Raw genomic sequence first — 124033 nt, forward strand, 5'->3', positions numbered from 1 at the left:
AAGATAAAGCACAACATGATACTGATTCCCACAGAAACAATGGTCACTGCACCAGTGGCTAACCATGTGCATTGTCCCTTTAAGAGCAACAGTGTGTGACAAGCTGACGTGCTGCAACATGCTTGTGTTGTGTCATCTGCACTGAATGTTGCTTTTTAACCGCTGTGACTATCAATCCACTGGTAAAACACTGGTTTGATTCATCACGGCCTTCACCATATTTTAGTGACACTCTCATTTAAACACTGTGTCACACGTACAGTATATTTACATACAGTCCTTATCTTAGATTAGGTTTTGTTTGGATACAGTCAAAAATGAAAAATGGTGGACTTTTGTGTTTTTGTCCAAAAGTGGGTGAGGTCAGTTTATTTTACACACCATGGAGAAACTGGATGGTTCTCCTCTTACTCAGAGAGTCGCAGTTCAAATTAAGTCACTGTGTGCCAGTAGTTTATGCATGTATATGTATATGTACACTACCGTTCAAAGGTTTGGGGTCACTTTTTTCAATGAATATAACATTAAATTCAGATACACTCTATACATTGTCAATGTGGTAAACGATTATTCTCGCTGCAAACGTCTGGTTTTTAACTGAATATGTATATAGGTAGTGTATATATGTATAGATATACATATATATAAACTGAATTATTGTGAGACATGATGTAAGTTACAGAGAAAACACAGGTTTTGCCTTCCCTTCAGATTTGTCTAGTAAAACCTGAGTGCCTCAGCTCTCATGCAAACACAAATACAAATGGAGCAAAAAAGAAACAAACTGAGATTTGAATGTTTTTACCTTGCAGAGAGGGTTTACAGTTCACAAACTGAGGGCGGTTTATCACCGAGTGTTGTTGACGACAGCTCCCAAAACCAAGCAAATGAGTTACAGCAGCATTTGAACAAGTGTCACAATGGGACTCGAGATTCAGCGTGTGCTACATTTGTACACTGGAAGCAGTTTATCACAAGCTGCACTGTTACAATTAAGCATAAAAATAGACTAATGGCAGTAATCGTGACTGTTTTGTTGTATCCAACTACACAAAATCAACACTACTTATTTGAGCACATTAGCACGACTCATCTGACTTTCAGTGTGAAAATGGCCAGCGGCTACAACCATAAGACAAAGACGATTTCTTTGTTCAAACACACATCAACAAAACATAGATACAGTTATCGTTGTTTCTTTTCTTTACAGCCTCGTTCTTAAGTCCAGATTATTTATTCAGAGCATGCATCCATCATTAATTCATCCGTAATCTTGGTCTTTGGTTGATCGCCATCACGGTCAGTGTTTGATATCCTAGTTTTTGTATTGGAAAGTCCTAAAGGCCATAACATTACATGAAAATAAAGTCTCTAGATATAATGAAAAACGACTGCAATAACAGTTATCATAGGTTTTACGTGACATTTTCACACATATTCGGACATAATGGGATGGAAGAAGAGGTTTGCATTCCTCTTTGTCTTGGAGACACAAGCTTTATTCCATCACCATTCATTTGTCTAGTCGTCAGCCTTGTCCATGTCCTCAGAGATCGACGGAACATCTTTCTGTGGAAATACAGAAATGTTTTTTTATGCCACGTCATATTTGAACTTTCTATGTAACTCACATGTTACGTGTAATTAACATCTATGTAATTCACATTTGCAGGAACTCCATAATATAATATAATATATAATATCATTGCTGATTCCTTATTAAAACTTACCACAGATCCTCCTTCTGGTCTAGGCTTATTAAAGGAACATGTCAGCAATTTGATGTATTCCTCTCTAACCTATAGAAAAATACAATGAAATACAAAAAAGAATTAAATGACTGTAACTGTCAGCAGTAGTTGGCTACGACTTGAAAGACAGCAGACTGAACTAAACAAACAAACAGTGAGTGATGGTCAGAATGAATCTACCTCCTTATTGAGCACACAGTGAACAATGAAGAGGAAGGTGCCTTGCTGGGAGTTCAGCAGTATGAAAAGGACCTGAAAGAAAAGATTACTCTGGTACAGGCCCAGAATCCAGGTACAGCCCAAAATGACAAACTGGGCCAAGATCTTGAACACAATCAACCTGCAAACAAAACAAATACAAAATTGGTTTGGGGGGTTTTGTCCTTTCTTAATGGGAAGTAATAAAAAAAAACTGTATATGCACAGTCCAAAAACATGCAGATTTGGGGCTTAGGTTAATTGGACACGCTAAATTAACCATAGGTGTGAGTGAGAGTGAATGGTTGTTTTCTGGGATGTACGCTGCCTTTCGCCCCTGTGTTGGCAGGCATTGGCTCCAGTGACCCACAAACCCTCATGTAGAGGATGAAGCGGTAAAAGATGGATGAATGTATTTGTGATATAATACATTTTTATAAATCTCTTTTACTCAATTCTCTACTCTCGCTCACTGTCCACAGTTTATTTAAGCATCTATTCCAGTCATGGCACTTCAAAATAACTCGCCAACGGAGATTTAAACTCATACTCACCTTGTGTCTTTGGACTGAGACACATCACTCTTCATGTTGGCCAAAGTGGGTCTCAGACTCCATAAAGTAGCAAAGAACAAGATGCAGTTAAGCTAATGGAGGACACACATTGAGAATGAGTTTGGATGTGACCCAATAACCCTGCATGCAGCAGCTTATATTATACATTGATAGACTCACTCCAAGGACGGCAATCACTGGTCCTGTTAAAGCCCAATTAAAGTTGCGTGTGTGTGACAGCCAGCACCTGTAATTTAGACATAACACACCTTTATACAGCCTTGCGCAGCTGACAATCTGTTATGAAACATAATAACAGCCACACAATAAATCCATTTGTGTATCACTCACACATCTGCTGCAGTGGCACCATATCCATCCGAATACACCAGCGCAGAAACACCCACGATCACAAATGGCACACCATAGCCAATCAGGTAGAGGAGCGGTTTGGGGAGGCCATCTCTCTGGATCACCTGCACCTTGGAGAGTCGTCGAACCAGCAGGTAGAGCTGGAACGCTTCCAGAAGCATCCACACAAAACTTGCGACGACTAAAAAGTGAAGAAGCCCAGCCATAACAATGCAGGCCAGCTGTGGAAACAAGTGAGAGGAATCCGGGAACTTCAGCTTCAGCAGAGACATTTCACGTTTTCATGAAGAAAATGTGTATCTACATCTGCTGCTATGGGAGAATGAAAAATATTGTGTTAATTTCACTACAGAAGAGACTAAATGACATCTGAAGTTGGGCGGTCAGTTGGCCCAAATCGGCCAAACTATTCCAATTATGGCGGCAAAAAGTCCAATATTGTGAATCTCCTGGCTATTCGTCACTGATTGGACAGAATATAAATGTAAAAGCACTGTTATTTGACACCATTTTGGCCGCAGGTTGAATACATACTGTGTACAAACACAGAGTTGGTTTAGCTACAGCTACAATAGAACTAGAATTACAATGAGTACGTTAATTTTACTTACAAATCGTGAAGATGTACACTGAAGTCAAAATGGCTGACTACCTATTTAGTCGAGGTCATTGTCTCAATGGAATTTTTCGTTCGTCTTGGGCCGAGCCACGTTCCCACCAAGTTTTGTGAAATTTAGCGAAACTAAATTTTGGCCTTCTCCATCCCCGTTTCAGCCAGTTTTAAGTATTTCATAATTTTCATAAACGTTTAAGGGTTCAAACATGGAAAATAATCATTCTTACAAGAAAAACAGGTCCCCGCACCACAGTGTGAGTGGTTTGGCCCTAATTAGTTGTTTTGCAATTACGTTTAACTCTGTGTCCATATGACAAACCAGTAGTGAACACACAGAAGCCGAGCCCAATTGAAGACTTTTTTTTAACTTGAAATATTATTCCTACATATTTTACTGATGTCTATTATATGGGATGTTTGGATTTTGTTTGGGAGAATAGGTTTGGGGACTGCCTCTTTGATGGATTCACACTAAAATTGAAAGATGCTCTTAAGTTCAAGCCCCAATCCCGTGTCTGCTGATCATAAAACAAACAAAACCACAAGTACAGTCATCAGTTTCTTGCCAGGAAAGCAATGTGCGCCTACTGTACCTGCTGATCAACATATCTGTCATTCCATAGCAGCAGTAGATGACTCAAGGCGAGGTTGATACAGAGGTGGAGACGGGCTGTGTTGTTGATCTTGGGGTTCCAGCTACACAACAGGAACGTGAGGATGGCCAGTCCAAAGAAAAACAGTCCAATAATAACACAAACGCGGCCCAGCCAGTCTAAGAAAGGGTCACTTGGTGGAGGCTGAAAAGACACAATGTGTACGCGTCATCATATTTTATCCACCTGACGCCGGGTGTGGATGGCAAAACACCATCTGCAATACTGTACCTCCCCAATCTGCAGGATGAGGGCAAATGTGGAAAGATGGGAGCAGCTGCACACTGTGTAGTTTTCGTTAGTAAATGCAACTGAACAGCCATCGACTGACCAGCGCAGTGTGTTTTCCTCGTCCGAACTTCCCTCCCAGTAAACACAGGTCACCAAACCAGGTTCACTTATTGCTCGCTGAATGAACCCAGAGAAAGAGACATTTTTATTTGAGATGATGTTTTTAAAAAAAAATCACAGCCATGTCTCACCTTCAAAAGTGTTTATCTCAAAGTGTAGTGATGGACACGTTGCGTAGTACCTTCTTGTGATGGATGGTGAAATTGACCAGCCGCGTGAGGTTGGTGTGGTTCGACAAGGGCAAAAAAGCATTGATGACATCTGAGTACATCTCTGTCCTGTTTTCTGTGGTGAAGTATTGATGACTGAGCAGACTCTCCATCCCGTTTAATGTAAAGAAGGCAGCGGAGGCAGAATCTGTGAAATGCACACACTGAGGCGTTTATCAACCCCTCGAAAATGCCACGTTATTTATGAAGGTTCTTCATTTTTGCTTTTCTCACTATTGTTGTCATTGGCGAGACTTTCCAGGTCGATCTGCATGGTGTTCCCATTTGCTGAGAGGAGGGAGCTGTCTTGATTGCTGTCTCCAGGTCCAAGAGTCTGCAGCATTAAATCTAACGCACAATCGTCGTGTTATTGTAACAGCTCGATATGACATTCAACAAGTATGCATGCAATCGAGTAAGACAAATGAATCGTACCCACTGTCGGACTCCTCACGAGCGTCTCGTTTGATTTCTGTCCCGGTACCACCATCGCTGTCACTAAGCGAGCCGAGAGGTCCAGAATCAAACTGCCGATCTTAGCGTTACCTGCACTACTCACTGTTTTAGACTTGGCACGTGGTCCGACACCTGACACTTCCTTTAACAGACAAAATGTTTGTGATAAATAGCTAAGCTGGACGTTGATGATGAAGAAGAGGATGATGCATAGAATATGAGGTAAATATTAGGGGCTTTAATATAGGCAAGATTAACACGATAAATCATTTAACGCAGTTTTTAGCGCAAGTTTGTTCACAAAGCCAGAAATGATCCACGCGAGAGAGCTGAGTGATTGTTGGGCGGAAGTTTTCATTTTAACAAGCTGAGTCAACGGAACCATCAATAAACTCCCAACCCAACTACCTGGGTGTCATGGCACAATTCATTGACAATGACTGGAAATTGTTGTTGACCTGGGAAGAGGAATTCCTCAACATCGCCAACGAGTGGAAAGTAAGTGGCAAAACGAACCGCTCTAGGCACCGATAGTGCCCGTAATATGCTGGCAGCTGCCCAGGGACTTCTGTTTGGACACCTACCCTACGTGGCTGACTATGCTCTCACTCTCTCGCTCTCGGGAACTTGGGAATGCTGCCTACAAGACTAAGGACTCTGAAACGGCGCTGGAACACTATGAGGCATTCAATATATTATAATACACAGCTTCCAAAGGCTGCACAAATACAGTGATGCACAATAGATACCATCGATGCTGAGAAGCCGTTGGCCACAGTCTGCAGAGAAAGAGAGACATGAATGTGAAAAACAACTAGTTCTATACACTTGCTTCACAAGTCAAGCCATGTCACTAATAACAGCACTGCTCACTGCTCGTTGCTCGTCACTTACTGCTGGTGGTAACATTATGTCTTTATTCTCTGTCAGTTCGTCCCCCATTTTGTCAAGGAATTTTTTCTCTTTTGTCTGTCCCTGCAGCGAACACAACACACACATACACAGGCTGTACCAAACATGATAAGCAGGTGTAGAGTTTGTGTGCAGTATTGACATGATACGAACATGATCTGTGAAACATCTTTTTCGGACATTATGATGTCCATATGGTCAGTTATATTTACCTCTGTGATGTTCATTTCATCTAGAACTAACTGTAAATCTGACGAGTCAACGGGGAAGAAAAATAAAACAGTGAGCACGACCACGGCATCATGAGATCGTCCATATGTCGTTTTCATGCTGCGACAAAATGCGACCAAAGCTTACTTTTACAATATGAAACATTCATTTGCCACAGAATTCCTGTTGATGGGTAGTATCCATCTGAACAAGAACAAAAGAATGACCCTGGTGAATTAGTACACACTGTTTGGTCACCACATATGTCTGGTGTCTCACTGCACTCATCTATATCTGTGGAGAAAAGAAAATGTGTAAACATGAAAACAAATAGGATAATAATCATATTAATAATAGTCGTAATAAATCACATGTCACAATAGTCTATAGGGAAAACTCACGCACCTATGCACGGGTTTGTTACGCTGGCTATTTCTTCTGCGCTGGTCAGTCGATAACCAGAGTGGCAGGTACAGAAATAAGATCCAATTGTGTTTGAGCAGTTGGCATTCGGACCACAGATCCCAGCCTGTTCTAAACACTCATCAACATCTGTCACAAAGGAAACAATAAAACAGACCGTGTTATGATCAAGGTGATGTTGGCTGTGTTACTTTGCTGTGATAAAAAATCTTTTATCCGGAAACCATTTTGTGCAAATACCAATGCAGATGTTGGACTTGCTGGGCTCCTCTTGTCGTATTGTTGATGCATAACCCGATTCACAGGAGCAGCTATAAACGCCAGGTTTGTTCGCGCAAATGGATTTGGGGCCACAGATTTTGCGGTCGAGACATTCGTCAATATCTGAGGGAGGAGTTTGACAAAAATGACATGAATTAAATAACAACTGGTTCAACATTAACTCAGTCGGAACCTCCACTTTGCATTGGATTATCATTGTAAAATGACTCATTAATCCATGTAGAGCTGACAAAACAAAATCAGCCTGAAATGAATCATTTTTGAAAGAATCTGAACGGGATACTTGCGTTCCTGCATTCCGAACAACTTACAAACACAATTCATTAGTTAATATCATCTTAAATAAAACAATTCCCAAATGAATGTGCTTTATAATATGATCATCTTCAACACCACAGACCTTGGCAAATAGGCGTTGCATTAGCGACAACTTGGTAGCCAGAATTGCATGTGCAGTAAAAGCTTCCTAGGTTGTTGGTACACTCCCCATCATTTCCACAGATATTTGTAAGACATTCGTCAGTATCTGTGAAGAAAAAAAATCAGCCACCATATACCAAGAGGAGAATACACTGATTTAACAGTGACAGTGTGGAAAAAAAAGTGTACCTATGCATGGGTTGGTGCTTCCAGGTGATAATTCCAGATCTGTAGCTTGGTATCCATTCACACAGGAACAGCTGAATGTTCCAACTTCGTTGGTACAAGTGGAGGATGGACCACAAATGTCTGCAGTCAGACATTCATCAATGTCTGCCAACACATGGGAGTTTAGGATTCAATTCAGTTCAATTTTATTTGTACATCGCTCGATCACAACATACATTATCTCATGGCACTGGACATAGGCAGCATTATAGAGAGCAGAGAAAGAACTATACTGATATCAACTTTAACTACAGCATAATAAGAGTCATGGTGATGATATGATATGAATGATAATAATAATAGCCTTGAAACAGGATCTGGATCCTGCAACCTGCAAGATGAGGATGCGCAGTACACGTTTAGACAAGAAAATGGTCTAATGGGTTAATGGGTTTAACGGTTTCAATCAAAAGCACTTACCAACACAGCCATACGACTCTGCGGTGGGTTTGTGGTCCGAAGGGATTTCATAACCAGATACACAACGACAGCCCCCATCAGAACAGTTACCAAGTGGGCCACAGGAGTCTGCGGTACACTGAGAATGATCTAAAACAAGGTAACACAAGCATATCCACATCATGTTTGAAGAAGTTCTCACTGCAGCGGTGTATATAAAGCAAACGATGCCAATGAGTAATCATTTCTTACAGGTTACAAAAGCCATACTGCCCAGTGCGTGATAGTCCAGTTTGTATATGTAGAATCCTCCAGGACAGAGGATCACACTTATTCCAATAGTGCTAATGCAGCTTAAGCCATAACTCGATACAGTCCCAGTTGTTGTTACATTTATTGTTGTTGGATATGCGCTGGAAAGATAAATTGGGTATACGGTGCCACCCATAGGGCCAGAAGAGCAGGATGTAATGACTTTGTCTCCACCAAACCCAGTGAAGCGAGTCCAACTCCCAATAAGAGGCGAATCCTCGTTTGGGTAACCAGAGATGGAGGATGACGTGAAATATTTGTTGCGCCATGTGTCAGTCACGTTATTATACGTGTCACAAGAACCTACAGGAAACAGCATAACCTGAATGAGTGCTTCATAATGACAAAATGAATGTTATTTCAGCAAACTTGTGTCACGATTACAATAATTCATACCACGAGCAAAACCACAATGAGTGAGGATGAGGAGGGAACCTGTGAAGAAGAAAGACAAAGAAGAGCCAGTGTTAGTACAAACTGGTGTCATTTGTTCCAGAAAGTATGTCAACACACTGATGCTTTGGTGATTTTGTTTGTCTTAATTACTTCGGTGTATGCCTGTCTGTCTTTTGCCACTGAGGAAATTTAGTTTGATGTGGGCATTTCACTAATCGTTTAAAAAAGACAGGTTTAAGGATTATTGCACATATTACTTAAAGATGATGAATAATAAGAACGAAGAAAGTAAATAAAAAAAAAAAAATACTGCGCTTCAAAGTAAAGTAGATTGGTTTGGTTGAAATAAAATGCATCCATTATTTTTCCACATGATACAATATTAATTTATATCTGGTAGAAGCATCAGTGTGTTTATCCCAGTCTGTGTCAGGATCATTTTAAATTATCCTTTTGGAATTACAAGCATTTTGGAAGTAATCTACTGCACATTAGTCTAATAATTACGGTCAGGTGGTCTTTATCTTTAATGCCAACCAATACATTTTCAACAAACACAATTCGTATTGTTCTTGTCCATGATCAATGCTGCGTTCAAAACATCAAGAGTCAAAACGTGTGACTTAAATAAATGCCAGATAAAATTTAATGACGTTACTTTACTTTATCCTGCTACTTGATAGCTTGTGAATGAACTTACCCCAGATAAGTGTGAAGACACAGGAGTTCATCGTGACAAGTCCCTCTCTGCCAAGCATCAATGAGCCACTGTGGAAGCTCCCTGTATGTAGATTTTAAAAATTTGCACCACAGCCAAAAGATGTTTTGACAATGTTTGGTACCAATGCAAAAAAGAAATGCAAATTCACACATTGTCAAGACGTGGAGGAAAGGGGAGGGGGGGGTTGGGGTGCTGTGAGAGGCACAGAATATACAGTATTTGAGTGGCTCCGGTAAGAGCAATGAGTAGCAAAAAAAGGTTTAAAAACTGAAAACATGATCTTCTTGTACAAAGACAGGCTGGTGAAGCAACACCCCAGATTATGAATGATTTACACAACTTTGAATCAGGAGTTTGAGTCACTTGATGCCATTTTAAGAAACTCCAGACACAAAGTCACAACCAGTGACCAACATGTGCATTTTCTTTCTCAACGATATACAATATCTCACATAACCAGGCTCCTCATCCCATGTGCAATATACTGTTATTTTACACAAGTGCAATATAAACGTATAATATCCCGTGCTCAATCTCTGTCTATAATGTAAATAGCTAGTCCATACTGTATATATTCTCTAAATTGTCTATTATGTACACACATACATTCTTTTCTATTTAACTCTATTTAACTTTTATATACATATAGTCTCAGTGTTAATATATTTTTATAGTGTACTTTTCTTGTTAATGCATATTTATTATTTATGATCCTTATCTTTACTGTCTTGCTGCTGTAAGGCTGTAAATTTCCCCACTGTGGGACGAATAAAGGACTCTCTTATCTTGTCTTATCTTATCTTACAAAATCACTTTTTGTCCAGTTGCTTGAATATCATACACACAAACAAACAATCGTTTGTTCACTGAACTGAAATTAAATTAACATTTTTAAAAGCAGTTCAATTATATAAATTGCTATAAGATATTGTCAAAGCACGTTTAATGAACTTCAGTAATCAAATGCAACACTCATCTCTCCCTGTGTGTGTAGGGTTTTCTCCGGCTTCTCCGGTTTCCTCCCACAGTAATGAGCTGGCAAACGCCGCCTTTCGCGCTATGTCAGCTGACCTTTGCGACCCTCATGTGGAGGATAAAGCGGGAGAAGTTGGATGGAAGGAAGTCTACCATACTACAATACCCAATACCTGTCAGTGGACAGAACATGCACCATGGGTATATTCTGCCTTCCAATGGTCAAAGGAAGGAACTGCAAATCTGCGATGAATTGCCAGATGAGCTCTTTGCAGACCAAACGTGCGCAAATACGTCACTCAATAACTGAGAGAAGTGAGTGACGACATGACTGAGGTGCAGGAAATTAAAAGAACAAGTTGTGAGGTCGAATGGAGTCAAAGAAGTCAATCTCCTTGAGTTTGTAACAAAATATAAATTATACTTGAACTTCAGTGGCCGACACAGTAAGGTCTATTGCATCATTATATATTCACTGTGTCAAAATCATATCAGACAATCAGTGGGGTTTTTTCTAGACATGGGAATTGGATATCGGACAGATAAAAATGTAAAATCCGATATAATCCATCCTTCCTTCCATCAGTCCTCTACAGCTTTATCCTCCACATTAGGGTTGTGGGGGGCGCTGGTGTCAATCCCAGCCGCCATAGAGTGAAAGGTGGGGTGCACCCTAGACACGATTTAAATTGCATGCTCTAAAAACATAAATAAAGATCAGTAAAAGCATTTTAGCTGAGTTATGTTTAGACTGTTTATTACTTCCTTTTTGGGAGAACAATATTTGTCACACAGTTGGAGAATTAGTCTTTGTCATGACTCAGCACAAATGTGATAACAGCTTCATAGTAAATGGTCTAAAATGACTGTATCGGCCTTAGACTGAATCTGTGTTTTACTTCTTTCATTCATGTACAACCATTCGAAGTTTTGAGAAGTAATACAACCTCCTCCTTATCAGACCCTTTCCTTGACTGCTATTATATTAATTTTATGCCAATAAGATGCCCCAAAAGTTACACACATGGGGCTTTAATCATTTTTATTCTACAATTTTAAGATGTTAATATGATTCCTGGAATAAAATTAGAATAAAAGTGAAAAGAATCAAATACCAGAAGATGTGGTGGTTAACCCTAAGAACACACTGCTTTTTTCCATTACTAAACGTGCAGTATATACAGAGGCTATAAGATTGTGCAATATAGAGTGTCTTATATCTATTTCTTCAGCACCACCTAGGCAATCTGATGGGGGTAATCACCAACTATACAAACACATCTGAGCAAAAAGTACTAAAAATGTTTAAAATTTGATTAAATTTGTGAAATTTGGGTATACGTTATAATAAGTTCACAAAACAGTCTATTTCGTGACTCCTGCACAATTATTGCTTTATATCACTAGTGAAAATATGATGTAAAACGCCCCACAACTTTGACTCAACAACACATAAGACAAAAACATTTGCATTTTCAAAAACCTGAATGTGAGACCTATAAACACACAGACCCGCAGGACGTCCATATAAAGGGTTCATTTTCAACTCAGACACATGCAAATAGTCATTCAAATATCTCATTTGTGTTTTTGTCACGGATGAAGCACAGGCAACAAGGCTTTATGTTGTTATTTACTGTATCCGGACAAATTACACAGAATATGCTATAAATAGTCTTAAAGAGAAGACGATGTGACATACAGTACAAAAAAAAGATAGATATAATGGATAAGAATTGTAAAAGTAATTTATAAAAGAAATTTGCATTTCCATTTCCATCTACAACACTATGAACTCTGACCTACATTAACAGGTGTGACAGTGAAGTCAGGAAGGTATAGTGTCGATGGTGGGTGGCTGTCTTTTAACCCACAGCCTATACACATCCCCAACTACACTCAACAAAAACATAAACGCACGAAGAAAAACTTGTAGTTATTACGGGACAAAACAGAGTAGCTATCCAAAAATAACAGTACAACTTTATCAATAAAGTGGCTTTAATTTGCGAGCATTAGGATCAATTTCAAAACAAAAGTCCTGGAGTAATGGCAGGAAGAACACAATGGGAAACAACACAACTGGAACCCGCTGGCGGACACGCTTATCCAGAGCATCCCAAAGGTGCTCGATAGGTGACATGTCTGGTGAACGCGGCGTCATTCAGTCGTGTTGCCACAGCTGTAACGCTCGACCCAACACTCAAGAGTCTATTTTTATGATATTTTATATATAGCAATATATTTTTACTGCCTTTTGCACTACTGAAGAACGCACTCAATTTCATTGTACATGTTGCGATGACAGATACTCTATTGTATTCTATTCTTAAAGCATTAACCCTTTAAATGCTTCAAAATGTCCGTCTGCATTTTTCATTTTGCTTACTTTAACCATAAAAGGGCCAGAGAATTCTTTTTTTTACAGAATAACCTTCAATATCTTACTGTATGTTAAAATTGTAAATTAACAATTTAAAATGAAAAAAAAAATAGCACTGTAGTTGTACATGAACACCAGATGTTGCGTTCAATTTGTCCGCTCTTTGTAGCCAGTTCAGACATTCCTTGATCTGCCTGGTATACGTTTTATTTTATTTTATTTAAATGTAAAAGTCCCTTCATGTTATCTGTAAATAGGTTGTTTAAAAATAAAATAAAAACTCTTCCAAGGGTGTATTTAGTCTCTAAAGAGAATATCAGTAAACCCCTCTGTTTAAAGAAACTTTCCAATCATGTAAAAGTCAAACGCTGTTTATCTGAAACATTTGAATGTGAATTCGCAAGAGGCTTGTGTTTGCCTGTTGTAAAACAAATACTTTATTCACCAAAAAAACCTTCCTTTCTCACCATTTAAATAGTTTGACTTGTGTTTCAAAAGGCCTCCTCTTACTCATTCACATATACGTGGGTGCTCCTTACTCTCAATAAAAATTAAGAGAAGATTAACATTTTAGCCAGACAGATTACATTCAAGCATTTTAGCTTATATTTTTATCCAAAGCTATGAATAGGATACATAGAAGTGGTCTCCACAAGAATTCCCCTGTGTCGTAAAAAACCTGGACCCCTAATAGAGGGCCCCTATATAAAGATTGCTCATCGTATAACACACACGCACATCCCACACACACACCTCAGTCATAAATCTTTTTTGATGCATAATTAATTAGGTATATATTAATTAGATATGTTTGCCCCTAGTGGCAGGTATGGGAATGTACTGGTACATCCTATATACCACTATTGTGATTTAAAAAGGTCATATTGCTCCTCCTTGCACCACAAAACCAAAAATATAGAGAAAGAAATATAGAGAATTTTTAAGATGTCAATCAGCAAATAGGAAGAATACATGTGCATCAACAGCGCTTATTGGCCCTCGTATGTTGGCTCGTATTGCAGATATTAACTCCAAAACACATAGGAAGAAAAACAACAACAACACCAGCAAGAACATGCAGTGTTTTCAGCTCAGTGCTTCGTCACATCATTTTCTGGCAATGTCGTAATTGGCCACAAACCAGTCACAGGTCAACTTGACGGCTGGAAGGACAGATAACATAAAAGGAAGCCGTTACGATAAAAACGGAGGCAATTATTCATGGAAATTCATTCACCTGTACTATGAACTCTGACCTTCCTCGAGCGGTGTGAAGGTGAAGTCAGGCAGGTAGCGTCTTAGCTTGTCATTGCTCGCCGTCTTCCTCATCTGACCATCGGACATAGTGGTGTCATACTAGTGTGAAGTGTCAAGGGTAAACCGCATTATAATTCTGAGCTTTTTTTCACTTAATGGGTTCATAAACATGGTTTTGAAGAGTTCATGCATTATCAAAGAATCCTGAAACCAGCCTGTGGGAGCAGGTGTTGGTGTCTGGATTACTGTGACATGTTTGAAGGATACGACTATTTCACCCTTGAAGTCCAAAGCCTTTGTGATCATTCCCACTGCTTCTTTGAGGGACACTTCGTTCTCCGGCCCAACTGGAAAATAAATAAAAAATGAAATTAGAAATTAGAAATTATAAAAATCAACTAAATGGAGCATCTTAATGTTTTAAAGCTATACACTACCGTTCAAAAGTCTGGGCTCACTTAGAAATGTCCTTATTTTTGAAGGAAAAGCACTTTTTTTAATAACATTACAGAAATACACTCAATTGTTAAGAGTCATTGCTTCATATATATATATATATATATATATATATAACTTCAACGCTTCCTCTTCAACTTTTGGTCTGTAAAACAATGAAACCTATGCTATGTGGAAATATAAAACTTATATCCATATCTTTATCAGAATTCTAACGGTAGCCATCAAAACTTCAGTATTTTTCAGCCGTAAATAACCTGATTTCGGAGGGTCTCGGAGGGGGGTCCCAGATCTCCATAACGAAGAATAGCTGGAGGGTTTTAATTATATGGCTGTTCACAGTTCCACATACCTATCTCACATACAAAGTATGGGCCGATTTGGCTGACCCCCATCTTCCCACCTCTGCCTGGTTTTGCCTGGTTTTCTCGTGCAATGACTCTTAATGTGGTTAACGACTATTCTAGCTGCAAACGTCTGGTTCTTAATGGAATATGTACCTAGGTGTATAGAGGCCCATTTCCAGCAACCATCTCTCCAGTGTTCTAATGGTACATTGTGTTTGCTAATCGAGAGTCGACCTTGGGGAGGACTGCGTAGTTGTGTTATCGGTCCTTTGGCCTAGTTAGGTTAGGTTCAACAAAGATATAATGAGGAACACTCTGTAGACAAATTATGGGGTGCCAGGGTTACACAGAGGCCTTTGTGATTTGCCAGTTTCAGCTGGTCAATACTGAGTTGTTAGGTTTGTGCTGAGGAATGTATTTTGCTGATTTAAACAAGGCCAAATTGTAGGTGTCTCTCTTACAGTGAGGAGCAGTATCTTATAACTGATGCGATGTGGAGCTGCTGTAGGACGGGTGTGATGTTGCTGGATGGAGGGGGGTTTGTGAGATGATACGAACGGCAGAGTTCTGAACCAGTGGTGAGTTTATAAAGGGGTTTTTGAGGGAGACCAGACAGAAGTGAGTCACAATAATCCAAACGAGAAGTGACAAGGCTTTGGACCAGGATGGCAGCGGTGTGAGGAGTGAGAGAGATCTTACAAAAGATGACTATAATGTGTACGTAATGCACATTAAAGGTGCCATATGTAAGAATGTGGCCAAAAATGGTTACTACATTCAAATTAAAAATACAGAGGTCTTTTAGGTTTCGTTTTCTGACGTAACTGGCAACCCGTGGTTGCTCGGCAGCTGAGACTCTACTGACTGCAATGATTGGTAGACGGCGGTAGGTGGCGCCACATGCCAAAACGTGATTTCAAAACATAAACATGATTTGCAGTCTGCAAAAAAATATGTTTTAATGCAAATATTTTGGCAGTTCTGTTCTTGTTGGTGAGTTCAGTTTGTTATATGAACATTATTCCTGAGTCTCTGCGACATATTAGGAGGATTTTATGGCCAGATGCTTTAGATTTATTACATAATGCACCTTTAAGAGTGAGAACTATACTCACCAGACGTGATAAGAGGCTCCACCTCGTCATACTCTCTCAGGACCCAGACAAGTATACGGCCTAAGTCCTGAGAATAAGCATAACAATGGGAATTAATTAAGATGTTTAAATAGCAACATATGCATATGATTTTAATTAATATACATATACTTTGAACTATCAGACAGCAGCACACTTTACCCGAGAGTAGATGAACTGTCGTCGTGGATTTCCAGTGCCACACACCTTCACGTGGGTTCCGTCTTCTGTGAGAGACAAAGGAGAAAACCAACCCTTTACAGTTATTGTGTGTTTTTTTATATGTGGTTGTGGTCACTGTGTTACAGAAGATGGATTCGTGGTTGTTACACACGTTTGCCTTGGTATGTCTTGCACATGAGTGCTGACAGCACGTGGCCATTTTCTGGACTGAAGTTGTCATACGGACCAAAGACATTGGTTGGGATGACCGATGTGTAGCAACGCTTATGCTGCTGAAAGTATGCCCTGTCAACACAGAGAGAGACGATTTCAGATCCTTGAAGTTGTTCATTTCTGTCTTTTGCCAAAGCAGAAATTACACAAAAAATGCGGGATACGCTACCAGTCAAAAGTTTGGACACACTGCAGAGTGAAGGCAAAAGGGCCAACAAGTGCTCAGCATCTCTGGGAACTCCTCCAAGACTGTTGGAAAACCTTTCTACTTCATGAAGCTCATCGACAGAATGCCAAGAGTGTGCAAAGCAGTAATAATCGAAGCAAAGGTAGGCTACTTTGAGGAATCTAAAATATTAAACATATTTAGAGCTGTTTCACACTTTTGTGTTTAATACATAATTTCATATGTGTTCGTTCATAGTTTTGATGCCTTCAGTGAGAATCTACACTGAAAATATAGTCATGAAAATAAAGAAAAACCATTCAAATGAGTAGGTGTGTCCAAACGTGTCCAGACTGGTGTCCAGACTGGTAATGTATGTGTACCATGCTCATTGTATACATTCAGTTAAGTTAAGTTCAACAGTGCAGTGGATGCACAGGTTAAATAAAAGCAACAAAAGACAACCTGTGGAAGTGATCTGGTTTGTCTGGTCAAGCACTAATCCTCCAGTCATTTGTCTCCAGTCTCAGATGAATGTACACAGACACACACACACACACACCGACAAAGCTGCTTACCTGTTCTGGATATCAATCATCCTTTTAGCATACGAGTATCCGTAATTTGATTCATGAGGCGGCCCATTGTGTATCTTGGGAGAGTAAGAATAAGGCAAAAAAAAAAAAAAAAAACTCAATCAAAAACACTCCACACTTGTAGCTCCACTTGTGAATAAATGTGAATACTTACCATTGTCTCATCAATGGGATATGTAGTTTTGTCCGGAAAGATACAACTGGACAGGCAAGACACGACTTTGGCAACACCCGTCTCATGGGCAGTATGCAGGACGTTGTCGTTGATCTTTATGTTGTCTCTCTGTAAAGAAGTCAGACTTGTCACTCACAGGCCATTACAGTCCAAAGAGATACAAGACTCCACTTTTACAGCAGGGTTCATAGGAATATAATTATGTCACGTCAACATGAACTCACCAAAAACTGCAGGTTTTCCTTCAAGTGCATGAAGAGTCCTCCCACTTTGGCAGCAAGGTGGATGACATGAGTGGGACGATACTTCTCGAACACAGCTCTGGTCTGCTCAACATCCCTGTTTTTTATTTGAATACAAATCTCAGTTTAACTTCATGTTTGTCCAAGGCTTGGACAAACAATGACACTTAAGAAAACAGTATAAACATGTTTAAAAAGAAAAAAAAGACCTATGCTATATATTTAAAATATTGTATAGTAAATATATTATAGATCTGTATCTTAAAGACAGTGCTCAGTACTTTTTTCCTTTTTGGCACATACTGGCCCTCGTTTGACTTGCATAGAAACTGTACACCAACAGCCCTTGAGGCTGAAAATGCTCATAATTTGAATTCCAAGCTCCATTTTCATATTCATATCACGAGACGCTTCAGAAGATGAAAATGAGCCAAGTAATGTCGGGATTTCAAAACTTACAAAGTGATTCTGTTCGTCAGCCAAGAAAAATAAGGTCCAAAGTCAACAGCGAGCTCACTTTTGAATATTTAATTCATAGATCCTTATTGTTGCCCGATCGGATGATCCAAATAGCCACCAAAAAGCGCGTAACTGCGCTTCAGCCATGAGGATGACGCGCCGCCCGAAAAGCTGCTATGGTCAGATGGGGATACAAAACAGGCCCTGTGGATCATACAATGGATCATACAATGCTTCCTTCCCAATCAGTGCAGCCAAAAAGATCTCGCAGAGTTCGCCAACACTGCAAAAGACTGTGTAAAGCAATGGGAAACTGTCATATAACCGTATGCTTCAAAGACACGAAAAGAAGAAGAACCGCCTGAGTCGGATCATTTAAAAACATTCACACACTTATATATCGTCCTTGTATTGTACACAATCCGAAATTATGTCACACACATGTCCATGTGTTCACAGCAATGTTTTATCCGCTGCACTCTCACAGAGACAGCCCCGGTGCAGCTTGACCGTCGCCCATGTCCGTGCGTAATTGCGCACGGAATAAATGCAAACTGGTTGTAAGTATGTCTCCTGTAGCCCGTCGACAAATGCGTTGCTGTAGATTATCAACAAAAGTAAAATCCAGCAGTATATTTTAAATGTAAATATACTGCTCGAAAACTTCTGTAACTTCTCGGAAAAATGTGAAAAATCAACTTACAACTCTGGCAACTTACGTTAGATCTCCGTCCTTTGAGGAGATGAAGAACCATTCTTCTCCTTCACGTTTCCCATCTTCCTTAAACACCACATGCTCAATGGCTTTGCCAATCAGCCCAGATCCACCCGTCACCAGGACACGCATCGGCTCCGTTCTGTCACCTGGTGCCATCTTCTATTTCTTAGCGGTCTTTTCCAGGGGACTGAGTAAAGATAAAAATAGTAGAAAAAAACAATAGAGAATACTGGTGTAAAAAAAAAAAATAGTGAGCAGATGAGAGGAAAAAGATTCAAAGAATTGGATGTGGTGAGCAGAGCAGGTGGTCGATGCTTGTTGCATGAAGATCATATTATGCAAAGCTCTAAAAAAAAGTGGAGGCTGTCCTTTTCATGGAGCAAACATCCATGACATGGTACAACCCAGTCAACCCTGTAGCACCAGTAGGAACAACTTCATTTGAGTGTGACCTCACCACCTAGACTGTGTGAGCCTCTATGGTAAAGACATATAGAACTTTGAAATACAGATGCAAACATTCTGACAGACATGTTGATGATCCCGTGGCATTCAATCCAACTTTGTTTATAAAGCACTTTAAAACAACCACAGTGGACCAATGTGCTGCACAGAAAAATAAATAGATGGACAGAACAAACACGACAAAAAAAGACCTCACAGAGGCAATAAAAGACATTAAAAAAAAAAAGTTAAAACACATAAAAAATTTGTAAAAATAGCAGCCGTAGGATTAAGCACAATACGACTCATAGGTACTGCTTTAATTCATCAATCACCAAGGCAAGAAAGAGTCGTGAAGATGCAGGAAATGTGCTCATATTTACGAGTGCCAGTAAGTGATAAACTCAACTTTATAAAGTGCTTTAAGCAGCCACAGCTGGGACAAAGTGCTGTCCATGAAGAGAAATAAAACACACATAAAAACATACGAGACAAAGTAAAAACAATAAAATAATAACAATTTTAAACAATAAAACAAGTGCAGAGTCTCATACTGGGTTAAAACGCAAAAGAATAAAAATGTGTTCTTTAAGAAGAACAACCATTTGGCCAAATTGCACAGACGTGTCCTGTTGTGATTGTCCTCGACAGGTCTCTCTTCAAAGTGAGACCGCGTGTCTCAATGGGACGACCTGTATAAATAAATGTATCTAATAAAATAAATGTTTCACACGTAACCATCTCTATCCAGCGAGCAGCAGTTCTCTGGGTGAAAGTGTATTGTTGGTGCCAGAGGTCAGAGGAGTTCTAAGTGATAAAAAAAAAGGAACTTTAATTACTACTCTTACAACACAGACCACGTCAAGCGGAGGACTCTCTTGAGTGCAACTGCTGCCATTCAATAAGGTGTTCTGCGTAACTAATAAAGAGGCTAGAGAGAGTTTATCTGTATAGAGACGATTCCGGGTATAGTTCCCACGGCAAACAGACTGACCGTAAACCCTGCAATACAATAGCAGAGCTCGAGATTATCAAGGGGAAAGATTCATCAGCGTATGTTATGTCTGAACAAGTGGAGACTCTCAAGGTCCAAGCCAGAACAGTATGACACACTCTTCTGTACATAAAACATTCAGAATCTAGAACATTCTGAAATTCACTGGATCTTTTTCTTTGCTCCAAATACTCACCAGGGGCAACCGGGAAAAATCTAAATATGTAATTCAGTGAAACTTCTGGAATAATCCAGACATCCTGCGGAACAAAATATTAAAACTAAAATCATGGCAAGAAAAAGGAATAAGACAAAAAAATTATTACCATTTGAGAATTTAGTGGAACAATATGGCGTCAACAGCAACACATCTTTTGAATATGTACACATGAAATCTGTACTCCAGGCGAGGTTTAAAACTAGTAAATTAGACCTAGAATTACCTCCAATAATCAAACAATTTTTAAAACTAATGTATCCAAAAATGGTGTCTAAAATATATACACACATTAACAGAAAACGACAGCACAATTTCTCTACCAACCACAAAATGGGAGGCAGACTTATCCATCAGTCCAGATGAAAATGTCTGGCTACAAATATCATCGAATACATTAAAAATGATAAGAAATCCAGGCCTACAACTAATACAATACAAAATAAATACTATACAATACACTACACAGGACAAAGGATGTTCAAATTGGGGTTCTCACAATCAAATACCTGTTCAAACTGCAATGAGAACACAGCAGATAGCTACATGCATGCTATGTGGCTATGCACACCTGTGTATAACTTCTGGTGTAGGGTATGCGAGGACCTCTCAGCATGTTTTGGTTGCACCAGACCACCTTCCCCAGCACTATGCATATTGGGTGATTTAAATCAAATACATTTAGACACGAATAAATCACACGTACTAATCACTAGCCTAAGCACTACCAAGAAAACTATCCTCCTGAACTGGATAAATAAGAAACACTTAAGTCTAAGTCGCACCCGAACCAAGCCAAAACAAAGCCTAACCCCACATAGGCTCCTACAGTGAGGCGTTGATCAAGTGTGAGGGATGAAGGAGATCAGTTAAGTTTGCGAGTGGAAAAAAAAAACCTCAATGAGCTGCATGATATGAAATGCAAAAGCAGGGCAGTAATATTCAGGTCAACACAAAGTGAATGGCACATGTTCCCTCTCAAATGTATTAGGTTTTAATAGACAAGACCCAATGGAACCGTTTGTCTGAGTATATGGACAATTGTATTTAAAATATATATATATTCTAAAAAAAAAAAATCACTCAGTGGCTCAGAGCATAATAGAAAATGTTTATTTTGCCCTATTCACAAAAATTAAATATAGGGATGTTTCACTGGCACCACAGTTCAGCAACAAAAAAAAAGGTACTACATCAAAATCAATTGCCAGCCTTGATAAGAGATTGAAACAAGTAAATTGTTTTCCACATTCTTCCCCCAAGTATGCAACGACCAACCTTCGTTCAGTCCAACCACATCAAATTTGATATAATCAAATGGTCCGCTATAAAACAACGAAAACAAATTCTTTAAATAAAAAGAACAAAACAAAACAAAAAAAACTTTTAAAGTCCAAAACTATTTGTGCACTGAAGCACACACAATAATAATTAAAAAAAATAAATAAACAAAACTTGACCATGTGTATGGAAATAATATTAATAAAAAAAACAAAACAAAAAAACTTAGTCATTGTGGACAACGCGCATATTAATTCACTTCTGTTAACAGCCTAGTGTTTCACAACATGGTGAAGAGTGGCAAAAACTTTTCTGTTTCTTTTTTAAATCAATACTTCGTGACACAGGAACATCATTCCCCTGAAACATTCTTGAAATTAATGCTTCAATCAATCCGACTAATCGCATTGCAACACTCAACTTTCAGTTAAACCTGAAGATGATGCTGTACATATTCAGCCTGTGGGACATTACAGCTTAAAAAAAAAACTGGTCAGGAATACAAATTCTGCCAATGGTGTTTCACATTTAATTTAGGGAAAATCTACATCGATGCTGAATCTATATATATACCTAACAGATGTGAGCCAATGTTTTTTTGTTTTCTTTAAAGGCAGATAGAGTAATTTTAAGTCCTTTTAGGACTCCTTCCTGGAAGATTTCCGTTAGGTGGCAGATCAACGTTGATTCGTCAACTGGCCACATCAACCCAAGTGTGAGCGGGGCTGGTGTCACATATACAGCTTTAGTAAAACACCAAGAGGCCAACAGCCATACGCACTTTTACGACGTCCATTATGGACAATGACTAGATGAAGCTGGATGAAGACCATCATTCTCTCACACAAGCTAACCACCATCAGGGGAGATGTATTAAGACTCGGTCTGCTTATTATCAGGCACCCCCCCCCCCCCCCACAGTATCAATGGGTGAAAATAGGGCAACAATCACTAGTTTGATCATAAGTTGAACTACCTTATTTTTCTAGCAGCAGACTGTGTTGCCATTGGCAAACCTGCAAAACTACCGCCAAAGAGAACAATTGGGCTTTAAAAAAAATAAAATAAAAAAAGAGATTCACTAAAAAGCATTCAATGTAAATGACGAGAGGTTTTGATGTCTCAAACAGGTTTAACTCAATGAATAGTTCTGATAAAAACAACAGGGACATCCCCAACCTGTAATAAATCCAAAGTACTAGAGATAAGATGTAACCCACTGAAATCCTATTCAATCATTTTCTAAAGGCGCTACATCACATTCCTACGTTTTGGCTCAGGTCTCACCTGGTCATTTTACCATTGCTTATTATTATAATTACGCTTGCATTGGCAAGTCATTAACAGTTGTAAAAATCACTTATCAAAGAACTATATCTCAGGATCAGCATATCGTTACGCCCAACACAGAAAATTAAAAAAAGAAAAAGTGCATTTGTATCAGTATTTCACTCTCGAATAGGTCTTATCGCTCTTATTAAGTCTGTTAAGTAAATATGACGTAGCAGCAACAGCAATAAGGATTCTCAACCTTTACAGACGGTAATAGAACTAATGCTGCAACAACTAACTTTTCAAACCATGTACCATGGGCCTTATTTCTGTGTTGCCACACCTTATGTATCTTGGCAACGCCTACAATTATGTATACGGGGCATGAATTACCGATCTAAAACGGTGGACAAGAAAACTACCGACAAGAACGCCCCAATTACAGCATCTTCCCTTCTCTGGTGTCAGTACAACAAAGAAAAAAAAAAAAAAACACTGTAATTAATTTGAACTTGCATCACTTAGGAAAAATGTCAAGATAATTTGCTGGTAAAACCTTGGAGGACAAACCTATTGCATCGTTTAAGCCTCAAATGAGGAAGAAATCTGTAAACCAAAAGAAAGCAACAAAGGAGGGGAAGTAAAATCAGCTGAATGTACACCTGAACAGAGTATAAGACCCACAACAATGCACCCTCAATGGTTTATGCTATTTTGCCATAAAGGGGGCAAAAATGTGCACATTTCCTGCATTAATACATAGTAAAAGCATGTTTTTTGGTTTAATCTCTGGCACAGTCCTGTTAAAAAGCATTTACATCTGTGAGTTTCTACCGACTATGTGCATTGTGGTATTTAGGACTGTGGAACCCCATGGTGGTTCAGATAAATTAGTACGTCATCATGTACTTCCACCCCCTACCAGCTGTCATCTACCTCAACAATATCATCAAACGGAGGAGGGAAAGGTCAAAGCCACACCCTATTTTGCCTTCACCCATCTAGGGTTCCCTGCAGTGATGTTGGTGAAAAGTCACTTTTGAGTGTGTTTGGATTTAGTGAAGCGTTTAATCCAAGAGGTATATGTATATCCCCAGTTTACCCACCCACCCACACCCACCACCCTCCCTCACAGAGAAATACATGGTAAAGGGGAAAGGTGGGTCATCCGCCGGTTAGAGGGTCAGTCACATCCCTCCAGCTCCCATTTCTCCCCACGATCTCGGCAGTGCCATGACTTCCCAGTTAGCCTTCTTAACAGTAACCTAAGAAATAGAAATGGGTTAATAAATGTGTATATAATATTAAGTTTTTTGTGCAACTTGGAACATTCTGCCTCACAAGATACCAGGAAACAATGCATAGTTGAGAACCAATGTCAACGTGACACCACACTGCTTTCCTTTATGTTCATTTTGTAGGAGGTACAACAAAGTACAGCAGAAAAAAACTCTGAAACTGTAAATAAATATGCCATGTTCAAATGGGTAAATGCAAACATTTTTTGGCAATATTCACCACCTGATAAGTTTTGGTCTGATAAGTCTGAATGCTTCGAGTTCAGGACATCATGTATAGGATCTAAAAGGTCATGATTTCCACTTCCTTTTGAGCACATCTTAACTTCTGAAGAAAAATGTTTCTTCCGCTGAAAGGCCTCAGATGAGGAGAGGGATAAGACCAGTAATAGTGACATGACATTTCCAAAATGGAAAACTCTAAAAGAGAAAGGGCTGCAAAATGATTCGAGCTAGCCTTGTTAATAAAGCTGAAGCATACACTATATTATGTCGGTTTTTGTTGATGACCTGCTAGAATAGGCATGGTAACTACTGGCATTAGCAGTCACCATCGCTGTTGTTCTTATATGCATGCTCAACTGTAATGTCTTGTTTAAATATTGCATATCAGATCTTTAAGCAACATTACAAGGATTCAGTGGTGTGTGTGGAAAGTGAGATTCTGGATCAGAAAAAATATTTGGGAACAAAATGTATCATTGCTTATCAATGAGCTGGGGTTTTCATCATTTCCAGAAGGACAGGTGTATGAAGGGTGTCGTGTATGCATGTTATGAAGAGATGTTTGGTGGACATACCTAACAAGCCTGTGTCCCGTTTGGACCAAGGAGAAAATTGGGTTAGACACCATAGCAGGCAGACAGGCGCTCTTTCAAAATAGGAGGGAACTGCTCAGAAAACTGCTGCCAGTTCTCCTCTCCAACCTGGTCTTTGAAGCCATGAAGGATCTTGAAGGAAAAAAAAAAAAAAAAGGATGCAGATTAAGCACCAAAACACTCCACATGCAGTCAAGTAACTGTGTTGCTGGTAGAATTTACACCTCTATGGACACCAATTTAGCCTTGGAAATTGAATGAAACTGACTGGATGGAAAAATCAATTTGCAGAACACGACAGTTGCAACAGAGAAGCTAAATCAGTGTTTATACCATCCCTGAATTGAAGGTCATTGTACTTTCTATATAGGAGGTGAATAAACTTCAAAATATTATAAACCTACTTGCATGAGTGATACTTAATTATCACTTCTGATGGGTTGAATGTGAAAACCTTTTCTGCAAATTCTGGCCACACTTCTCAGATTCAAAAATCATCCACACAGTAAATCAGATTTCGAATGTCTGATAGGTGATCATCACAGAATGTGGCAAGTCAGCAGACGACAGTTTCATGACAAAGGGTGCCCATAATTACGTATCGGCATCTAAAATAAGTTTTAGATTCTTTGGTGAAGCACCTACCTTATAAAACATGTCTCTCAAGTCATCTTTTGGGTTGACCCATGAAGCCACGGCATCACAGAAGAAAATAAAATCCTGGACAGATTAAGTGTGTCATTTACTTACACTGGCACATAATTCTGTAAGTCTGCATGTCTAACCTCTGAAGCTTAAACACTGTAAACCACATCGTCTCACCTGTACCACTCCTCCAGGGTTGACGCCGATCATTACACAAATTCCCCGAAAGGCTGAGTCCTTTTCCTCATTATCTCTGATGTTTCTCAATGATGAGCACCTTAAAAAAGGAACAATATAGAAAGAAAATAAACGATGTGCAGGGCTGAAAAAATTCAATTAATCAACTGTCAGCTGTTTTGATAATTGGAGTGTTTTTTGAAAGAATAAAATAAGCTTCTAAAATGTCTTTTTTGCTCCATAGCAAAGAAACCATTAAAAATGAATGATTTTGGCAACAAAATAAGACATTTGAGATTATTTCCAGGTTTGAAAAACACTGATACGGACCAAATGGTTACTCGATTAATCAAAAAGTTAGATAGAGTATGAAAACAATCCTTAGTTGCAGCCCTAAAATATTATGTAGATATCGTTTACACATGTGACTCACCATGGTCTGATGAATTGCTGCAGCTGTGGCGCAACTTCCTGAGGACAGATGTAACCCAATCTGCCGATTGTAATTGCTGCACATGTGAAACATGAAACAAATAAATCAGTAATTCCCAGAGAACATGTCAACCATACTGCGCAAAGCCTGGCTGTTTGTGTACCTGTGTTTTCCAACAGAGTCTTGGGCGTGTTGGGTCGGTTTATGATTTCTACTAGATGAGGCAGGACCATGACCACATAAGACTGCATCTCTGCACCTATTAAACACATGCAGTGGAAAGAGAATATCAATATAAGTGGAGTGGAAATTACATTTACTGCACTCACAATTGCACTCACACACAAACATGTTGGAAGCTTAAGCACAAATGCTGCTCAGTTCGGAGTGTCATAATGCATTATGAAATTTCATTGTAGTTCCATTGCTTCGCTTTTGCCTGCACAAGTTGATAAAAAAAAAGCTCAACAAGTCAAACTGCGACAGAAGCAGCAATCAATATCATGTTTTGGGCTATGAATCAGATTTTAGCAGGTATGATTAGCCAACACAAAGAAGTTAATCAAGTTAAAAACTTGGGACTCCACATATCATTTGTTTAAGTGACAACGTTGGTACTGTCAGTTACTTAAACTGTGATGCAACATTAGCCTGAATACAGTTCAGTAAGTTCTAGTTTATGGCTTTATCCGTTTAGTCAAATCAAAGGCTGCGATGCAATAAGTTAACACGATCTCATGATGAGAAGAAAATAAGTGGAACTACCGACTTCACTGATAATGGTGAAGCAAGTTTTTCAGAATTCAAATTTTGATTATGCCGACATGCTCCGTTCCTGTTTTCAGTTTGTGTGGTTTTTTAAAGCTTATGTGACGTCTGGATCAGAAAATAATAGGAACAAAAAGTATCATTGTTTATCAATGAGCTGGGTGTTTCATCATATCCAGGAAATGGGCAGAGAAAACTTTAACATAATCATCCAACGGAAACCTGCTTTCTTACCCATTTGCATGGCTATCTCCCCAATGGCCCAGGTGGCGTTGTTGCATACGGAGATAAATTCTGGGTTCAGGTTGAGCCCCAAGATGGGCATGAACTCAGCTGTGGGAAATATGGAAACACACTGGTTACAATTCAATCACGTAATTCTAAACACATTGCAAGTCTATCAGTTAAGATAAAGCATATGAATAATAACAATAACGATAATAATATCTGTGGCCCTAAAGGCTGTGTCTAAACCTAGCATGGTCTGTTGTGATTGGAGGAGCATGAATTGCATTAAAATACTTCCTGAATGCACCTACAAACTGGTAAGCAAAGGCACATGCATAAGTGTTGATTCATATGCCTGTTGTCCAACTAAACAAATAGAAGAAACTGCCAGATCAAAGGCAGCATATTATTTTAGTCAGCATTCTGGTACAGCGCACTCACCAATACAAGGCTTCACATGAATAAAGCAGGCCTTGGTTAGATCACCCAACAGAGCAAAAGAGCTTTGCCTCACTTCAGGCATCGTGTCCTGCAAGGAAAACAAACGCTTTCTTTACTTAAACATAAAACGTATGGCATGAACACACACCTGCGACATTGTACAGTGGCATTTTGTTCAATGCATTTTAAAAATGATGGCATCTCTTATGACAACACATTTTAACATTTACTTAGTGTGACTTTCCAGAAATATAAAAAATTATACAAGTGACAACACAGACTAAATATCTGAAAATAGAATTGGAGAAATCTTTGATTCAGCTTCAGATATCAGCAATAAGGACTTTCTTGTAGAGGTGGGAAAAACATTGATTCTTGGATGCATTGCGATTCAGACATGGACGATTCTGAAACGGATTCAAAAATGTGCAAATTTCCGATTTAAATGTTTAAATGTTCGACGGTACGAAAAGGCAGAACTCTGAAGCGCAGCAAGCTGACACCCGGATGCTTGATGGCAAATAAGCAAGAAGCCAGACACAGTGGTGCTATTTCACTGACACTCAGCGAAACCAATACGGAAGTCACAGCCTCACAGGTGAAAGAGGGTAGTATACAGTGTGCATCGCTACTACTACTACTACTCTACATACCTGCATGCACTGGAAAAGCAGGGTCATGATGTTGGAACGGGCGACGAGCTGCTCCACATTGGACCCCAAACCCTCGGCCAGGCCGCTCAGCAGATCCAGAGCCACAATCATAAAATCCTTGTCAGGAGCCTCATACTGGTCTTGATGCTGGTTATACATCTGTGAAAATAAATGTGAAAATAAATACCCAACACACTTATTCAGTGTTGGTGAGGGTGTGAATGTGTGCCTTTCCTTACCATAGCCTGAGCTAATGTCTTTTGGACTAGTGTGACACAACGCTGATAAACAGGCTCACAATAAGGCAAAAAGCCACTCTGCAGCGCGGTGGCTACCGATGATAGACACTGCAAGACAAAACATGGGTATCCTTTATCAATACAAGAATGCAGATTTGCTGACTGGGACAGCTGTAGAGCATGTTCTTCTTACCTCTAGTAGTGGGAAAAGATCCTTGTCTTCATCCTTCAGCTCGTTCCATTTGGCAATAAGAGGGGGCATTAACTTCTGAATGTACTCCTGAGAAATTACATTGGGTGAATAGTTTGTACCTCTTCTACAAAGGCACTATGGTACATCAGGACAAAAGATTGACTCGGATCTGCCAACAAGCATCGGCATATTGCAACTAACTGAATATTTTGCCTCACTCGCCCCCATTTTAGTAGTCCGATTAATGTATATGTAAACAAAGGTGGCCTTCGGGTAATAAAAACACATACATACTGCTGGGAGCCAGTGTTTGATTTGTTGATACTGTACAAACGTGGTGGTGCAACATTTCAGAGATCATGAAAGAGGACATCTAAGATGTCTTGACTGTAACCTCCAAAACTCTACAATCTGGACCTTTAAGAGCTTATATTATTTATTTTAAAACAAGCCATTAAATCCTTTTAAAACAAACACACAAGCAAATAAACAAGTACTTACAGGCTGATTAAGGTGGTGACCCACTGAATCGGCAAGAGTTCCTATGGCATCATAGAGAATGAGGAGATTTTTGTGCTGGTATTTCCCAAAGGCAAAGACCAGCGTGTCCAGGATGAAGCTCAGGTAGGGAACCAGCTCTGTGCATGCCTCCTCCTCTAATGTGGCAAATGCACTAAGATATAAACCAAGAGAAATAAAATTCAACCAACATGTACACATTTTACAGTCTCGAAGTAATGAATAGGTAGATCAGATATCAATATGGGAACAACGTGTATCATTGTTTGTCAATGAGCTGGGATTTTCATCATATCCACATATGAAGGAGGAGGAGGACTATTGTGATGTGATTCACCTGCAGGCAGCCTCTTGCACTCTTTTGTTGCTGTCCAGAATGCGTTTCAGAAGCTCCGTCATTAGAGGTTTGAGGCAGGAGTCCGAAGGCTGGGACACCACCCAATGTGCGTAACGACTCAGGGTCCAACAGGCAATGGAGCGCACAAGAGCCTTCTTTTCGCAAAGACACTGGATGAGGTGGGGCATCAACTCCGGCAGGTAGGGCACCATACCCTGCATGCAGCCTGAACCACGGAGAGATGCAATGAATTGGATTAGTCCATCCTATTTTCATCTCAAATTAATTTCTTTATTTTTGGGAAAAATGTTCCGAACAGTTTTTTCTGGATTTTACATTTAAGTGGTTTGTAATTGCATTAAAAAAACAAACAAATTCAATACCAAATTCAAATATGACAATGATAATATGATGAATTAGGAATATATCATGTTTGAGTGTCTGGATCAGAAAACAATAGGAACAAAAAGTATCATTGTAAATCAATGAGCTGGGTGTTTCATCATATCCAGAAAATGGGCAGTTGTTACTGTTTATTTAGTTAATATATGGGAGTAATGTTCAGAAAACAAAACCCATGATTTTGAGCCATAATTTGTCCTGCACACACACAAATTGATCTAACGTTATCTTTTCTGGTGGCACATCCGTATTTTTCTGTGAGAACCATTATCCAACCAAGCCTTACCCTCAGCTATGGCCCCCAACACCAGGATGCCAGACTCCTTGGTGACCCAGTCAGGGCTGAAGAGCAGGCCTTTCAGAAGTGGAAGGAGGTGTGGGAGCAGATCGTCACGGAACACATTAGCCAACACATCCAAGGCCGCTGCTGAGCACTTTCCTACATAAAAACAAAACAGAACACGTATGCTTTGAAAGTGGCCTGATATTAAAATTAACATTGTACTTGCTTCTGGGAAATTATCTGGGTGTCAAAACATAATAAAAACATTCCAAGGACATTTCTTAATCTTTACTCAACAACTTAAAAAAAGAAAATAACATTTTTTAAATTGTTGTTTCAAATCACAATTTGAAACAATACAAATGGCAAATTGAATAGTGTGTAGTTGATTTTTTTCTACTTTCGATTTTTCTATACCAAATAAAAGTATTTTTTTTTTCATGTTCTGAGAGAGTGTCAATTCAGAATATATCTATATCTATATCTATATCTAGATATAGATATATAGATATAGATATAGATATAGAGAGAGAGAGAGAGAGAGAGAGAGAGAGAGAGAGAGAGAGAGAGAGAGAGAGAAAGAGAGCTTATGTGATGTCTGGATCAGAAAACAATAGGAACAAAAAGTATCATTGTACATCAATGAGCTGGGTGTTTCATCATATCCAGACAATGGCAGTTGTTTTTATTATTTAGTTAATATATTGACAGCGTAATGGGAGTAATGCTTTCCAGTCATTTTCAAATTTAAAAACATCCAAGTGAGCTCACGTGAGAATACAGAACGAGAAAGTCAGACGATCCAAAAAGGATAGAGAATTGATTTGTCCTCCACTTACGCAGGTTCCAGTCTGACAAAGTGTCGTCGTCATCATCATCGTCATCGTCAACGTCTTCACCGTCCTCACCCTCTCCTTCTCCATGCTGCAAGGTGACAGTGCGGGACTTGTGGAAGCGGGGTTTGATGTCCTGATCGCTGTCTGGTACTGCTTCGTCCTCCTCCTCCACATCACCCTGGACACAAATTATATTAGATTTAAATTAAATGTGTTTATTTTTGAACAGTCTTATCTGGATTTTTTTTATTCAAGTGGTTTGTAATTACATTCTAGGAAACAAAAACCATCGTTTCATATCACAATGCAGGCAAATTGAACAGGCTGCAATTTAGTGTGTAGAGTTTGTGATGTCTGGATCAGAAAATAATAGGAACAAAAAGTATCATTGTAAATCAATGAGCTGGGTGTTTCATCATATCCAGAGATTGGGCAGTTTTAATGTTTATTGTTCATTTAAAACTGTGAAAATCTAAACCAATGACTGAGCCATAATTTGTCACACAGAAAGCTCACCTTCAACAGTATGATGTCTATCTCAGAGTACTTCATCCCATTCACCAAGATTGGTATCAGTCTGAATTATAAGGGTAGGGAAAAGAAAAATGATTTCTTTGGTCATAACTGTTAAAATAAATGTATGTAGGTAGGTAAAGGGCAGTTTGGCAAAACACAATATTGTTCTTGTAGATTTATATTAAGTTTGCAAACACAAGATCAACATATCTCATATACAGTATGATAAATGGAAAGATCAAATTCATGTCAAACATGTACCTACTGAACATGACATGGAGTTACTTACTGCGCCAAGTGTCCAGACAGCATCTCCTGACAGATGGGTTGCTCTGCTAGAGTCAACCAGAACTCGCAGGCTTCAAGAGACACATTTTCATCTGGATCCTGCGTCCGCTGCAACATGTACTGCAAGAGATGACAAGACTCGTTAAAAAAAATGCAAGCACAGTGTGCATCAATTTTTTTTTTATGTATACACATCGGGATCAGAAAGTTTAGGAACAAAATGTATCATTGTAAATCAATGAGCTGGGTTTCTCATCATGTCCAGATGCAAAAGACTAATTATAGGGATTTTAAAAACATCCATAGCTATCCACCACCTTACCTGGATGATACTGTGCATGTGGGGGATGAGGCGGTCGACGCGGACCTCCAGTAACATGACCAAGGCTCGGCACACATTCTTTCGCACCTCAGGGTCCTCATCTGCTGCCAGCACAAATAAGCTCTAGAAGTGGAGGGGAGTAAACAAGACTTTAAAACTTTGAAGGACACTTAAAAAAGAAAAAATATAAAATCTTAAAGTGTGATCCATCACATTGTTCAAACACAGCTCACCTCTATGAAAGTATCAATGTTGTCCATAAGGGCCTGGGCTCTGCCAATGATGAACTGGTTCACACAGGCAATTGCATGGGACCTGCAAGGATGACATGGAAAGTTATCAAGCCACTGGAATGCATGTTGACAGAAGAGGTGATTAAAGTGTATGTCATAATATATCTCAGAACAGTAACCTATTGGGGATCGCGCAATATACTAAAAATTTAATTTAAAATTTACTTTGGGATGGTTTCAACCTATACCTTAGTTTGAAAGTTGCAATTTTAAGTATTCCATCATACCATCTATGAAGTATGAGAGTGCTGGATGGTACTGGTTCATACCCAAAACTGGTATATATAAACAAAATGTCCATTGTATAGCATCAAGCCTCTGAAATTTTGAAAAATACTACACTATAATTTTTGGTCATCCTGCCCAGCACTAGTATGAGCTTAGGCCCTCAGGTTGTTTGCAGCATTATGTAATACGACAACTCCCTCTGCGGGTGCAAACCGTCACATCACATACACAAAATCTAATTTTGTAGCAGAATATTTCTTTCCCCACTTATACAGGAATATTTTATACAAATAAGAGCCAACACTACCCTGACACTTTATCATGCATTATAAAATGAAAAACTTGCATTTCCAATAACATTAACTTTAACCCCCCCTCTGTCATGTTGTGCTGCTTTTGTGGATGATTTGTAAAACTTTTCAAGCACACCGACAAGCATTAAAAATGGAATGTGATTAGCAAAAACATTCTTCACAACTTTAGAAATCAAGATCACCTCTAAATGGGGATAATTATTCTTCACGTGGATATATGGCCTTGGCCCAACACCTAAGCTGTATAAGGTTTAATCTTCAAACATCACGTGTTTAAAGAGCGCCACACCCTGAAAACATCTGTCAATCAGTATGTTTACGTGACCATAAAAAAAAGAAAAAATAATTATGCTGATTTGACTGAAACCAAAAGTTAGTCTGACTTTCTGACTCAGGATGGACACTCTTCTGATTTGCGTGTTGGCCCTTGGCAATTAATGCAACTCTTTCCTTGCATTTCTGAGAGTCAGACGGTATGAACACAAACATCTTCACTTTTCATCTTTTCAGGTATCAGTATGCAACACGCCCCAGGTGCTTGGGACAGACGCACTCAAAATGGCTCCTGCTCTGTCCTGTACCTGATCTTAGGGCTGCAGTGCTTGAAGAATTGCAGGAATTTAGGTATCATAATGTTGAGCGGCCTGTCCAGGGCGTCGCTGTCCAACAGCTCCGATGAGTCTTCGCAGATCTTCTGCAGTGCTCCAAACGAGCCCTGAGACACGGACATACACAGAGAGGCTGTCAAATCAAACGCAAACATACAGGGACACACAGGAGAGAATGAGACTGCATCAGAAAATACAACAAGTCCAGAGTATATTGGAGTACACAAATCACCGTTCAGAAGAATGGATAATCATAATAAAAGTACAAACTCTCCCTATAAGGTCATAGCCTTATTTAGATGGATTCTTTTATTATTAATAATCATTTAATCACCCGATTCAAACCATTTTATTATATATTAGGTCAAATTTCAGTTTGCCGTTATTGTATAGATTAACCAGGTTTAAGCAGCTGCAAGATGAATAACTGACACTCATCTCTAACATTTGGATGGGGCAGTTCAGGCTTGTGTGTCACCATAGAGCACATCTACAAATGACTTTAATAATTGGATCTCCTGTATCATATTTGGCTCAGGACTAATGCTCTCAAGTGTTGTTTAGCTACGATTACCTGATGAACCTAATGTGTTTAACACTAACACAAAAAAAAGGTCACTGGTTTGTCACTAATAAAAAAAAAAAAAACATAACTTAATATACCAAAAAATCTAATGAACTGAAGATTCACACATTTTTCAATTGCTTTCTCTGATGAAATGTGCGTGTCTTCAAAGGTGTTTATATTTGTACCTATGTGATGAAATCTATGTGATGAAATCTTATTGGCCAATTCAAAAACTGTAGTGGAAAAATACTAAGATGGCAGTCTACCACAGGCAAAACAATAATGGGAAACTAAAAATAAATAAGATCACACTGCTCAAGTGCACACCTCGCAAGTGTTATAGTCTTCCGAGTTGAGCAAGTTGCAGAGCTGTGGCAGTAGTTCAGGCCACGTCTGTAGCTCTCCTTTGGAGGAAATAGTGGTGATGAGGATGCCTAGAGGTTAAAGAGAGACAGAAAAAAATTAAGACTTGACAAAGTTCCTTAATAAAAGGATCACAAGCAATTGCCACCGCATCAGCTCTGGATCAGACAGTATGAATACAAATACTTCACAGGAACTCAGGATATATATGTATGCATCATTTCCAAGGTAATGATGGGAGAAAGAAAAGAGCAAGTTGGCACGTGGATGGAAAAAAAGCAGACTCACCAATGGTGGCACGAATGAGTGGCGAGGGGTCACCAATGTGATTGAGACATTCCTGCTTGATGAATACAGCAACTCCTGGGGGGAAATTCTGGTAGTGGGCTTTGACATTGTTCTTCAAGATGAGACCGCTCAGAGAGCGAGTTGGCTCGTCTGAGTAGACAAAGTAGGAAGGTTGGTAGAGAGAGAAAACAGCTAGTTAAGTACATGTAAAACCTTGTATAGGGCGTCTTACAGCAAACTAAATTGCACTATTCGCATCTCAGAGAGCTCTTAATGTTTGAGAAGGTATAATCATCTAGTTGTGTTATACAAGGCTAAAACAGGCAAAACATACATGGCCACTCACCTTCAGTCTTGAGTCGTGTGAGGACAAAGATGAGATAATTGTTGAAGTCTGGGAACTGATTGAGTTGTTCAAGTTTCTGGCATGGCTATTAAGGACTGTTCACTTTGAATTTTATTTATATCCACTCCAATCAATAAAGTAGCTTTCTTAAAATTCATTTTACTTGGAAACGGGAGGACGTCGCTGATGAAGCAATAATCCCTCCAGTAAAAGTCAGCTAAAACAGCTTCATTGCAACATGCATCATCCTGTTGCTTAACAACCTAGGAATCTAAACAAAGGCCCAGCAGCAGACCATGGGCCACATTATGGATGACCAAATGCTGCATCTAGCGGTGACAGATGTGGTATTTAATATAGCACCTTTCTACTCTGAAGACAACTCAAAGCGCTTTATATTAAAGTTATGAGATTCACCTTCTCGCTTTCATACAGCGCATTTACATTCAGTTCCATATCTATCATACCCATCGTCATACTGTCAAAACATTTGTCGAGATGCGTGGGGTTACGTGGGACAGATGAGGTACCCCCAACGGGGGTAATTCTAGGAGTCACACCTGGCTTTGATCAGCTTGGGCAGATGTCTTGTGATAAAGTGGGCTACGTTGAAGGAACATTTATCTCCTCTCATCTTACGTTTTTAGGCCTGTTCTCCATGTTTGATTAATTACTTTATTTCGGTAGTTGTCATGTAGTTCAACTTAAAGAGTCCTGGAGAAAAAATCCCCAGGATGAGATGATACTCAAATCCCAATCTGACAACATAATACATTTACATTCATCCACTAGCTTTGCACACGATATAGCAGGATACTTGTTGGACAGCTCGCTGCGTGACTGTGTTGGGCGACTGCGAGTCTTTGAGCAGTTGGAGGACCTGCTGAAGTCCCTGCTCATCTGGCTGCCACTCCATCCTGAAACACACACACAGTAATTTAGAGCTATACAGTTTCCCAGTGTTAAATTCACAAATTAAACTTATGAAAACTACAGTATGTAAGCAAGTGGTCTCTGGATCAGACAGTATGAATACAAAAAGCATCAATGGAAATCAGATGGTTTTTTTAATGCATCATATCCAAAGGCCACATGCATGGTTAGGAATGTAAACTATGAGGCCATTGATATAAATCAAGTATGACCAATAACAATAACTCTTCCCCCACATTTTCCAAAGACACTTGAACAGCCATTAGCCAGACAAGTTATCAAAACTAGTGGTCAAATTGGTCAACAAAAACATTAAAATAAAGTTTTTCCCCATCCTTTCACATAAAATGATGTAAAACTGGTTTATCAATACATAATAACAATAATACGTGTTATATTATGTACAATTAGCTCTCGTGGCAAATCGTACTGTGAAAACCATCGCTATGGTTAGTCAACTTTAAAAAGTAGGCAAATACTGATATTCTGCACTGCTTTATCTGGGTCATAGGTGCAAAGACTTGGCGAAGTCACGCACGGTGTAGGTTCAACGTCAAGACGTAGAGTCGCAAACGTGCGGCAATGGCTGAAAACGACATTTATAGTTGGGGAACGCACAAAACGAGGCCCAGGCGACATGTTAAAAGTGAACTGGCTTCAGCGCTCCACGTTTAACCGACCTCCACTCCCACGCTACCCAGTCCGACGGTGTGAATTGCGCAGATGTTTGCGCCGTCTCAATGTTCAGCGTTCAAAAGTGCGTGTTGCGCAAATCCCGTGCCCGAGACCGGAGGCTGACACGAGGGGCTTGTATTTAGCCCTGGTAGCTCATGGACTGCTAAATGAGTTCGCCGTGCAGCAATAGCCCCGTCGCGTACTTGTCCCGACGGCCTCGTGGTGCTTCTGGTTGGGGGAAAGTTGGGTTCGAGTTACAACAGGTTTCGCCACAATGAGGCTACAAGCTAAAAGGCCATGTGGTGGTGCCCTGTTACTGTTTAACTGCTCTTACTACTTTACCCCTAAAATAATATTCATTATTTATTTATCTCATAGTTACCCTGTACTAGCGATGCTTTTTAGACATCTAATTTGTTTCTAACCAAAGTTGCCCTTCTTGCTCAGGCCTAGTCGGCCAGGCAGTTTCAGGCGGGGTGCTACCAATGTGCCCGACACGAAAACAGTCGAAAACTGCCATTTGCTTCTCATATGAAACCCCACTCACCACGCATCGTGATAAAGAAACTTAACGCGAGCGTAGCACTTTTGTTAAACTGTTGTTAAAAAATACAGGTGTCCAATATTAAACACAACTTGCCGAACACGTTTTGAAAGCTAATGTTAGCCGCTTAATCATGAAGACACTTAAGACAATGCTACCGCTGCTAGCTAAGCTAATGTTCGATTGCGGATTTTACTAAATTTGACAGAATAACGTTACCCTGTCGGACAGTCTGATCGGCGTGATTTAGCTTTCTAACCGTGTAAACGATCCAATGTACATACAATGTCGCGTTGAAAGGTGGATTATCTGGACTGGGCCGCTCTTCTCCCCTTCTTAGCAGCAGCCGTTCCTCTGGTTCAAATGAGCACGCCGACAGGAACTGTCCCACGGCGGCTTCCGTTCAACACCCTTCTCACTAAAAACGCGAGATTTCATGAACGTTTTTTTTTTACTTATCTTAAAAAAGTAAAATCACACAAAACCCACCATAAAACAAGAAATAACTGAATAAGATGAATACGATTGTCAGTACATGGATGCTGCTTTCATTAAAACGATAGTGTCATGACTATTCCAATCCATTATACAAGGTCCCTACATTTGTTTCACTTATTTAGAGTCTTTACCAAAGGTTTTCCATTAAATCATCTGTTAAGACAATTCACCTAATAATTTTAGAAATGCTACTTGTCTAAGAAAAATTCACAAATGTGCAAACTTGGAATTTATTTCACCATTTACAAAAAATTAATAAAATAAAAAGAAGAAAACAAATATAATTTCACTGTGTCAAAAAACAAAAAAACAAAATGAGCAATTAAAATATTTTCCCTTTAAAATCTTTGCATTTATACAACTTAATCCAGACAGGACTTTAACTTACCATTCTATGCCTCACAACAGGTTCAAAATGAAAATGCAAAAAAAAAAAAAAGTAGGGGACAAATGGCTGAGTTGCCATTAACTTTTCCCTAAGCAAATCTTTCCAGTGACCATCTGTCCTGCAGATAAAGGTTACATAAACATTTCCGCATTTAATGTCTGCACAAACAAACAACCACAGGATGAATGTCCACTCATAACAATCAAACTTTCAGTAATTCCACAGCAGTGGGCATGAAGTGCTTTTCATAACCTGATGTAGAGTGTTCTTCGTCTGATGAGCTGCAACAATCATCCTTGTCCTCCCCACTATCCCCCTCCTCATCAGAGTCAACCATTTTGCTGTACGCCTCTCTTCCACATCTGTGGTCTGTCCTGTCACACTCCTTTGAAACAGCATCCTCACTCCTGTCATCTTGGCCGTCCTTGTATGAGCACCCGTCTCTTGCTGCTGGCCAAGTTGTCTCATCAACATCTGAGGTTTTCCTCAGGTTGGACTGGATTTGAACAACCTCCAAAACAGAGATCGTAGGATGTTGTTCATACATGGGTAGGCAGATCCAAGCCAAGGGGTCGTTAAACTACAGGAAGAGCACACACACACACAATGTTTACAATGTTAGCCATCAATTGCACTAATTTATTTGTGGTGGTCCACCATTACATAAAAAACAGCTAAATGGCTAATAGTCTATTTTACATGTAAATAAATGCTGCCAAAAATCAAATTCTAAAAAAGCAGTAACCAATATAATAATGGCTTACTCAGGCTCAACATTCTGTGTAAATCTTGTGAGATTAAACAAGGCTCACAGTCTCTCACCTGGTGCTTCACATGTCTGAAGATTTGGCTGTTGCTGGGATCTGGCACTTTCTCATAGAGACAGGAAGCCAGGTGTTGACTAACTTTGTTTTCTCTTGGAAAACAACTAAGATGAGGGAATAAAAAGACAAAAGATAAACACACACTCAGCTATCTCAAACACTCAATACAGTATTTGAGAGTAATTAAGAACAACATGAACATTCTTGTATTGTTAGTTTAATGTTCACACGATTCAGTTTTAGCAAACCAAAGACAAGTTGATATAAATTTGTTATCTCACCAGAGTAAAATAGGAAAGCATATTATAACCAGAAGCACGGCTGGTATCAAATAGATCATCAAATCTATAGAAAGAGAAGTGATATTTATTACACCTACAGGAAACTTGTGTAATATGAGTCAAACACAATAAAAAGGAAACAGTTAAGATGTGAAGTTTTACCATAATTTTCATGCTGTTTCATTGTGCTAAACCTTGCAGTGGTGTTTGCTCCAGGCCCAGCCCCAGTCACGGCTCTAATCCACACTTTGTACTCCTGGCCTGGACGTAGATGCTTCAGGTCAAATGTCCTACTCTCACACTGAGAGGATGCACTCACATTGTACACTAGGAGAAACATATTGTTTGGAATGAGGTTGAACATTTAGAGAATACCTGGCAGAGACTTGCTAAGCTCCATCAGTTACAGTATTACTTTAGTTTGTTCATAATTATTGTACATTTTCTCTCTTTTATGCCGTTACAATTACATAGTATCTACCGTTTTGTTCGTCTGTTCCAAGTTGGTAATATCGGATCAGCCCATTCTGCATGGAAAGAGGAACACACTCCCAAAACAGGGTCACCTGAGTGGCCGCAATAGAAAACACCTCAAACAATGGCACACTGGAGGGAGCTGCAAAGAAAGTGAGAGATGAACATGAGGGATGCATGAGGTTCTTCCACTAAATATAAGGACAGATGAAGTCAAGTAAGGATTGACTAAACACAACAAATGTGTACTTACTTCCTTCAAGAGAATATCCAATAACTGTTGAAAGGTGACGGACATTCCTGTCATGTGACACTGAGAACAGTGACACTTGGTAGGATATGTACTTTTTAAAATGACCTGTAGGTGGAGATACATGCCAACATGTAAACAGTCACTTTGTTAACAGCTAGCAGCACATCGGTAGAGTGTGGTAAGACTCATTTAATAAATGACACCACTCAAAATGACAGTGCTCCTTGGAGTGTATCATAATCAAACAGACCTTTAATTAACACCGTTCCTTGGCTGCTGTTCACTTTGACCCAATCAAATCCTTGGCCTGGAGGACATCCTACTTGTTTGTACTGCACCACATATTCATTCAGGATGTGAGGATGTGCATACGGCTGATCCCAGGACACAGTGAGGTTCTCTTCATTCATCTTGAGGTTTAGAGTTTTGGCATTTTCATTTATAGCTGCGCAAGAGACAAATGCTTTGTTAGTTCAGTTTAGCCACAGTAAAGGTGCAACTTCCAAATAGTCATATTTGAACTTAACTAAAATTTTACAAATATTTAAAGGATTTAACAACGTGTCAGCACATGTAACAATTTGTAGTTTACACATTTACAGTTCATCAGAATTCTAACCTGTAGCAAGTGATGTAATTCATATGAACTAAACTGCCACCAAAGTATGTTCTTCTTTATCCATTCATTATTATTTTATATATGCAAATCACTGACATGGGGTTTATTACATGATTTGACAAACTGAGCAGGACTTGTGGACTCCTGACTTTAAAATCTATCAGACTAACAATGTGATTTTGATTTAAGAGTCAAAATCGATTCGTATTAATTTAGCTAGTTTGCAGCTCATTTTAGTATGTTGTCAATGAAGAGGTATATTAGTTTTATGACATCATTAAAGCTGGGCAAGTGATACCTGGTGTTGGCATAGTTAGACGAGAAGGAACTGTGGCACCACGAGAATTCAAGGCTGATACACACACTGATGAGACATCCTTTAGAGAGGACGGGAGGTGACACTGCATGTCACTGCAGAACAGCTGGCCTCTTGGCTCCGTTGTGGAAACATTCACCAACGTGGCTGTACCATTGTTGTAAAGGAGTCCAACTTCATATCCAACAATGACACCACGTGCGTGAGATAAAGGAAGTATCTGGGAGGAATAAAGACAAGGAGGTTATAGCGAAGCGCGAGTCCATACAGTGCGAGACTCTCAGTCAATATTCCAGTCAGTGATTGATTATTTGTTCACCTACCTTCCAGCTCAGTGCACAGTCAAAACTGGCAGGTGATGTCCCACAGTCTCTCCATACGTTGAGCGCTCCAAGAGGAGCTGGATGAGAGAGGTAAAGAAGTGTTCAGGTTTTCACTTAATTTTTTTCAGCTTCTGAACAAGACACACATTAGGACTCACCCTTCTCTGCACTCCTTATTCTGTGGATAGTGCTCCAGTTGCTCATTAAGCCGATGCTACAGGCACAGCGAACTTGAAATTCATAAACCGTGCCAGGCAGAGGGCTGTCAAATGTGTAGGTGTGAAAGAATCCACCCTCGTGCTGTGTAGACAAGAATGACAATAGGAGCTTGAGAATTCTACTCAATGTCATTAGTCAATTATCCATCCGTTATCCATCCATCCATCCATTATCTACCGCTTTATCCTCCACCAAAGGGTCGCTGTGCCTATCTCAGCTGACATTGGACGATAGGCGGGGTACACCCTGGGGTACACCTCCATTGCAGGGCCACATATAGAGACAAACAACTATTCACTCACACTCTCACACCTACAGTCAATTTAGAGTGACCAATTCACCTAATCCCCATATCGCATGTTTTTGGACTGTGGGAGGGAGCCGGAAATTGTCCCAAACGGGGCTTTCAAACGGGGGACATACATTTATTTACTGTACCCTCACTGTCGTGAAGAGATTTTGTGGCAAGACAAAAAAACAAAGTCACCTCAAGCCAGACACCGTTGGTCTCAATGCGATGTCGGACGTCACAGGTTCCCATGGAGAAATACAGGTCACTACAGAAGGAACGCCACTCTATTTCTAATGGCTCCTGCTGTTTCAGTGTGATAGTGGGAGGGGGTGGCTTGACTTAAGACAGAAAAACAGAGGAATATTACTCAAGTAAGAAATTGTCTACATTAACTGAAAATCTGTCAATTATTTTGTCTTTGGTAGTGCTCACTGATATCTGATATATTGAAGACATTCTCTTCTGAGAACACAGAACCATTCTGGTTTCTAGCCTCAACCCAAACACGAAGTTCTTGATGGTAGGTAAAGAGTTCACGATCGATAACCCTGCTTGAATTGCTAAAATGGGTCAGTTGCTCCTCCTCCTCCCTAGAAGACAAAAAGAACAAACGATAAATGAGAAGATTCACATGCAACCAACATTTTAATTATGTCACAAGAAATATGAAAGGTTGTGTTTACTCTCTGCTTGTTGGTCCCCAGTGCAGGATGTATTCGGTAGGAATGTGAGGGTCTGGCCCTTGATCCCAGGTACAGTGGATATTTGCAATACAGATTTGTTCATCACATGGCATACAGCACTCAGGGCGCAAGGGACGAGCTGGAGGACCTGGACAGTAATGGATAAAAATTAGATTCCAACGAAAAGTGAGTAATCGAGGGAGTGATTGTTGCAAGACTGTTTTAGTACACCCAGGGGTGAAAGTAAGTTTATACGATCCGGTACTCTATTGTGGTGTGAAAATGTGTGGAGTGCAAATCAAACTGTGCGTCTCTGTCAGGTGCTACTGTATAAAACACTAAAAGTGGCAGCAACCTGTACAGGAACTGTACACTTTCAGGACTCTGGGCAGTTAAGATTGTGACTGACCCCTCCCACATTGGACCCGGACTGTTTGACCCCCCTTCCCTCTGACAGGAGACTGAGGTCCATCAGGACCAAAACCTCTCACCACAAAGACACTTTTTCCTTCTGATACCTGATGCTTTCTCAATCAGGCCATGGTCCCCCACTGACATTATTATACTGCAGCTTTGCTGGGGTACTTCTGCACAAAGTACAGCCACGGGGGGGCTATATTCAGTGTACGCCTAGTGTTGGTGACAAGCCTCCCATTGTATCAGGAAGGGCATCTGGCATAAAATCTCTGCTAAATCAAATACACTGGTCACTGAGCACATGATTCGCTGTGGCGAGGAAGGGGGAAGCTGAAAGAAAAATACGACTACTCTTCTTTCTCTTATTGTTGTATTTTATTTTTATCTAATATTTTGTTGTTTGTTTTTGTTTTGCACCAATGACCAGAACAAATTCCTCATTATATTTTATTATAAATGATTAATATATTAATAATAACCCCAAAAAACCTTCTGCTGCCCCAGTCATGACTCCCATGGGTGTCCACAGGTTTACTGGAAACACAGTCATCCCCATCATGACTTCCTTTCCTTCTTTGCTGCCAAATTGTCAGTTGTTCTTCAGACAGCAGGTGTCAGCAAAGGGCCTTTTATTGTCTTTATATCATCATCTGCATATTCATTTTTGGGAAAAGTAGTAGTAGTAGTAGGACTACACAAGAAATAAAAGTGCTAAGTAGAACCATATACGGTTCTTTGGCTTGTCCTCATAGGAGAACCCTTTTTGGCTCCAGGTAGAACCTTTTTATAAAGGTTCCACCTGGAACCCTTTTGGAGGGTTCCACCAAGAACCCTTTTAAAACCCCTTATTCAGGAAAGGATCACAATGGTTCTTACTGGTACCATTAGTGTTACCAAGAACCCTTGACAAACCCTTTCTTCGGGAAAATGGTTTTTCAGAAGCCAATATTTCCAGGTAGAACCTCAGCCCTTGTAGAAGGTTCCTTTTGGAACCCTTATTTCTAAGAGTGTAGCAATAATTTAAATCAATTTCACCCCTGGGTGTGTATACACAATAAAATGGCAGCACAGTATTATAACCTATAACATCTAGTTCATACAATGGTTGAAAGCCTTTAGAAATATGTGTTGTGCCCCACAGAAACATAGACAGATCCAGTGCCTCACATTGAAAAAAAGCAAAGGTTAGTCTGAAGAATGTGAAATCTGAAATGCTGCTATTAGGATAATATAAGTTATAATAATTACCAAAGATACAGCGCTTAGCAAATGTTTTAGACCACCAATCAAAGCTACATCTGCCCTAAATTAACAGCACTGGGAATTCTCAAAATCATTTTTGTATGTTTCTGTAATGGTTAATACACCAGTATGTAGAAGCTCTTTAGCAGAAATTATATTTTTACAAAAAATAAAAAAAATAGTAAAACACATTATTATCATTTTAATAAGATTATAATTATATAATTATACATTATGGTTACATAAATAAATGTTTTAGTGGTTGAATGTTATGCTTGATTAATAACTGACTATAAAAATGTAAATTCAGTCTGTTATTTGCCAAATAAATAACAATGCGATTTTCAACAATAACACTTTTTTGAAAAATGTCTAAAATATTTACGATTTCTCATTTTTATGACAGGTGGTGTAATAAATGTGTTCGGTGCTGTAGATGCAGGTTCAATAAAAACAGTTTGTTAATATAAATTTACATTGTGGTGAGTTTCTGAATTGGAGAGGAAAAAGAGCTAGAAAGTAACATGCAGACCTCACCACAGACGTATATATCTGCACACATCTACAAAAACACAAACACACACCTTTTTATGTTATTGATCACAAGACTGTCACCTTAACCCATTTCTGGTAAGCCTGTGAAATGTGTGCGGTGAAAGACGCCTGCATGCAACACGCTACAGTTAAGCTCACAGTTGGTAACATGAACAGGAAGTGAACAATACTGGAGTCAGTGCTGCACCCTTCCTTTGTAAGTCTACAAAATGAGAAGAAAAGACAGCAGCCATCTGACCTGTCGCCTGTGTATTGTGACATCAAACATGTGGCCCATTCATTTTTATGTGTTTGAAACCGCAACATTCTTATTTAGTATTTTTCAGTGACTGTCTTCTATCTATAGCAGCATTTCCTATTTCATGTTGTGAAATATTAAGTCACTTTACATTCTTGAAATTCTATAGATGCGAGATGTGACTCATTGCACTCCACAACTGGGAGTTCATGTTTTTTTCAACAAGTGTTTGTTTGTCTTTAAGCGTCATAACGAATAAAATGAAAGTCTGACTTGGGTTAAATTATCTAGGGATGTAGAAATAATAGATTTTGGTCGTGATCTGGATATGGCTCCAGATTCACAAGGATACTGACACTGTGGAAAACTTAGCAGCTTTAGTGGGGGGTTTGCACTCTCTTGTCTAGTTCTAGTGCATCACCTCACCAAGTTTGATCCTTCAAAATAGCAAGGAAAAGTTGGAAGAATCAGCCAAAATGACCTCATAAAACAAAGTCGTATTTTGATTCTCACATATTCAGAAGGAACTTACTTCTATATATCTATTGTAAACAATGTTTGCATTAGTCTACCTGCAGCAGCAAAACAGTCAGTGAGTCGATAAAGCAGCAAGATGGACAAGATCCACTTCTTCCTGAGAGTGGCCATTACATTTGGACACAGGCCTGAAGTGCCTGCGGTAAACACAAGAAAGCATTCACGTACACACATATTCACAAAGACAACATAATTATAATCATACACAATTATAAAATGTATACACAAGCAGAGATGCTTTGTGACTGTGTACTGTGACAGCTACATTACTCTTGTACAACTCTTCACAAAGTGAAGTTGTGTCCCCGGGGAGGACGTACACAATTGAATCTAAACACTGCAGTTTTAGTAGTTTAGCAGTTTAGCAGAGTCAACATTCCTGCTACATGAAGCTAAGAGCACATTTAGTTAGTAACACGTGTAAATTCCGGACTTCGTGGCTGAATATCTAACTATAATATCAGTGAACTAATGATATTACATGTCATGACATATATGTACACATATGGTGAAAGGTGTTATATGTTATTTACCTCGTCATGAGACACGCTGAGATGACAGACGTCCATCCTGTTAGGGTTACACAGGGAGCACGAGCGTGAAAGTTTGTTGTGAAGTTCCGTTATCGCGTAGCCCCGCCCCTTGCTGATGACGTGGGTAAAAAAAAACCGACACGCCCATATTCTTCTACAGTTCCTAGGAAATGGCTTTTCAATCTTTGTGTGGACACTCAATGACAAACTTCCCTAACCCCTTCCCTTATCCTTAATCCTCACAAGTAAGTGTCTAACCCCTACCCTGTCTAACCCAAACCTAATTCTAAATCTAACTCTAAAACTAGGTCTTAATCCTCAAAAAGCCTGTTAAAGTTGCATGGACCAGCCAAACTGTCCCCACAATGTCCCCTCACCACGCCTTACTCTAACTCTAACCATAATTACTGCTGGTCTAATCCTAACCCTGACCCTAACTTTAACCGAACACTAACCCCAGCCTAATTTAAAACATGTTTTCACCTTAAAATGTAATCATTTACATGCTGTGGACTTGATTTTTGTCACCATAATGAAAGACAAGTCCCCATAATGTGACTGTAAACACAACATAAGGGTTCACACTTCCTGACTTGCTGCCTATCACAGTAAAACAGCATGCTGTGCACTGTTCCAGGTATCTGAACTGGCTGACAAGGCATGAGAGGCGACAACTGTTTCTGACCTGAATGAGAACCTTTATAAAATATTTTTTAAAAGAATTTAACCATTTAAAATCAATATAGTTGTATAATATTGTCTGTACATTTCCATAATATTAAGGATCATTATTATTATTTTTTCCCCAACACATTTCTAAATCCATTTCTCTTTCTGCTGCAGTACATTGCCACAAAACAAGCAAAGTCATTAACATGTTTTTATTATGAGCTGATCAACCAATGAAAGAAAACACTGTCAAATTACATACAATTATAAAACAAGACATTTTGAGACATTTTTATGTGGCTAACAAAGCCTTCCATTACATTCAGTTCTCAGACAATAATGCAAAACTCTAAATAAAAAATAAAATAAATGTGCATATAATAGAGGCTGATGGGACGGATAAGACAGAATACTTGAGGATGTTCATTACAAACTTCGGAATGCATTTTAATAGCAGATATATGTAAACATTTTGAGCACAGCCCTTTCCATATACTCCATAGACACTACAAATAAACTAACAACAAAATATTCATTTTTAACAACAACAAAAGAAGACAGTGGTTATGAAATCATATAAAATATCATTTGAATCGGGAGAACTGAAAAAATGTCAGTTTGTATATTAATGTGCTGTGCCATGTCTTCACTCAGACTCTCAGCAAAGGGAGCTGATCTCACTCTTGCTGCAGCCCCACTTGCAGCAGGCGTTGGACAGACCCACTACCACATCCCGGCCCTTGCGGTCAGCCTTTCGCAGGGCTTCCAGGATCTCTTCAGTGATGAATGAACGCGTCGGCCTGCTAAACGCTCCTTCCTGGTTGTCTCTCGGTGTGAATCTTAGGTCTCTGTTCCTTTGCAGGACACTTTCCAGTGAGTTTTGACCGAAGCCTTCCGAGGACTCATCCTGATGGGAGCTGAATGGGTCCTCTGAAACATCTGCATCAACCAAGTTTACCAGTTAGTTTACAAACTATGGATGTAATGTAACACCGAGAAATTCAGCTCTTGGATTTCACCAGATCCAGGCTCAGGCAACTATACTAAACAACACTGAAGTTATAATTGATCCTATGCATCACCAGTACATTGTGGACACACACAACTAAAGCCAACAAGTCTAACGAAATTCATTACATAATGTAATCCATTTTCACATGCACTAACACAACATTGATGTTTTAAATGCTATTTGAGATGTGAGTGTGTTTCTTTCCTGGGCACAGAGCATAATTATCTTTTGGAAAATAGAATAAAATAGAATAGAAATGACTGCATCCCATAAAATGAATAAGAACATAATTCAAACATGTATCAAGTCAGCGCATGAAACCATAACTGATGTCGATAAAAGAAACGTCCCCAGGTGTTGAAGTTGTGGCACCTTCCGTCTCACCTGCACTCCTGAGTGATCGCCTCCATCGCGAGCCCCCACAAGTAAAGATGACTGCCCGGATGAACTCACGGCCACAGAGCTTCACCCCGTACGCTGGGTCCTCCATGGGCTGAACCCCGGCCACCAACAGGCACATAGCAAGCACCACAGCCTTCCACATAGTATCCCAAGGAAATGAAGTAAACAAGAAGTGATTAAAAATAATAAAAATATTTTTGTTTGCCTCAAGCAACACCAAGCGTTCTGTCAACCCTGTTTGCGAGAGCTGTGCTTCTCTGGGTGACCCAGGCGTGGTTTATAAAGGGGACTGGAGCCCTGCAAGGGAGACATATACATACTGCGTATGCAGGACTTCTCTGGGAGAAGAGCTGATTTCAAAAAAAGATACAGATGGTGACCTTTATGGAGACAAAAAAACAGACCAAAGGTGGCATAATTAACAAATAATATTAGAGGCCTCAATAGTGTTGCAGCATATGAAGCACTTTTGCCATGTTTATGTCCTTCATATCAGATTTTTTGGCTGTGTACATGTGGAGCATATTGTGGTTAAAATGTCAGACAAATGTAAATTATGTAAAAGTATGTGTCAGAATCTAAGGAGCAAATTAATAATGTGTTTCTATATTTTTAGAAATAGGTTGCAAATATATAAATGCACTTATACTGAGGCGGTATAAATTGTAAAAAAAAATAAAGTCAAATGAACAAAACAACTTGCTATCATGGTAATTTAATCTTTTTTTTTCCACAATCAAGTTTATTGTGTAAGATGCATGGATACTTACAAAGTTAAATCAAAAAAATATGTAAGCTGTGAGGTGACACCTTATTCTTTGGTCAACTAAACACACAGAGGAATCCAAATAAAGCATTATGGTGTTTATTTTAATGAATAAAAATCACACAAAATATGGTGACCTGCCATGCAACAGACCTTTCAAGCCTAATTACGCATGTTGCTATGAATTCCCTTGATAAGATCACTCACAGACACCACTACACAGGTATTATTAAGCCATTGTGATCACTTTTGTAATTATTTATATCAGTGTTGCCATTTTAATTCCTCACATGACCTTGAATAGGTTCCAATAGTACAATTCTCCTTTTCTCTTGAAAATTGCTTCCTCTGTCCTCTCTCTTCCAAAAGGTGAACTGATACAGGACCAGTGACATTTTCAGAGTCAGATAACATTGAAGTCTAATGATGAGTCACACTAAAATGAAACTCATTTTTATCTGTGTATCCACATAGCCAAAGGTCGTTCGTTTGGGGAATTACAATGGTGATGATGAATTTGTAATTAATATGATGATAAAATGCAAACAAAATGGCATTTCAGGAGAGTGTTTCACCGTGACACTCATCACCATGTGTCATAGACGCGACCTCGGAAGGCCAATATTAAAATGCTATGAAACAAATTATAAACATTGTGGATAAAGCTGTATCATTTCATTCTAAAAACGTTTTTTCTAATGAAGTAAATCAATTATTATTACTAATAATATTTTCTACTAATGATTCTTCTGGATTTGGTGCAACAGGGTTTGCTATTCACATTTTTGACAGGATTAAGACAGATGTATGAAAAACAAACACTTTATATCTGTCAATTTAGGTATTTTTTTTACAGTGGATGTCCTCCCTGACATGTATCTGGCCTTGGGCCGAGTTAACAAGAACAATTGGGAATTGGGTTCTTTTGGTATTGTTACAATTAGAATATAAAATCAGGATAAGCATGGAGCGACAGGTTTTTAAAAAAACAACAACAAAAAAACATGCAGCACTTTCTGTTTGTACTTTAACTTAATTTTGTGCGCAAACAGATACAGAAGAAAGAGAAAGTATTACTTAACTATTATTTTGTTACATTGTAAGAGCCATTTTTGTTGTTTTTGCTTTTGGAACCTCCCACCACTTAGCAGGAGGGTGTGATATACCATCCGTCCATTTTCTACCACTTTATCCTCCACATGATGGTTGCAGGGGTGCTGTGCCAATCTCAGCCCAGCTGACATAGGGCAATTGGCGGGGAACACCCTGGACAGATCACCAGTCCATCACAGGGTCACATCAAGACAAATAACCATTCACTCACACACTCGGTCCTACTCACGGTCCTAATCCCCATATTGCATGTTTTTGGACTGTGGGAGGAAACTGGAGAACCCGCAGTAAACCCATGCACACATGGGGAGAACATGCAAACTCCATGCAAAAAGGCCCTTGTTTCTGGGTCGCAAACCCAGGTCTTCTTCCTGCAAAGGCCAGAGTGTAAACCATTAATAAAATTATCCAGATAATGAAAATTCATCAACTTTTTATTTTGATACCCTATAATATATGTATATTGTCCCATTCCCATAATTCAATGTTTATAATGGGCAGGGATTTTCCACAAATGGGCGTGGAGAAGATCGCTGCTCCTGTAGCTTTAAAACAATTTGGCATCGCTCAGCCAATCAGAGCAACGACGGTCCGTAGCCACGGTAGCCCTGGCGACAAGAACCAAGCAACGAGAATCAACAACAACAACAATAACTGAATCGCCTCAAAAAACAAAAGACGACAATTTACCGGTGGGAAACACACACGTCGGACCAGAGGTGACGCTCTCAACACACAGGAAACATTTGATGTCCGTTAATAACTCATCTATAATGTGCTATTGCTTTTACCCCCTTGTTGTTTCAGTAGCCATAACAGGCAACTGGCTCCCCGTCTTAGCTAAGGTTAGCATTCCAAGCTAGCATTCGTAACTTTAAGCAGCCGAGTCTCTTTCTTGAATGGCGTAGTGTGTGTCCGTTTCTCATTCGAGTGACAGCGAACATACTGCATACTCAAGTAGGCCGTTGTTATGGCGATGTCAAATACAAAGGTACAAAATGGCGCTTGTTGTAGAGACCAGTTAGCTTCTTTTCCAGTGTTTCCTCACTAGATAGCAATAGTAATAGTGATGTCACGATGGGGCCTACTTACACTGAACACGAAGAGATGTCATGAGCGGTCGCTCATCTTGTTAACATTATTTACATGGCGGTTATCATATATATATTTTTTACAGTGGCCGACACAAAATCACGTTAGTGTGTACATAACGGTGACCAAGTTACAAGTGCAACTACATTGACAGGTATTTGAGTTATAGCAGAGACAGGGGCAACAACTGCTGAGTGAAAGCTCTTTCCTTTCATGGAAACAAGAGAACGCTGGGTCAGGTGGCAGACATTCAACATCCACATATTTATCAATGTTAAATCCTGGGTTGACCAATAAGAGTTTTTTTTATTTACTTTATAAGTAATTTATCACTTATTTCTTTTTTATAAGGTGATTCCCAGCTCTCATAATGGCCACCTCAGGCTATGTGGGTGAGATCCAGCCAGCAGCGCAGTCCCAGGGAGCTACTGTCACTGTCATATCAGGGCAAACCGATGTCAGCTCCAACGCTGCAACTGCGCCTCAATTCCTGGCTGAGAGTCAGACTACTGTGGCTACTCCTACGGTTGTCACACCCACAGGCCAATCTACACCCACTGAACAAGCCTCTTCCATTGCATGTAATTGCATTACAGTCACAGGTAAACCTTGAACAACACATGCCATGGTATTTCTTTGACACTAACATAGACTTTTGCAATTAAAACACACAGAAGAACAATGAATCCATGTTTTAATGTCTACTAGACATTTGTCTTTTAAGAAAAACTTTTCAATTAGTTAATATGTTTAAAATATTACTATAATTGTAGATATATCATTATTTCTGTGTAACATGTTACACTTCATTTGTCACTGTTTTGAGATTTTTAGATAAATCCTCAACTACAGTGCACATGAAAGTTAGCAATCAGTGGTGCATTTACAAACAGGCAGAATATTGTCCACTGAAAACAAAATGATCACGTCGTCAGTTTTTACGTATTTACATTCGCTCTTTGTCCTTCAGAGGGCTCCCTCCACTCAAGTGACAGTGTGTCGGACTCTAGTCCACCTCCAGCTGTGGTGCAGACAGGAGTTCCTACACAAGTTGTTCAGCAGGTACAGACGGCTCAACAGGTAATTTACACTCACCAAAACACAGACACACAGACAAGCACAACATGGAATTGTTGTTTCCTTGACTCTTAAAAATAGGTTGTCTTTATCTCAGCAGAGGTCTGTGGTGCAGGCCACCTCTCAGATAGCTAAGACCGAGCCAGGGACCCAGCTCAGTTTCACCAGTCTACAGCCTGTTCACATCAGTCAGGATGTAAGTAAAATAAAAAACACCCAGCTGTATAACTTCTGTACATTTTGGCTTGCTAATTGTCAGCTAATCAAATCTGTGGTCGAACCTGCCTCTGTTGGCTTCCATCTCCATATTACTACAGAGTCAACAGCGTTAGCCAGGGATGAAAATCTACAAGAATGGCAGGTATATGTGATAGGACAGCTCAGGTGCATGATGTGGACATCAGCATATGACATAAGAGACTTCAGATGCAAGTCCCTCTACTTCCCCATGGATCTCCTGCACTATTAACAGTCAATGGTAGGGAAAGAGACTCAAGCCTACACAGCAGTCACCAGCTCAGCCCCAGATCAGCCACCAATGCAAGTTACAACTACAACTTTTCAAATGGGTCAGGGACTTAAGGGAGACAATTGCATTGCAATTGAATTGGGCTGTCATTCACTATGCCCTGCAAATACTACATACAAGTTATACAGGGTTTTGCAAAGGATATGTAAAAAGTTGACATTGTATGAAACACGTGCAAGACGTGTGTGTGTGTGTGTGTGTGTGGGTCCCCAGGTCCAGCAGCTCACACCAGTGCCAGTCCAACATGTTTACTCCAATCAAGTGCAGTATGTCGAAGGAGGAGACACCAACGGGGCAGAGAATGGGGCAGGAACCAATGGTGGCACAGCAGGCAACTATGTGATCCAGGAGGGTTACATGTTGCGCAGCAGCAGTGGAGGGGCAGCCGGCAACAGTCAGTACTACTTACACACTGCCCGTGCCTCCCCAGCCACTGTGAGTATTACAGAGGTCGAGGAGAGTAGCGTGCCGTCGGCAGACAAGAAGGTATGTAGAGGCGCCAAGCGCAGGACTGAAACTGTACATTTGAATGGATTATTCTATGCTTGTGTAATTTAATTCATTAGAAAGCTGTGTGCATGCACTGTGTATTAAGTGTTTGTGAAAAAGCACACATTTGTATGTGTGCGCTTAACATAATATGTTACATACAGTATATGTTGAGGTGTGTTTTTCCTTTATGTGTCTAGTATCTTTGCTAACTGCACCAGCTATGTATGTATTTTCCTTGCCCCTGTGTCAGGTACAGTGGTTGCTGGACAACTATGAAACAGCTGAAGGAGTGAGTCTGCCGCGTTCCACCGTCTACTGTCACTATCTGCTGCACTGTCAGGAGCAGAAACTAGAGCCTGTTATTGCTTCCTCTTTCGGGAAACTGATTAGATCAGTGTTCATGGGGATACATACGCGACGCCTCGGCATACGGTAAGATGGGGCACCACAAACAAACACATCTATGTATCTCATCATGTATCTGCATGTTCCCTGTGTAATATATCTCAATTAGTGCAGACCTGTAATGTTTTCCTACAGGAGAATAAGGGAGATGTGTTTGAGTAAGGTACACTTGTACACTTATGTTTTGTTCCCGTATTTGATGTATTTTTTGTAAGAAAGATTTAAAAGAAACGCATTTTAAATCAGTCAGCACTGAGATGATGAAAGTATTGTGTTCACTTTATACAGACAATATGTACTCTTCCCTTTAACATTTCTTTATTTTCCTTTTAAAGACCTTACATGGGAGATTCACATTCAAATGTCATGTAAATACGTGTTTTGCCTGTCCATTACAGGGGTAATTCAAAATACCACTACTATGGACTGAGGATCAAGGCTGGCTCATCTCTTCTTCATTTGATGGGAGACCAACAACATCTGGCCTGGGGGCCAGAGCACCATCTACTGGAGGGGCGCTGCCAGTCACCCTTAGCCTCGAGGAGAATAAAAAAAAAAAAAAAAAAGTAATAATTTTCAATGCCCATTGTCGCCTTCCCTTCATGTGTTCTGTAAATATTAACAAATAAATATGTTCCTAAATTGTGGTGCTGAGTCACGTGACGAGCGCACACCTCAGGGTCAGAGGGATCAGAGGTCAGGTCAAGTGACAGACAGGTGATGGTTTACTTGCGAGATGTAAAGGCCGTCCAAGCCCGCAAGAGAAGAAAAGAGGAGGAGAAGAAGAAATCGATATAAAGGTAACATTATGCCATCTTTTTTTTTTTTTTTTTTTTCATACTGCCATTTTGTGCGAAGATGTTTTATTTGTGCTAGGTAGGTTGTTGGGTTACAGATGCCCCAAACAACTGTGGGAGAGAGGCCTTCTGATCAAACATCCACACAGACACCACTCTCTGAAGTATGTAAGTTTAGCCAATTGTTTGTGGTCTCTGACACACTGCTATGATATTGTTGTTGACTTGCACTGATAAGCATCAACCATGAGGTGTAGGCAGGTGTCATATGATGATACCATAGATGCCTTTGGTGCAAGGGCACCAAATTGAGTAAAGCCAGCCCTGTCTGGCCATGGGGAGCTGAATGGGTCCTCTGAGACATCTGCATCACTCAACCAAATTTACCAGTTAGTTTAAAAACAATGGATTTAATGTAACACAGATGATTTAAGGAGAAATCCTAACTCAGACATACATACTGCGTATGCAGGACTTCTCTGGGAGAAGAACTGATTTCAAAAAAAGATTCAGATGGTGACCTTTATGGAGACAAAAAAACAGACCCAAGGTGGCATAATTCATAAATTATGTTAGAGGCCTCAATAGTGTTGCATCATATGAAGCACTTTTGGCATGTTTATGTCCTTCATATCAGATTTAATATGTTAAACAGTGTTTGATGCTGAGTGATGTATTGGCTGTGTACATGTGGAGAATTTTGTGGTTAAAATGTCAAAGGTGAAATATGTAACAGTATGTGACAGAATCTAATGAGCAATTTAAAAATGTATTTATATATTTTTAGAAATAGGTTGCAAATAAGTAAAAAATAAAGTAAAATGAACAAAATAACTTGCTATCATTGTCATTTAATCATTTTTATCCACCATCAAGTTTATTGTGTAAGATGTATAGATCCTTACAAAGGTAAATCAAACAACCTGTAATGTGTGAGGTGAAACCTTATTCTCTGGTCAAATAAATCACTAGGAATGTATATTATGTATATGATTAAGTCACATATGTGAAGTATGAACAATTTTCCAGTAGCGAATCCAGGTTTTCTTCCTGCAAAGGCCAGAGTGCTAACCACTACTAGGATTATCCAGATAACGAACATTTATCAACTCTTTATCGCAATGCCCTATAATATCGCAAATCGTCCCGTCCCCATAATTCAGTGTTTATAATGGGCAGGAATTTTCCACAAATGGGCGTGGAGCGCTTTGTAGTAAAAAAACGAAGAAGAAGAAGATCGCTGCTCCTGTAGCTTTAAGACAATTTGGTATCGCTCAGCCAATCAGAGCAACGACGGGGGAGGGAAGGGAGCGGGTGGGTAGCAACAGTTGCCCTGGTGAGGACGAAGCGCCATAGCCACGGTAGCCCTGGCGACAAGAACCAAGCAACGAGAATCAACAACAACAACAACTGAATCGCCTCAAAAACAAAAGAAGACAATTTACCGGTGGGAAACACACACGTGGAACCAGAGGTGACGCTCTCAACACACAGGAAACATTTAATGTCCGTTAATAGCTCATCTATAATGTGCTATTGCTTTGCCCCCCTTGTTGTTTCAGTAGCCATAACAGGCAACTGCATCCCAGTGATAGCTAAGGTTAGCATTCCAAGCTAGCATTCGTAACGTTAAGCAGCCGAATCTCTTTCTTGAATGGCGTAGTGTGAGTCCGTTGCTCATTCGAGTGACAGCGAACCGTGCCTGCCATGACGACGCAGCCACAGATGCATACTCAAGTAGGCCGTTGTTATGGCGATGTCAAATGCAAAGGTACAAAATGGCGCTTGTTGTAGAGACCAGTTAGCTTCTTTTCCAGTGTTTCCTCACCAGATAGCAATAGTAATAGTGATGTCACGATGGGCTTGTGCTCGCTGCTGCCTACACTGAACACGAAGAGATGTCAAGAAAGGACGCTCGTCTTGTTAACAGTATTTTTACACGGCGGTTTATCATATATATATATTTTCACTGGTACATAACGGTGACCAAGTTAAAAGTACAACTACGTTGACAGGTATTTGAGTTAATGCAGAGACAGGGCAGAGTTGGAGCAATGATTGCCGAGTGAAAGCTCTTTCCTTGTAATGGAAACTGGAGAAAGCTGGGTCAGGTGGCAGACATGCAACATCCGAGAGGCGTGGCGAGTTAGGGCGTTCTGCAGGTGCTTTGTGGGTTCGACTGAATTGACCACCTTTTGTCACATGGTCACCTTTGTCCGAAGCTTTCTTGTTGCTACGTAACCACTAATAATAAGTCAAATCACCCATTGTGATTTGTAAGCATGGATCATTATGGGCAATTTCCGCTTTTTCAACCAGTTAATCCAAAATTAGAGCCCTACAATTTCCATATTCTGACCATACTTTCCACATGGGTTTCCTTTTTTATTTCAGTCAATGAACTTCGTAATGTGACACTTTTCTGTTTTCTTCATGGTTCTTCTTGTTTTTCTTCTTCTTTATTTTACTTTGGGGAAAAAAACCCCGCTGTTTAAAGCAATGTTTATTCTGTCATTGTAAAAAAAATGATGTTGAATAACACTTTAAAATACTCTGAACGCTTTTTGGCTATTATTGCCCACATCTTACAACTAATCATAATGTAAAATGGCCTTTTAGTGTTTTACCTCTGTAAAAAAAATAATATCATGTAGTGTATAAGTAAGGCTAGGCAATATTTTAATACAAACCCCAATTCCAATGTAGTTGTTATGTTGTGTAAAACGTGAATAAAAACAGAATACAATGATTTACAAATCCCTTCGACCTATATTCAATTTAATGCACTTCAAAGACAAGATATTTAATGTTCAAGCTGAAACTTTTTTGTGTGTGTGTGTGTGAATATTCGCCCATTTTGAATTTGTTGGGTTAGTTGAATATTCCACAGATGAAGAGGTTAATTGGAAACAGGTGTCATGATAGGGTATCAAATGAGCTTTCCTGAAAGTTCACAAGCAAGGAGGGGTTGAGATTCAACACTTTGTGAATAACTGTTAGCAAATAGTCCCACAGTTTAAATTTCTCAATGTACAATTGCAAATAATGTAGGGATTCCATCATCTACAGTTCACAGTATCATCAAAAGATTCCAAAATCCAATATTGAATGCCCAGGACCTTCGATCTCTCAGGCGACACTGCATAGAAAAGCCTGGCATCATTCTCTAAAGGATATTACCACGTGGGCTCAGGCACGCTTAGGAAAACCATTGGCAGTTAACAGAGTCCATAGCTATATCAACAAGTGTAAAATAAAACTCTACCATGCAAAGCAAAAGTAATATATCAACAACACCTAAAAATGCAGTTGGCTTCTCTTGGCCCTGAGGAGATGGTGTGACACAAAGTGGAAAAGTGTGCTGTGGTCTGACGATTGTTTTTTTGGAAATCATGGACGTCGTGTCGTGATTGTGAGAGTGGGTGGTTGTTTGTCTATGTATGTGGCCCTGTGATGGACTAGCGAACTGTCCAACTATGCCCCGCCAAGCACCCTATGTCAGCTATTAGCACAGCTCCCCCGCGACCGGCACATGGAGGATAAAACGGTAGAAGATGGATGGATGGACTGTTACAGCTGGGTACTGCAGTAACTGCTGCCCGTCTGTAGTCCGTAGTCTTGTCTGTAGTCCAGGCCATGCACAAAGCACGAAAATGAATCACAAAATAAGACAGTGGAGACCCCGGTCTGTTGAACAACTGAAGTCATACATCAAGAACGGGAAATCATTCCACCTACAAAGCTTCAACACTTTGTGTCCTCAGTTCTAAACACTTATTGAGTGTTGTCAAAAGGAAAGATGATGTAACACAATGGTAAACATGCCCCTGACCCAGCTTTTTTAGAACGTGTTGCAGACATTTCAATTCAAAATGAGTGAATATTTGCAAAAATAAACGGTAAAGTTTCAGTATGAGCAATTAAACTACTGAAAAAGAAAAGTGTATTGAGTAGGTCGAAAAGGATTCGCAAATCCCTGTATTGTGTTTTTATGCACGTTTTACACAACGTACCGGACTACTTTAGCATTCGGGTTTGTAATAATATCAGTATAACAAACATATAATGTCTATGCATTGCATAAACACACTCTGGGATATGACATGAACAAATACTTTGTATATTATACCTCAGATGTGTTAAGTTTTTGTCCATTTGATTTAAGAAGTGTTTGATGTTTTTGCCCAAAAAGAAGTTCAAAACCAGAAAATGTATTCTATTCCTCAACTTTTACATTTATTGTGATAATTATTGAATTATCGATTGCATGCTTTTTATGTATAGCCATGTATAAGTTAATATCAATTATTAAATGCTATCTCTTCACAGTTGTGTGTGACATAAAGCATAAAAAAACACTGCAATATTAATGCAATGTGGTAAGGCATTCTTTTCATGTTGTACTGTTCCAATGACATTATAACATTATATATGAAAGGCCATATGTTGTAGGATCATATTACAAGTAATGAGACACCAGCATACATGTTCTAGTCATTGTTGGTCCCCTTCACATTAGCCATGCCATCAACAGGTCAGCCACAGTGTTACTCAGATATGAAATGTTGTTAAAAGTAATATCTTACTAAAATGTGTGATTTATTAAATCTGAATCTGTGTCCTTAACCAAAATGTAAAAGTGTACCTCTTTTGCTCTGTGTGCCTAATGTGTTATGATTGTTATGATACAGTAGCCTAGAGTAAGTAAATAACATTCAGCTGTGTTTACCAAAGCTTAATGTTATTTTGAAAAGCTTATTTTGAATATGTCACTTATTTCTTTTTTATAGGGTGATTCCCAGCTCTCATAATGGCCACCTCAGGTTATGTGGGTGAGATCCAGCCAGCAGCGCAGTCCCAGGGAGCTACTGTCACTGTCATATCAGGGCAAACCGATGTCAGCTCCACCGCTGCAACCGCGCCTCAATTCCTGGCTGAGATTCAGACTACTGTGGCTACTCCTACGGTTGTCACAACCACAGGCCAATCTACAACCAATGAACAAGCCTCTTCCATTGCTGCTCAGAAGTCTGCAGCTGGTGGTCAAGCTCAGTCCACAGCACAGGCCCAGTCAGCTCAGACTCAGTATGTGACTGCAGAAATCCAGAGCTCCCCAGCACAGTCTGGAAATGGTCACAGCACTCCTCAGTATATTGTTGTGACAGTCACAGGTAAACCCTGAACAACACATGCCATGGTATTTCTTTGACACTAACATAGACTTTTGCAATTAAAACACACAGAAGAACAATGAATCCATGTTTAAATGTTTACTAGCCCTTTGTCTTTTAAAAGCTTTCAAATATTGTAATTGTAGATATATCACTGACCGGTTACAATAGATTATTTTTGTATATAACATGTTACATTTCATTAGTCACGGTTTTGAGTTTTTTAGATAAATCCTCAACTACAGCGCTTATGAAAGTTAGCAATGAGTGGTGCATTTACAAACAGGCAGCATATTGTCCACTTCATGAAAATAAAATGATCACGTCGTCAGTTTTTGCGTATTTACATTCGCTCTTTGTCCTTCAGAGGGCTCCCTCCACTCAAGTGACAGTGTGTCGGACTCTAGTCCACCTCCAGCTGTGGTGCAGACAGGAGTTCCTACACAAGTTGTTCAGCAGGTACAGACGGCTCAACAGGTAATTTACACTCACCAAAGCACAGACACACAGACGAGCACAACATGGAATTGTTGTTTCTTTGACTCTTAAAACTATGTGGTCTTTATCTCAGCAGAGGTCTGTGGTGCAGGCCACCTCTCAGATAGCTAAGACCGAGCCAGGAACCCAGCTCAGTGTCACCAGTCTACAGCCTGTTCACATCAGTCAGGATGTAAGTAATATAAAAAACACCCAGCTGTATAACTTCTGTACATTTTGGCTTGCTAATTGTCAGCTAATCAAATCTGTGGTCGAACCTGCCTCTGTTGGCTTCCATCTCCTTATTACTACAGAGTCAACAGCGTTAGCCAGGGATGAAAATCTACAAGAATGGCAGTTATATGTGATAGGACAGCTCAGGTGCATGATGTGGACATCAGCATATGACATAAGAAACTTCAGATGCAAGTCCCTCTACTTCCCCATGGATCTCCTGCACTATTACCAGTCACTGGTAGGGAAAGAGACTCAAGCCTACACTGCAGTCACCAGCTCAGCCCCAGATCAGCCACCAATGCAAGTTACAACTACAACTTTTCAAGTGTGTCAGGGACTTAAGGGAGACAATTGCAAAGGAGTAATGGGAGCAGAGAATCTGCCTGTAACAAGGACAGTTTTTTATTATTATTATTATTATTATTATTATTATTATTATTATTAAATATCATGGAAAGTCAGTGATAGCTGCTTTGATGCGACAATGATGACACAGTTAATATGTGCTAGTGAGATAAATGACTGTTATTTAACCGGGGAAAACCAGCTGAGAGCAGGGCTGTCATTTGCTATGCCCTGCAAATACTACATACAAGTTATACAGGGTTTTGCAAAGGATTTGTAAAAAGTTGACATTGTTCCACAAAATACAAATAGCACAAGTATGAAGAACATGCAAGACATTTTTTGGTGTGTTTGTGTGTGTGTGCACTCCCCAGGTCCAGCAGCTCACACCAGTGCCAGTCCAACATGTTTACACCAATCAAGTGCAGTATGTCGAAGGAGGAGACACCAACTACACCACCAGCACCATGTTAGAATAAAACTGCTTCCATCATTTTATAACAAATGTACAGAACAAACATTTTTTTTCTAACACATCTTTCCATTTCTTTTTTCTAGTCGCTCCAGCACCTTCCCTTACACTGACACACCTCTGTACACCCAAACCACAGCTGCCCAGTATTATGAAGGTCAGCCAACATCAGTCTCACAGGCTTCTACCCCCGGCACTCCTCTAACTGTCTCTGTGACTGCTGGCACAACGGGGGGCGTGTCCATGTTTGTGGCCCAGCCCACAAGTGCTGCCGGGGGAGGGGCCACAGTGGTGACCACAGGGGGCACCACCAACGGGGCAGGGGATGGGGCAGGCACCAATGGTGGCACAGCAGGCAGCTATGTGATCCAGGGGGGTTACATGTTGGGCAACAGCAGTGGAGGGGCAGCCGGCAACAGTCAGAACTACTCACACACTGCCCGTGCCTCCCCGGCCACTGTGAGTATTACAGAGGGCGAGGAGAGTAGCGTGCCGTCGGCAGACAAGAAGGTATGCAGAGGCGCCAAGCGCAGGACTTTCTTCTCGTTTTTTTCTCATCCACACAATTATTTGGTGGCACACACCAACACGATTTCATAGTTGAGTTTTGTCAAGTGGAAAACACAATTGAAAATACGATGAATCATATTGGAGACAACAAACTCTAAACAGTGCTGATATAATACGATGCCATCATTGAACACATTGAGACTTGCTGTCATATACAGGATTTTTAACTGTGATTTCCTCCCCATAGAAAACAAAACCATGACATCATCATTTTCATATCATGCATGTGACAAGGGGCATTTTTTATGTGCCTGAAATGCTCCAAAACACAGGTTATCTACCATCAGTATTCCAGGTCATTTATTCATTGCATACCATAGTTGTATGCCACGGCACGCAAACAAATGTATTTGTGTTCATTCCTGAATGATTGAAACTGTAAATTGAATGGATTATTCCGTGCTTGTGTAATTTAATTGATTAGAAAGCTGTGTGTGCATGCACTGTGTATTAAGTGTGTTTGTGAAAAAGCTGACATTTGTATGTGTGCGCATAACATAGTATGTTACATACAGTATATGTTGAGGTGTGTTTTTCCTTTATGTATCTAGTATCTTTGCTAACTGCACCAGCTATGTATGTATTTTCATTGCCTGTGTGTCAGGTACAGTGGTTGCTGGACAACTATGAGACAGCTGAAGGAGTGAGTCTGCCACGTTCCACCCTCTACTGTCACTATCTGCTGCACTGTCAGGAGCAGAAACTAGAGCCTGTTAATGCTGCCTCCTTTGGGAAACTGATTAGATCTGTGTTCATGGGGCTACGTACGCGACGCCTCGGCACACGGTAAGATGGGGCACCACAAACAAACACATGTATGTATCTGCAAGTTTCGTGTGTGATATTGTATTGCAGGGTATAGCTTTCCATTTGTCTCATAGACATAATCTGTATGCACCCAGTCCATATATATATACACAGTAGATCTCAATTAGTGCACACCTGTAATGTTTTGCTACTGGAGAATTACGGTCTCTTTGGAGCACTGGAGCTATGTGTTTAGATAATGTAGAAAAAATGTGCGTATATATGACGACAGGCAGCGTGTGTGGATGAGTGAGTTTGACGAAGGAGGGGATAATGTGGAAACGAGACTGACTTTTTATAAAAGTGTGCTTTTATGTGTTTAAGTAAGGTACACTTTATGTTTTTTTTGTTGTATTTTATGTTTTTTTCATTCAGTCAGCACTAAGATGATGAAATTATTGTGTTCACTTTATATAGACAAGATGTACTCTTCCCTTTTACATTTCTTTATTTTTCTTTTAAACACCTTACCTGGGAGATTCACATATTCAAATGTCACGTAAAAACATGTGTTTTGCCTGTCCGTGACAGGGGTAATTCAAAATACCACTACTATGGACTGAGGATCAAGGCTGGCTCATCTCTTCTCCGTCTGATGGAAGACCAACAACATCTGGCAATGAGGCAGCAGCCCTTCTCGCAGAAACAGAGGTACACGCATAAATGCCTTTGCACACTCTTAGAAATGCCATTTCATCACTGCATGGATTTCTCTGCTTTACTCATTTGCATTTGTAACCATTTCAATTTTGTTTGATTTCTTATGAATCTGATGTCCTTGTGTCTCACACTTCTTTAAAGCAACTATTACTTGATAAAATTTGATTTCACTTTAATACTCATCATGTTTGTCTGAACCAGAATTATGTATACTTATGTATACTATACCTCTTGTTCTCACCAGGTTGAAACCTGTGCATAAAGTGGAAGGAATGACCAATGGCACAGCATCAGGAGCTGGCCAACAGCAGCAACAGCAGCAGGGGTCAGGACATGTGGACATCAGCACCCAGGTTCAGCAGTACCAGCAGTTCCTAGGTGGGTTCAGTGACCAAATACAGTAGATGGAAATAAAGGTAATGGTTTGATAATGCTGATAATGCAGATTTACATTATATTATATGTTTTTTATGTATTATATTATTATATTATACATCGTTATTGAAAATAATTCACAAATTCAATTAGTATATTAAATGATTCGGGGGTTTTGAGAGATTTGAGAAGTGTTTGAAGATTCTCAAAATAGTTATTAGTTTATTTCATAATACATATGAATTGACTGGCTCAAGGAGTCTCAAAGAAAACTACCGGGACCTTGCTTCCATGTGCAACTGTTACTGTGTAGCATTATAACAAAGTGATGGTGGTAGTATAACTTTGTCTATGTAGGCATTCATATACATTTACCACCACTGTAAGGTTGCAAGAAAGCATAAACATGGGCCTTAAAAGTGCTTGGATTTGTCCTTTCAGATGCGTCCAGAGCTCTCCCAGAGTTCACAGACATTGACCTCCAGGGGAAGTCTCTGCCAGAGGGTATTGAACTGGAGCACATAAAGAGCTTTCAGCTTCTGTACAGAGAACACTGTGAGGTAAATAGTCGACTGGTGTCCACTGCATATTTATGAGGTTGAGTTTTTCTCTTCTTTTTGACATTGGGTTAACAGAGGGGTAATCTGCGCAAACCTCCATAAAGTCTGGATTATTTTTCCAGATCACCACCAAATGTACAAATTTTCTTACCACAACCTACATCCCCATAATATTTCATGTTCTATATATATATATCCATGCTTTTGAGTTATGCTGCTCACAGACACACAGACAAAAAGTTAACCTAACTGGAATTTTGCCAGAAAAAGTAAATTTGGTTTAAATCAGGTTTAAAATATTTCTATGAATACATTATTCCTAATTCTAATTCAAATGTCCTCATATTTTGTCAGTCCATTGGATATTCCTATAATTGCATAAATACATCCTCAGATATATTTTCCACGCTCTTTTAGGCCATTCTGGACGTGATGGTCAACTTGCAGTTTACCCTGGTGGAGACGCTGTGGAAAACCTTCTGGAGGTTCAGCCAGAATCAGGCTGGAGATGCTACTTTGGCCGTGTGAGTGATTATTAAGTGACAAAGGCAAACATTAAGAATCCTATTGCAGTACTATTTTTAACACAAACTGCGTGTGTCTTGGCAGTCACGATGAGTCAGAGAAGCGTCTCCCTAAGTCCTGCTTGGTGCTGCTGTGCAAGTATGAGCCAGTGCTGCGCTGGAGCCGTGACTGTGACAACAGTCTGTACCAGGGCCTGGTGGAGATCCTCATCCCTGATGTCCTCAGACCCATTCCCAGTAAGATTTTGCTATAAGTATCGATATGTAGAAAACACCTGAAGCTTCTAGCTACAAAAGTGGGTAATGTAAATCCCCAGGGTTTAAATGAGGTCTCGAAATATGAGCTAGTGCTTCTCACAGGGTACCCTTTCATAAACGAGGAAACAAAATAAAGAAAAATAATATTTAGGTTCCTTTGACAGTCATGCTGCCATTGGCAAACAGCAGCTGGCAGCTCGACTAATGAGGGATTTTACTGGACATAAGATGAGACTATTCTCAGTATTTTCAGTTACTGAAAGCCCAGACTGAAAGTTTCACTTCTTACTGCTGCATACCCACGTCAAAAATGACGGTAAAACTGGTAAAACACAGCTTGACGTTTGTTAAGAAGGAAGCATGAAGTGAGAATCGGTGAGATTTGAGTTGTCATCTCATATGTTGATGTTTTAGTGACAGTGATTCTTATGTAGCACTTTATATTTTCTGTTTGACACTGTTACACCTCATTCTAGCTTTTTTGATTGGAGATTAAAAAATGTGGTTCACTGTGAGGCCCTTTACTTACGGCCTGCTGGAGAAAACTGTTGCCACCCCTGTATTAGAGTGAGAGAACAATTCACAATTAATTCTACTTTAATTTCCCTCTTTCTATTACCATTATTGAATCATTTAGACCAGTGAGCTAGGTATATAATTAAAGGGGAAGTGGTAAAGAAAAGTGCACTGACTGGTCAGCTCTAGCAACAAACTCACTGCTGTTCACACAGATTCTTTGTGTTTATTAAACTGACATTTTCATGAACCAGGAGACAGCCAGTTTGACATTTGACATTTGCCCCTCCAGGTGCCTTAACTCAAGCCATCCGCAACTTTGCCAAGAGCCTGGAGAGCTGGCTGACCAATGCTATGATGAACATCCCAGAGGAAATGGTTCGCATTAAGGTACACTTCTCTTTTTAGCTCTTAGCTGGTTCAAAGTTATTATAGCCATACTTGAAATTGCAAATTGTTTTAGGCCCACAGATTAGCCTTTATAAAAGTATACAGATTTTTTTTTGATAATAGAAAATACTCTATTCTGAACAAATATTGTGTGAAAATATAGGGTCATGTTGATTAATAGAGAATAGAAATTGGGTGCCAGACTTTAATTATTTTATGGCATTCAGTGAACTACCTCTGTGTCACAGGATTCAATATCAAATATTGGTATAATACGTATATTTGGTCTATAGAGTTAATCTCATCGGCATTAGTGAGCCAATTATCACGTAGCATGTGCTCTGACTGAGATCTAGCAATGATTGTCATAACCAGAGACAATGCTTGTTCCCCAAAGATGATGAGAAGATGGGCCCAATGTGGTTTTTAGATTACTTTATTGTCACTGTGGTAAGTATATGTACAGAGACAAACCAAATGCAGTTATCATCTGTGTTAGGGTTAGGGTTAGGGTTAGGGTAAGGGCAAACACAGTACTGTGGTTGAGTAAAAACAAAAAAAGAAGCAAGCATAAATTGAGACAGGTGCTTATTTTGTGAATGAAGGTTTGTCAATAAGTGTATGACCAGAAAGTTGCAAGAAGATGACCCCACAGCCCAACTAAAACTAAAGAATATAACCATAATGTGTCACGATGAAATCAGTATCAAAGTCCACATATCTATATCCATATTGAAATTTGTCAATCAATACCCAGCCCTACATGTAATGTACGATCAATGACGCACACCCTCACTTCATTAAAGCTTAAGCATTTAAAAGACGTCTCCAATCAGACAGATATTTACATGCTTGCATGCTTTTATGACATTTTTCTTATCTGAGCCACCATTTTCCTCTCTGTGCTCTCCTCTCAGGTGACTTCAGCCAACGCATTTGCTCAGACGCTGCGCCGCTACACCAGTCTGAACCACCTCGCCCAGGCAGCACGTGCTGTTCTGCAGAACACGGCCCAGATCAACCAGATGCTCTCTGACCTCAACCGCGTTGACTTTGCTAACGTCCAGGTTGGTGAAGTCAGCATTCATGTCACCTCACATGATATGCAGTGTTTGTGGCAGAGAGAGGATTTCTGCTGCAGCTTGCGGTTCACGTGTTGTTGTTCGATGTTCAGCTCTTGTGTCAGCCTTTCTATCTATATATGTGACTTCCCTCACCAGGAAATGTAAAAAAAAAACAACCCACAGAGTTGTTTCTCAGAAACACCAATCTTTGGCTGGCAGCTTGTGCCTTCAGTCTTCTGTTGTTTGTAGCCTGTCCAAAAACTTTGCTACTCTTTAAGCATAATTCACATTACAAGATTTGCAGCCCAATTTTTCATTTGCCATCAAGCACCAGTTCAGTTTGCGATCAGTAAATCAGTCTGTCCACTCCAGCCACTCAGAACCAGGATGAAAAATGAATATCATAATCTTTGTTCTTTGGACATGTTGGGATTTGATGTTCCTAAAGTTCCTAAACTGGGAGAGAAAGCTTTTAGGCTTTTGGCACCTAATACTTTACAGTCTAATCTTCAATTTTAAAAGCTTGTCACCCTGAAGAAGTTTAAAGCTTTGGTGAAGATTTTAGAGGCCAGTATTTTACATGAGCATGTTTTAATATTGTTCATCTCTGTGTTCTGGCTTCCCAGTCTCTTTGGTAAAAGAGAACCTTGATCCTAATGGGACTAACCTGGTTGAATCCATCTTTCAGGAGCAGGCATCGTGGGTGTGCCGGTGTGAAGACCGCGTTGTCCAGCGACTGGAGCAGGATTTCAAGTTGACCCTGCAGCAGCAGAACTCCCTGGAGCAGTGGGCTGCGTGGCTGGACGGTGTGGTCTCCCAGGTCCTGAAGCCCTACCAGCACAGTCCAGCCTTCCCCAAAGCTGCCAAGCTCTTCCTGCTCAAGTGGTCCTTTTACAGGTGCGATGGGTCATTTGCATCTTAGCATGGGATGTTAGGATGACCACTAGTGATGACATTTAAAAAAAAAAAAAAAAAAAAAAAAAATCCTAATGGTTAAATAATAATGAATAATGAAATAATAGTGCCTCCCTATTACAAACGTACATGCTATACCCATCTTGTTAATGTACTGTAATGAAAATTGTTACAGATGTGTTGGTTTTGTTTCCGTTTGTGGTTTTTTTCGTTTGCGCCATTTTCTTGCAAACAGTGTCTCACATTTCATTTGAGAATTTATTTGATCTCTAGTTTTTTTTTTTCTCTCATACAGTGTGAGAAAGAAATGTGTGCGGTTCAAGGATGGCGTGTGCGTAAGCACTGCAGTCTTTTAGTCAGAAATATTATTTCCTCCTTTAATAGGCAGAAAAGATTGTTTAGATTTAAATAATTCCTCCTAAGGAGGAACAGAGGCTTTAACTCCGATTCGTTGTTCCCCTTTACAAAAACACAGTCACTAAAAGGTCACTGAATTACAAAACAGAGAGGAACTCATTTCTTATCCTGACACATAAATGTAATGAAACCAGAGTTTTGTTTCTCTAAGTTATTACTTAATTCACCAACAATTAAGTGAACAGAAAGATATGAGCTGGAGCTTCTTTTTTAAGCAAAAATGTGAAACATTCCCCGGATTCAACTTCTCAAACATGTTTAAAATTTAAATTTTGTTGTCAGTGGGACAAAAGAAGCACATTGAAGACATCTCAATTGGGCTCTGAGACATTTGAGATTGTTCTCTAATGTTTCATATGCTGAAATAAGGTAAACAAGTGACTAAGATGGAACATTAAAATCAGCGCTGTGCTATTGACTCATATTTTGCACTTTGTCGCAGTGAAACACAAGAGAACCTGTTTGTGGTTAGGCCAAGATGTGCTACACTTACAGGATACATGTGTAACAGTCTCCCCCCCCCCCCATGTCTGCTCTTCAGTTCCATGGTGATCAGAGACTTGACCCTGCGCAGTGCAGCCAGCTTTGGCTCCTTTCACCTGATCCGCCTACTCTACGACGAGTACATGTACTACCTGATAGAGCATCGAGTGGCCCAGGCTAAAGGAGAAACCCCCATTGCTGTCATGGGAGAGGTACCATTTCACACAATCACAAACACACACCTATGGATGAAGTGAACTGTGTAAACCATATTTGCAGTACTAACACTTTCCCTTTTTTTGCAATTAGTTTGCGAGTCTGGGCCGGGGTCTAAACCACCTGGATCCCGACAAAGGTAATTTCCACGCTGCACCATGTCTTTAACCAGTCTTGTGTAAAGTACTTTAAATGGATACTTGAGTAAAAGTACAAATATCTTACCAGAAAATGACTTTGGGGGAAGTTGACGTCACTTTTTTTTTTTTTTAGATAATATTACTTAAGTAAAAGTATCAAGTATCAAAAGTAATGTTCTGGTACTTAAGTTTTACATGTAAAGGTATTAAAAAATTAGGATTTAGTCTTGGTAGCTCAATGGTAGGTCTTTCCACTGGAAGGTTATGGGTTCAATTCCTGTATGTGTCCTTGAGCAAGACACTTAACCCCCTGCTGTAGCGTGTGAATGTGTGAATGGCAAAACTATAATGTAAAGCAGCTCATGAAGGTCGATATAATAGATCAATACAGACCATTACCAACTCTTCTTCTTCTTCTGATTTTATTTGGTAGTAATGAGTAACAAACATATAGGAAATGTAGTGGAATAAAAGTTGCTAGATTGATTGATTGATTGATTTGTTTATTTAAGTGTCAAACACCATTGAATTTTGTACTTAGAGTCACAAAGTGTTTGTGTCTTTAGCTTACTACCATCACATTTCGAGCACTGTTTGTAAACAACTCCTTTACCCTTGTCTATGCCAGAAGAGGAAGAGGAAGAGGAGGAGGAGAGCGACGACGAAGGTCAGGAGCTGTCCCTTCAATCAGACGGGGCCGTGCTGGGAGAGGAGTCTCTGGAGCCGCCTGCTAAGCTGGCCAGAACTGACCAGAGAATCCTCTTCACAGCCGGGCCAGCTGACAACTAACCACATAATAACACTGCGAGAGGTCGCTCCATTTTATTGACCACACACACACACGAACACACACACAGATGTACAAAGAACACTAATTTATACATTGACACATGTATATAGATCTTGTAAAAGTGTGTGTTCACACTCTCGCCCACCTGTGTACACACACCACGCACACACACGCGTGCACAGTCAAAACATAGAAACAAGTGCTGCTGCCTGGATGGCACAACTACCTGTTCACACCACCCACTCACTCACTCAATACAACTGACTGTCAGTGCAAAGAGGAACACAGCATTTGAACCCTCCATTGAATGGAAGAAATAACTAAAGCCAGGTGTGTGTGTGTGTACGTTTTTTCTGTGTGTTTGTGTCCCATTGCATTACAACATGCCGCCTCACTGGCTCCTTATTTAGTCCCCCGCTCACTCGAAACCTACCCGAAACTGTCACTGCCGTACAAAGTGATCTTGAAAATACTGTGATGTGTGTAAAAGAAATAAGAAAGAACAATTGGTTAGTAGTTAGTGGCTGGATTGAGTTCATTCATTCATATTCATAAGGGGAAAACACATTAGTGAAAGACAACGTGGGTGCGTGCGTGCATGTGTGTGTACATATAATTTAACAATGTATTTTTTTGTCTGCTCTGGGTCACACCGCTCTGTTGACTGAACATTGCTTTCCTAATGTGGTGTGTGTGTGTGTGTGTGTGTGTTCATGTGATGGTGAGTTGTGTCGACTGTTTCCCTCTGTAAATATTTTCTAAGGTGGTCAAAAATTCTTGATTTGGGAGATTTTGCTTTAATCCTCCTGTAAAGAAAATTGTTGTTGTGTGTGTGTGTGTGTGTGTTTTTCGGAGTGCCTGTCGCAGCTGCTACAAACACACACACTTGTAAAGATAAAAAACTACAGATGAGGAATTAGGGGCTCTCATTAGTTGCTGCAAGAAAAAAAAATGTACTGTGTCTTTTATTGATCACGTGTTTTCATGAGAGAGGTACTGTACTCTGTGTCATATATTTAAAGTGCTTCATCCCTGTCCATCCAGCAAGTTCCTCTGTGTTGCCTCATTTTCCGTTTACATATAATTTTTTCTTGCCTTATTTTTTGTCCCTTGTGTGTGCCAAACCTGTTTTTCCTTCGGTCCCCGGAATCCTTTAATTCTTAGATTTTCTCTCTACGTTTTAAGGAGGTCTGTACCTCAGTAAGAACGGCGATATATTCTACTGTATATTTATCCACTCTTTTTGAATTTTGTTGTCACTAAAGTGAAACTCTCGTGCCGTGTTATGGTGCTGTGTTGTCACACATTGTAATCAGCCTTTTGTGTGCGTTATTGAGTTGTGATTGTACTTTTCAGTTACCAGTCCTTTTTTTTGTGTGTTTTTTTTTGTCCATACCTTAAGATGTTGCCACAAACTGACTAAGGCCCCGCCTCTTTGCACATGTTGTCTGATCTGAAATGTTTAAAGACTTGTTTTTTTTACTGCGCTCTGCGTGGTCAGAGAAGAGGGTGAAAAGATCTGATCGCTCTGCCTGCACACTTCTCCATCGAGGCTCGTCTACCAGTGTTTTCATGCCCCCATTCTTTAATTATGCTCATCGGAATTGTTTTTTATGAACATTCTGTGATTTCTGTGGGGTTTGGGTGGGTGGGGGGGTTAAGTCTTTAAATAGCTGCAGTGCACATCTTCAGTGGGCCGCACAAGCCTGAAACCAGCACATTGTCCTTTCTATGGAGTCTAATGCTAATGCACAGCTCAGTACATATCACTCCAGTCTTTTCATGTTCTACAGCGTATAGAATGGCCATTGTTTACCCGGTTAAAAAAAAAAAAGAGTAGTCATGTTTTTCTTTTGTTTTTTTTTAAATAGTTTATTGTTTATGTACAAAAATTGAGGGAAAAAAAGATGTTCAGTGGCAGTGTTTAATGAATTTGGTCTGCTTTAAGTATGACTGTGCCTTTGGAGGTGGTAGAATGCAATTCAGATGTTTTTAATTTTAAAGATATAAATTAAATAATTTTTAAAATTGCATTTGCAGTCCCTGTTGTAGTTTTTGTTTTTGGCTGTGTGCGTTTGAACAGCAAGTGCAGTTGTCTTCATATGTGTTTTAATCTTTGTGGCTGACTTTTCATCACACACACACACACCCAAATACACACATACACACACACCCAAATACACACACACACACACACACACATAATTGCACATAACCAAAAATGACAGTGGGACACACAACATATAGTCTCTATTATGAAATATAAGTCAGCTTTCTTGGCCTGGAGATTCTAACAGACTGGTTGTATTGTCTGTTTCAACAATCATAGAACAGAATATTAATGTCCTTCATGTGTTTTTAATTTATCTGTGTGTCCACTTGGTATACCCAATTTCTCCAAGTTAAACTAGTTTTCTGGTGTCCTAATGAACATGTCTGTGACATGCTTTGGTCAAAGGATGAAGCAAGATTATGGTTTGAAAAGCTATTTTTTGCCAATAAATGGGTTTTAATTTATCTCTGCAGTAGTTTCTCTCTTATTTAACCTGAGGGGGGAAATGAAAAAAGGATTTTACAAAAGTCTATTACATACAAATCATTATCAAATTAGTTCACACAATGCTGTTAAAGTCTATCAGCTCCACACACAACACTCTATTTCTCAGCATAGCCGTGTTTAGATCTTCAAATGTTTGACATGATAAATATTTTTTGCCCCCACCCGCCCCTGCGCTGCTGCTGTATACACACACACACACACGCTCCCTCAGTCAGGTCTGATAGTATTGCTTTGCATAGTCTGTTTCCAGATGCAGGACGCAGCATACAAATTGTCTCATACTGTTTATTTTCATAGTGAGCAAACAGAGGCAGAAACATCACCAGAAGTTGCACTTAAAAGCTTTAAACTTTCAAAATCTCAGAGTTAATTACACAAAACTCATGCATGCTTAAAAAAAAAATTGTTTTAAATAAAGATTTCTGTAATTTATCATAGTTTTAACAGCTCTGTGCCATTCAGTAAATATTACACAAAGATATGAAGGTTATGGCTTTGACAATAGGACTCGGATGACTTGAAGAGAGGCTCTGTGCACCTGCCATGATGGATCATCAGTCTTCCTTCCCCTCAGAAGTAAAGCAAATTAGAATGTCTGTTCACTTCTGTAACAAGGTCATGTTCAGTGGTGAGGAGAGGGTTTTACTTCCACTCCGAACAATAAAAACTGAAAAAACTGATCTGACCCAAAAAAACAGTGATGTCCTCTTCGTCCTGTCTTCTTGATTCTCTTTAGGGTGTGGTTTTCTGCTCTGGGCTCTCACTGAGTCTGAAATACAAACAAAAAAGGGTTGAAATCACAGGGAAAATCAGTTTCTCGCTGTGAATTAAAATACATGTATGATTATAATGCAGGCTGATGCAGACGGCCACTGACCTGTCCTTGCTGTGGAGTGGCTGGCTGACCAGGAGTCTGTCCTGCTGGTCCATAGTGTGCAGACTGCTGTCTGTAGTACTCAGCCCAGGCAGCGCTGTAGTCGGGCTGTCCTCCTGTCGTGGACGCTGCTCCCACTGCTGCTCCTGGGGCTGCAGCTGCACTTCCAGAGACAGAACCACCCGTCTGGGCTGGAGGTGACACACAAAAGAGACGCGCCCCAGTTGCAATTCACAACCAGTTTTGACACAATTATTAACAACGTTACCAGTGTATCTTCCTTTGGGAATCAAATGAACATTTCATGAACTTGAATCAGAGAGAAGTTAATTCAACAGCAGGTGCACATGTGCAGGAGTTGAGTTGACTTTTCTGTTTCACATGGGCCGTGTATTAGGGTCGGTAAGATAAACACACAAGGCTGTAGCGTTAACATTACTCATACAGGCAGAGTGATTCTGCGACACAGAGAAGCACTTCCTGGTGTGCAAGGTACTACACGTAATTAAATGACGATGTAAGTGGCCCTAAATACAAGTTAACAGCAGGGGAGATTGCAGATGATAGTCTCACCCATCTTTGTGTAGTACTCCTCCCAGGCCTTGGTGTAGTCTGGCTGGCCCCCTGGCATCTGTGCAGGTGTGGTCTGCTCCACTGGTGCTTGGGCTCCTCCAGGTGGGTTTGCAGGGAACTGGGCTGGCGCAGTACCCGACGGCTGCTGGTAGTACTGAGCATAGTAGGCCGCCCAGGCTGCGTTAGGATCATTGGCTGCTGCCTTGCCTAGAAAAGATGCAGGGTGGAGGGGGGTGAGGTCCTCATAGGGTGAGGGTGAGCCCCTGCTACTGGCCTGGAGACCGGGCTTGGAGACCAGGGGGAAAACAGAGACAGGATTAGCCAGAACTGCATTAAGTACAGACTGCATCTCATCACATGTCCATGTGTAATCCTGTGTACCTTACCACACATAAAAGCTATTTCTCATCAGAAAGAACTGGGTGAGTTATATAGTAAATTAAATGACATGGGATGAATTTGCTATAGCGCAGTTGATGTGAACTCAAAGGGGACTCACTAGGGTCATGGGGAGCCTGAGGCTGCCACTGCTGGTAGGTGTTGCTCCAGCTCTGAGGATTGTACTGGTGAGGACCTGGAGGTCCACCACTGAGGAAAAAAGAAGTGGTTTGCTGTTAACTCAGATGCTCTGAAGATTTTGCAGCTAAGGCCCAGGTCAGACTACATTTTATAAGCACGATTACAGCCCAATCCAGCAGAAGTGAGGTTTCTGGACCTGTCTGAAACTCATCTCTCATTTTTATCCAGTGTGGTGCTTTACAGAGAAAATACACTGGTATGCCTCCTAACAGAGAGACATATTTGATATTTTTCTGCCCACTAAGATGAGTCACAGTGGGTGACAAGTGCAAAAGCAACTTGAACAAATAAAATAGCAAAAGAGGAGAACTGAAGTTGGTGCTGCATGATGTGTTGTATATATGTTGATATATGTATTTTTTTCTATTGATTCTCAGTGAGTATCACACATGCGGCTCTTCCGTCAGTCGTGTTGATTTGATCGGGATCGGGGAACCAATGTTTAGTCAGTCATGTTTGTCTGTCAAGTCACAATACAAATGTATGGCTCTGTGGTCTTGAAATATCACGGTGAAAGCACATCAATGAACGGTAGATGCAAATGAGTGCAATGAGTCAGACTTGACTGAAACATCCCTCCCTCTTCCACATTTCACTGTGCTGTAAAAGATACAGCCATAGAGAGGAAGTGTGTGTGAACTGATGAGAAAACCACAACACTTTCCAACTTAGTGAAAAACAAAACTATTACTCGAATCATCAACTGAAGCAGCAACTGTAGGTTGTAGTTCCTTACTTCATCAAGTTGCACCTTGTTCTTCTTCTGGGATGTCACAAGCTTTTGCACCACCTGCTGCTTATCTCAGTGAACTAACTGCCAATATTTGCTTTTGCAGCAGTTGATGGAAACACATAAATGTGCTTTTTCTTTTTACGGAATCTTTTAAAAATTCACTTCAAGTTTCTGCTACATTTTAATGGACATCTAGACACAGTGACCATCATAAAAGACAAAAAAAAAAAAAGATTCTGTAGTCTGACCTTGTCATAGTTGTAGCTACTCTTACTGTGGTGATCCAGGGACCCCAGGCGGTCCAGGGTTGTATGGGCTGGGGTTGTAGGGACCCACTGGTCCGGCAGGACCTGGTCCACCTGGCCCTGGACCCAGAGGACACAAAGGACCCTGAAGGACACACAACATGCATCCACATTATGAATTATGGATTGTTGTTTGAAAAGTGGTATGTCAAAAAAAAAAAAGTGGAAATGTGTGTAAGATCTTCAATAGTTATCTGTAGGCAACTGGGCTTGTATGAGTTGAGGTCATTTCACCTCTCATCATATTGTATTATGGCATTTTAAACAATACATTTCTTATATAATGTACCTTTGAACATGTTAGTTTCTTGGTACTAAGCTATTTGTTTCTCCACCATTTGCAGCCCCCAGGTCCTCCAGGTATGCATGCAGGAAAGAGGGGTCATGGTGGAGGACAAGGACAACTGGGGTCTCCCTGGAGTGGAAATAACTCTTCTCTTGTCCTTCTCTCTTTCTTCAGAACTGAAGTAGCATTTTGACTTAACTCATGCTAGTCCTGTTGCCTACAGCTAACTACTGAAGATGACCGGGGTTGATGTACCTCGATCTTCTCTTCAATGAGCTGCTTGGCGTGATTGATCTGCTGCGGCAAGCCCCGGATGATAAACAGCTTGAAGTTGGGGTCTCCGTTGGGCGGAAGCTGTCGAGAGATCTCCACAAACGCTCCAGTTTGCTGGTTGATGGACTTGACGCTCTCTCCTCCCCGCCCAATCACAAGCCCACACTTGTTGGCAGGAATAGAGAAGGTCACTTCCCCTCCAGGGGGACCCCAACTGCCTTGTCCTCCACCTCGGCCCCTGTTTCCTGCAGGTATGCCTGGAGAACCTGGGGGACCCTGTAGATAGAGGTGAATTATTCACTATGTTCGATGATGTATTTGAGAAATAAAATACATTTTATTTCTCAAATACAGGTGAGAAATACGGGTGAGACATTTCACACGGTTCACCGCAGAACATGGTGTTATACTGAAACGACGAAGTCGGTGTCCATTTACCAATACGTAAGCAAATATTTATTTTGCATTAGCATGCTACTTCTTTGCAGCTTGCAACTTGGCAAACCTGTTTCCAAAGGTAAGATTAGCATTAGCATAAGGCTAACACAAACACTGTGCAACCTCATTAGGTACAACGAAAATGTTTTAATTTTTGATTAGCATTAGCGTAGCTGACAGTCACAACAGCTAGCTACGCTAATGCTAATCGAAAATTAAAACAGTTGCGTTGTGCCTAATGAGGTTGCACAGTGTTTGTATTATGTTAGCCTTTACGTTCCTGATCATGCTGCATTACCATAACTGAAAAAACTTCTTCAGCTCCCACTATAGGAAAACACACTTCCTACGGGCACTGCACTAGTGTGTTGAATGACTAAAAAATAATGGGGCGGTTATGTGTTTATGTGCATGTGACACCTTAATTAACTGTTTCAAATTAAAGTAAACAGCATTTTTGGACTTTCTATCAGTTTATTTCAGAGCGAGACATATCTTTCATGCTTTTCAGTGAAAGTGATTCATACCCCTTGTCCTTCCTCCCTGAGCCTGATGCTCTGCAGCAAGTCATTGATGATCTGGTTGGCGTGTTCACAGTGGTCACGAGGACCACAGATGTGAGCAATCTTATCTGGACCAGTCCCATCGTCTGAAAGATTCAAGACAGCATTAGCTACAGTACTGGGCACAATGAGGGTGGGTCAAAATTTGGCTATATATTATATTGTCGTCCTTCCACGTGCAATACGATAATCGACAGACATCACATTTTTGAACGTGAGTGAAAATCATGCAAAAATTATCACCACAGGGTCCCAACCTTGTTTGAACTGTATTCGAACTCCAGCATCATTCTGGATTTTCTTGATCATCTCTCCGTTACGCCCAATGACAACGCCGACTGAGTGCCGTGGTACTGAGATCTGATTAAAAATATACAGAGGAAACTAAGATTTTGTTCAGACAGCAGACGCCGTGATTCCTCACATCCGTTCAAAAACTCACATCTATGCCTCCTCCCATGTGGGAGCCGAAATCATTTTGTTCACTGTAGCCACTGTGGTCTCTCTCCCTAAGAATCTCCTGCACCATTTCCTGGGCTTGCTGAAAAGGAAATTTACAATGGGTAATCGATTGTATTGTAATAGCAGCTCATCACGCCACATTTGTTTTGTACAACATGAGCTGATTTTCTGACCATACCTGGACTTTGTATGGCTCTCCAATAATACGCAGTGGTTTGTCAACGTTGGGTCCCTGAGAGGTATCCTGGATTAGGATCATTTTCACTCCTGCACGCTCCTGGAGCATCACACACTCAAACACTGTGGGTATGTCGGCCTTAACTGATACTACTGCATTATTTTTTTGGGCATTATATTGCAACTGCAACAACCCTGTAGTGTACCTGTAGCTGTTTGATGGTCTCTCCTCCCTTTCCAATGATGAGGCCAGCCTTGCCAGCTGGTATCATCATCTCATGAACCGTGCCATTCTGCCCATTGGTGGACTCTTGATAAGAAGAAGGAGGTGTGCCTCTTCCTCGGGACACTATCTCATCCAACAGCTTCTTAACTTTCCTAGCCACAGAAGAGCTGACCAGTTACTCCAGATGGCCATTTGCCAACACCAAGTCATTAAGCTGATATAATGCCAAGAGACACTCACACTGGACCATTATTACCAATTTAAATATACTGCGCTTCAAATGTATCATCACAATTGACAAAATGATCACAAGAATTAATAATGAGCCCATAACTTACTGTATGGCGTCGGGGGGACCTGTGAGAGAGACACTCCTCTCTGGAAGGCCTCCGCTGTCTTGGACACACACATGTACAGTAAAAAGAAGGTGGCATCAAAAGGAAAATAAAATAAAAAATGGATAAGTTTAAGGATTGAACCTGGAGAAATCTGGACCTTGCAACCTGACTCCTGTTGCATTTTATTGATCTGTTCGCCTCCACGGCCAATAACTGAGGATAAAGACAAAGAAACACACATTTTGTTTAGTGGGTAAAATCACTACTGGTGTAAGTGTGAGTTGTGAGTATCATCAGTGTAGGCTGCACTCACTGAGTCCCACCATGCTATCTGGAACACTGTACTCTTCTGTAGCGGAGGTGGGCCTGCATCAGCAAGCAAGTACAAATTCAGGGAATAAGTCAGGTACGAGTTTGTGCAACGAGTGCAACAGTCTTGTTTTGCTGCACTGCTATGATACAAAGGCATATAAAGGCAACCAGGTCTCACCGTTGTTGCGCAAGAACAGCGAGTTGTGCACCAATAGCTGAGACGTGGATACAGAATAAGGGAGAGATTCTGAGTTACTGATGGACTCAGAGATGAGAGCAAGTGTGAAAAGACAAGGGCAAAGCTGCACTGCAAAGTCACAGCAGTACTGTAAAACTGGAGGTATATATTATATTAAAAACTTTGTGTTACAAACACTGTTATAAACACTAACAGAGCAAACTTTAATGGAAGGAACTCACATAGTGCATTAACTGAGTCCAAGTCAGTCTGTGCAGCCAGTTTCTTGCTCTCTGGTTCATCTGTTGCAAGAAAACAACAGATATCTAGTGTAGATGGTAGCAGTGGACAACATGGGCTAAATGTTATCAAAATAAAGTTTGTTACAATCAGCAGATGTCAACAATTATCACAAGAAATGTCCGCTTATTGAAGGTAGGAACAACAAATTTACTCTATTGAAAATAAAAATTATGTTTGCGTGTGAGGTACAGTTACCTGCATCCTCCAGCTGTCGTTTCTGTGCAGTGAATGGTAAACTATCTGATGCAGTGCTCATGTTCACAGGAGGGCCAGCTTCTCCCCCAATTTTAGCTGCAATCTGAGACACAACGGTCACATTAGCCAGTCTGATAATCTGAAATATGTTCAAGTAAACACCCATATGAACTTTAAGGTACACATTTTTGATGATACTGGATTGTTTGGAGTTCCTCTGGACAGGTATCCATGCTTCACTATGCACATAATTATGTCTTTGAAATGACAAATGTGTTGTTAAAAGCTTCATAGTTCATGAATGGTCTAAAATGATAATTGGGATTATATTGGTATCGGGAGATACTTTGTGATATCGGTATTGGTATCAGACACAAAGAAGTGGAATTGTCCAATCCCTACCAGAGACAACCCATGGATCCCAACTGGTGACCTTCTTACAGTGAAGCAACAATGCTAACAACTGCACCACCTTGTGACCACCATGACATAAAAACACAGTCATACAAAACAAAAACACAAAACGTACACAAACAAACAAAAACAACTGCATAATTTAGATCAGTTAAAATAATCTGAATAAAATCACAACAAAGCAGGTTGCGAGAGAAAAACACACACTAAATATTCTCATAACATTATCATAACTAGAGATAGGATGCATGGTAGTACGGAAGTTTATAATTAACCAATTATTTCATGCTTTTTCATAATTTGTTTTCTATTTATTTTCTACATGCTCCAGGTTTAGTCTGTTAGGACGAAGCCGTCAACGACCAGGTGAAAACATAGCTCTCTGTGTTTTTAGCTAGCTCTCACTGCCCGGCTGCCTCTCACTCACATCCCCCACCTGCCGGGCCCGCTGCACTGCGTCCGCAAACGCATCCTTCTTCACGGCCCCTGCTTCGTCCCCAAGAAGAGTTGCCTGTCCCCCGAGAGTTGCCCCGGAGCCGGCCGGCGGCACCGCGCTATACTCTGACATGTCGAGTGGGACTCAAACAGCAGGGAAGAGGAGAGTAGAGATGCGCAGGACTAGCAGGCAGTGTCAGGGAAAGTCAGGAATCTCAGCGAGATGAGACGTTGGAGAGACGACGGCGGCCGGAAGGGTCCTTTTGCGTTCTTTATCCTGAATTCAAGTATTTTTTGTAACATTTACAGCATTATGGGTTAGGGTGAGTGGTGTGGTGGGGGTTTTGTCACTGGGGAACTCTAAAAAAATATATAATGATACAAATAAAGTAAATGTGATTATGTATTCTTTTATTTATTTTTTAAATTAGCGATGTATTTATTTATTTATTAATTGTTTCTTTCTTTTATTCTTTATTGTAAATTGTACATTTCCCCACTGCGGGACAAATAAAGGACTATCTTATGCTATTATGTTATTTATCGTCGTCCATATAAATTGATCTAGAGTTATTGTGACCATTTTAGACACAACAACATGGGCCTTACCAACGTTTACTTTCTGTAACTCATACTTTTGAATAACCCGAACCCTCTCATTTCAAACCCCCCCTTGAAGCATTATTTCGTTCTTGAGTGCGTGTGATGACGTAGTACGGCCAGTGTGGGTCGCTGTGATTTTATCCTTTCCCTTCAACGCGACACCGGACGCCATTTTTGTTGTGGGCGAACAGCGTCACTATGGTTTTTCTCTTCTGCGATTGGTGGAGGGCCGTGACGCAAAAGGTCATACATATTTGGCGCTCTTCATTCACAGCCTCTCTGGCGCGTTTTTGAAAGCGCAAACAGACGCCAGTGAAACATGTATTTCGAATGTGTGCTCGCAACAAGTTGGAGAAGCTCCGCGTAACGCCTTCTGTCTCGTATTCGAGCGCCTTGTCTGTCATGTGGGGAGTGTTTGGGCCACGTTTGGAATATGTGAAGAGCTGTGCTGCGTCCGAAGTAGCACCCGGTGGAGTGTGCTAGCTTGTTGTTTTGAAGCCCGGTGGCAACGAGCAGCTGTCCGGCTCTCACTATGATTTTTGCCGCTGTCGTTTGAACACACGAAGTGAATAAGAGAAGGAGAGAGTATTTGGAGCTGCAGAGAGGAACCGGTTCTGTCTCGTCAGTAAGTGTTTTCTTCCACATTTTCTTTTATGGTTGTCATTTGGCATAAACATGAAAAAGTTGGTGGGTTTTCACTTAATCCTCTGTTTTTATATGCTTCACCAACACTCCACACATTATTCTTTATATTGTACAGGACACTTGCATGTATATATATGTAAAATATGGTGACTTGATTTTGAACTAAATATAATAAATGATTAGCACTAGGATAAGATGACTGAGAATATATGTACAGTAGTGAGGTGTGTTTCTCTAATGCTTCGTGTTTCTCAAACCTGGAAATGATGAATGTCTTGTTTTGTCCAAAATCCAGAATTACTCAGTTTTAATGATTTCTTTGTCACGTGGAGCAAAAAAAACTAGACAAATTAATATTCAAGAAGCTGAGAAATCAGAATACTACTGTGGTTTTTTTTCCATAATTAAAACCAATCAGTAATCAAAGTAGTTGATTATTAATTTAGATTAATCCGTAACCTTTTCATAACATTTAGCAAACCATTCTGAATGGCTAAATCATATTACACTACAGATTCATAAACAGTAGTTTCACTGTAGACCCTCTGCAAAAGAACATAAAACAGTTTTTTGTATTACTGGAAGACATTCAGTCAAAATCAGCAAGGACAGGCACATATTCACATTCCTAAAATCTCTAACTGTCCATTTCTGTTCAACATCACATCTTGTCCAACAATTGTGGTTCTAATTAGTTTTCTATAGACGCATGAAGCTTAAACAAGGAAACGTTATTGAGGGGTCCGGGCTGCACAATGAATCACAAAATAATCAAGTGTGCGCCTCTAATCTTATGCCCAATCTTGATGCCAGTAATGCGATATTTCTGATTGTCACTAAATTTTGAAATCATTTGGGTATTGTGGTGTTGCATAAAAACAGATACTCTATTTTCATGGTCTGTTAGTTTGTATTTAATATTATCATTTATATTATTTGATTTTTCTGATTAATTTCTTAGATGACCTCTGTTGGCAATGAATGTATTATAAAATGTTTCCTCTTTTCTTTTTCTTTTTTTAAAGGCCCCATCAAATGATGGCTGGTGTTGTGGCTATGGCATCTGTCATTGAGGATTTTGACACCCAGGTATTTTAATGGCATTGGAATGTATAACATGCAATAGCTGTTATATTCCACATATTCTTTTTTCTTCACATACATTCTCATGTTTGATTAACTATGTCACTCCTTTTATAGCCTTGCAAGAAATCCCGCAAAGATGGTGGCAGTCCTGTTGTTAAGACAATCACAAACTATTTCTCTCCTGTGGCCAAGCCTGTGGAGAAGCCCTTTTCTCCTCCACGATCCAACAACATTATGGACTATTTTAGCCGGAAACCCCCTTCCTCGAAAGAAAAGACCAGTCCTTCACCTCAGTCTAAAGAGAACTGTCAGACACCACAGTCTACAGAGAAAGGCACCAGTCCTGAGGCAGCTGTAAGGCAGCAGCCATCTCAGAAACGGGGCAGAAAGGCCACCAAAGCTGCAAGGAAACTGGTGGAGTCTGAAAATGCTCGCTTCACAGCAACGGATAGCTGTCTGATTTTAGATGAACCACATCAAACCAAAAATTTGGCAACAGAAGTGGTCAGTGGATCTGGGGTGCTTGGTAGTGATACTGCGGCTCTGTTGGCTCAACTCAGTGCTGAGGCATCAGAGAAGTGTGCCGCTGTGGCTGTTGTTATTGACCTGACTGAAAAAGATGAGCGGCCTAAACAAAGTTCCTTAAGTTGTCACAATGGCAAATCTCAAGCAGAGATCAGGTGCATTTCCGCATCTTCAGATGTACCTTTGAGGGAAAAGACAAAACAAGTCAAAACTGCTACATCGGCTTCTAAGAAGAGACTTCAAGAGGATGTGAAGCAACCAGCACCAGAAGAGAAGGAGGCAGGAACCTCCTTGTGTGACGTTAGCATGGAGGATAATGAGGACAAGGCCTCAGACGCAAATAACAGCACAGTCACAATATCCTTTGAGGATTTTTTACGAAGTCAGGGTCAGGATGGGGGTGAAGAGGGAAGTAAAATCACAACAGAGGCAGACGAAATGGACAATGATGTGTTGCATAAAGTGGGTTCTGCAGAGCCATCACTCCAAGTCTCCCCTCGAATTATCACCGTCCAGGCTGAGGTGCACACAGTCTCACCCAAACAGGAAGCAGTCAAGGATGTAGGACAGTTGGCTTCTATATTTAACAAGAGAAAGGGTGCTGCGAGTGCTGTGGATGTAGTGCCTTCTCCTCAGACAGAAGCTGACCACCAGTTCTCATCCTCTGTACGGCATGTCAAAAGGAAATCTAATGTGGTTATTCAGGAGGAAGATCTAGAACTGGCTGTGCTAGAGAGTGAAACCACTCCAAAATGCAGTGAGGCAGAGAGGAAGCAGTTCATGGCTGCCTTCAAACGACCCAACCAGGACGGGTCCAAAACCAAACCTGGGAAGTGTCAGGGCAAGCAGAAGCAACCTGGAGAGAAAAATGTAGATCCTGCAGAAAACATTGCTGAGGAGGAGGATGTAATTTTGCCAGCTGTGGAGAAATTGCCTGTTGCTGCTCAGGAAAATGGTGTCACTAAAAAGAAACCAACAAGAAAAGGGAAAAAGAAAGCCAAAGAACAAAATGAGATGGTTACATCAGTTGCTACGGCTTCTCCTCCTGCAGAAGAAACAACGGTCACAGTCATTGATGTTGATAATAGACAAGAGGAGCCCAGCATCCCAGCTGTAAGGAGGTCTAGAAGAGAGGCTGTTATCAGACAACCTCCCGATACCACAACAGCAACTCCTGTCAGAAAAACCAGAAAACAAAAGGAGTCGGTGGATGTTGATGCTGCTGCTGCTTTACCCGACTGCTCTGAAAGCACGTCTACCCCAAAAACACGGAGGTCCAAACATGGAGTCTTTGTGGCAGAGATGGTGGGCCCACCTGACATGGACGAAAGTCCAATCAGGTGACGCATACTGTAGTTACAATTCATTAGTAATGTGCATGGTGTGGAAAGAATTTTGAGTGTTATTAATTATTATTTAATTTACCAAGTCTGTGTGTATACCCATTTCCAGTTCTTTTATTATTGTATATGTATTTCTTGGTTTAATTAAATGTTTTCCTTTTTTCACAAGGATTAAATTTACGAGAGTCAATAGAAATGTTTCCACGTCAAAGGCTGGAAGTGACACATCGAAGGCTGCTAAAGTGAGTATTTCTCATAAATTTGACAAATCCCACAATCAATTGACTTAGGCCAAGTCAATTGAAAATATTTTGAATTTGTCCTATGGATAATAAAATGTTCTCTTTTTTTTAGACATTGGACAGTGATTCTAAAAAAAGGAAGCAGGCAAAGAAGTTGGTGGAGAAAGCCAAGGTGATACAGCAGAGTAAGAAAACCGCTGCTGAAAAGCGGAGCCCCCTAAGGCGTTCGTCAAGATATGAGACCTCCGTCAAGAAAAGCTACTATGAGAATGAGGTACAGCAAAAAGGATGAATACATGCAATTATTATACCATGTGAGGCTGTATTATGAATGTGATCTCGGTGAGTCAAATCTGTGGTCTGATTTCCCTGAGTCAAGTGGACCCATCAAACATCACCTTTTCATTATTATTTGCTACTGGTTGCACAATTGTAATGTGTATTTTCTGATGGGTATAAAAAGCTGTACATGACAGAAAAGAGGTTGTGTTTTTGGCTGTATTTCTGTCTTTTTGTAGAAGTTGGGCATTAACACCAGGACTTGATGAGCACTTTGTTACTGACATTTCTCTATAACACTGACTATCCCTACATACTAATGGGTCCACTGCAGTTATTTTTCAGTTTTTTCTCATTTGTGAGTTCACGTGAGAAGTTCATTTTGTGGTTTGTTCTGTCAGGATTCTGTCATCTGCCTTGAAGACGACCAGTCTGCCACTTCTCCTCTAAAGGCATCAGAAAAGAGTAAAACCCGGAAAGCATTGCGAAGTTTAAATGATGTCTTGGGCAAATCAGCTGTCAAAGACACCAAGGCTGTCCCAGGTAATGTTTCCTACTTTTAAATCATCATTTATTGATCACTGTCCTCTAACGGTACTGTGTTTTCTTTCTCACAGGCTCGAAAGTGGAGAAAGGTTCGTCTAAGGTGTCCACAGTGATTTCCATCTTTGATGACAGCAGTCGAGAGGGCTCTGAAAACTCCCAGGATGATGAGCAGTTCAAAGCTCGCAGAGAGTTTCTAAAGAGTGGTCTCCCAGAGTCCTTCAGGAAGCAGTTGGCAAAGACTTCTACCACCAAAGAGGCATTTTCCATCTCCTCTTCCGCCTTCCAACCAGTTCTACACATAATGCAATCGCCAAATGGTAGGTGGTTTCACAGGGTTTCATAAATGTTAAGTGGGTTCTGATCAATCTATTGAGTCAAGCTTACATTTTATCATTGTGTATTTACAGATTGTCCACTTTGGAGTTTACCATGGCCTGAATCTTCATTACTGTGTCCACTGAAAGCTCTCAGGAGCCCATCGTCCTCATTTTCACATGTTAGTGGCTCCTTGAGTTTGATGACTGAACCAGCCCAGAGAGCCTTTTGTGAAAGGGTATGTTGAAATGACTCATCTGATTCTCTGTTCTAACACAAATGTAAAACACAGATTATACAAAAATGGATGTAGTCTGCCAGTTGCTAAATGAACTCCTGTTTTAGAGCCTTGAGATTTTAAATCTCAAAAACATAATTTACACAATAAAGACCCCTTGATTAATTAATTTAAATATGGCAACAGCGATGGTTGACAAGTTTTGAATATTTAATTTATTAATTTCTGACGGTGAACAAGTCATTATACAGTATATTAAAGCCTATTGCTTGATCAAACTTAAAAAATAGTTCGCAAAAGGCTGTGTGTTGCTACGGTTCATCCAGGCCTCAGATTGCCACTGACACAGACTGAGGTAGAGCTGATTACATTAGTGTGATCAAATAATGATGATCTACACAGCCATACACTCGTGTCAGACTTGTGTTCACCTGGTCTGAGCTGGTGTGAGATTTGATCGTACGATACGCCAACGTCCATATTGATGAATACCAATCTTTTTCCGTAGGAATGAGTATAAAGACAACTCACGATTGACAAATGAAGGCCATTGTCTTGTTTAGAATTTACTGACATTTTAGCAAAGTCAGAACAAATTAAGTAAAGAGCAGCTACCTCTCTGTTAGTAAAGCTTTTAGAATTCTTATAAGGCAATTTGTATCCAATAAATATGTTATGAGTATTTATTGTGAGAGTAGTAACATTTTGTTGTGTATAATGATTTATTGTTTCCTTAGCTTAATGTTCAGAAATAAATGTAAGAAAGTTTACCAACAGATATATCTTTTTTTTCCTCAGGGTTCGGGCTGGAGACCTGAGATTTCTGACAGTGTTCGTCAACTTATTATTGAAGAGGTCAGCAACTCTAACCCTCCCTTCCCTGCTCAGATGTTCATCAGTCGCTTCCTAAAGAGACGCACTGACCACCAGCAGCACAGCTGCACAGCCTCAGGTCAGTCAGGTGAGCAAGGAAACAAACATAGATACTCCATGTTTCTGCGTTTATTCTAGACTTAGATTTTATTTTAAATTTAGCTGATGTTAAATGTTTTCTGCTATCAGAAACGGCACCACTAGCAGGTGGAAAGAGGAAAAGGATGGATGATGGAGGGGAAAATGCAGTGAAGGTGGCCAAGAAGCAGCGGGGAAACCATTCAGACGAGAATGTGCCCAAGCCTGAGCCAACAAAGAGAGGAGGTTCAGCAAGACGAGGGAAGAGATTCGAACCAGAGAAGGAGGCGAAAGACAATGTCAAGCCCTCTGACATGGATGCTCCCATCCTGTGTGAGGACAAGTCTGTGATTGTGCTGGATGACTTGCAGCCGGTAAAAGACACTGTGGAAAAAGGTGAGGTAGAAAAAGTATGACCTGTTACCTTTTCAAGTTTGAATGAAGTATAACCAAGATGATTTGTACTTCATCTTAATGGGTTTTTATTGTTTAGATTCATCAAACTGGCACACCCAACAAGCTTTACCTGCTGTTCTCATGTCATAATTAAAGACTTGGTCTTGAATCTCTGAAAATCAGAAACTCACTACAGTTTATTACACAGATGTGAAGACGGAGGATGTGTTGTGGACCGAGAAATATCAACCGCAGCACTCTAGTGACATCATAGGCAATACTGCCTCAGTAAAGAGGCTACACAGGTGAGGAACCACCTCAAAACTGCTTTCATGTTATTGCATTAGTTTTAAGCCCATAGCCCAAATTTAGACCACCAGTGACCGAATCAAGAATATTTAAGTAAATTCACTTTTGCTTTTTGGTACACAGTTGGCTGAAGGAATGGAAACTGCGTGCAGACCGGGAAGAAAGAAAAAAGCAGAAAGACAAGAAACGAGAGGAAGGAAGCATTGGTGGGAGACCATAAACATGCAGATTTTATTTTGTCTTCATAACTGTTGGTTGTTACTGCATTTTGACTGTTTTTTGTGTCCAGACTCTGACTGGGACTGTGGAGAAGAGGACTCCCAGGATGCAGAGGACATGCTATGCAATACAATACTGATCACAGGACCCACTGGAGTAGGAAAAACCGCGGCCGTCTATGCTTGTGCGCAGGAGCTGGGCTTCAAGGTGCAAATCACCCCGCATGCATCACAAAGCAGCACATCTACTGTGACACAGTTGCAGAACTAACAACTTCACTCTCTTCAGGTATTTGAGGTAAACGCTTCCTCTCAGCGGAGTGGCCGACTTATTCTGTCCCAGCTGAGAGAAGCCACTCAGTCACACCAGGTGGACAGTCAGGGGGTCAACGCTCACAAACCCACCTACTTCAACAGCTACGGCACAAGCAGCAGTGCTGGCACTGCCAGGCCAGGATTCTCTCCAAGTATGTACACAGCTCCCAATAATAGCACTGTTTTAATGGGTTGTTGGCTCATGTTGGCACTAGTGGCACCCGGTGTGGTCTTCTACTGCTGTTACCCTTCTGCTTCAAGAATTAACGTGTTGTGCATTCAGAGATGGTCTCTGCATACCTTGGTTGTGCTGTTGAACAAATGATCTCTTTCTAATGGAAATTGCAATTTCATGCAACACAATTAGCAAATAGTAAAGGCTGTGATTCTTCTATTTTTGATTTAAAGATATATATTTGGAAACAATTTATATCTTTAAATATTTGTCCCTGTATCAAAATATGGAGGAAAAACACTTTCAACAAATCATTCATACCTTAGTTGTAATTGTCTGTTGCTGTTACCTTTCATCATTTAAATCCAGCCTGGTCATTCTCTTCTGTACTTTTGTGCTTGAAAAGCTTTTGACAGCCCATGTAGTACCATGTCACGGCACTAAATATAATAGAATATTTTTATATTTTTTTATAGCAAATTCTAAACACATATGCATTACACACGGTTTCACATTCTACTGTTTTCTTTGCATGATCCCTTTAAACACCATTTAATGTATTTATGGCAATCTGTTTGATTAACATTACCTTTCTTTTCCATTCTAAAGCTATTTTTTTACTTCAGCAGGTTGTATCATTATATCCCTAGATGCTTTGAACTGCTGCCATGTGATTGTCTGATTGGATATTTCTGTTAATAAGCAGTTGAACAGGTGTTCCCTTAAAAAGTGGCCATTGAGCCATAAAGTATTTTGCACCGATGACACCAACACATTTTTTCTTTCTCCTTCAGGAAAGGTGAACTCTCCTCGCAGAGTGGTCTCCTCACCCAGGAAACATCCACAGTCGCCAAGAGGTGGTAAAAAAGGCAGTTTGGCTCCAACCTCGTTAGCTAACTTCTTCAAAATGAGTCAACCCACCAAGAAGGATCAACAGAACACTACGAAGAATGAACAAGCAGGTAAACGCATCTGAATGTGTAAAATGTTTTTGTTTAAATTAAAGTTGCCTTTTTTATACAACCACAATTATTTACCATCTCTTTTCATATAGCTGCTTCCAAGAAAGCAAATAATGAGAGTGCCAATAAGAAAAAAGATGTCGCAGTCAAAACTTCAGCAAGACCTTCCACACCTAAAGAGAACAGTGAAGAACAGAGTAAGAAGACGGCCACTTCACTCATCCTTTTTGAAGAGGTGGATGTTATTTTTGAGGAAGACTCTGGGTTTTTAGCTGCCGTCAAGACATTCATGGCCACGACTAAGAGGCCAGTCATACTCACTACCAGTGGTGAGTAGGAGAGCAATTAAAAGCAATGTCTTACCCTGTGTTGTTTGCATTAATTTATAATATATACTGTGTTTTGCTTGTTTCCTAGATCCTGCATTCAGCACCATGTTTGATGGCAGCTTTGACGAGATCCATTTTAAAACCCCGTCGGAGGTGAGTGAAGGATTCCCAAACATAAATGTTGAACGGCAGGATTAAGCTTTGCTGTTAATACTTTTTGTGTGGTTTGTGAGTGGTTTGCAATTGTAATGAATAAAATGTTTTGTTGACCTCCACCAGGAGGTATATATTTTCGCCCAGTTTGTTTGTCTGTCTGTTAGCAAGATAACTGGAAAAGTCACAGATGGATTTGGATGAAATTTTCGCAATGGGACCACAAACAAGTGATTACATTTAAAGCGTGACCTGTAGATGCTATCACTGGTTACAACACTTGTTGTCTGACCATAACGTTATCGCTGGTTGCAACTCCCGCTGTCTGACCCAGGCGTGCCGGCAGGGTGTATTTTGTAGGCACTGAGCTGCCTTGGTGGAGGTCTGCGATCTCCAAGGGCTTCTAGTTTGTAATGATTTCAGCCACTTTTCCTCACCTGTCCTATTCTTTCTCTTGGCTACAGTTAAATGTGAGCACCTACCTGCAGCTGTTGTGTCTGGCTGAAGACATGAGAACAGACCCGGCGGACATCAGCTCTCTCCTCAGGCTCAATGGCTGTGACATCAGACAGAGTTTACTCCAGCTGCAGTTCTGGACTCGCAGTGCAGGGGGGAGCTCTGTGACCAAGCCACTGAAGCACCTTGATACCAGTGGTGAGCACATCTGGTTCTAACTATGTTAATGTTGAACGTCTCCCCTTATTACCGTTATCAGAAGCATATATCCATGTTTGTGTACCACTGACCAGGATCGGCGTGAACAAAATAAGAGCTGCTCATATTTTAATGTAACCATTAAACACTAACCCTATTAATTCCATACACTTTTTGCCACTCACTTCTTCCTTCTAAAATTGCATAATCTCTGAGCTCCAGTGGCTTATGCTGCAAGATACAAGTTTCTTCATATCTCTATCTATAACCTGCTAAAGGTAAAGCTGAGACACTTTACTCATTTCATTTCAGATTTCCAGATACTGGACCCCTAATAATGCCCCTCTCTCAATGATGATTTTTATTTTATATCTTTTATATATATATTAATTATTATTTATCACAACCTTTACTGTATAAATGGTTGCACTACCTGTTGTAATTCAGGCTCTTCTTTCCTTTACCTTTTAAAGCAGATCTAATGCCGAAACCTGTTGGAGAAGCAGCAGAGATGTCTGTGTGCGAGGTTGCTGCCCCACATGCTCTCCCTCCCTGCGACACCGGCTGCACTGAGAGCAGGCTGGGCCTGCTAAACCTGGAACCAGAGAGAGACATCTGGAAGCTGTTCAGGGTAAATGACGCATAACAACTGCAGTGATGTCCGTTAAAGTCTCCAGACATCAACATCAATCTTTCAATGCTTTAATCACATGCATTTTCATCAAAATCCAATATTTCCAATGTGTATGTGCTTTTAACAGAGCCCGAGTCTGAAGGAGGCTGTTTGCTGGGACCTTCTGATCGACAGCAGGCGACGAGGAGTGGACCTACTGTATGCCAACATGGAGACTCTCTTACCTCTTCCACTCACACAGCTGACTTCCTCTATCTGCAAACCTGTTTTGGAATCAAAAGACTGTCCCTCTGATATTCCCAAAGAGCAGCCGTCGTCAGACATGTTGCCATCTCACACCAGGTTAATGCACATGGCAGAGTCAGGAGACTGTTCAGATGACGGCAGTCCAGTTAAAGTTTCCAATAGGATGAGGAAGAACAAGAGAAGGCATGCTCTACCTGTCCAAGACGGGCTGTCCTCGGACTCTGACTCAGATGAAGGTTTTCTATCTCTCCGCAAGCCACAGGTTTCTGCTCAGGATGAGGAGAAAGTCGATGAGAAGGCAGTTCCAGAAAAGGTGAAAAGGAAGCCGTTGACTGCAGATGCGCGGGTTAAAAGTCTCCCAGTCTCCCAGTGTCTAGAGTCGATGGCTGACTTTTTTGACAACATGTCCTACCTGGACTCCTTGTTCATGCATCCAGAAGGAGGTGATGTTCACAGGAGAACATCAGCAGTCAGTGCAGCGTTTAAAGATGGCATGACGGATGAGTTGAGAGTTGAGGCTGGCAGAGGGAGCTGGATGAGTGGAGAGCAGGTCTTGCAGATCCAGGCAGCTGTGGAGGCACTGAGCTTCCACAAGTGTCAAAGTTCTGTAGCCGATGCATGGGACAAATCCCAGCAACTGGAAGGGGAGCTGGGAAAAGAAGCTGCAGAGGAACTCACCCTCCCTGTGGCCTCTCATCGTGAAGGTCACAGCTTCTCTCAGGATGGCCCCTGTCATCTACAGTAAGTCTTACGAGTATCTCTGTAATGTTGGACATCCTAAATCATCCTGCCCAGACCTGACTCAAAAATAATAATGCTCTGAAACTGATCACAACCCAGTTCAAAGAAAACCTGTGTGTGTTGACATGTTCCAGGTTGGTCCAGAGGAGGAGACAAGTAATGGAGAGTATTATGCTGAGAGGAGCGGTTGGTCTGGGAAACCGGCCAGCAGCTGTTGTCGACTACTTGCCCGTCCTACGTACTATCTGCAGATCAGAGCATCTCAAGGAGAAGGGCAAGGTCAAACGAAGGTGAGGAAGCAGAAGCCATTGCAGGTCTCATGGTGGTACAGTGGCTAGCATTGTTGCCTCACAGTAGGAAGGTCACCAGTTCAGATCCCGGTTTAACAGAGGGCCTTTCTGTATGGGGTTTGCATGTTCTCTCCACATGTGTGGGTTCTCTCTAGGTACTCCGGCTTCTTCAAAGAAAAATGCAGATTGGGTTTTGGGTTAACTAGACACTGAATAGAGGCTTCAAACTTACGGCCTGTGGGCCACATGAAGCCCTCCAGGTGATTTCCTGTGGCCACTTAATCATCAGTTATGAATTTCTGTATCTTTTTTTTAATGCAAAGATTCATTTTACATTATATTAAATACATTTTTATTTTGAGTTATATGTTGTTCCATGTGAACACATTTTTCTGAAATTATGTGAAATATCATTAAAAATATTGTTATTGCAATATCAGCTTATGGTGATATCATTTTCATATCGCCCACCCTTACTGAACAGTTGCTTTTTCCCAACTTTTTTCACTTGACTGGCCTCCTCCTGACCAGACTTGATGCTCAGTGGCCCCCAGGTCATTTGAGTTTGAGACTGAATGGTTGTTTGTCTCTGGATACAGAAAATATCTAGATATAATTTCATGTCAGTATCTCTCAATCATACTTCACTCAGGTCGTGGGACGTGTGTTTTAGCTGCGAGCAGAATGTATTGAAGTAACCCTGTCAACAAATGCCCAATAATCGTCTCATACAAAAGCAGCCTCTTGAAATGTGTCCATATTACACACTAATTAAGTTATCTTTTGTTGTGTCTCTACAGGTTTTTGCACTATCTAGATGCGATCCACCTTGGTCTTGAAAAAAGCACTATACAACACTTGGCTGAAGACTTCCCCTAAACCAGAGAGGACCACACTTTCTGCCATATAGTTTTTCCTCTCAGGCTCTGACCTTTAAAGTGGAGACGAGGAGGAGGATGAAGATGGACAGATCTGGCCTTTTCTTTAAAACTGTTGACCTCAAAATGAAATCTGATCAGACACAAAACACGACCTGGTGATGTTTCCTCACACTTTCTTCTAACATGGAAATGACTGAATACAGATGCACAGCTACACCTGTCCTTTGGTGCTTTAAAAGAACAGCGAGTCATTTTTCACATTATTTGTGTAATATTAAAGGTCCAGTGTGTTACATTAAGCAACATTTTTTTTGTGTGTTGAAACGGAATAAACTATCCATACGTATGTTTGTATAAATGTATATTTACTTGAAAATAAAAACAGCAGCCACAGCATGTTTGGATTCGGAGGTGGAATTTTGCCACACAAATGAAGAATGACGTCGTTTTTTGGGGGAAGGAAGGAGCGAAACATTTCGTACAATCTGCAGTTTGATGTCACTAATACTTACACACTGGACCTTGTAAATGGTGCTGAATTTTTGTTTTTTGTACAGTAGCATTTTGTAGTTTTGTATAAGGAAATTCGCTTTGCAACGTTTTTTAATCAAGTAGAAACCGTGTGAACCTTTAACAATGTAAAATAGAAATAATTTTGTAAAAGGCTGTGTATAAATCCACACAAAGTATAATCAATGCACTTGGGGTATGTTTGAGACTCATTTGTCACCTTCACATTCATCACAATGATTTGATATTGTTTTTGTTTTTTTTATAAATATATATATTGTTTAACTTTGTACACAGTATTTACAAAAAGGTTTTTCTTTTGTTGCAATCGAATAAAGTTTTATCACGACAGACAAACACAGTGACAGCTCTCACACACAGATTGATTTGCGTTCATGAAGCAGACCTGGCTGGCTCTGGTTTGCTGGTATGTGAACAGTGGGGGGACCGGTTCTTCAGGACAGTTTGTCTTCATGGATGAGACTTGGACAACTTTTTACAGGGGAGGAGGAGGAAGAGGATTGAGATCCGTCTCTTCTCTGTGGTGAAACATCCTACATGTGGCCTGTCTGTCGCAACTTCCACTTTTCGTTTTGGCGTCTTTTTTCCGCTGTTCTGCCGCGCCTAAAACAATGTGAGAACCATGCTGTGTTTTGGACAGCGGCCTTCATCATCATCATCGTCGTCTTTGTTGTCGTCATTTGAGAAGTGAAGAAGAGAGCCCGTCTCAGCACAGCAATGTCAAACCATGAGCGAAACAAAAGGATCCTGCTGGAGTTAGTGAAGGAGCCGCACAACAGCCGCTGCGCTGACTGTGGTGCGTCAGGTGAGAACTGCACATCAGGGTTTAATAGATTTGCTGAAAAGTGAACGAAACACACGTCGTAATCTATTTTTGTTATCTTAACTTGTTTTATATATGCATAGATGTTAAAAATGCATGTTTATTATATATTACTTCTACTCTCAGTAGCACTGTGAGCTTGCGATAAGTGTTGCATTCAAATCAGAGGCGATTCTAGAGTCTGTAGGGGCTCTAAGAAAAAATTCCAAGGGGGCCCTTTGTTTTTGAAATGAATGAAATAACATGGAAAAATGTTATTAAAAAGTATGTGAAACTATAAATGTAAAGAACAATAAAATACTGTAAATAGCTTTTAAAAAAACTATATAAACTAAGTAAAAAAAAAGAAGAAATACATTACACTATTAAAAAAAACACATTATAATAAATATATAGAACAATAAAATACTGTAAATAACTGAAAAAAAAAACAAACTGAGTAACAAAATATATGCATTACACTGTAAATAATCCTCTTCATTTTCCAACTTCACACACGTTAACGTGAGGTGGGGCCTCTTTAGGGAGGTTTCCTACTGAGATGTCATTGCAAATCGCCCATTGTTTTTTAAGGGGGACAGGGAGGCAGCTGGTCACTGCACATTTCAGTAAAAACAGCCCTCAGGCTCCGAGTGTCGGGGGCCCCCTATCAGCTCGGGGCCCCAAGCAGTTGCCTGCCTTGCCTGTTCACAAGCTGCGCCTCTAATTCAAATCCCTCGTCTTCCACACACCTCAGATCCAGACTGGGCGTCCTACAAGCTGGGAGTGTTTCTGTGTCTGAACTGCTCTGGTGTGCATCGCAGCCTCTCCAGCCGAGTCAAATCCATAAAGTTGGACTTCTGTGAGGATGAGCTGGTGGAGGTATGGACTGTTATAACACCCCATCCTTTTTATTACAATGATTGTATGTCAGTAAATAGCAGGATGTCTGTGTGTCTTCTTCAGTTCATGAAATCCAGTGGCAACGCCAGTGCCAAAATGATGTATGAGAGAGCTGTTCCACCATACTACTACCGGCCACAGGAAAATGACAACGCGTATGTATATTTTTTTCCAGGATGTTCTTCTTCTCAAATGTCTCATTGTCTCCGCTAAGCCTTATATGGTTGTCATAGTCACAGAAGTGTCACAGATTGATGATGGAGCAATACCACTAAAAAATAGAAGTGCAACTTTTGACTGTTGACATGGCATACTGATTCATTTCTGCTGCTATAGATGAAAGCAGTGTGGTGATTATGTTCATGCGGCTGTCTTCCATGTTTGCTCCTGAACTGTAGTGTCCTGCGAGAGCAGTGGATCCGGGCCAAATATGAGAGGACAGAGTTCAGCGGGGAAACCAAGTATCCTCCAATTGCATACACCACAGGTGATGCTGTGCATTTACACTGCACAACATGAATATTTATTCTATTAGTCTGTCTATTAGTGTTAAACCGTGGTTGTTCCAACATGCAGACCTGTTTGATGTATAGTGAAGATGAGTGAGGCCAGTGTAAACTGATTAAATCACCCTTAACCCTTTAAGGTACACACCCAGAAAAAAGTAAAGGAAAATTATTTATTTGCATTTTGTATTATTTTATTTTATTTACATATAATAACAATAAAGACAATCAATATTTTTATAGATTTTGTAATTTTGTAATTTTTTTTTAAAGGTGCCGAAAACGGTTACTACATTCAAATTCAAAATACCGAGGTCTTTTAGGTTTCTTTTTCTGACGTAACTGGCAACCCGTGGTTGCTCGGCAGCTGAGACTCTACTGACTGCAATGATTGGTAGACGGCGGTAGGTGGCACCACATGCCAAAACATGATTTCAAAACATAAACATGATTTGCAGTCTGCAAAATATTTTTTTTGGCTGTACTGTTGTTGTTGGTGAGTTCAGTTTGTTATATGAACATTATTCCTGAGTCTCTGTGACATATTAGGAGGATTTTATGGCCAGTTGCTTTAGATTTATTACATAATGCACCTTTAAATTAGACCCTACAATATTTCAGATACAGGCCTCTACCAAATGGTTGAGACGTCTGTTCATAATAAACCTGGTTTGCATAATTCATAAAGTACAACATTCAGAACAAGTCACATTAAGTGTTAGTGAGTTCAGTTTGATGCGTTTTTCAATGAGATATAGTGACTTAAAGTGTGGTCGACCAAATGGTTGAGTAGTACCTTAAAGGGTTAACTGAGTGATTTTTTTTGTTTTGTTGGATTGATACCAGGTTTCTATGAAGGGTTGTTGTGGAAGAAAGGAAAAGAGAACACACAGTTTCTGAAGAGGAAGTTTGTGCTGTCAGAGAGAGAATTCACCCTGACTTATTACAACAAGGATAATGTGAGTTCCCCACGACAATTGCTTTTTCACAGGTTTCACATTACCTCTGCCTGTCGGGATTTTTACTTTATTTTCTTGTTAAAACCACAAATAAAGTCTTAATAAATCACTGTGGCTGCTGCAAACAACATCTGGTGTGCTAATAATGCGTCGATACATGTGTGATCTAGGAGTCCAAAGGCCCTAAAGCTGTGATTTCTATCAAGGACCTGAACGCCACTTTTCAGCCAGACAAAATAGGTCATCCTCACGGGCTGCAGCTCACTTACCAAGATGCCATTCATTCCAGGAACCTCTATGTTTATCACGAGAGTCCTGAGGTAATTATATTGTAAATGTCATTTGTGAGTTGTTTTATTTTTTTTTGGCTGTGGAGAAACTCAGGGTCTCGTCCTCTGCTCTAGGAAATAGTCACATGGTACAACGCCATTCGTGCAGCTCGCTACGCGTACCTGAAAACAGCATATCCGACGGGAAGTGATGAAGAAGTAAGCATCCATTCTTGTAAATGTTTTCATTTTTCAGCAGCTACAATGCTGCTCTTTTAATGTATTTAACTTTACCTTTACAGCAATAAGGACAGAAATATGAAATGTGCATACTTTTTTGCCTCGTGTTACCTTTACATCTTTTTATTAGCTGATACCAAAGATAACAAGAAACTACCTCAAAGAAGGATACATGGAAAAGACAGGGCCACAGGTGAGTCATAAAAAAATAATATTCATTACTTTTATCAGTCAGCACTAAACTGCTTCTTTGATTGATTCTTCTTGTTTAAGTCTTACATATAAATGTGTATTTAATTCCTCTTATATATATACACACACATTTGCACATCTGTCATTGTGAGGACACTGCATTGACTTCCAGCCGAACTAAACCCTTATCCCTAACCTTTGTCTTAACCAGTTAATACGTAACTCTAAACTTAACCTCACGATGAATTTACATATTAATCCTAACTTTAATCAGTTCCTCAGAAATTAGGTTCTGCCCCATTAGAACCAGGCTTTGGACTATGAGGACTGTGGTCCTCGCAAACTGTGGAAACTGTGTTTCATGCCAGAAAAGGTCCTAAGGGTTAAGTGTGCACACGCACACACAGGTTTCTATTAATTTCCTGGAGTCTTACTCTACTAAAATGTAGTAAAATTACATTATGGGGTCTTGATTTTTCCCACAACATAATGAAGGCCAGGTACAAACACACGCCTATACTGTATCAACATGTCATTGTTCTTATTCATGTGAAGTGTTTGTATTAAATATGGGTTTCAACAGCAGACGGAGTCATTCAAAAAGAGATGGTTTATTTTGGACTCTCAGAACAGGAAGTTGCTCTACTTCAAAGGCCAACTGGTGAGGACACAACTTCCTCTCATTCTAACCTGACGCTGTGTGCACTGCTTTAGTATTTCAGGATATCAAATCTACTACTAAACTATGTTCAAAAATATTTACGCTCTCCTCACCGTGAGTGTAGGATGCAGAGGAGTTAGGCGCCGTCTTCATCGGCACAGAGAGCAATGGTTACGCTGTGAAGGAATACGTCCCAAAACACACACGTGGAAACAAGTGGAACTGTGGCCTTATGGTGGACACGCCGGGGCGACTGTTCGTTTTCATGTGTGAGCAGGAGAGGGAGAAAAGGGAATGGTTGGATGCCCTGAAACAGGTCCTGTCCAGACCCATGGCACCACAGGACTACACTGGTGAGTATGACCACACACACACAGTTCGGGCTAAGAGATGTTTCTTCACATAATTTAGTTGTTAAGTGAGACCATGTGGCTATGTTTATGATTGTAGCTTGACATTTAATCATATTATCACCTAAGGTCTCAAAGTTCACTCACATTCAAAAACAATTCCTGCACTTTTCTGCCTTTTGTCAGACCTACATGTAATTCTCTCATGAAATTTGAACGTTGATGAGATATTTTGTTCAAGACCAAAGTGAAGGTTATTCTGCTCCAGGTTTCACTCTTCAGTTAGTCCTCATAGAGTGAGATAAGTGATCATACTAATATAAAACTGCTCCCACCACACCACAGAAAGTGGTCATGCTTTGCATTGTGTGTATGTGTCTCGTTGTAGTTGAAGCCAACATGAAGTACAGAAACTAAACTGCAGAGAGAGCTGTCCGCAAGATGATGGTAAGATGACTGCAGTTCAAGAAAATTCACGTGGCAGTGCGACTGCAGCACGGCCAATGAACTGTGACCCGATCGCCACATTGCTCCAATGCTGACTCTAAACTTTGTGTTGTCATAAAACACCTTGAGCTTTTACTGACTGTTCCATGGTGTGGATTGACCTCCATGTAATCACCTCAATACTGGACACAGGATCTGATGGTATATTACAGACTTCAAAAGTTTTTTTTTTTTTTTTTTTTTCACATTAGATATTATATATTTCAGGTGACATGTAAAAATTGAATTTTATATTTGTTTGTGAATGTTTTTCAAGATTGTATGTCTGGACAAATAAATTCCATTTTCTAAATCTGTCTGTCTGTATGTCTGTGGGCAGTGCACATCATCGTTAAAAATAGTCCGAATATTATAGTTTACATCAGGGGTCACCAACGTGGTGCCCGCGGGCACCTGGTAGCCCGCAGGCAGCCAATACGGTGCCCGCGGGCTCACTTCACTTCACCTCACTTGCATGTATCCATATGATCACTCAGTAAAATATCTTTGATATTGTTTATAAAAACTGGTAATCGTTAGGAGTAAGCACTGGAATGAATGTGTATGCAGTTAAATGCATAATATTAATCATTTAAATGGTAAACAAACAAAAAAATATTATATGGTAGCCCTCCATATTATTTTTTACCCTTAAGGTAGCTCTCTGTCTCAAAAAGGTTGGTGACCCCTGGTTTACATGAATACACTCACTCTCAAGTTGACCGCTATACTCGCAGTATTAACTTTAGGCACCAGGGGGCAGCAAAGTACGCATTTAAATTTCAAATGAAGTTTGACCTATGCGGCTGCCTGTAGTTGCCGGGTAGTGGAGGTCAGCGGTGCAGCAACATATATTGCGAAACGGCAGAAAAGGCGCTTAAAAATAATGAAACTAACATGAAATGTTGGGCAAATGTTCCGCTCACGACTATTTGAATTGTATTTCTGCTGACCTGATAAGTTGCAAACTGTAAAGAAAGCGTCCGGAAAGCACCGAGGAGTGTCTGTCCGTTTTGTCCTACAAAGGCGCCGGGAGTTTGACAGCGACAGGACGGAGGACGCGAGTGCGCAGGCCCGACAGTTTTAACTGCTGGAGGGGGACTGCATGAAACAGAAAAGACGGTCATTTTCTGTAGTGGAAGCCAAGTTCCGACATGAGGAAGGACGTGAGGATTCTGCTCGTAGGAGAGCGTAAGTAGCAGGCGCCTCCAATCACGCAGCGATTGAATGTTTTATTAGCTAACGTGCTAGCGAGGGGGCTAACGCTACTGCTATCAGACGAAGCGTGGAAATCTTTAATGTGATTGTGTGTGACCCAAGGGCCAGAGAAGTACAGCGACCGTTAGACAACCATTCACTGTAACTCTGAGTTATATACAAGTTGATGAGAATAAGTATTCAGGATTATGGTTTGTCTAGTAGTGGTAGCCTATTAAACATCCCCTGGTGTATGATGGCTAACCAGTGTCCCATCAGTGTGTCAATGTCCTGTCAGCTCTCCCCCTCTCATTCACACGCAAGGATGAGGGTGTAATGTCACACAGAATTTACTCTTAGGTGTCAGGTGGCCAAATATATGATTATAAAACTACTAATCTAGCAGGTTTGTTATAATTAGACTGGTGGAAATATAAACTCACCAGTTTAACTGCTTGTCAATGCTTATTTATGCAGTGCATAAATTAGTGCATTGAGGCATGTAGACATGATCAAGACGAAACTGAGCATAACAATGGGTAAGAAAATGTGATTTATGTGATTTGGAAAGCTGAAGGGTGGTTGGTGCCAGACAGGCTCGTCTGAATATTTCATAAATATCTTTTCTACCAGGATTTTCTTAAGCGTACTCATCTCTAGAGTTTATGAAGAATGGTCAGAAAAGAGACAATATCAATAAGCATCAGTTTTCTGGGTGAAAAATGCCTTGTTGTTAATGCCAGAGGTTGAATGGTCTGAATGGTTTGACATGATAGATAGAAAAAATAACTCAAATTGCCACTTATGCAGAAGACCATCATGAACATGTTGCACTTTGTACTTTGGTTGGACTACAACGGCACAAGAGAACACCACGTTCCACTTCAGTTAGCTAAGAACAAGAAACTGAGACTACAATTCACACGCTCACCAAAATTGAACAGTATTAAACATTGGAAAGAGGTTGCCAGACAGTAGTGTCAAAAGTTGGAGTTGGCTTGAAAGCATGGATTAACCCTGGCTTGTCTCAACAGACCAGGTTGGTGGGGATGTGGTGTCTGGGATTTTTTGTCACACTTTGAGCCCCTCAGTACAATTTATGCATCATTAAAATGCCACAAGTATTTTTATTCACCATCCATCTCCTTATGACCTCAGTGTACCCAATACCATCCTCTGGTGACTATTTCCAGCAGGATAATTAAACCACTTCTAAATGCTCAAATCATCTTAAACTTAAAATCAGTTAAGAGTATTTAAATGGCCTCCACGATCATCAGATCACAATCCTATACCTTTCTGGAATGTGGTGGGAAGGGAGATTCACATCATGGAATTGCAATCGACAAATCTGCTGTAACTGCGTGATGCTACCATGTCAAACACGTAGCAGAATCTCAGAGGAATCTCCAGCACCTTGTTGCAATTATTCCACAAAGAATTAAGGTAGTTCTCAGAGCACAGATGGGGCCTAACCCAGTAATAGTAAGGTGTAAGTGGCTGATGAGTGTAGATAGTAAAATTCCTCTTATTCTGCAGTCTACAATGTAAGTATTATGACACAAGGCTTGTCATAATACTTTGCATTTTTCTAAAACCCCAGATTTTGACCAGTATTGCAAAAACGCAAAGTTTGCTATCATGTAGCACAACACAAAAAACATAAATGATTTTGAGGAAATTTGACATTAAAGGTTTTTGTTGATCAGCTGAAATGGTTCAGTTGTTTTTAATTAAATCAAATACATCTGATGCTTATTTTCCCCTCTTGTATGTGTTGTCAGGACTATTTATATTTTAGTAGAGTCCATGCAGGATGACCTACATTGCCATGTTAGGTGAGTTGGCACTGATGCTTTCTGAGGGAGTTGTAGCCAAAATACCCCATGCTAACTTCAGTGTTGTGAAGTTCAGTTTTGTACAAGTTGTGGGATGGCTTGAGTTATCCTACTAAAACAGTGACATTGAGAAGAAGCAAGTGGTGAAGTGTAAACTAGGGTGGCAGACAGTAATTATGTTATGGTATGTTACATGTCAGAAATTAAGAAAGAAAATGCTGTTAACCAATAATCCAAAATACATTATCATCTTCCACTGCTCTAATCTTTGCACTATCTCTGCTAATGAATATTATAATAAATAAGATGGGTATTATTACACATTTTAATAACAATGTTTTCTGTGTCCTTTACCCATGAATAGCCAAAGTGGGGAAGACGTCACTTATTATGTCTCTGGTCAGTGAAGAGTTTCCTGATGAGGTATGTATCATCAATAATAAATTAAAGTGTATGCACTCATTCTGAGTGTATACACATACATGTAATATTAATTCAGTCTTGCTTGTTGTCACCATTTGGGATCATTATCCCAACCTATTCTTCCAGGTTCCCCTCCGAGCTGAAGAGATCACCATCCCAGCTGACGTCACCCCAGAGAGGGTGCCCACACACATAGTGGACTACTCGGGTAAACCTCCCCCACCACGACTCACACTCTCCAACTAGCCATTAAATTAACCTGACTTGGTAGAGATGAGGCAACCACTGCAAAACCTCACCACACACACAAACTATTGTTATCATGTCTGAAAAAAGTTTATTTGTAATTAATAAGCACTGACCAGAGCATAACTACTGATACCTACACCATCATACTAGTAATACTCTGATTTGGCTGAAGCCAATTCAAAAACAAGATATCAATGTGCATTTTTATTTGTCTTTTAGAAGCAGAACAGTCCGATGAACAGTTGTATCAAGAAATATCCAAGGTTGGTTTTACTAATTTATTTCTCTCATTCAGTCATATGTCAACTCCTTGTGCGTTTTATGCACATCAGAGCTTACTCTGTTATTTTTTCCATCATAGGCAAATGTTATCTGCATAGTTTACTCTGTCAACAACAAGAAGTCCATTGAAAAGGTGAGTGGAGTTTCTCTCTGTATTCGGTGTAGTTGATTCAATGCAAAACGGCACTATGTCCAGAATTTGAAACAGGATGATTCAGTCATGCTGCCACCTATTTATCTGTGAAAATGGATTGGTGTTTGAATTATGAATGTCAGCAACATTGTGGGATGTTGTGCTCCTCTCCTCTAGGTGACAAGCCACTGGATTCCTCTTATAAATGACAGAACAGACAAAGATAGCAGGTGTGTTCAGGACACTTAAATGCATGTTATTGTACATTCTCTACAGTCATAACTGTAACTCAGACTGGTGGTCCTTTGGATCTGCAGTCTCACTGTCATATTAAAATAGTGTAATGTGCACCTGCTGATGATTATTTGTTCTTGGAAATCTCTTATACAAGGCCAGCAGGCTTTTCATGAGTCTTGATTGTTTACGTCAGTTAAATCAGCCATGGCAACAGGAAACAATTCAAAGCCTAACGGTTACATTACCTAATAAAATGAATGGTACATACTGTTTGAAACAGTACAGCTGTTAATCCTGTGCTGCCTTTTATAATCAATTAATATATAGTCGGTTAGTTTGAAAAGTTCCATTATACTGCAATGTGTTCACAGAAAACATGAATGCTGATTTGAAAAAAAATAAAATATGCAAATATAGTGTTAATTTTAATGTAGTACTTACGAACTGGTTTTATTGAATTGCAGGGTACCACTAATCCTTGTGGGGAACAAGTCGGATCTTGTGGAACACAGTAGCATGGAGACCATCCTGCCAATCATGAATCAATACCAGGATATTGAGACGTGTGTAGAGGTAAGGGATCAATGCAAAGCAGACAGACAAATTAATGTTTATAAATGTCTCAGATTCACTCCTACAGAGCTGTTAAATGTCAGAGTGACGAGGTACTTGAAAGCAAATGAAATGTGAAAGGCTGACTGAAAATCCAATCGTAGCAATGTCCGTCTTGTCGATACTAGCTGTGTGCAGGATAGATTTGACCCTCAGCTGCTCTTGGACTGCACTTCATCTCCTTATTTCACTTACACTGTTGTATGCTATCATACCACCAGCAGCAGCTCAGTGGCCAGGACCTCAGTAAACCAAGTGTGATGTTGAACAGCATGGCTGTCACAAGACACTGGCCACTGTCAGCTATTCCGTTCAAGCTGTCCACTCAAGCTGTCGCATGAGAGTGTTCGGTCATGCCCTCTAAGGTTGTATTAGTTACCATGTTGAGGCGGGGACGTGAGGAAAGACGCATGCACAGTGGGTAGAGTTTTGGACAGTCCCATAGCTGTTGAGTCTAACTCATGAAAAACATGCACACCAGTGTTTCAAGGCTTGCTTTGTGTTTAACTGGGGCCAGTGTTTAAAATTAAGATTGTTTATGTCCAAATAAATCTTCATCACAGTTTAGAAAATACTCTGCAAGTGCAGATTTCAAAATCTTACTGAACAGAAAGTATTGAAAAAGTACTCTCTCAGCAGCTCTGTTATGAGCTTCATTTTCATGTTGTAGCTAATAGGGTGGGGTTGATGTGATGTGACTTACCTCAAATACTATGGTGGCTGTCAGACTGCATAGCTGAACCTCTGCCACACTACTGACGTCAAGTCAGCGCCTTCACTGCCATGCTGCTAGATCACGTTTACTTTTATTTCACATCATGCATGGAAGAACCCAATGATAAAATTTAACCAGTTTCAGTCTCGCCATTTTGTTAAAATACACGTCTTTAAAATCACTCATGCTAAGTGGAATTTTGCTTAGGTACAATTTAATAAAAAGGTATAAGCCGTCACTCACATGTATCCTCTGTTTCCTCAGTGCTCTGCCAAAAATCTGAAGAACATCTCTGAGCTCTTTTATTATGCCCAGAAGGCTGTTCTTCACCCGACAGGACCTCTGTACTGCCCAGAGGAGAAGGAGGTGATGTTTGATATAGTAGATGCATGAGAAAACTGTTTTACTTGTCATAGTAGGAAAAAAAATATTGAAATATCTCACTGAATCACTGAAAAGTCTCGCATGATTTGAAAACTGCCTGTTTAAATTACTTCCAGATTTGCAAGTGAAAATCATGCTCAAGGGTAACTGCTTGGGAAGCCCTGATCCGTATAACATAACCTAAACAAACACATTCATTGTTTCTCTGTTACAGCTGAAGTCATCTTGCATTAAGGCTTTAACCAGAATCTTTAAAGTGTCTGACCTTGACAATGATGGCATCCTTAATGACAATGAGCTCAACTTCTTCCAGGTAATGTATTCCACTTTACTTTCTCACTGTGAACATCATTATTATGATGTTGAATTTTGAAGTTTCTTATCGAGCTTTGAAGTATAATATAACAATGTCTTGAGGCAAATGTTCAAAAAAAGGTTTTCCAATGGTAACTTGTTTTGGTCAATGTCTCACTTTTGTGCATACAGAGAACGTGTTTCAATACACCTCTGGCACCACAGGCCTTAGAGGATGTAAAGAACGTAGTCAGGAGAAACATGACGGACGGTGTTCAGGACAATGGGCTCACACTCAAAGGTTTCCACCTCTTTTTTCTGTTAATTCTCTTCTCCATGTCATTATTGATCCCTCCTCGTATTCCCTCAACAATCGCTTTTCCACACCATCATTAATTTGTGATAGTGAACATCATTGTCACATAGCCCGTTTCACTGGCTGGTTCTTGTAGGTTTCCTGTTCCTGCACACCCTCTTCATTCAACGAGGTCGACACGAGACCACCTGGACTGTGCTGAGGAGGTTCGGTTATGACGATGACCTGGAGCTCACACAGGAATACCTGTTCCCATTGTAAGTTCATATTAAAAAAACAAACAAGGTACATATTTATTTTTACAGTAGACAAATCAAGCTTTTACATTGTTGACTTGACAGGTTTTTTTTAGGGGTGATCATTTAGATGCAAGTGTTCAAGCTGTAGTCTGCTGCACTTAGATAAGAGAAATCCAAATTTTGCACAATTCGTAGCATTGGTTTTGAGAAATTTTTTTTTGCAACCAAGCAAAATTGGTATGGAACCGGGAATGTCTTGAAATGAATCCATATCAAATGTAAATTTATCGGTAATCTTATTAAATCTGAACATTGTCAATGAGACTAGAATCAGAAATCCATTGTGATCCTCAGCCGTATTGATTTCTGTGCTGAAGAAAACAGCATAACAGGACTTAATGTCTGTGCAAGTCTGGATTTTTTGATGGCCTGAACTCCTTTAAGCACATTATTTATTCACAAAATGTCATACACCCCTTTGTCACATTAATGTTTGCGCCCCTCCATTAATTCCAGGATAAAGATCCCACCGGACTGTACTACGGAGCTGAACCACAATGCTTACCTCTTCCTTCAGAGTGTGTTTGATAAACACGACAAAGTGAGTGGTCAGCTCACTGTGTTAATTACTTTGTATTTAATCAATGCTTCTTGTGTCCAGACTTGGTTAAATTAATGTGTACATTGCCTGATCCAGGATAGAGACTGTGCACTGTCACCTGAGGAAGTGAAGGACTTGTTCAAAGTGTTTCCCTACATGCCATGGGGTCCAGATGTCAACAACACAGTTTGCACTAACGACCAGGGGTGGATCACATACCAGGGATACCTCTCTCAGTGGACGTGAGTGTGGAACATATCTATTAATACACACATGTACCTATTTTAAACTAAATACTTTCACTGTAGGACGTGCACTTTTCTTATTTAACATTCTGATCAATTTACACATGTAAATCATAATCAAATGTCCCTAGATTTATGTGTGTTTTTATTTCTGTTTTAGGTTAACAACATATTTGGATGTACAGCGTAGTTTAGAGTATTTAGGTTACCTGGGCTACTCCATCATCTATGAACAGGAGTCACAAGCAGCTGCTATTACAGGTAAGATTGTGAAAATATTACAGTGAAGTAAAATGTATGTGAAGTTATATTTTGGTGTTTGTGCTTAGTGGAATTATGTGTTGTTTGTCTGTCATTTGTTTTCAATCGAAAACATTCCGTACAAATCACAGATGAAAACCAGTTTGCTATCAAAATTATTTATAAAAATTACCTTGGCGGTTTCAACTGTTCATTGTGTCTACATGTGTTACCTATTACAGTGACTCGTAACAAGCGCATTGATCTTCAGAAGAAACAGACTCAGCGCAGCGTCTTTCGTTGTAATGTTTTGGGGGCTCGGGGCAGTGGGAAGAGCGGCTTTCTCCAAGCTTTCCTGGGTAGAGATCTGCAGGTCAGTAATTATTTTGCAAAATGTTTTTACATCTGCTTTTATCCATATTTTAATATTTTGTGATTATTTTTTTTTAGATGTTTCTGTTATTTTGTTATTATTAAATACACATTAAAAACCTAGAATGCACCTGATGTTGAACCACCACCAGTTCTTTCTCAGATCGGTGTCAATTCTCCTTTAAAAAAAAAAATAATGCTTGGTGAACTTAAGTAAATAACCTTGCGTTGGAAGTGATGCACAAAGCCATTGTTGAAGTGGACAAGCTAAATCACAAATGACTGACTCTGTTTGTTTTCATCCACAGCGTCAGAGGAAGATTAGAGAAGACCACAAGTCCTTCTATGCCATCAGCACATCCTACGTTTATGGACAGGAGAAGTACCTGCTGGTAGGTACCATTCACTCAGGAGATATCAACTATGGATCACAGTTACATAAGCTTACTCTTTTATTGTATATAATCAGTATTATTTTGTAAAATGATTAACTTGTCATTGTTCTCTTGTCTGCACCCTAAAAGCTGCATGAGGTGATGCCAGATTTTGACTTTCTGTCAGAGGCAGACCTAGCCTGTGACGTGGTCTGCCTCTTGTATGACATCAACAACCCACGCTCTTTTGAATACTGTGCCAAAGTGTACAAGGTGTGTACAAGACAAATGATTCATTATTACTGCAGAACGATGGCAGGCACTGAACCTCAATTTTACAGTCTAATTTGTGACCTCGAACCTTTGTGTTTGGCAGCAATACTTCATTGACAGCAAAACACCGTGTGTGGTCATCGCTACCAAGTCAGACCTGCATGAAGTACGGCAGCACTACAGCCTTTCGCCGTACGAGTTCTGCCGTAAGCACAAGCTTCACCCACCTCAGCTGTTTACGTGCAACATGACTGAGTCACCAAACAAAGACATCTACACTAGACTCACCACCATGGCCATGTACCCGTAAGTATTAACATTATATGTGCTTTCACCCTTTAAACTCTAGTGGGCGCTGTATCAGACACTCTGGTCCTTTCCTACATGTGCTTTTCCACTTTTCCTCTATCCTGACCAAAATTGCTATCCATTATATTTTTGCAATAAATGTCTTTAAAATAGCTCTACAACACATGGAAATGAATAAATGTTACATTGTGGTGAAATATATAATAAAGAAAGTAAGTTCTAGAGGCACTTCAGTATGAATCACAAGATTTTCAATTCACATGAAATAAGTCCCATTCATGATTATCCTGATTCAAATTCCTCTTCATCAACATATTGAAAGTGATTTTTCTTTTTTTTTAAGATACACGATGTCATACACTTTTATTGTGTGTGTATAACATTATACACAATACAAGTGTATATAAGTACACATTTGCTGTGGGGTAAATACTCAGGCTCTTACTGAAACATAGGCACTTTTTACAAGGAGCAAGTTGAATGACAAATCTTCCTTTATTTTTTTTGTGACTTTCTGTGACCGGTCAGCAGATTATTACCATTAAAGCCATAGGCTCAGGCTTTATTTTAGATCAATCTTAGATCAAAAGTAACTCTGGCCTAATGGTATAAACCATTCTGTATGTTCACGAACTGCTTTATGTTGACATAATGATCACAGTGAGGTTGCAGTTGTCAGATGCAACATTTTTATATAGTTATTAATTTGCCACCTTTAACACTTTTCTTTTGCTCTTGTGACTGTCCTTGCTTTACCTTTTGGTTTCTCCTCATTCGTCATCATAAATGTTTACTTGTCAGGTTTTGGTTAAATCAGTGGAATTAAATGGCAGCAGTATGGGTTTCAGCTCAGATGTAGGTCCTGCTAGGACATGGTTGAATTGTATGGTGGTGAATACACCTTTTTTGTGTGTGTCTTTCCGCAGCCACGTCCGTCTCCGCTGCATTTGTGCCTGCAACAGGTGCCCCTATTGCCTGTGTCAGAACCTCCTCAAGTTGGAGCTGCTGCGCAATATTAAGGCCCAACTCCGCAGGGTCGCTTTCAACAGGTTCATATATTAAAGAAGCTCTAGTGTTTTTAACATAGTTTGCATTGCTCTTCTCTAGGGCTGTCGCAATAATCGCTAAAATGAAATACCCCGGTATTAATCAGGCTATTGCAGAGGAAGAAACAATACCGCACTATTGCACATTGCATCGCCTCATATTCCCACTGATTCAGACGGAAAAAATGCACCAATGGTTCAAACAGGTGCTGTGTCCCTTTTTGTGTTTGATGAGCTTACTGTACGTGCTGTGACAACATACTGTGTCACTTCCTCTTAGACTGTCGCTACCCTGCGTCTACTACTGCTTTGCCACATCCTGATTGACCTTTCCTCTCTGCAGCCATTGCGAGTGGTATGTGCGTGTGATAAAATCACTTATCACATACCATGGTATTAATCGCAGTGAAAATTCATTTTCCGCGACAGCCCTACTCCTCTCTGTCTCTCCCACCCTTGGACTGGACCTCCAGGATGGGCCACAGAGGGGGCTCTTTTTCACCCCAGCTCTCTAACACTTGGTGATAGTTGCTCAGCTTTCCTTTAGTCCTCACCATCAGTCATCGGATTTACAAAACATATCCATTGCAGGGAAGAGGGAGCACATGCGGTGCTTATGTTGTGGTGTTGAATTATTCTTGTCCTTCATAGATAGAAATTTGGGACATTTCAACGGATGTCAGGTATTGACTGTTTTCTCAGCCGCTCCTTTAACTTTTATCAGTTTTTGGACAGGGTATTAATATTAGTCCTGAGTTATCGGGTGCATGCACACAGACTTTAGATATTCCTGGCTGAGTCGTCTGTCATCAGATCTGGCTTCTCAGTCCGGAAGATTTGGGGAAAATAGCTATTTGTAATTTTTCTGACGGATATCAGGAAACATAAGTGAAGTACTAATACATGAGGCACCGGCAAAATATATTCTAATACTAGAATGACAACTTTGAATTTGAGAGATAAAAAGGAGTCGGGGAGAAGTTTGAGTAAAACAAAGCCCTATAAATTGCTGCAACAAAGACAGGTTTTAAGCAATAGGAAAGAACTGTGTGACGATCCGCGTTACTGTTGTGGTGGTGGCTACAAATGAATTAACATACGAGTGCCGATAAGTGTAAAAATACTGCGAAACTGCTGCAGGTCAAAGGACATTAACTGAAGAGGTGGTCTCTAATCCTTCCTGATCACTCGGGACCAATGTTAATAGCAGGTCAACAAGTAGTGAAGAAGATGCAGTATAATGAGGACGATCTTTGTGAATACAACCTCAGATTTACATGTTGTCTCACACCAGAATGACAACTGAGCCCATAGTTTTTTTTGTTCATTTGTAATTTTGTCGTATTTCTCAAGCTCATGAGTCACGTTAGATACCTTGGTCTCTGCTCCAGCTCCGGCCAGCCCACCTGCACTCTGCACATTCTCACACAGCCATGTGTGACCATGCTGTGCCAGCTAACACACAAGCTGCTTGCCAGGCAGGTAACAGTGTGGCTGAATCCATGTGAGAAAGGCATGATGTGACGAGTTTGTGCTGTGCAAACGTAACCCATCAAACTGACCCTTTTTATATAGCATTCAAAAATGTTGTGGAGTTAGTCAGACGATGTTAAGAAATTAATTTAACATCAAACATTTTGTTTTCCTTCCTGTGTTAAACCAGTCGATGTCTTGAATTAGAACATTTAACATTAAACTATAATACGATGAAACATGGATTCCAGGACTAAAAGTTGCAAAGTATAAGTTAGAAACATGAGAAACACTGTCGCTTCTGTCCTGCAGTGGATATGTAAATGGTAAATCTTGACTGATGGGAATTTTATTTCCATAACAAATGAGAGAAACACAACCATGTGTTTGGATGTGTTTCATTCAAACTGAAACTCATTTAATTGTGTATGTCTGGATGTTTGACATGATATACATATTTATTAATTTCCCTTTTGCACTAAACTTTTAAACAGTTCTTGACTGATTGTTTTCCCATTAACACTGAAGTCTGCACCTACAGGAGACCCTTTATTTGTTGTTGGTGGTGTTATTTCAATTGTATTTACACCCTCAAATAACTAGTTTACTGGATCTCCTGTAGGTTAAGAATTCACAAGTTAAAATGACAATGTGTTTCTTTGTTTACATTGGTAGTTATTACAATGTCATTTCATTCAGTTTTCCCTATTTTGTATTTCCTGTCTTTGTGTTTCTCCTTCCACTCTATAGGAGTTCATACACACATTTCTGGCTGGCCGTCTTTCTCTTCCTCTTACATGTCTTCACCCTTTGCTGATCATGTTGCATGACTCCTCTCTGGGTTAATAACCGTGTTCTGTCTTAGTCTTTAGTGAATGTACAGGGAACGGTTTTGTTTTTCATCTGTCCATTTCAACAGTGGAAAGACAGAGAGAGATTGGTGTTTTCTATAAAATGGGAGGTTTATTGAACTCAAGTGCAGGTTGAATGGCTCTTTATAAAGTTGTGTGTTTGACTTTGTCTAAAATGGCGTCAACATCTGAGACAGAGGCAGAACTACATATTGTGTGTTAGCATCCATCACTTCAGATATTAATAGCATGACACCAAACAGGCTTCCAGGTTTTCCTCTTCTTTTTTTTCAGGGTTTGAATGCAGTTGACAACTTGAATTGTGTGCAGTACTAAAATAACAAGCAACAGTTGTACTAGTTCTTCACTAACAGAGATACTGACATGTGGTGTGTGTGTGTACTACAGTTTGAAAATGCCCAGTGTGTGCATGTAGCTTTGTGTTTTGACCATGTATGGCGGCACTGATGGTCGAGCTTGTGCTTTTAAAGGTTTAAATGGTGATATAAATTCCTGCTATATGGGCTGGGTAGAGCTGAGCAGTACTGATGATATTAAGGCTGTGTGTGTGAGAGAAAGGGGGGGCTGCCTGCTGTCAGAGGAGGATTCATCCTGATGCAGCAGGTTTCAGCCGTCTTCAGTGAGGAGGGCGTCCGTCTTTATGGAGACGTTCTGCTGGGCAGCTAATTCAATCAGGTAAAGGCAGAAATCACGAGGGGGGGTGCACAATGTAGAAAATCTGATTCAAAAATGAATTGGATGTTAATGTAATCAGGTTAAAGTCATGTCTCTGTCCTCCTCATCTAAAGAGACACGGTAAGATGGAAGTTGTCAAACTCTGATAGCTGTCTGATCACTTAAATCAAGTGTAAATGAGCCAGATTTTGAAAATCTGAAGCCTCCATTATAGATCAGATCATTGTTGGAGAGAATCATGAACAGCTGTGTTTCTTGTTGATGTTGCAGAGAGACTTAATGGAGTCTTTTAAGGTACTCAACGGTGCACATATGACTTCAGTTTACTTCAGTGTCTGTGTATGTATGCATGCATGTATGTAGAGATTTATTGGTTTGTATGGACTGTTAAAGCCATACATCTACAACATACAACACATGCATTCCTCTGCCTTGCATTCTCCTCCCCTTTTTGGTCATTAGCCTACATCTTTGTAGTTCCTCTAGTGTGTGTTTGTAGTTGTGTTCAGTAAGGTTTTCACTTCCACAGTGCAGTGCCTGACGGGTGTCAACATTTGCGTCTGCAAATTGCAATTGTGAATCAACAATTTCTGCTCATTATTTAGCCAAATGCATTATTGTTGTATCCATTAATGTCTCAATATCTCAGGATGAAAATGTGTTGATCACGACACTGACGCGTGGATTAAAGATTTCTATCTGTGCTGTGGTCAATGAGAGAAGTTGTAGGATGATCGATTACTCACTATCTGTCCAAATATGATCAATGTGTTGTCTTCAAATTATCCACTGACTAAAATCTATATTGTGACTAATAACTTTGATTTTCCTCTGACACCTCCAGGACTGCACACAGTTTCAGTGATCTGCGGTTAAGATATTTCTAATCGTCTTTAATTCCACCACCTTTCCTTCTTTTCGTTCAACTGCCTTATATTTGGTCCAAGAGAAAGCATGTGTTCCGGTTTCAAGCTGGTATCAGATATCATTGTTTCTGGTCATTTATGGTCCTAATTCAGGAAATTTCCAGAGGAGCAAGCATATTACTTTGATTTGTCCTCCAAAAAAACAACCCATGCTGTTGTATTTTATGCTTTTGTCCTGTATATGCTGTATTCTTTTTTTGTTCACCATTTCACATGCTCTGTCTTGGTGCTCCCCGCACAGGCACATGGCTCAGGCAGACCTGAAGAACTCCACTTTCTGGCTGAGGGCGAGCGTCGGTGCGACTGTGTTCGCTGTGCTGGGCTTTGCCATGTACAGAGCTCTGCTCAAACAGCGGTGATCGCACAGCATGACACGTCTCCTTCCTCTCCTCGGCCCCTCTGTTGACTCTGCCCCTTTCCTCCTACCTAAGACTGACTAAACAACCAACCAGGACCCAAAAGTTATCCCCTTCCCAAAATGCAACATGGACAAGAAATGAATGGGCAGAATCATTTGAACGTTTTATATGCAATTTAAAGTAAGTGTGGTTTAGTTTAGTTTTTTTGTTCATGTGAGGGGGAAAAAGGTGTGCAACTATTTAAAAATAATTTGTTGATTACTTGATTTGTAAATGCTGACAGTCCATGATCTGTTGGTTAAGTCCAGGTCAGACCTTTAGCAGTAATCACTGGATGTTTCCAGCCAATCGATTGCTTTCTTTTCCTCAGGTCAGTATTATCAGTTAGTTGGTTGGAGGTCAGAGAGAGGCAGCCACATGTACAGAAACACCACAAAGGGACTCTGTTCATAGATGTGTATATGCGCTATATCATATAATGTGTTCTCGAACAATTGTAGGATCAGACCCATAAATGGCACCACAAGCCAGAAGCTGCACCTGACGCAGAAGTGTTGGGACGAGCAGGGCTACATCTAACTCTAGAAAGGTCATGGATATCATGCACTTTTTATTATTTTGTGTGTTAATTTATTAACCCCTTTCTTTGTTTTCTTGACTGTTTTACGTGCACTGCATGGAACAGACGGATGGATTTACATTTTCTATGTATTTTTGTATTTAGTATTATCAAAGTTGTCCTCATGGTGTATCATTTACGACTCCTCGCTTCTGTTTTTATTTTATTTTTCTTCTGGTTTTCAAATAGAGTTTGTCCCTTATATTATATTTTTATGAATTTAAAGACGCCATGGAGCAAGGGATTATGCTATTAACAGCAAATTCAACACACACCTACCACCTTTTAAGCTATGAAAAAGTGTTTCTTGTCATTTCTCCCTTCATTTACAAATAACTGCGTGAACAAAATGATGGCTAATTTAAGAGCAAAAAGGAAAATAAAGAGGTTTTAAAGATCTGTAATAAATGATATTTACACCCACTGAAGTCGTTCTATCTGTGTGTCCTTGAAGAGCAGTAGAATCAGTCATTCCAAAGGGGGGGGGGGTGGATTTACTAAATTTAGTGGCACTTCACAGAAGCAGAAGTAAGTGATGGCAGCTAACGTGAGGAGGAAGTCGCACCGAAACATCCAGGTCCATAAATGAAACCATTGGTATCCACAGTATGAAATCACCTAACTATGGGCCAGCATGTCTGTGGACGGGACCAAGTTATTGTTTGAAGGCTTCCTGCAGAAAAGAAAGGATACTATGGTAAGCTACAAAATAACATGGCATATTTTTATGAAAACATGAAATATCAATCATGAGATATGATTATTTTTTTGCTTCATCTCTTCAGAAAATAAGATGGTCGACGTATTGGTTCAGGCTTCAAAACACCACCTTGTTCTTCTATACGAAGAAGAATGGCAGTGCTGTAAGTACGGTAGCTGTGGTATATCGTCCTTTTACGACACTGTTAACTAGAATTCTGTTCTGATAATTCCTATCCTTGTGAAGACTGCATTGTAGCTCTCACTTCTAAAACCTGAACCTGTAATAATAATTGAAGAAATTATTTGAAAGACAGTGGTGATTATAATATGATCATGTTTCTCTCTCTCTCTCTCTCTCTCTCTCTCTCTCTCTCTCTCTCTCTCTCTCTCTCTCTCTCTCTCTCTCTCTCTCCTTACAGTCACACTTGAGAGGCTACTACTACATGTACACAGTGAGTTCTTCACCACTGTTTATAGGTGATGTGAGAAACTGAGAAACTTTGTGGCAACTATTATTTGACTTATAATGAATTAAGAATAAGTGTTAATGATGGTGTATTATAAAAGATTATTATAAGAGGTGTATACTGTGAAATGTGAATTTCGCCCATCTCGTCATAAATATTGATTATACAGTACTGTGCAAAAGCTTCAGGTTTCACCACCAGCACTGTTGTTTTTTTCTGTCAAATTCTGTGATCATTGGAATTTGGAATGAAGTGATGCGACTTAAAGCTGGTCTTATATATTAGCGAGTTCAACTTTTATGCAACATGTGTATGTAATGCTCAAGCATGTCTTGAATAAACCTGTTTTTTTTTTTTTTTACAGCAAATGTGTCTTTAAATTAAATAGTAGGCCAAACACAGGATTTACCAGTAACATTAATTCAGGTTCCACTCCAGTATTAGCAGAGCTGTGTTATAGTTCAAGTGTAAGGGTAGTTCACGCTAAATACTTTACTCATGTAGAGGATGTTTTTTTAAACAACAAAAAACTGCATACATATTTTCAGGATGTGTTCCAGTAAAGTGAAATAGAAATAATGATCCTCTATTGTCGTTATAGCGTTGCTAAAACAACAAATCTAATGGTGGCCTAAGACGTCTGCACAGTCCTGTACATTAATGCAACAATATAAAACCTATACAGAAAAAGGTCAATCGGTGTAATTCACAGACGTTTATTTCCATGATTTTATACTTTTACACAATATTTCTGAGCTGTGGGATTGCTACTATCTCTTTTTTTTAAACCTACATGAGATTTAGTTACTTGATTAAACGCAGTGTCTCTCCACCTCTTGGCAAAGGTGCAGTCAGTGCGAGAGGTCCAGAGATCTGACAGCAGCAGGCGCTTTATGTTTGAAATCACCATGAAAAATGGGAAAAGAAAAATGTTGGTGAGTCACTTCAGTTATATGACTGTCTACTCCCTAATGTAAATCTGATAAAATGTGGAAGATGTGGATGTGGCAGGCTGTGGTATAATCAAGACCTGTCATACTGTGTGTGTGTGTAGGCAGCAGAGACAGCAGCCCTCAGGAGAGAGTGGGTACAACAACTGTGGGAAGCCATGCATCTTTCTTTCTGTAGATCTTCAGACTGCAGAGACACAAAGTAAGAAGGATCAAAAGACGACGTGCTATCACCTGAACACTAACCCTGCGCTCTTCGCTTCTCTCTCTCACCTCAGCCTTGACGAGCGTGAGCAGCGAGACGGACGGAACAGCAGTACACACCTCTGCACCCATGACAGCACTGTGATGGAGTCTCTTCCTGATGGGCTCATCTCTGCACCTTCTCCTTCTCCTTCAGTCCAAATCCACTGTGAAACCAGTGGATTTGTTGCCTCCCCTACACATCAGCTTCAGGAGCTGGACAGTAAGGAGACCATGTACCAAAACACATCGTTGTTCTTTCATGTTCACGGTTCTAAATTCCTCTGTTTTCAGGTGACGGTCTCAACTACCAGCAGTCCGGCGGGTTCAGCAGTGCAGTGGACAGTCAAGAAGTAATCTATGATGTTTTACCAATTAGAAAAAGTAGGATTTAAAAAAACAGTTTCAACTAAAACTAACACAAAATGCAATACCGTTGTGCTTGAATGGGCTCGATTGTGTCTCCACAGAGATATGCGAGATCAACATTTCAACACAGGTGAACGAGGGACTGTACGACACTCCACTGTCTTACAAGAGACCTGCTGCACCCCAGGGTGAGATTATATTTTTATTTTATTTATACGGCCAGCTTCTCTTAAACCAACACAATAAACCTTTTTATTTTTACTTTGTGAACATGTATTTTTTAATAAATTTCAGTCCCAGCAGAGAGCATCTACGATATACCAAGCCTTCATGTGAGAGAAGTGTCTGATCACATAACAGGTACAATACTGCCTGACAATAGGTCTCTTTTAATTATCTGATTCTAAGACACAGTGGTACCTCACTACAAATGTACTAATAGTTTCATTACTGTACATTGCGTACAGTCTAATAATCAGAGGGTGCTTCAGTCGGTCAGGTCAAGGTCCAATTTTTTTTAATTATGAGGTCAGCTGAAACCCTAGATGTACACACTTAGAAATAAAAGTGCTAAGTAGAACCATATAAGGTTATTTGGCTTGTCCTCATAGGAGAACCCTTTTTGGCTCCAGGTAGAACCTTTTTATAAAGGTTCCACTGGTTGTGCTGGATAAAACTAAACACAGTGTTCCAACTTTCCCATTACAATTACAAAGATTTTCACAAACAAAATAATACAACTGTGGATTGAAATAAACATTGCATATTGAAGTGATGCTACAGCCATTGTATGTTGTAATCAGAGCTAAAGGCAGTGCATATGTCTGTATGTATTTGTAATTACTTTATAAAACTGGTTGCTGTCGTGGTTGATTATAATAAATAGATATAAGGGGCAATATTTAATTGTCCGTTGCCAAATAGTGAGCCAGAAGTGTCTGTACCGTGTTGCCACACAACTTGTTAATAAGTTAGTCAGTATAGTCTGTCTCACCTGGTGATCCGTTAACCACTGTGCAGTGAGGCTCCTCGTTCTGTTTAGAAACAGTAGTGACATATTATGTTCAAGATTAATAGGTAGTAGCAGTAACAGGATCTTGCCAAATATTGATCTTGCAGTTGTTTCACATTTTTTTCAAATGTGCAAAAATGTTCTTAAAGCTCTCTACTGTTTGTCTCTGGTCTCAGAGGGGCATTACGAGGACATATGCTGGAGGATGTGATGCCCGGTTTGTGGATCGACGACGGATGAACACAAAAGAGGTTCCACTGTCGTCTTTATTTCATCTTCATGCAACCACTTATATCTACAGAGAACACACTGTACAACAATGTCCACACATACGCACCATGGGTCGACAACACACAGATATTCACAACAGTATAATGACTCATTTCCATGTCACCCAGTTCACAGTTTATAGGTTTACCCCACTATCGTTGATATTGCTGAACTTCACACTTTGGACTTGGTTAAAGTTATTGTTATTATTATGAGTTTGTTTTCTGTCGTCTTGTATTTAATTTTTCTTCTCTTTAAAATGTTTTTCTTTGTTAATGTTAGTATTGCAGATTTCTTTTTTTTTTTTAAATAACTGTAGATACAGTGAGTGATTGGTCACATGGTGCCCGTTTACTTCTCACATACTTTTGAGCTGGTGAAGGCTGTGAAAATGTTCATTAACACAAAATAATTTGCTCTAACTTACACATTATAACCACATTTATGTCTACAATACTGCATTTTGAGAGAATTAAACAGAAGTCCAATATTGTACAATTAACATCCAGACGAACAATAAAATATAGTAGTGCAAGAACTGAGCTGAAAGGCTTAAGAGCAAGGAAAGACAAATCGAACAAGGCCTATGTTACAAGAAAAGCATAAAAGTGATTTGTGCATCCTGTATGTGTTTTCTTTCACAAAGAAAAACAAAAAATGTAAGAAAATAGTGTTTGGTCATCATATTAGGAAGACATAAATTGGTGCCAATGAGCAGGAGCTTTAGGTTGGATCAATTCTGTCAGTTAATAAAACATGGTGGTAGTATTTGGTTCAAAGTTCTGTACATGCACTCACTTCACATAAAGAATGTAATTAAAAGGGTGTACACGACTGTAAAAGTGCTCTTCTTTCAGTAGTTTCAGTTCACTGAGAGCTTTGTTGTACAGTTAACTAATTACAACTAACCTTAATTGTTAAGATCAGTGCTGGGATTTTACTGAATTAATTAACTCCATCAAAGACGTGTTGAAAAACATTTTACAGTACATGTTTCAGATTTGACTACTTGACAGAAGAGGAAGCTAATATTTAATGTCACAACAGCTGTTCGATGAAAAGTTCCCACACTGCCATTTTTCATCGGGCAATGCTATGTTTAACATGGGTTGTGCTGGGTTTGCGTTTATGATACTTTATTGTCTGCTTTGTGGCTGGTAGAGGAGTCTGTCTTACGAACCAACTAGACAAGGCAGTTGGAGTAAAGTTACTTGGAGTTACGCGTCGTTATTGGAAATCAGGCCTGAGCTTGGGACTGTTCCTTGAGGAACTCCTCCAGGACAGCAATGATGCTGCAGGCTTCAGGCAGGTCACTGTGCTCCGCCCTGGCGTTCTGCAGCAACACATCCCCGTTTCCACAGCCTTGCAGAAACTGGCAGCAGCGGAACAGGGCGTAGTGACTCATCTCAGCCTGCCGCACAAAGCGCTTCAGGCTGTTCATGTCCTGGATGGCCTGCAGAGAAAGAGGAGTGGGTATTAACCACAAATAAATAGATAACATTATTGTTTTATTGACCTTTGTCCTATAATACATATAGGCCAAGTAGACTGGATTATGGAAACTTTTGACAAATATCTGGAGAACCCCTGGTCCACGAGTATGTTTTCTCACCTTGAGCTTGAAGTTTTCCAGAATCTGCCTGAGCAAGAAGGGATTACAGCGCTCTGCGGCATTTAAAAACGCCTGAATCCAGTCATCACAGAAACGATTAGTGACTGGAAAGAGAAAACATCTTTTTTTTAGGCTCCTACTACTGTAGTACTACCGTGAGCAAAAGTGCATGTCACAGAGCATGACTTACCAGTGTGCGTGAGCATGGGTGGGCTGACAGAGCAGTCTATGACCAGGTTGGAATGAGTGTCCTCGGAGATGGCCTTACACAAAGAAGCTGCTGTGGGGTCTTGTTGGGACAGACCCTGCAAACTGGCTGCTTTAATGAACCTGGTGCAAAAGACCACAAATACACTGTTCTACATGGGACACAAGACAAAGACATGGGTGTGTAGTTATTGGCACTGTCATGTGACTCACCTTGACACGTCTGCTTTGGTCCGCTCCTCTGAATTGATGACCTCCACATGTGTCTGACTCAGAGCCTGCATACAGGGAGATATGTGGCTTAAATTCACTGATCTTGGAAAAAAAAAATACATATTATATACAAGCAAAAGAGTGGCATTTATAACAAAATGAAAAAATGTGACTGCAATGGGATATCACTGCTTCTCAGAGTAATTAGAAGAGGAAATATTCCTGAATTCTCAATGAGAACAAGTACCAGGTTATACCATGAGGAACCACACAACTGTCTAATGAGTGAATCTATTTGGGAAATTATAAATCAAATGTCCAGTATACATACTTTTCATGATCAGCAGTTTACTTTTTTTATATTTAACCCAGTGATATTGACTCACAGCATGAAGCAAGAAGCTGATGTTGCTCTGGACCAGCTGTACCACTCTGTAAATGTGCATGACAGACTCGTCAAACCACCGGCTCAGATAGGGACGCACCTCAGTCTCAAGATTTTGCAGCTGACACACCAACAGACGAACAAATGAATCGAACATTATGGATTCTGTGACAACTATGTGACTTGTTGATTTATGTCATTAGAGTGTCATACCTCTGGGGTCTGCAGGCTGCAATGCAGGCCTTGAACATATTTATCAAGCTCTATTCTAAATGTGTATTTGGTCAAGGAACTGGAACATTTACCAAAGACACAATCATAAGAAAATACGGCAACAATGCAGGGAAGAACTTCTCAAAATGACAAAGATATGTACACAATTACTGCCGTGGATGATGCTTATAACGACGGCTGACATCACAATGTAAAGGATATAAGTTCAGTCCTTTTTCTGAGCCGCCCATGAAGCAGATGACATATCCATTACCATCAGCATCAGACTGTTCAGGAGACCGTTCCTGCTCCAGGAGACAGCAATAGCAGCCAACTGCCTCCTCTGGAATACTGAAAGGAGCACATGTTCGACATATTTGTGTTAAACAGCTCGATTATTTGGTTTCCGGATAAAAAATTTGTTGGAAATATGTTAAATGATTGCCTGAGTTCCACAGTGGCGATGTTGCCCATGCCTCCAAGAAGGGCTCCTTTGCTCAGCCTTCTCGAAATGTAGGTCCGCAGCTCCGGTTCTGCCTCTGATGGCAGGCTGCTATCAATCAGTGTCAGGCTGCGGGGCAAGGTAGAGAGAGTCAGTGTGGGATCATGCAGACAGTAGGTGCAATGAGAAATTTGGAAGCCACTCGAGTAAATGGAGAGGAGATGGAGAAAGCCGATGATGGTAAGCCACATTCAACACAACATAAAATGGAGACACAAAGCTGCGAAAGCACAGTCACTGACAGAACACACGTGTCCGTTGTTCACCAACACTGAGGCAACACATTTAAATCTACTTCATTCACGTCTTGACAAGTCCATCTGATGATAGGGAAGAGACTGAAAGGCAATGTAAATCAGCAGCACTGTGGTGACCAATCAGAACAAAATCACAAATGAAAACAAAACTGATTCCATGTTGAACAGATTCCCAGAAGCAGCCTGTGGATGTATACCGAGGCACAACACTGAAAGCCAAAGAAACAGCCACTGAAATCAAGGAGGAGGTAGACGGTTGACTCCATTGTTACCTAAAGTCTTCGTGGCTGGTTGTGGAGTCTGCTCTTCTCTGGCTCCATGCCACATTTTCCCCGGAAGCCTCAGATCTAAAACAATTGACAGTTTTACTCGTCTTAGTTGCTGAGTTTGTTGCCGAGTTAGCTGCTGAGTTGGAAGAACACATTTGAATTCAACTTTTTGAGCATCACTGCCTGCAGGTTGAAAGGGAAAGTTAATGTCTTTGGTGAATGAAATACTTCCACGCTGTCAGCTTCTCACATGCAGCTGACATCCCAATGTACACTTCCTTCCAGTCAGAAAAAGCTAATAGTGAGATAAATCAGCAGACATTATCTTAGACTATTGTAGCTAAATCAGCTTTCTCTGTTCTACTGAGATACAGGAAGTACTTCCCTGTCATCTTTGTCAATTTCCTTGGCTAATTTTGTAATAAAATGTTTTTTCCTTCATCAATATTTTGTTTTTATGAACTCTTTCTTGTGCTCATAATAATATTTAGTTTATTCATAACTTTTTACTTAATACTAAATTGTAGAAACGGAACATCTTGATTGTAGAGACAAAACATATATATTGTTTCACAAGTAATTTTTTTCAATTGGGAAATTTTTGAGATGCGTACTCGTACGGCTTTATTGTTTATCACTTCAATTTTCAGAATGACTGCCTCTTCTTTGAGCCTAACATACGCAAGTAGTTATATTTTGGACATTTAGTCCCCAGACCTGGCTGTCCATGACGAACAAGTTCAGAATAAAAGCTCTGAACTTGAACTTGAATAATTTAAGATTATTGTTAAATCATCTGCCAGGCCAGATACTGATGCCTGGGGTCCAGTTTTGTCCCACGGGCCACCAATTGCTGACCACTGTTCAAGGTTATAACATATAGATTATAATGCTTTATCTTCATTTTATATATAAGATGGAGGAAATGATGAAAAATGGCCAAAAATAACATTACATCAGTAACAATAACATCGTCCACAATCATAATAAAAAAAAAACCACTTAACTATCCCTTTGGAATTATACAGAGCATAAATAATTCCCTGACACAGAAAACAGTCATTTCCCACCTGGTTTAATTTCAGAAAGAATGGTGACTTGTATGTGAAATAATCCTAGTAAAAAACCTGATGACAGCACCTGCTGAAACAGGTATATGTAGCATTACCTTGTGCCTTGATAGAGATAGATGGTGTAGTAACAGTTCAGCTGGCTCTTCTGACTGTAGCCTGCTATTTCCTCACTGTCAAAGTCATCTCTCTCTTCCACGTCGATTGAATCCTGGAAGGACGAGGTTTGGGAGGTAAACATTGTTCCACTGCTGCAGAGGAGAACGCTAGCAGCCGACGGACACGGTATAAAACGCCTAGGCGTACTTTAAATGTTTATCTGGGTTATTCGTGTAGAAATGTATGACTAAGGATGTAATTAATCGTTAATAAATTAGGAAAATGTGCACCAACAAGCTTGTTCGAGATGTATCCCTTGTTTGTCTACTGCGCATGTCACTCTGTCATCGGGTGTAGCTGTAAAAATATGTCCGGCTAAAATATTGCTTGTCTTTGTTGGTTCCGCGATGAATCTTCTTCTTTGAGGTTTTATGGCAGTTCTTTAACAGTTAATCTGTTATAATACTCGGTTTTATTTTCATGTTTAATTTTGGATCATAATTTATCTTTCTCGTTGATATTTTTGGCATTGAGTTAAAACACGCTAAACTGTTTCCTAAACGGTGTTTACTGACTATGAAGAGTATACTGTTTAATCCTGTGTGACCACATCTAATCCTTAATATTACAGTTTCCTCTCCCACTTTCTTTTGAATTTTGAAAAAGCATCTTCCTTTCCTCTCCTCCCATTGTTTTTGTTGTTGTTTTTGCCACCTATCCTTTAAGTT

At 40.1% G+C, this 124033-nt stretch overlaps 11 protein-coding genes across 13 annotated transcripts; 4 read left to right on the top strand and 7 right to left on the bottom strand.

Annotated features, from left to right (window-relative positions):
* Nucleotides 1-1521: 1521 nt before the first annotated feature.
* Nucleotides 1522-8302, bottom strand: LOC310932470 (adhesion G protein-coupled receptor E3-like; the record flags this gene model as incomplete). The annotated part of the gene is made up of 20 exons (XM_083895796.1): nt 1522-1569; nt 1731-1799; nt 1932-2091; nt 2504-2595; nt 2684-2750; nt 2855-3096; nt 4085-4288; nt 4376-4549; nt 4677-4852; nt 4939-5052; nt 5140-5302; nt 5910-5939; nt 6055-6135; nt 6285-6322; nt 6430-6576; nt 6688-6834; nt 6946-7089; nt 7597-7740; nt 8056-8184; nt 8287-8302. 20 exons carry the CDS (start codon nt 8300-8302, stop codon nt 1522-1524), a joined length of 2385 nt encoding a protein of 794 aa, XP_083751922.1.
* Nucleotides 8303-13899: 5597 nt separating this feature from the next.
* On the bottom strand, nt 13900-18895 carry LOC310932881 (GDP-L-fucose synthase-like; the record flags this gene model as incomplete). The annotated part of the gene is made up of 10 exons (XM_083896267.1): nt 13900-13984; nt 14078-14177; nt 14346-14425; nt 15997-16063; nt 16177-16241; nt 16349-16482; nt 17155-17228; nt 17327-17455; nt 17572-17686; nt 18768-18895. 10 exons carry the CDS (start codon nt 18893-18895, stop codon nt 13929-13931), a joined length of 948 nt encoding a protein of 315 aa, XP_083752393.1. The 3' UTR covers nt 13900-13928.
* Nucleotides 18896-24135: 5240 nt separating this feature from the next.
* On the bottom strand, nt 24136-37855 carry LOC310933507 (transportin-2-like). 2 transcript variants are annotated; one of them, XM_083897013.1, is made up of 25 exons: nt 37815-37855; nt 36196-36295; nt 35379-35454; nt 35033-35182; nt 34709-34815; nt 33787-33920; nt 32604-32685; nt 32371-32493; nt 32050-32168; nt 31761-31821; nt 31248-31422; nt 30412-30564; nt 29724-29949; nt 29369-29540; nt 28868-28954; nt 28675-28782; nt 28436-28594; nt 27783-27870; nt 27348-27446; nt 26509-26604; nt 26346-26421; nt 25913-26012; nt 25736-25810; nt 25073-25222; nt 24136-24239 (listed from the first exon to the last, which is right to left on the bottom strand). In XM_083897013.1, exons 2-24 carry the CDS (start codon nt 36292-36294, stop codon nt 25115-25117), a joined length of 2673 nt encoding a protein of 890 aa, XP_083753139.1. In that variant the 5' UTR covers nt 36295; nt 37815-37855; the 3' UTR covers nt 24136-24239; nt 25073-25114. The 2 variants fall into 2 exon arrangements, with proteins under 2 accessions (XP_083753139.1, XP_083753138.1); XM_083897012.1 differs by having other exon boundaries at nt 26346-26604.
* Nucleotides 37856-38618: 763 nt separating this feature from the next.
* On the bottom strand, nt 38619-43673 carry LOC310932471 (interleukin-12 receptor subunit beta-2-like; the record flags this gene model as incomplete). Its single annotated transcript, XM_083895797.1, has 14 exons — nt 38619-38996; nt 39239-39344; nt 39522-39585; nt 39684-39848; nt 40003-40137; nt 40249-40353; nt 40499-40693; nt 41166-41403; nt 41507-41583; nt 41665-41806; nt 42213-42355; nt 42450-42607; nt 42701-42848; nt 43607-43673. 14 exons carry the CDS (start codon nt 43671-43673, stop codon nt 38619-38621), a joined length of 2121 nt encoding a protein of 706 aa, XP_083751923.1.
* A 3876-nt stretch (nt 43674-47549) lies between these two features.
* Nucleotides 47550-48447, bottom strand: rln3a (relaxin 3a; the record flags this gene model as incomplete). Its single annotated transcript, XM_083896155.1, has 2 exons — nt 47550-47830; nt 48288-48447. The coding sequence occupies 2 exons, from the start codon at nt 48445-48447 to the stop codon at nt 47550-47552; spliced, it is 441 nt and encodes a 146-aa protein (XP_083752281.1).
* Nucleotides 48448-55921: 7474 nt separating this feature from the next.
* rfx1a (regulatory factor X, 1a (influences HLA class II expression)) lies at nt 55922-70115 on the top strand. Its single transcript, XM_083896854.1, has 18 exons — nt 55922-56050; nt 59367-59747; nt 60115-60224; nt 60319-60417; nt 61181-61275; nt 61365-61788; nt 62453-62634; nt 63187-63306; nt 63560-63693; nt 64132-64250; nt 64668-64774; nt 64860-65011; nt 65841-65938; nt 66856-67005; nt 67691-67899; nt 68876-69029; nt 69127-69172; nt 69802-70115. Exons 2-18 carry the CDS (start codon nt 59387-59389, stop codon nt 69960-69962), a joined length of 2721 nt encoding a protein of 906 aa, XP_083752980.1. The 5' UTR covers nt 55922-56050; nt 59367-59386; the 3' UTR covers nt 69963-70115.
* Nucleotides 70116-73283: 3168 nt separating this feature from the next.
* LOC310932472 (far upstream element-binding protein 2-like) lies at nt 73284-80320 on the bottom strand (the record flags this gene model as incomplete). The annotated part of the gene is made up of 18 exons (XM_083895798.1): nt 73284-73292; nt 73401-73588; nt 73971-74177; nt 74470-74558; nt 75557-75672; nt 76129-76422; nt 77112-77233; nt 77405-77507; nt 77590-77688; nt 77788-77886; nt 77993-78164; nt 78351-78408; nt 78492-78563; nt 78664-78716; nt 78841-78877; nt 79083-79142; nt 79339-79441; nt 80189-80320. 18 exons carry the CDS (start codon nt 80318-80320, stop codon nt 73284-73286), a joined length of 2013 nt encoding a protein of 670 aa, XP_083751924.1.
* Nucleotides 80321-82473: 2153 nt separating this feature from the next.
* atad5a (ATPase family AAA domain containing 5a) lies at nt 82474-93261 on the top strand (the record flags this gene model as incomplete). The annotated part of the gene is made up of 21 exons (XM_083895799.1): nt 82474-82524; nt 82636-84386; nt 84559-84631; nt 84744-84905; nt 85312-85453; nt 85528-85773; nt 85864-86009; nt 86808-86961; nt 87072-87356; nt 87565-87661; nt 87789-87871; nt 87955-88091; nt 88173-88350; nt 89168-89335; nt 89428-89664; nt 89753-89817; nt 90282-90468; nt 90978-91102; nt 91233-92092; nt 92227-92382; nt 93183-93261. The coding sequence occupies 21 exons, from the start codon at nt 82474-82476 to the stop codon at nt 93259-93261; spliced, it is 5382 nt and encodes a 1793-aa protein (XP_083751925.1).
* A 1250-nt stretch (nt 93262-94511) lies between these two features.
* adap2 (ArfGAP with dual PH domains 2) lies at nt 94512-99293 on the top strand (the record flags this gene model as incomplete). Its single annotated transcript, XM_083896882.1, has 11 exons — nt 94512-94599; nt 95354-95478; nt 95563-95654; nt 95898-95986; nt 96852-96964; nt 97135-97284; nt 97369-97452; nt 97604-97666; nt 98249-98326; nt 98451-98679; nt 99065-99293. The coding sequence occupies 11 exons, from the start codon at nt 94512-94514 to the stop codon at nt 99091-99093; spliced, it is 1140 nt and encodes a 379-aa protein (XP_083753008.1). The 3' UTR covers nt 99094-99293.
* Nucleotides 99294-99998: 705 nt separating this feature from the next.
* LOC310933309 (mitochondrial Rho GTPase 1-A) lies at nt 99999-114799 on the top strand. Of its 2 annotated transcripts, XM_083896763.1 has the most exons (20): nt 99999-100353; nt 102562-102620; nt 102747-102828; nt 103089-103132; nt 103231-103284; nt 103462-103514; nt 103986-104094; nt 105113-105214; nt 105447-105545; nt 105719-105827; nt 105979-106099; nt 106598-106682; nt 106779-106924; nt 107088-107188; nt 107410-107540; nt 107848-107931; nt 108064-108186; nt 108290-108492; nt 109422-109544; nt 113729-114799. In XM_083896763.1, exons 1-20 carry the CDS (start codon nt 100317-100319, stop codon nt 113844-113846), a joined length of 1983 nt encoding a protein of 660 aa, XP_083752889.1. In that variant the 5' UTR covers nt 99999-100316; the 3' UTR covers nt 113847-114799. The 2 variants fall into 2 exon arrangements, with proteins under 2 accessions (XP_083752889.1, XP_083752890.1); XM_083896764.1 differs by lacking the exon at nt 109422-109544.
* A 3771-nt stretch (nt 114800-118570) lies between these two features.
* Nucleotides 118571-123487, bottom strand: cUnh17orf75 (chromosome Un C17orf75 homolog). Its single transcript, XM_083896808.1, is given in 10 exon segments — nt 118571-119931; nt 120091-120194; nt 120281-120420; nt 120511-120575; nt 120897-121016; nt 121109-121156; nt 121318-121459; nt 121554-121679; nt 122140-122214; nt 123305-123487. Coding segments are annotated over 10 exon segments (1179 nt in total). The 5' UTR covers nt 123448-123487; the 3' UTR covers nt 118571-119715.
* Nucleotides 123488-124033: the final 546 nt, after the last annotated feature.

The sequence above is a fragment of the Microchirus variegatus genome (assembly GCF_963457635.1).
Source record: "Microchirus variegatus genome assembly, chromosome: 10".
Taxonomy (NCBI): Eukaryota; Metazoa; Chordata; class Actinopteri; order Pleuronectiformes; family Soleidae; genus Microchirus; species Microchirus variegatus.

What these genes read in the sequence shown, in the direction of transcription:
- LOC310933507 (XM_083897012.1), bottom strand. Translation starts at nt 36,294, where the DNA reads ATGGAGTGGCAGCCAGATGAGCAGGGACTTCAGCAGGTCCTCCAACTG. An exon ending in ACATTGATACTTTCATAGAG is followed by an intron (nt 32,494 to 32,603) that starts GTGAGCTGTGTT and finishes CTCCACTTCTAG; the next exon opens with AGCTTATTTGTGCTGGCAGC. An exon ending in GTCACCACCTTAATCAGCCT is followed by an intron (nt 28,955 to 29,368) that starts GTAAGTACTTGT and finishes GTAATTTCTCAG; the next exon opens with GAGTACATTCAGAAGTTAAT.
- rfx1a (XM_083896854.1), top strand. Translation starts at nt 59,387, where the DNA reads ATGGCCACCTCAGGTTATGTGGGTGAGATCCAGCCAGCAGCGCAGTCC. An exon ending in TGTACAGAGAACACTGTGAG is followed by an intron (nt 64,251 to 64,667) that starts GTAAATAGTCGA and finishes ACGCTCTTTTAG; the next exon opens with GCCATTCTGGACGTGATGGT. An exon ending in TTGACTTTGCTAACGTCCAG is followed by an intron (nt 67,006 to 67,690) that starts GTTGGTGAAGTC and finishes TCCATCTTTCAG; the next exon opens with GAGCAGGCATCGTGGGTGTG.
- LOC310933309 (XM_083896763.1), top strand. Translation starts at nt 100,317, where the DNA reads ATGAGGAAGGACGTGAGGATTCTGCTCGTAGGAGAGC. An exon ending in ACACATAGTGGACTACTCGG is followed by an intron (nt 102,829 to 103,088) that starts GTAAACCTCCCC and finishes TTTGTCTTTTAG; the next exon opens with AAGCAGAACAGTCCGATGAA. An exon ending in ACTGCCCAGAGGAGAAGGAG is followed by an intron (nt 105,215 to 105,446) that starts GTGATGTTTGAT and finishes TCTCTGTTACAG; the next exon opens with CTGAAGTCATCTTGCATTAA.